Source organism: Schistocerca serialis, chromosome 9, assembly GCF_023864345.2.
Source record: "Schistocerca serialis cubense isolate TAMUIC-IGC-003099 chromosome 9, iqSchSeri2.2, whole genome shotgun sequence".
Classification (NCBI taxonomy): domain Eukaryota; kingdom Metazoa; phylum Arthropoda; class Insecta; order Orthoptera; family Acrididae; genus Schistocerca; species Schistocerca serialis.
Genome location: NC_064646.1, coordinates 157,873,205 through 158,012,820, shown reverse-complemented (window position 1 = coordinate 158,012,820; position 139,616 = coordinate 157,873,205). Strand labels below are relative to the sequence as shown.

Sequence of the window (139,616 nt, the reverse complement as noted above, 5' to 3'; positions counted from 1 at the left end):
TAACATTACTACCTACGTTTTCTTAAATAAATCGCAAAATGACTTTATGGTAAACTACAGATTCTATTTGACCCAGACTTTCGATTCTCTTATTTCAAACATTGTTGTGCATATGTCGAAGAGCAATTAACACTCATCCGTTCATTTCGGTGACAAATACAGATTACAGATTTTTAGTATAATGCAGCATGTAAAATACAGATGGCCAAAAATCCTTTTTTTTTTCTCTTCTCTTAAAGAGAAAGTGCTGTAAGAGTGAATTTTAACAAATGATCAAGATCAATCTGCCATAAGCAAACACAAATTCACCTTTACTATGCTTCCATCATTTGTTAGGAGTCAAACTCAGAGAAAAAGTGAGCTTCAATCACACGATGAATTATTACGACCAATTAACACCTGTATCTCGGACGCGTTCCTGGTAAATGGAAATGTCGTGTGGCTAGGGCCTCCCGTCGGGTAGACCGTTCGCCTGGTGCAGGTCTTTCGATTTGACGCCACTTCGGCGACCTGCATGTCGATGGGGATGAAATGATGATGATTATGACAACACAACACCCAGTCCCTGAGCGGAGAAAATTTCCAACCCAGCCGGGAATCGAACCCGAGCCCTTAGGATTGACAGTCTGTCACGCTGACCACTCAGCTACCGGGGCGGACCAGAGGCGTTCCTGGTGATCAGCTGCAACATCTTGGGCAACCATAGACATTCAAAAGGTACTTCACGCACAAAGCTGGCAACTTCAACACATCGATCCGACTACTCGAAACCTAAGAATGAAGTCGATGTAAATGCAAAATACTTAAGACTGGTTATATCACACTTTTTCTCAACCAAATCATACCTATAGCTCTCGTAATTAGCTAACAAAGACGTATTGTCCCCATACACATTACTTGTGAGCGATTTAATAGACAATACACTGATTCTCAAAACTATGGCTGTAGCAAACTATACGAGAATATGGCAGAAATCAGAAAAACATAATAGAAAACAACATATGTATTCTCTTGTAGAGTGTCGGCCTCAATTACATAACTTTTTCTACTTTCATTTAATTTCAAAATATATTAATCTGAGTTCTATATAGGAGCAGTAGAAAAGCGGGAATGTATTTGAAAAGAGATAATCTATAAGTAATCACAGAAACCAGCAAAAAACAAAGTTGCAGTACCAGTGCGATTATGAGCTGCCCAAAAATGTACGGAGATCCTATTTTGTCGAGAATTAATTCGTTGACATCGTGTTTATGCAAAAATACAGGTTTATTCTTGCACTGACGTTGAAACAGGAACCAGCCTGATTAATAATGCTGTTTATTAAGGTCAAATTACGCCTTCACCGGTTTCGAACTGACAGGTTCATTTTCAGAGGGCTATTCATATTTAAAATTACATTATACTGAGCAAGTGAAGTTCTCAGACTGTGGTGAAGGTTCCTTGCGATGATTGTGTCCTACAGCAAAAACTATGTAAGAAAATGGACTATTTAGTTGTGAATGGATCTACCAGTTAATTATAATAATGTAAATACTTCCTAAGAGGAGAATTGAATAAGTATGATACTGCACTGAAACAGTTTGCGGAGTATTGCATATTTTTACATTCATTGATCAGCCAGAATATGTTGACCACCTGTCTAGTAGCCGGTATGTCTGACTTTGGCACGGATAATAGCGGCTACACGTCGTGGCATGGAAGCAATGAGGCCTTGGTAGGTCGCCGGACGAAGATGGTAACACATCTGCACACACAAGTTACCTACGAGAGTGAGTCAAATGAAAACCTTAAATTTCTAATAACAAATCGAAACACCGCGCCGTTATTCTGTAAGTTGGTTAGCGTGCTACAAACAGCGTGCAGAATGTCCTGTAGGTGGCAGCATAGTGCAGATCCACACATACCGTCGCAGTATCAGTATAAAGATGGCCGCCCCACTTGCGACTTGCACCAGGGAAGAACAGCGTTCTGTTATTCGATTTTTGCGTAGTGAAGGTGTGAAACCTATTGATATTCGTCGACGAATGAAGGTTCAGTACGGTGATGCATGTTTGTCACAGCAGCAAGTCTACGAATGGAGTAGGAAGTTCGCAAATCGTGTGATTTCAGTGAAGATGCTCCTCGTCCAGGTCAGGCACAACGAGTTGTAACTCCACAGAACATTGCAGCAGTTGAAGCCCTAGTGAAGGAAAACCGCCGAGTGACACTGGGGACATTGCAGCATGTTTACAGATTAGACATGGTTCAGCATACCACATTGTTCATGATGTGCTTCAGTTTCACAAAGTGTCTGCAAGATGGTGCCACGGCAGCTGACTCCTGAAATGAGAGAACGACATGTTGATGCTTGTGAAGAACTACTTCGGCGCTTTGAACGAAAAGGTGATGGCTTCCCTGCAAGAATCGTTACTGGGGACGAAACCTGGGTTCACTCTTCCATCAACCGGAAACGAAGAGAGCGAGCAAGGAATGGCGCCATTCCTCATCACCAAAACCAAAGAAGTTTCTAACAGAACCACCAGAAGGGAAGGTTATGCTGACTCTCTTTTGGGACGAAAAAGGCGTCATTTTGGAACATTACATGCGTAGAGGAACCACTGTCACCAGTGCATCATACACAGATTTTCTAAAAAATCATCTGCGGCCTGCAGTCAAAGCAGAGCGACGTGGATTGATGTCAGCAGGTATCCTTTTGCAACATGACAATGCAAGGGCCCCACATAGCCTGTACAAGAGTTGCAACGAGCACAGACCTGCATTTTGAGTGTCTTCCTCATCCTACATACTCACTAGACCTTTCCCAAGTGGTTTCCATATGTTTGGACCACTCAAAGACGAAATGGGAGGAAAGAAGTTCCGTTCTGATGAAGAGGTACGCCATACGGTGCATGAGTGGTTGCGCGGTCTACCAAAAGAATTTTTTTCTAAAGGAATTTATGCACCATGTAAGCGCTTGGTATTGAGCGTGGGGGAGATAATGTTGAAAAGTGATACAGCTTTGTACCACTTCTGCATACTAGTTAATACTTTAAAAAATATTTAAGATTTTCATTTGACTCACCCTCGTAATTCCCGTAAAGTCCAGAGAGAGGGGTGATGAACTCTGAGGCCACGTCAAATCACATCCCAAATGTGTTCGAACAGGCTCAGATCTGATGAGTTGGGGGGGGGGGGGGCATTACATCAATTGCAGCTCCCCACTGTGTTCCTCCAACCACTCCATCACACTCCTGGTCTTGTGACGTAGCTCATTACCTTGGCGAAAAATGACACTGCCGTCGGGAAACGTGATCGTCATGAAGAGGTGTACGTGGTCTCCATCCAATGTACGATAATCCTTGCCGTCATGGTGCCTTGTACGAGTTCCACTGGACCCACCGGTGCCTGTGTGAATGTTTCCCAGAGCATAATGGAGAGGCCGTAAGACTGTCTCCGTCCCGCAGTACAGGCGTCAAGGAGCTGTTCCCCTGGAAGACGAAAGATTCGCGCCCTTCCGTCGGCATGTTGAAGACGGTATCGGGATTCCTGAGATCATGAAACGCTCTGCCACTGCGCCAACACCCACTGGCGTTGTTCCCTTACCTTTATCAGTCGCAGGTTCCGATATGTTAACATTGGCACATGCATGGGTTGTCGGTTACGGTAAGAGTGTTCGGTGCACTGTATGTTCAGACACCATCGTACTCTGCCCAGCTTTAAAGTCCGATGTTAGTTCCTCCACAGTTCGCCGCCTGTACTGTTTTACAAGTGTGCACAGTCTACGACGTCCGACATCTGTAACGTGGGGTGGCCGCCTAACCCCACGACGTCTGGACGTGGTTTTACCTTGGTTTCGACACGTGTTGAAGACACTCAATACAGCACGCCTCGAACACCCGACAAGTCGCGCAGTTCCCGATACGCTGGTGCTGAGCCAGTGGTGTCACCGCCAGACACCGCACTTGCTAGGTGGTAGCCTTTAAATCGGCCGCAGTCCGGTAGTATACGTCGGACCCGCGTGTCGCCACTATCAGTGATTGCAGACCGAGCGCCGCCACACAGCAGGTCTAGTCTAGAGAGACGCCCTAGACTCGCCCCAGTTGTACAGCCGACTTTGCTAGCGATTGTTCACTGCCTGCACACGCTCTCATTTGCAGAGACGACAGTTTAGCATAGCCTTCAGCTACCTCATTTGCTACTACCTAGCAGGGCGCCATATTCTTCAAGAACGTATTCTGAACAGATAATATTGTGAATCATGTACCGTCAAGAGCGACGTTCATCATTAATGGATTAAAGTTAAGTATCAAACTAGCTACGTCCGCTTTCTGAATTATAATTCCTTGTCATGTTCCAGACCTCACGTCAGTATAGTCCTTCCCTCCTCACGCCAGCCTGCGTGAGCTAAAACGCGTGCATTTCGGCCTCCTCTAGTAACAAGGTGTTGGCTCTTCTGCCAACACTACAGAGCCCACAGGCCATCGCAAACTGCCCTAGGCCAAACCCAGATACAGGGTGATTATAATTAAACTTTCAAAAGGCTGTAGAAATAACACCACTGGTCATAATGACGTCAAATTGCAACGGAATATTATCGGAGAAGGGGGAAAAACGTATGGTAGAAGAAAAAAATGGTGTGAAAATTGAGCAATCGATGGCGCTTTATGTTTCAGAATAAGTTAGTGAAAACACCTGTCAAGCGCACGACCCGTTGAAGTTGGTATAAACACGCCGAGTACACGGCTTTTTATCCTTTCGCGTCTGCGACGTTCACCATGACTGTCTCAACGCAGGATCGCGCTCTGCTTGTAAGGCTGCATTACAAGAATGATGACTGTGTACACGTCGCTCTGCAGAAGTACCAGACACTGAAGGCGTGGGTCTGCAGAAAATGATTCGGAAATTCAAAAAGACGGGTTCTTTTGGTGTGCAACCTGATAGAGGGAGGAAACGAATTGATTCGACGTTAGTGGAAGCAATCGCCACAGCAATGCGGGAGAAGAGGAGTGGTAGCGTGCAAACGTATAGTGCACATACCCGTGAGCACTGTGCGTAAAATCCTACGAAACATCCTTCTTTGCTATCCATTCTAAATTACCTATCTGCACGAGTTGCTTCCTGTTGACCTGCCAGCAAGAGAGACCTTTGCTTCAGAATTTCTTGCTCGCATGGAAGTGGACAATGAATGGCCGCGGAATATTTTGTGGACAGACGAAGCCCACTTCCATCTGACAGCATGTGTCAATACACAGAATTGTCGAATATGGGCAACGGCCAATCCACACGTAAATCAACCAGTACCACTTCATCCTGATACTTGCACTGTGTGGTGCGGGTTTACGGCATCATTTGTCATAGGGCCATATTTTTTTTCGAAGACGCAGGTACTTCCGGTCCTGTTACCTGTACCATCACTGGTAAGCGCTATGAGTGTCTTTTGCGCAACCACATCATTCCGTCTCTCCAACAAATGGTTCAGATGGCTCTGAGCACTATGGGACTTAACTTAGAGCACTATCGGACTTTACTTAGAACTACTTAAACCTAAGTAACCTAAGGACGTCACACACATCCATGCCCGAGGCAGGATTCGAACCTGCGACCGTAGCGGTCGCGCGGTTCCAGACTGCAGCGCCTAGAACCGCTCGGCCACTCAAACCGGCCGTCTCTCCAACAGCGTGGATGTGTGGATGGGATCATTTTTATGCGCACCTCCGCACATTGCAAACCCAGTTAAGCAGCTGCTGAAGCGCCATTTCGAAAATGCTAGAATTATCAGCCCCCATTTCCCTACAGCCTGGCTGTCCCGAACACCTGATCTTAATCCAATGATACCATACTCGACCCCAATTCCCCCCCCCCCCCCCAACCTCTCTCCCCACCGTGTGTGGGGGTGGTAAGGGGCAACTTTAAAATCCTCAATAGGAACTCCCGTTTTTTATTGCAGATTACGACTCTACTGCAAATTCTACATACGTTTTGCCTGAAGCGTTTTCTTCGTTTCGCCACAGATGGCGCTATAATCGGAGGAACGGAAATGGGAACACAATCTTAATTTACGACATGCTACTCAATGGTCCTTGACTATCCAATGGCACGTGGGATCCCACCTCCATGATGCGAGGATAATACAGGCTAGTATTTCGTAACTTCTGCTTGAAAATCCTATTGGGAATGTTGTCATATCGAACAGGGGACTACTCAACGCACCACTGTGTTTGTGGCTCGAGGCGAACGCTACTCTAGTTTTCCAATTAGAGTAAGTGTTCAAATGTAGTACAGGCAACGTGAATACACGTAGTGATCTGCTTTTTAAATGACCGTACACATGACAGAAGCATATCTGCGGGAATGTCAGCACAGGCGTTTCTGATGTGGCCGACCACGTCTTCACGGTCTGTTGCCAGTTGCTGCTCCACCTCATCTTTATACATCCCCACAGAAAGAAATCCGGCGACGTCAGATCCGTCGCAGTCAGATCTGGCAACATGGCGGGCCAATTAATAGGGCCACCTCTGCCGATCCACCGACCAGTGTAAACATGGTCTAATACCTCACGTGCTTCAATTGCATTATGCGCTGGGCAACCGTCATGCTGAAACCACATGCGTTGTCTAATAACTTGGAGTAGTACCGATAGTTCCTGCTCCAAAAACGTTGCCGGCCAGGGTGGCCGAGCGGTTCTAGGCGCTACAGTTTGAAACTGCGCAACCGCTACGGTCGCAGGTTCGAATCCTGCCTCGGGCATGGATGTGTGTGATATACTTAGGTTAGGTTTAAGTAGTTGTAAGTTCTAGGGTACTGATGACCTTAGAAGTTAAGTCCCATAGTGCTCAGAGCCATTTGAACCAAAAAACGTTCGATATTTGCGTCCATTGAACGTGCCGTCGATAAAATATGGACCAATGAGTTTGTTCCTCATGATGCCACACCATACGTTAACGTACGAAGGACGTTGGTGGTCAGTTTGCCGTTAGCAGTGGGGACTCCAGTAATGCACGCTACCATTGTTTATGAATGAAGACTTATCGGAAAATAGTACCTGGGCTAAGAACGTGCTGGTCGTTTGCATTTGTTGACGTACCCATTCACTGAACACAACCCGGTTACGGAAATCGGCGCCATGAAGTTACTGACGCAGTGACACATGGTATGGACGATGCTTATGACGATGCAGTATTGTGACATTATTGCCTACCGACATTCCGGAACCAGCGGTGTAATTGCCGGCTGCTTGTCCATGGGTTGTGGTGCACTGCCGCTAGTACAGCTATTTCACTAGCTTCTCCTGTAACACTTTTCCTTCGTTTCCTTTTGCTGCTCTGTTCATAGAGGTGTTGACAACCTTGTAAAAAAACTAGTGAGAGCGACCTTTCTCTGGAAAACGCTCGGCATACAAGGCAAAAGTAGCCTCAACATTTCTCTTACATTATCCATAAATCAAGGTCACTTCAGTTTTTTTCTTCCGTGGTTGCAACATTCATCGTCTACTTGCCCGTCTGTTCTCCAAATGATAGGTAGTATGTAGGCAACATTGTGCATGTATTGTAATTTTTAGAAACGCTATCTGTTCTACGATTGTACAATACGTAACCTCCGGTGGCAGTGTACTGCCTGTAATGACATCTCGTAGTTGGTTAGACGGCCACGCTGGCGCGCCAAGTAGTCCCTTATCTCATCTGCCAGAGGAATACAACGCTGCGAATGGAGTTTCCAACTAGAAGTTACAAAATACTAGTCTGCCCTCGCAGCATGGAGGTGGGATCCCATGTGTCCTTGGATATTCAAGGGCAGCTGAGTAGCATGTCGTAAATTACGACTGCGTATCCATCTCTATTCCTCTGATTACAGCGCCATCTGTTGCGAAACGAAGAAAATGCTTCAGAGAAAACGTACGTAGATATTGCAGTAGAATCATAACCTGCAATAAAAAAAGGGGGTTGCCATCGAAAATTTCAAAGTTGACCCCCTCCACCCACACACGTGGTGAGGTGGCTGGTACCGCTCGATGTCCCCTCCCCCTCAGAGACAAATAAATTGTAATTATAACTTTTTTTTGATCCGATGTGTAGTTTTCGATATATTTCAATGTCTTCAGTTAAAATGATCCCCCTAGATATTGCAATAAGTTTCAGTGCAATGTTGCTCATGCAGTCATGATCATATTTCAAGGCAAAACCACTTTCTCTGTAGCCGAGTGCTGTTAACGTAAGGTTGTACAGTGGCACTACAGCCAGAGCCAGAGGCCACGCGTGCAGCTGCAGTGTGATTGCAGTTCTCAGCCTGCAGACCGCTGCAGAGCGTCGATGGATAAGGTAGTAAACAGTGGCGTAGAAATATTGTGAGTAAACAGCCAAGAAACGGATAAGCTTAGGCGTCAGCAGAAAGTCTTTCAAGAGGGCAAGATTCTGAAACTGCCGTTTTTATATGATTCGGGAAGTTTAAGAATTATTTTGTACCATAAGAACTTGATCTATAGGGTAAAAAGTCTTTAAACCGACAAATTCTGGGTGGTTGTAGGGGACATCAAAACAAATATTTTTCCCGAATGTCATTTTTTCCTATGAGGTGTATTTAAACCGGTAAAGGAAGATTTCTCTGGCGGCAAATTAATTAAACCAACAAACACTTTTCCATTTTTTATGACCAAGAGACAACACATTAACACAACCCAATTTCAATTACAGTAGATTTACAAAAATGCTTCCATTGACACGTAAACAAAGGTTACACAGTCGGATCATTTCCGTCCGACACGGGCAAAAACCCCAGAAGTACCTGACTTGTTCCTGCTGCTGCTACTATCCGGGCAACCAGATCCTCTTCTGATGCAACAGGAGTCGCGTAAACAAGTCGCGTAAACAAGTCCAGGGGGGACATATCTGGGGATCGAGCAGGCCATGGTACAGGACCACCTCTGCTAGTCCACGTTTCTGGGAACCGTCGGTCCAGGAATCGACGCACACGACGACTGAAATTTCCCGGAGCCCCGTCATGTTGGAACCACATGTATCTTGTAGGGAGCGGGACGTCTTCCAGCAATTCTGGCAATGCTCTGGCGAGAAAATTGTAATAGTGCCTGTCATTTAATGGCCTAGGTAGCAGATACGGCCCAATTAAACAGTCCCCAACAACACCGACCCACACATTAACGAAGAACAGCACTTGATGAGCGCTAGTAACTGTGGCATGTGGATTATCCTCACTCCAAACATGCGAATTGCGCATGTTGAAGACTCCATCGCGCCCGAACGTTGCTTCATCGGTAAAGAACACAGAGGGTGGAAATGTAGGATGCATTTCACACTGTTCCAGGTACCACTGCGAAAACTGGATAATCACCTGGTTCCAGGTTGTGGACACACTGTAAGTGAAATGGACGTAACAATTGCTCTCTAGGGACTGTTCTTACAGTCGTCTGATTCGTCCCCATGTTACGTGCAATTGCACGAGTGCTGATTGAAGGGTCCCGCTCCACATGCTGCAAGACAGCTTCCTCAAATTGCAGCGTGCTTACCGTTCAAAAAATGGTTCAAATGGCTCTGAGCACTATGGGACTCAACTGCTGAGGTCATTAGTCCCCTAGAACTTAGAACTAGTTAAACCTAACTAACCTAAGGACATCACAAACATCCATGCCCGAGGCAGGATTCGAACCTGCGACCGTAGCGGTCTTGCGGTTCCAGACTGCAGCGCCTTTAACCGCACGGCCACTTCGGCCGGCGTGCTTACCGTGCGACGGCGTCCCTGTCCAGGTAATCTGCTAAATGACCCGGTCTCACCGAGACGTTGGTACACAGCAGCAAAGGTCGTATGGTGCGAGATACGGCGATTAGGATATTGTTGATAAACCCGCTGTGCAGCTCCTCCGTTGTGGTGCGCTACGAAGTACGCACCAACCATATCAGTGTACTCACTCCAGGTGTATCGCTATATTAGTAAACAGAGACAATGCACTACCACACTGGTGGACAGCAGTTGCCTACAACTGAAGAGCGTAATACGCCCTCTAACAACTGAAGATCGTAATTCGGCCTCTAACAACTCAAGAGCTAATACGGCTTCCACCGGTTTAAATAATCCTCATAGGAAAAATGACATTAGGAAAAATATTTGTTTTGATGTCCACTACAACCTCGCAGAGTTTATCGGTTTAAATACTTTTCACTCTGTATATGGAATTACACAAAACGTTCGTCGGTTATCCACTCATCGTGTGCTTTAAGATATTTTCTTACCTAAAAGGTAAGCATATTCTATTAATATCTGCGAAGTGCGTTTTTTACTATTATTAAATACAACGATTTACGAAACAAACCTCTAAAATATTTGCAAAAAAGTTGTCATTGAAACATTAATAACGTTTTGATACTGAAAATTAGAAAGGTGAATTATAATAAAATGTATAATGAAGTAATAAGCAACCAGTTGCATTAAAGTAACTTCATTTCTTTACCGGTTTTGGACACTTAATGCCCTTCTTCAGAATGTAATACCTATCGCACTATTTACCCAGTGTCAACAATTAGATGCATACAACAAAATTTCGTGCTCCTAAAATTATACAGTAGCAATAAGTAATATAACACTGAGTCCATTAATAAAATAAGAGCTCTTAGATGCTTAAACACGGTTCATAGTGTCTGTACAAAAAATATTTGTATATCATTTCATTATGTACAACTACAGCTGCTAAGGATGGATAAAATACTAAACAATAAAGTCTGATCAGTTGAAGAATTCCTACCGGATGTTAGCAAAAATACATAGGGAAAATGTTCCTGTTTCATACTCCTCTAAGGGAAGAAATGGGAATAAATTTATGAAAATAACGCTTACTCAATTTTGACACCATCCATTTTTACTCACAGGACTTCACGTCTGGTCATGCTAATGATTACTTTAAGCTCTGTGCCTTTTTAATATGACTGTGATGATAAGAGTTCAATGAAATGTGTTTTGAAAGCTACAATTTTTTGTATTTTTTGCGTAACATGTGACTCAGGATCAAAATTAGGAGCGATGACTCTGAGAAATATTCCGAAACAACAATTCAATTTACTGGTGGAACCGACTCTTAACAACCTTAGACTGAACCAATACACCAAGTCTCTGTATGTCTTAGAGATGGTTGCGGGACTCGGCTGTTCGATACGGGATGTCGAATTAAAGATCTTTCAGCCGTCTAGTTTCCAGATTTGTTTTACTTGGCCAACACTTTCAGAGGTTTATTACGGCATCTTTAGGACCCTGACCGACGTATAAGAAGATTCTACCTCTGTGCTGATCAAAACAGGGGCCAGCAATACTGGTATTAGTATATTTTTGCAATAGCGATCACTTCACCCGTCATCTGCCAACTTTTAGATAAACATTTCATCTCCTCAATTGATACGTTGTTGTACAGCCGTGTCGAATGCGCTGAATAGTTAGTAACACGATGCCTATACGCTGTATTGGGTTGAAAAGTTGCCAAATATATTTCGACAATGTTATCTAAAGATCTGCATTTTCAGTTACTGAAGAATAGCTCCGAAACCACCGCCGAGCCATACAAACGCTTTAATTCAATGTGAATATCCTGACAACGAAACGGATCAAAGTTATCTGGTGCTTGCTAAAGCCACATTGTTTTCTATTGTACTCGGCAGTGTTAAATCTGGGTTTAGTAGCAACAAAGACAAACATTTCTTGAAAGAGATGGGAATTCTGCAGTGAATAAGGGGTCTTGAGATCCAGACTCCAGGAGGGCGTAATTGTCCCTCTTGCCGCCCCTCCATTCTTTCCCACGGACATTTGAATATATCGATTAGGCCAAATATCCTGAAGTCTGAGAGTTCCCATTCGGCGAAGAGCATCTGCGGATAATACGAGCAGATATCTAATGAAGTAGGACTGATTGAATCGGACGTAGGGGGCCTACCTGATTTTCAATACAATTCTGTTTCAAATGCCGTGTATGTACAGTAATGCAACGATTTGACGTGTTAATGAATATTGGAGGAGAGACTTCCAAACAAGCCGAGTAACGGAGAGATCATACAAGCAGCTATATAGCCTAACACGCGGGCGAAGGTATGGGATCAGTTAAAGTATTGTATTTGGTAAAAATTAATATAAACAGTCTCGTTCCATACTCAATGGCGAATGTGTGCCATTTGTGGTGTAGTGGATCGTTTCCACACACTGTGCCAGAAATTGGGCAACAAAATGATAACGGCGACACAGGTGCAGTTAAAGGGGGTGATCACAAAAACAACACTCAAATAGGCATAAAAAAATGGTTCAAATAGCTCTGAGCACTATGGGACTTAACATCTGTGGTCATCAGTCCCCTAGAACTTAGAACTACTTAAACCTAACTAACCTAAGGACATCACACACATCCATGCCCGAGGCAGGATTCGAACCTGCGACCGTAGCAGTCGCCCGGTTCCGGACTGAGCGCCTAGAACCGCTAGACCACCGCGGCCAGCCCAAATAGGCATCCAGAACACATAGTTAGCCCAGTACAACTGAAGGGCAATATTCAGGAACAATCTACTAAAAGTAATCTCTGAGGCACAAATATGGTACAGTATTTCCAAACAAATTAATTCTTTGGCGATATCCAAACATATAAGTGGAATCTCACAACGAAGGACACTCATGTGCAGGTAACATCGAACTAGACAGTGGAGTGCTTTCGGAGAGACGACATTAAAAGTGTATAGGTTGAGACAACAGACAGTCAGAACATATCACAACTAGTTGCACTCTCTAAAAAGAAAATCAAACCTTGCAAAAGCCGCACACTGTTTGTGGCGATCATAAATACTGAAAACACTTTAGTGGAAATGTAAAGTATCACGTCACAAACCAGGACACTTACGACAGTTCTCGATGAGGAACAGAAAGATAGAGACGCAGTCAGAGAAAACGGAGAAAAATGGTTTGGGGTAGTGGTCTGAGAAACAGAGTGCAAATAATCATAACAAGAACACAAACAGTACGTTAGTCATAAGCGGTGTAAAAGGACCAGCAATGATGGCACAGACAGGAGAAGATAATTCGAAATGGTAGACAACATAGATATGAACGTAAACGATTAATGCAGCAAACATGTTACAGTGTAACAAAATAAAACGTCTCTGTTCAGATTAGATATTTCTTAAATTTAAGCGGTATTTGTGGGAGCTCGATAAGGAATAATCTTGTTGCAGGAGACCAAAGCAGAAACCACTGTCAACACAAAGGATATGGAGCTATACTGAATATAGGAAGTGAAGCGTGCACAGTTGTTCTTTAAAAAGGCCGTAAAATTCATCCCAAAGCCATTGGATCTTCGAGGAGCGGTCAACGTAGTACTTTATTCGAAATGACGCAGCTTGTAAACCGACAGAACTAGTTAACATTTTCGGTTCGAAAATAGATGTTAATTTAGAGGTTCAAAGAATTCTGTCAGACAGAACGTAGAAGGGAAACGATGAGAGCCCAAGGAAATTTACAACAAGCTCAACCGTTTGCGAGAACAAACTGGTAGCATTGCTGAAAAAGCACATAAACATACTAATTATTGTCTTTAAATAAACGGGTCATTTCTTTTCGTCTCATTACGTATTTCTTTCAGTTACCTACTGTACTGTACTGAACACCGAACAGGCCTCGGAAGGCGGAACGGCACCGACCGACCGCCGTGTCAGTTTCAGCCATTAGACGTCACGGGATGCGGATATGGAGGGGCATCTGGTCAGCACACGGCTCTCCCGACCCTTCTCAGATTTTGTGACTGCAGTCGCTACTTCTCAGTCAAGAAGCTCCTCGATTGGCCTCATAGGTACTGAGTGCACACAGCTTGCCAACTGCTTTGGGCAGAGCCGACGATCACTCTGCCAAGTGCTAGCCAGCGCTGTCAGCGCTTTATACCTCGGTGGTTTACGTGATCCGTTGTTACGAGTGCGACGAGGCCGTCGGCACTCTGCTATGATGTAGCGGATATTTCTATATACGGCCGAAGGTTCCTTTCGCCCTTGTAAATTGAAGCGCCAAAGAAACTGGTATAGGCATGCGTATTCAAATACAGAGATACGTAAACAGGCAGAATACGGCGCTGCGGTCGGCAACGTCTATATAAGACAACAAGTGTCTGACCCAATTGTTAGATCGGTTACTCCTGCTACAATGAAGGTTATTAAGATTTAAGTTCAAAAATGGTTCAAATGGCTCTGAGCACTATGGGACTTAGCATCTGAGGTCATCAGTCCTCTAGAACTGAGAACTACTTAAACCTAACTAACCTATGGACATCACCCACATCCATGCCCGAGGCAGGATTCGAACCTGCGACCGTAGCAGTCACGCGGTTCCGGACTGAAGCGTCCTAACTGCACGGCCACCGCGGTCGGCTCAAGATTTAAGTGAGTTTGAACGTTGTGTTATAGTCGACGCACGACCGATGGGACACAGCATCTCCGAGGTATCGATGAAATGGGGATTTTCCAGTACGACTATTTAAACGAGTGTACCATGAATATCAGGAATCCGGTAAAACATCAAATTTCCAACAACGCTGCGGCGGGAGAAAGATCCTGCAATAATGGGACCAACGACAACTGAGGGGAATCGTTCAACATGACAGAAGTGCCACGCATCCGCAAACTGCTGCAGACTTCAGTGCTGGGCCATTGACAAGTGTCAGCGTGCGAACCATTCAACTTAACTTCATCGATTTGAGTGTTCGGAACCGAAGGCCCACTCCTGTACCCTTGATGGCTGCACGACACAAAGCTTTACGCTTCGCCTGGGCCCGTCAACACCGACATTCGACTGTTAATGACTGGTAACACTATTGTCTGGTCGGACGAGTCTCATTCGAAGTAGTATCGAGCGGCTGGACGTCTACGGGTATGGAGACTACCTCAAGAACCCATGAACCCTGCATGTCAGCAGGGAAATGTTCAAGATGGTGGACGCTTTGCAATGGTGTGGGGCATATGCAGTTGGAGGGAGATGGGACCCTTGATACGTCTAGATCCGACAGGTGACACGTACGTAAGCATCCTGTCTAATCACTTGCATTGTGCATTCCGACGGACTTGGGCAATTCCAGCGGGACAATGCAACACTCCACAAGTCCAAAATTGCTACAGAGTAGCTCCAGGAACACTCTTCTGAGTTTAAACACTTCAGCTAGCCACCAATCTCCCGAGACATGAAAATTATTGAGCATGTCTGGGATACCTTGCTGTTGAAGAAGAGATCTCCATCCCCTCATATTCTTACGGATTCATGGTGTCAGTTGCCTACAGCACTGCTTCAGACATTGGTCGAATCCTTGCCCAGTCATGTTGCAGCACTTCTGCGTGCTCGTGGGGGCCCTACTAGATATTAGGCAGGCGTACCAATTTCTTTGGCTCTTCAGTGTATTTCGCACACAAGTAATGTCGCTTATGTAAGCGCACTGAATGATACGTTTGGCAACGTCACCATCCCGCAGTATGGCTGAAAACTGGTGACGCCAGTCATGCGATAATATTGCACCGTAGCCACCCCTTCTATTACTTTGATCGGTATCTTGTGGCTCAGTACTCTCTGGGTTAATTGAATCTCCTCAAACATTCTCAATCTAGCACATTACCTCTCACCATGGAGAACGCAGAGGCCGACGGCCTTCGCTTAAGGACCGAGAGCAGTGGCGCTTCCATAGAGCTGTCAGTGGTAACAGACAAGCATCACTTCGCGAAATAACCGCAGAGATCAACGTGGGACGTACGACGAACGTATCCGCTAGGACACTGAGGCCAAATATGGCGCTAGTGGAATATGGCAGCAGACGACCGACACGAGTGCCTTTACTAACAGAACGATATCGTCTGCAGTGCCTCTCCTCGGCTAGTGACCATATCGGTTGGACCCTAGACGATTGGAAAACTGTGGCCTGGTCAGAGCTGGTGGCAGAGTTCGAGTGTGGTGCAGACCCCACGAAACCATGGAGCTAAGTTGTCAACTGGACAGTGTACCAGCTGATGGTGCCTCTACGATGGTGTGGGCTGTGTTTACACGGAATGGAGTAATTCCTCTGGTCCAGCTGAACGGATCATTGACTGAAAATAGTTACGTTCGGCTACCTGTAGACCATTTGCAGCCAATCATCGACTTTGTGTTCCCAAGCAACGATGGAATTTTTATGGACGATAATGCACCATTTCACCAGACCGCAGTTGTTTGCGATTGGTTTGAAGAACATTCTGGACAATTCGAGAGAATTATTTGATCAACTAGATCACCCGCCATATATCCCATCAATCATTTATGGGACGTAATCAAGAGGTCAGCTAGTGCACAAATTCCTGCACCGGCAACACTTCCACATTGGCTGATGTAGAGGTAGCGTGACTTGATATTTCTGCAGGGGCTTCCAACAACTTGATGAGTTCATGCTACGTCGAGCTGTTGCACTACGTCGGGAAAAAGGTGGTCCGACACGATTTATGAGGTATCCCATGACTTCTGTCACCTCAGTTTAAGTTCCTGAATAAATCGTAGCAGTCTGTGGCGTTCTGCTTTCGGGAGATGATTAGAAAGTGAAATTATGATGGTCCATCTGATTTCACGATCCCGATCTTGAACAGTCCGTAAACTATCGAAGTCTTTGGCTAAGATGAGTACTTCCACAGCAGGTGTAAGGCGGTCATGTCTTTTTGATATCTCTAAGCCATAGATGTGAACGTCAGAGAGAGCATGTTACGTTACTGTTAAACGATCTTTGGTCTTATTGTGGCACAGGCTTTGCCTCTGCGCAGTCTGATATATTCTTATTTGAAATTTTCCAGGTGATGGACGTATTCTGTAGAGTTGTGTTGTCTTGTAATTGTGTCCGTTAGACGAAGAAAGATTTGTTGTAAAGGACAGCAAGGATGAATATGATGTATATATCAGAAGGCGAAAAGAATATAAATTTTGAAGAGAAGTCTGACGTAAGACTGCAGCACTGCGCAACTAGTTTTTCGGAGTGATTATTGTCAGCTAGTTAACTCGCTCAGAGCTGAGAGAAAGACCAGGCGACTTCCGTGAGTTATGCATTAAGATATCAACTGATTAAGCTATTTGGTTTTTATAGAAATTCTCTGTTAACTCTGTACCCTTTTCAAATCATAGTTCACTTTGTTAAGTATAGTATTGTTCCGATCAATGTTATGTGTGAAGATATCGCGAAATTTTTCTCTGTCATTTTGAATATACATTTCATTCTAAAACCGTTGTTTTGGAATTTCATTTCGTAGGAATAGTTACTCGCCCCATATCACTGTTTAAAGAGGTTTTATCATTACGCATTACCACACTGCAGCACATCATATGCAACAGTTTGAATTATGTTTGCTACGGTCGCAGGTTCGAATCCTGCCTCGGGCATGGATGTTTGTGATGTCCTTAGGTTAGTTAGGTTTAACTAGTTCTAAGTTCTAGGGGACTAATGACCTCAGCAGTTGAGTCCCATAGTGCTCAGAGCCATTTGACCCATTTTTTTAAAATTATGTTTGGAAAATTAACAAAAACAAAAAAAATAGAAATCTAGCTTAGCCGCTGCATGCTTGCTGTTTTCTCTCGTGCTTTCGAGAAATCTGCAACAATGTTGTCAAGACCTGAGGTAAGTGGAAATTTTGTTGATTATTTTACTTCAGTTGCGCATTTAATACAAAGACAAGCTGAATTCAGACCAGTTACGGTTCAATTCAAATTGGGTTCTGTTTCTTCCAAAGTTGGCATATGAGTTTAAGTTCGGGAACAGTTTGTGGGTACATAGTTTAGGTGATACATGGAGTTTTTATAGAGCGGGAGGTAAATTTGGGGTAAGTTTCGTACAGAAAGGCATAATGGGGATCTTACACAGAGTCCTAATGTTCCAATCCCCGTAAAACCATAATGTTGAATTAGACTGATTGCCCTAAATGATTAATGATATGACTGCGTTGCAGTTGAAATTCTTTCTTGCTTGCGAAAGCTAAACTTCCATATCATAAAATTATTCAATATATTAAACTTCATCTTAGAAATCACAATTCCTGGGTATCAAAAACGAAGTTAACGCGACGAATCATAAAGATGGGAAATACTACAACAAATTTACTCGTATTCTTCCAACAGTTACTACACGCAATGCACCGTATTTTCTCTCGCTGCCTTTTGAATATTTCTTATAAATCCATATTAAACGGAACAAAAGCATATCTCCGTGCAGTATAAGGTATGCCGTCGGTCAATATTAAACATAACAAAAGCTGATCTTGGTGCTGTATAAGGTATGTCGTCTGTCAATCAAGAATACACTGCAGGGGCTGACTATACAACCATTTAATTTCGTAGTACATGCAGTCTACGCCAAGCACTTTTATCTTTCCCAGCGCTTATGGATACTGCGTGGGGTCGCTATAAAATCTCTTTCAGAGCAGGTTTTTACACACATTTGCATATAACAAATCCACTACTTGTGGTTCCCCTCGGCCGCTCGACAATATTCTTCGATAAACTCTCTTGACTTAATGATTCGTATTGCACGAAAAGTAAAATTAATTGCTAACGGTCGTCACAAACGAACCGTTACAAGGTGTTCAAGTTAAACTCAGTTTGTTCATTAAGCAATAACTTCGGTGGCCAATTTCTATGTACGTTAATCTCTATTTCCTCCAGTAGCTTTAATACTTGTTCTTTTACTGTTCTAAGCAATATTTCTGAATTAGCAGAATTATTAAACCTACTGGAGGAAATGGAGATTTACATACATATAAAATGGCAGACGGAGTTATTGCTTAAAGAACAGAACGAGTTTAACTTGAATGCGTATTTGAGGAACTAACTACTATAAACAGCACCCCTTACTTAAACAGTTACACTTTGATTTCATCATTTGTCCCTAGACGTCTTGTTTTATATACCTTGTCTTGCTATAAGTTTTTCCGTAACTAGATTTTATACCACTTTTACACATTTCATTCTGATTTTACGAGGGTGGTTTGATAAATCTGGAAAATTTCCACGAAAGAACGGAAGATATTTGTTCCGCATTCATGGCTGGTAAGCTTGATTATTCCAAGGATCGTGTAAAGAACTCCAGGAATGTAGTGTGTTCAGTTCATCGTTGCCAGCCGTCTGAACTGATCAGTGTGTCGGCTGCGATCGAAAATGAAAAAAAAAACGAATTTCGTGCTGTTATTAAACATTATCATTTGAAGGTTTGGACTGGCGCGATTGCTCACAGTCGACCAAAACCGCATCCGGCACAACATTTTCAACACTACATCTGGCGTTGTTTAATCGCAATCAATAAGACTTTTTGAGAGAATTTGTGACTGTTGATGAAATGTAAATCCATCATTACACACCAGAGTCAAAACGACAGTCAAAACAATGGATAAAGGCTGTTGGAAACGCACTACACAAGACACAGATTATTTTGTCAGATTATAAGGTGATGGCCACTGCTTTTTTTTTTTGGAGGGGGGGGGGGGATTCCTAAGGAATAATCCTCACCGATTACTTGAAAAAAGACAGAACCATTACTGAACCCTATTATGCTTCATTATCGGATCGTTTGAATCATGCGTTCGCTGGAAGAAGACCAAGGTTGGCGCAAAAAAGTGCTCTTTTTACCATGATAATGCACCATCCAGCACATCAGCGATAACAATGGCTATAGGGCATGAAATGTGGTTTGAAATGGTTCCTCAACAACCCTGTTCACTAAACTTAGCCCCAAGTGATTTACTTCTATTGCCCAATTTGAAACTTTGGCTTGCCCAAAAGAAATTTTCGTCAAATAAAGAAGTGATAGTTGCTGCGAACGAGTATTTTGCAGAGTTTGACAGAACTTATTTTTTTCGATGGGATGAAAAATCTTGAGGATCATTGGACCATGTGTATATTCCTCAAAGAAGACTATGTCGAGAAGTAAGGTGAATTGTGTACAACAACCTTTTATTACTTTTTTACCAGACTTATCAAACCACCCTCGTAAATATGGATTTTACGGGTAAATATTCTATCGTATTTTTTGTTTTACTGTTAGACATTCAGCTTAGCCATCTGAAAGCAGTTTAATTAATGACTATGTATATCCTGTTTTAAATTTCTGAATGTGATACTGGACACTTACTTCATCTCGTGACTAACACGGCTACAGCTCGAGCTTGCCTAAGTGCAGGACGCCCTCAGGCCGTCGCTAGCACTTTTTCATGTACCTGCTTGTACAAAAGAATTAGACGTTGATTCTCGAATCAGAATACCCTCAATGGAATTTATTACCTTCAGCCATGTTATCCTTATTATTTAATGTTAATTTTTTTTCGTACATTTGACTGTCAGCTAAGTTAATTATTTGTAGCTTCATTAGGTTTTTCTGTTTTGTTTCAACAGCTATAACGATGCTAGATAACATTATTTTACTGTGTTAGATAACATTATTATCCATTGGAACTCTGTGGCTGATTAAACTTCGTGCCACACCAGGACTCGAACTCAGGACTTTTGCTTTTCGTGGGAAAGTGCTCTGCCAACTTTTTATGATTTTTTTGTCCATTGCATTTGTTCGCGGCGGATGTTCCTTGACACCTGTTCAAGTTTATCGTTGATCCATTCACTCAGTTTTTTTTTTTTTTTTTTTTTTTTTACTGAGGGCAGCTAACCCTCTGACCGAACACGCTGAGCTACCGTGCTGGCAAAATCAACTGAGCTACCCAAACACGACTCATGACCCGATCTCTCAGCTTCGAGCTTCGCTCCCGCCAGTACCTCATCTCCTACCTTCCGAACTTCGAGTCGCGTTCCAGCACACAGTTTCAATGTTCCAGTAAGTTTCATATAAGCGCACACACCGCTGCAGAGTGAAAATTCATTTCTAACGAAGTAAAATGCACTGTATTTAACTGTCTCTTCTTAATTTATTGTTTAGGTTCGCAATGAATCTGAACGGGAAGTCAGAGCTACGCTATGGCTCTTTGCGCTAGTTCAAAAAATGAGATTATTTTTGGTATTTAAATGATGCTTCAGTTAGCCACTCGACTCCACCACGTCTCTGAACTCTAGGCAGCGTCGGCAGTGTCTAGCACCTCGACACGATTATTCCGTAGTTTCTCAATGGCTGTGCTTCTGTAATTGTGAAGTACAATAAAAGTCATCCCGAAACTGAGCATTATGTCCTCACGTGACAGACACCCACCTAGCTAGCCTCATTCGCATCCATTAGATGGAACCCACGACCATAATCATATCAACATGGCACAGATTCCTTTGCTGGGTAATATCAGTGAAGACTGCTGCTATACCACTAACTCTAGGAAACAAATGCATAGCATACATCCTCCTAACAAAGTTGTCCAAAACGAGAATAATGGTGACACCACACCAGTATCTCTCTCCACAACAGCTGCAGAGATGGAACGTGTCTCATGGGCACTCTAGAAGAACAGCTGACGAGAATCATCATCCTGCCTAAACCTAAGCTCATCTTTAAATAGGACACTGCGCCACAGTTACTATATCCACCATGGAAGGAATGCATTAGCGGCAGGGCTCTCTATCCAGTGTAGGATTTTGATGATCTAAAGGGCCAATTGAACGAAACTTGGCACGATACCTCTCAGGAGGGCATCCAACATGTTAAGCTTTCTCTCTTGAGTAAATCATCAAATTTTTTTGAAATTGCAATCATTTGTTTGTACTTGTACATCTACTGGTTTCCATCCCTCTCAGATAGTTTCTTCATGGTGCGTTTGTTTCCTTTTTTCTTACAGTTTATTTATTCCGTTACTGTCTTACCTTGTTTCCAGTTGGTGTGAGGTCAGAAGTGGATGAGGAACTTCTCGTTGCACATGAGACCTAGGAGGGATCTTGTCTGCTCTTTGTCCTGCATACTGTTTTCACCCATGTACTTGTACCTCTCTTTAAACTATTTATCATCTATGATATCAATATTGAATGCCTCGACTTTGCCACATCTAGATACTATAGCAGTTCGATCAAATTTTTTGCTCATGTAAATGCAGATGAACTATTCATTGGAAGAGGGACTGAGGACTGATGATTCGCTCCCCCGACCAACCACAACGAATTCCTTTCGTGATGGGAATGCTTATGGTTGATCGACAAGCACGCAGTGAATCCTGTACAAACTGTTGGTAGACAGCCTGATGGGAGATGTACAACGTAGAGTTTGCTGCAATGTCTTTAAGCAGGACAGGTATTTTTGGAGGCTTCATACAAGTCTCTTGTTCTGAAATTGTGCTGTTGTATGTTTCCTCCTCCTCGGAATTCCCCCCACACAATGAAGTGACATTGCAGGATGGCAGTAAAATCCTGATCTGGAGCAGTTTGGCTGATGTCGCCGACCTTTTATTCGCCAACGTGCTGGGCACACTAATTTCATCTACATTTATTTTCCGCGCCATACTGTTTCCCTTTAACTGGAATATAACGCATACACTGTGTAATTATCTCATTTCTTAGTCCATATTTATCAAACCTCTTGGACAGCAAATACTCCTGTGGGACTGGAAAAGAATGCAGATCTATAAAAAGGGTTAATGATTATTTTACACATATAGTTTTTGCATACCCTATGGCATTGATCAAGTTTTTGAATTACTGGTAACAAATTATCTTTTTTGTTTCTTTCACGACAGGTGCGATAGTTATGCTCGCTAATAACCTGAATTTCACATTAATAGCCTTCCCCCACGACGCAGCTAATCTGCATACAATATCAGTTGCCCAGTCGCTTTGAAGTTAAATGCCATTATGAGGGCACTCAAGAGTTTCTACACTCATTGTATAAGAGAGCACTTAGTGTAGTTCAGAGATTACAGCTGGAAGGTAATCCAATGAAAGTTCGTTCAGTTTGCATTTTTCGCTCTATCTTACTCTATAGCATGAAGTCTTGGAACAACTCTGTGCACTCACAAAGAATATTTTCAGTCCAGGAAAAAGCAGTTCCAACGATCGATTATGTCAGATAGCGAACTTAAAAAAAGAAAAAGAAAGATCATTGTTTTACAACTTGCCAACAAAGATGTCATTCCAGACGGAGCACAAGCTCGGGTTGTTTCCAGGATGAGGAAGGAAATCGGCTGTGCACTTTAAAAGGTACAATCCCATCATTTGCCTGGAGTGAGTTGGGGAAATCACGGAAAACCAAAGTCTGGATGGTCGAACGAGGGTTTGAGCCGTCGTCCTCCTGAATACGAAGTCCAGTATGTTAACCATTGCGCCACATCGCTCGATTCTTGAACGTAGTCCTGGCCAGTGTTCAAGCGTTTCGATATTCTGACTGTATCTGTCTCGTGTGATTTGTGGTTAATAATACGGATTCATTCGGAAGGAACAATGGTTAATAATATGGGTTGAACAAAAAAACTGCAGATTCACTTACTTACAGAAAAGGTGATTACTACTCACGGATTAGGCCTTACGCCTGTTCCTTCTAGCCGACTTCTGCCAACAAGGCAGTACGAAAAGCGATATATGCTTGCGGGACATGCGATCAGCATACCGCCAATCTCTCCAGATGTTAATGCCAGTAGAATATTTCGGGGAGGTACAGGGCATCAATCCCGGGTCCCTCCATTTTGAAGGCATTCGAGTATGGAGTTGGTCACTCAGTAACATTAAACGGAAAAAGATTTGATTACGAATAACATTTGTTTATCAGTTGTACAGGAAGATGTGCATTATTTCGTAGTTCTTATTTCCAGTACGACTTCGGCAGAACTAAAATTTGAGTGATAAACCGCAGGTTTTCGAATTTAAGTTGATAGGCTTCCTTAAGACACAACCCTTTTATTCTACGCTGGCGATCCACGCATTACTTTACTAGTATTTATTGCGTAAACTACTGTAAGCTTATTGTTCTTTCAATTTTTATTTTTTCCTATTTTGATAGTTAAAATTTCTTACCTTCTCTGAATTATGTAGTAACTCGTTCCTTTGAGCCACATGGTTCTACACACCCTTATCAATAAAATTAAATTACAGTTGTAATGAGACTAATATCGCTGTCGCCTCTGTATACCAGTCATCATTTAATCATTACAAATAAGACTTTTATTGCTCACTGTAGTACAGTACAGTCTCCTTTTTTGAAAAATCTCATACAAATGAATGTAAAAATGTAGTTAAATTACTATTTACACTAGCATTAACATTGCATGAAATGAGTCAAGTGTAGCCCAGTAAACACTAAAAGTTCAAAATTAATCTTCTCCTCATGTCATATAAAGGGTGATTCAGCTGCCCCTACTGATGTCGTTTTATGAAAACCGGTATGTCAGATATGGTCTTCAAAAACCACGAGCGAAATTTTCACAATCTCTCGCTCGTTAGGCGCAAACTGTTAGTCCTACAGATAAAAATCACTAAGACATTTTTGTAGCAAATTTAATGAAGTTAAATTTTGTACCGGCATACGTTTTCTTTAGTTTTCGAGTTATTCAAGAAAAACATAGGCTAGAGGCGTGACCTTCAAATCCACCTCCTCACCCACACTCAGCCACCACCGGTCAGGATTTCTAGTGTGTTGTTTATCCACCACTGTACAAAAATTTGCGACTGCACGAATTGTTTTCCCCATTAGATCTTTTCTGGCCTTTACAGACTGACCTATTACGCCACCGCCTTCATCGAACACGTAATATTTTAAAACTAGCGTGTGTGTAAACATTTTTGGTAAGGACTATGGGACCAAACTGCTGAGGTCATCAGTTCCTAGGCTTACGCAGTACTTAATCGAACTTAAACTAACTTACGCTAAAGACAGCACATGCCCGACGTGGGGGGGGGGGGCGGGGAGAGGGGGGGGCGGACCCACGCGAACCGTTACAAGACGCCTTACGACCACACGGCTACCCCGCGCGGCAGACATTGTCCAACAATTCTGTGAATTTTAACAGCATATAATAAACAATTCCATCGACGTATTCATCAGGGCTTCTGACTATGAAACTACTGTGATTCTAAGGATCAAACTTGGATGGAATTATCAACGTTATTAGTTTTAGCGTAACGTTTACCTTAGTCGTTTTTCGTTAATTACCCTTGTTCGTGCGTTCAAATTAATAGTGTTAACAAAGTAGCCGACTACGCTGGTGGCGCAATAGATCAATCAATAAAGACCACAAAAGATCGAATATCGTGAACAGTGGGTGTGGGGATTCGGGGTTGATTTGGGGGGAGGAGACCAAACTGCGAGGTCATAAGTCTCATCGGCTTTGGGAAGGATGAGGAAGGAAATCGGCCGTCCCCTTTCAAAGGAAACATTCCAGCATTCGCCTGTGGTGATTCAGGGAAATTACCGGAAACCTAAATCAGGATGGGCATGCGTGGAATTGAACCGTCGTCCTGCCGAATGCGAGTCCAGTGTGCTAACCACTGCGCCACCTCGCTCGGTCTCGTGAACAGTTGGTGTAGTCGCAAAATTTTATTTAGTGGTAAGAGGGAGTGCCACGAATAACACACTTTAATTCTAGCTGATGAGGAATGTGTGTGTTGGGGAGAGGTGCGATTGAAGGTAATTTTTGTACGTTTTCTGGAACAACCATGGTCTCCAGTGAATGCGTATCCTATTCCGATATTTAACTGCCTACAAAAAGGCCCATTTTTCGGTAGGACTAATAGTTTCCGCATGGCGAGAGAGAGAATATGAAAATCTCGCAGGTGTTTTTTTAAGGCCACATGTAACACTGTGGGTTGCATAGAACGAAATGTGTAGGGGCAGATAAACCACCCTGTATGTCTCATCCACCGTCTCCACTTCAGATCTTGAAGACGACAACAGAAGAATAAACAGATTAACTTCAGTACAATATATTTCCATAACATTATTGTAGTTAATGAAGTTTTCCAATTACTCATCCCTTCAGAGCCTAACGAGTATGTGAATTCCCTGCACATTTCTTGTGAACGACTAGAGTACTTTGAAGTTGGCTAGCAACAGAATTCCAGCCGATAAATAAGGTCAGACATGAGATGGAGCAGAAGGGCTTTACCTAGATGTGATAGCACTCGGAGACTTGATATCACGTTTTGTAACGTGAGTCGCAAATCGTCATGGACACGTTGTTTGTACTGTCAGTTATTAATCCTGTTACACTGAGAGTAGCGTCTCTTCAGCTGCGGCACCGCTGGGGTAAGACGTCTCCTTTACTCCTTCTTCGTTGTTTTCTTTTTCTTCTGTTCGTGTAACGCAGAAGTTCTTGCTGTGATTAGCCTGTAGAGTGTCCTGACTGCCATGACAGCGATTGTAAGAACTAGGAGCGCTCCAGACAGTAGCAGGGCAGCGACGTCCAGCAGGAGGTACTGGTACCAGCTGAGGTGGAGGGCGCCGCTGCGCAGGTGGGGGGCGCCCCGGTGCCTCAGCACGTACTCTGTCCAGTAGACGGCCGTCTCCACAGGGCTCTCTGGACGGTCCCAGAACAGGCGGGAGCGCAGCTCCGCCTTCTCGCGGTATCTGCAAACAGAGACATGTGACAACAGATCTGCAAGTACACTGGGTCTCATAAATGAAAGCGAAAAACTAAAAACTGTTAACAGATAATCATGATATGTGTTAAATGTGAGTAGGCTTACATAAAGCATAGGACAAGTAAGATGAAACAAACGAATCGTGAAAATACAGTTACAAACTAACAAGCTCAAATGTAAGGAAGATATACGTATCAGTTCAGAATAACTCTTAGCTCTAATACGAATAGTTATAAATTTTTAGTTATCTCATCGGGAAAATCCGATGTCTGTTCAGAAAATAACCGCTGAGTTCTACATCGACATCTACATACACATTCCGCAAGAAACCGTACAGCGTGTGGCGAAGGTAACCTGTATCTGTACTGGTCATTTCCTTTCTCGTTGCTCTCATAAATAGTGCGAGGGTGAAGCGACTGTCTACACGCCTCCGTAAGTGCCCCGGCAGAAAATCCAAAGAGTTTCTAGTCGTATGTTAGCGGCTAGAAACAATCAATGCCTTCCCTGCGTGAGAGCAATGGAGATACTATTGTAGACACAGTGCTGCCAGAGCAGAGTTACTAAACACAGCCTTCCGAAATGCTTTCACAAAAGAAGACGAAGTAAATATTCCAGAATTAGGATCGAGAACAGCTGCCAACATAACAAACGTAGAAGTAAATATCCTCGGAGTAGTGAAGCGCCGGCCGGAGTGGCCGAGCGATTCTAGGCGCTACAGTCTGGAACCGCGCGACCGCTACGGTCGCAGGTTCGAATCCTGCCTCGGGCATGGATGTGAGTGATGTCCTTAGGTTAGTTAGATTTAAGTAGTTCTAAGTTCTAGGGGACTCATGACCTCAGCAGTTAAGTTCCATAGTGCTCAGAGCCATTTGAACCATTTGAGTAGTGAATCAACTTAAATCACTTAATAAAAACAAGTCTACTGGTCCAGACTGTATACCAGTTACGTTCCTTTCGGAGTATTCTGATGCATTAGCTCCATACTTAACAATCATACACAACCGTTCTCTCGACGAAAGATCCGTACCCAAAGACTGGAAAGTTGCACAGGTTACACCAATATTCAAGAAAGGTAGTAGGAGTAATCCACTAAATTACAGGCCCATACCGTTAACGTCGATATGCAGCAGGATTTTAGAACATATATTGTGTTCGAACATTATGAATTACCTCGAAGAAAACGGTCTATTGACACACAGTCAACATGGGTTTAGAAAACATCGTTCCTGTGAAACACAACTAGCTCTTTATTCACATGAAGTGTTGAGTGCTATTGACAAGGGATTATAGATCGATTCCGTATTTCCGGATGGCTTTTGACACTGTACCACACAAGCGGCTAGTAATGAAATTGCGTGCATATGGAATATCGTCTCAGTTATGTGACTGGATTTGTGATTTCCTGTCAGAGAGGGCACAGTTCGTAGTAACTGACGGAAAGTCATCCAGTAAAACAGAAGTGATTTCCGGCGTTCCCCAAGGTAGTGTTATAGGGCCTTTGCTAGGAGACTATCTGAGCAGCCGTCTTCGGTTGTTTGCAGATGACGCTGTCGTTTATCGACTAATAAAGTCATCAGAAGATCAAACCAAACTACAAAACGATTTACAAAAGATATCTGAATGGTGCGAAAAGTGGCAGTTGACCCTAAATAACGAAAAGTGTGAGGTCATCCACATGAGTGCTAAAAGGAACTCGTTAAACGTCGGTTACACGATAAATCAGTCTAATCTAAAAGCTATAAATTCAACTATATACCTAGGTGTTACAATTACGAACAACTTAAATTGGAAGGAACACACAGAAAATGTTGTGGCGAAAGCTAACCAAAGACTGCGTTTTATTGGCAGGACACTTAGAAAATGTAACAGACTTACTAAGGAGACTGCCTACACTACGCTTGTCCATCCTCTTTTAGAATACCAGATAGGACTGACGGAATACATCGACAAAGTTCAAAGAAATTCAGCAGGTTTTGTATTATCGCGAAATATGTGAGAGAGTGTCACAGAAATGATACAGGATTTGGCTGGACATCATTAAAAGAAAGACGTTTTTCGTTGAGACGGAACCTTCTCACGAAATTCCAATTACCAACTTTCTCCTCCGAATGCGAAAATATTTTGTTGACACCGACCTACATAGGGAGGAACGATCACCACGATAAAATAAGGGAATCAGAGCTCGTACGGAAACATATAGGTGTTCATTCTTTCCGCGCGATATACGAGATTGGAATGACAGACAATTATGAAGGTGGTTCGATGACCCCTCTGCCAGGCACTTAAATGAGATTTGCGGAGTATCCATGTAGATGTAGATGTAGATGTATTCAAACATTGTAAAACAACATGTGCACTTACAGGCTATGTTGTTTTATGATGGTTGAATACGTGTGCTGGCACTGTGTCACAGCGTCACGACCGAGCGAGGTGGCGTAGTGGTTAAACACTGGACTCGCATTCGGGAGGACGACGGTTCAATCCCGCGTCCGGCCATCCTGATTTAGGTTTTCCGTGGTTTCCCTAAATCGGTCCAGGCAAATGCCGGGATGGTTCCTTTGAAAGGGCACGGCCGACTTCCTTCCCTGTCCTTCCCTAATCCGATGAGACCGATGACCTCGCTGTCTGGTCTCCTTCCCAAACAACCCAACCCCCCAACAGCGTAACGAATGCATTTAACAGTTTTGACAACGACATACTAATGTGTCACGTTATAGCTCCACCCCTTGGCGCCTACACTTTTCTAGCGAGTCTATGCAATAACATGTCAGTAAGTGCCTGAAGATCACGATCGGCTGTCTCCTTGAAATGTTGTGCTCAACATTATCCGACGCGACGTCCGTAAACCACTGAAGCGCTCAGTCTGTTGTTGGTAAACTTCCCTGGGGCACTCCTGACAATACCCTTGCTTCTGAAGAACATTTGCCGTCGAGGACAACATACTGCGTTCTATTACTTAAGAAGTCTTCGGGAAGCTAGAGGTCTTGGTACCATACAAAAGTAAACAGCATTTGTTAAGCAGACGGATACTTTCCTTCTAGTTTATTGTCTCGCGTATAACAAGGTACGATGTTTACAGTACACGAAACAAGAGGTTTTCCTCAGACTATATTTTTGAACAATCGACTGTTATCCTCTTACTGTATATAAGACAAACTTCAGATGTGCCAACTATAGCTGCGATAGGGACATCGCAGGAAGAACAGCGGTGCAGATGATGTGGCGGAGAGCACCGAAGCTATGACCAAATGATTCAAATCACCGAGAGGGGTGATTTGAGTGAAGCAGACAAACGAAGCCAATAACAATAGCATGCAACTGTCAGCTCATTGCAGATGGAGCACTTGCCACTGGATAAGAAAAAGATACTCAATCGACAATGACTTTGAAGGAACCATGTCAGCAATTACCTGAAGATACACTCCTGGAAATTGAAATAAGAACACCGTGAATTCATTGTCCCAGGAAGGGGAAACTTTATTGACACATTCCTGGGGTCAGATACATCACATGATCACACTGACAGAACCACAGGCACATAGACACAGGCAACAGAGCATGCACAATGTCGGCACTAGTACAGTGTATATCCACCTTTCGCAGCAATGCAGGCTGCTATTCTCCCATGGAGACGATCGTAGAGATGCTGGATGTAGTCCTGTGGAACGGCTTGCCATGCCATTTCCACCTGGCGCCTCAGTTGGACCAGCGTTCGTGCTGGACGTGCAGACCGCGTGAGACGACGCTTCATCCAGTCCCAAACATGCTCAATGGGGGACAGATCCGGAGATCTTGCTGGCCAGGGTAGTTGACTAACACCTTCTAGAGCACGTTGGGTGGCACGGGATACATGCGGACGTGCATTGTCCTGTTGGAACAGCAAGTTCCCTTGCCGGTCTAGGAATGGTAGAACGATGGGTTCGATGACGGTTTGGATGTACCGTGCACTATTCAGTGTCCCCTCGACGATCACCAGTGGTGTACGGCCAGTGTAGGAGATCGCTCCCCACACCATGATGCCAGGTGTTGGCCCTGTGTGCCTCGGTCGTATGCAGTCCTGATTGTGGCGCTCACCTGCACGGCGCCAAACACGCATACGACCATCATTGGCACCAAGGCAGAAGCGACTCTCATCGCTGAAGACGACACGTCTCCATTCGTCCCTCCATTCACGCCTGTCGCGACACCACTGGAGGCGGGCTGCACGATGTTGGGGCGTGAGCGGAAGACGGCCTAACGGTGTGCGGGACCGTAGCCCAGCTCCATGGAGACGGTTGCGAATGGTCCTCGCCGATACCCCAGGAGCAACAGTGTCCCTAATTTGCTGGGAAGTGGCGGTGCGGTCCCCTACGGCACTGCGTAGGATCCTACGGTCTTGGCGTGCATCCGTGCGTCGCTGCGGTCCGGTCCCAGGTCGACGGGCACGTGCACCTTCCGCCGACCACTGGCGACAACATCGATGTACCGTGGAGACCTCACGCCCCACGTGTTGAGCAATTCGGCGGTACGTCCACCCGGCCTCCCGCATGCCCACTATACGCCCTCGCTCAAAGTCCGTCAACTGCACATACGGTTCACGTCCACGCTGTCGCGGCATGCTACCAGTGTTAAAGACTGCGATGGAGCTCCGTATGCCACGGCAAACTGGCTGACACTGACGGCGGCGGTGCACAAATGCTGCGCAGCTAGCGCCATTCGACAGCCAACACCGCGGTTCCTGGTGTGTCCGCTGTGCCGTGCATGTGATCATTGCTTGTACAGCCCTCTCGCAGTGTCCGGAGCAAGTATGGTGGGTCTGACACACCGGTGTCAATGTGTTCTTTTTTCCATTTCCAGGAGTGTATTTAGGAAAACCATGGAAGAAGCAGAATCAGGCTACCATAACCGACATTAATATTAAAAACTATTTTAATATATCGCTGATTTTTCAGTGCCAGTTACTCATTTCCTTCGTAGTACGACTAGATTAGGGCTCCCTGGATCATCTTCGATCTATGTAGCTGCTTGAGCAAACTACCGTGTCTGCATCAAACTACACATCTGACGTCTGGTTCTGATTTGCTAGCGGCAGCATATGGAACTGAAGGCAGATCGAAATTAGTGATACTGTAATGGATATGTGCAACTGAAACTGAAGAATAAATTTTAAAATTGTTCTGAATCAGGGTAGCTGCTCTGTGTGGTACATAGTTCCATTTCGTTCACGGTCGCTCAAGACTGGAAGTTCGTCCATTCATTCTAACGCAAATCTGCAAGTGTAGCATTAGGAGGTGGAAAAAGTTATCTACTGTGTTCAGTGCCTTTTTCTGCAAGCGTATATTTGCCCAACACTAACTCTGTCTCTGTCTCTCTCTCTATCTCTCTCTCTCTGTCTGTCTCTTTACCTCTTTGTTTCGTCTTTGTGGTCTACACATGATATTCAGTAATGTAATCCAGATTCGAAAGTGTTTACTGTGATCACCGTCTTCATATCGTCATTTACCGTACGGTGAGAGAGAAGTGTATGCAATATGCCTGTGAGTGAAATAACTATTCGCATGTTATGTTATGGACATCTTTCCTTATTCTCAAGACATTTTCAATTTTATTACATGATACACAGTTGGTATGAATCCAAAGAAAAGATGGTCACGGAGAGTTTCATCCAATGATTGCTGGCAAAGGAATACTTTGTTTTAGTTTTAAGTAAGAGGTCTTGAGTCGCAAAAGATTACTTGCAAATTATGCTAAACAGTTTACGAGACACAGAAAGATGGAGAATAACTCACATTGGGTTATTTAAAACTTCATGAATAGCCCATTCCACCGACTGGATAGTTATGTTCTGCAGATCTAGTTTGATGCCGTAACCGTAGTGAACGATTCTTTGGACATTATAACCTTGCTCGGCTCCGACTGGTATGCCAATCAAGGGAACACCCCGAGCGGTCGCTTCCAAACTGCTCTGCAGTCCTCCGTGGGAGATGAAGAGCTTCACGTTTTTGTGAGCTGAAACAGAATCACTGTAAGTGTCAAACACTCATGCTACTGTTAAAAATACACGATAAATAGTTATGTTCAGGTGTTTACCTCTCAAAACAAGCTCACCACAGGACTGACGAGTAGTACGTATTTAGTAATGGCGCTTGTATAGGCAGGTGAATTAGTAGTACAGGTAAATATACTGTCAGTGAAAGCTGAAGAGGTAGGTTACACTTAACTGGAATTACTAATATACGTTAATTGTAGTTCAGGTTATTATTTTTTTCACGGTCGCTCAAGACTGGAAGTTCGTCCATTCATTCTAACGCAAATCTGCAAGTGTAGCATTAGGAGGTGGAACAAGTTATCTACTGTGTTCAGTGCCTTTTTCTGCAAGCGTATATTTGCCCAACACTAACTCTCTCTATCTCTGTATCTCTCTCTCTCTCTCTCTCTCTCTCTCTGTCTGTCTGTCTGTCTGTCTGTCTGTGTCTTTCTCTCTTTGTTTCGTCTTTGGGGTCTACACATGATATTCAGTAATGTAATCCAGATTCGAAGGTGTTTACTGTGATCACCGTCTTCATATCGTCATTTACCGTACGGTGAGAGAGAAGTGTATGCAATATGCCTGTGAGTGAAATAACTATTCGCATGTTATGTTATGGACATCTTTCCTTATTCTCAAGACTTTTTCAATTTTATTACATGATACACAGTTGGCATGAATCCAAAGACAAGATGGTCACGGAGAGTTTCATCCAATGATTGCTGGCAAAGGGAAACTTTGTTTTAGTTTTCATTACAAGGAAATGGTTTCACGGAGAGTTATTTTTGTGGCGAGTCGACAAAGCAATCTCAGATCATACTCCTGAAATATTCAGCTGAAGGATATTCCGCTTGTTCTCCTCAAGGTATCGATACACCAACAGCACCGTAGTGTTACTCCACTGTTGGACAGCGACAAAGACGCAGTTATTATAACAACATACACTGTGTTTCAAAGAGAACTACCTTATTTCAAAACTCCATATGTATTGATAAAAACATACGACAAACATGGGATGAATTTCAAAATGCTCACAAAAATCTTGGTAGTTTTAACTATGCTAATACAAATGCTCTGCGTCTCCACCAGCAGCAGAATGTCACTGAGAAACTGACGTACTTTTTATCCATTGTGGTGGAGCTCCATGCTTCTGAAGACAGCTCAACGCTGGATAGGGGGCATGGTAACCCAGACACGGCCCTGCACTCTTGACGTCCAACATCGCCAGACGTGACACCAAGTGATTTTTCCTCGTGGAAATTTGTGAAAGAAAGTGCGTTCATCTCCCCTTTGCCTCGTGACATAGAAGAAGCGAAGAACAGAGTAACAGCTGCCATAACTTCTGTAAAAGCAGATACATTGTGTAAAGTTTATGACGAACTCAGCTATCGCCTAGATGTTGTTCGTGCAGCTCCTGGTGGACACATAGAACATTTGTAATAGCATATTTAAAATTGTTTGTAGACTTAGAGAAAGCTTTTGACAATGTTGACTGGAATACTCTCTTTCAAATTCTAAAGGTGGCACGGTAAAATACAGCGAGCGAAAGACTATTTACAATTTGTACAGAAACCAATGGCAGTTATAAGAGTCGAGGGACATGAAAGGGAAGCAGTGGTTGGGAAGGGAGTGAGACAGGGTTGTAGCCTCTCCCCGATGTTATTCAATTTGTATGTTGAGCAAGCAGTAAAGGAAACAAAATAAAAATTCGGAGTAGGTATTAAAATCCATGGAGAAGAAATAAAAACTTTGAGGTTTGCCGATGACATTGTAATTCTGTCAGAGACAGCAAAGGACTTGGAAGAGAAGTTGAACGGAATGGACAGCGTCTTGAAAGGAGGATATAATATGAACATCAACAAAAGCAAAACGAGGATAATGGAATGTAGTCGAATTAAGTCGGGTGATGCTGAGGGAATTAGATTAGGAAATGAGACACTTAAAGTAGTAAAGGAGTTTTGCTATTAAGGGGAGCAAAATAACTGATGATGGTCGAAGTAGAGAGGATATAAAATGTAGACTGGCAATGGTAAGGAAAGCGTTTCTGAAGAAGAGAAATTTTTTAACATCGAGTATAAATATAAGTGTCAGGAAGTCGTTTCTGAAAGTATTTGTATAGAGTGTAGCCATGTATGGAAGTGAAACACGGACGATAAACAGTTTGGACAAGAAGAGAATACAAGCTATCGAAATGTGGTGCTACAGAAGAATGCTCAAGTTTAGATGGGTAGATCACATAACTAATGAGGAGGTATTGAATACAATTGGGGAGAAGAGGAGATTGTGGCACAACTTGACAAGAACAAGGGGCCGGTTGGTAGGACATGTTCTGAGGCATCAAGGGATCACAAATTTAGCACTGGAGGGTAAAAATCGTAGAGGAAGACCAAGAGATGAATACACTAAGCAGATTCAGAAGGATGTAGGTTGCAGTAAGTACTGGGAGATGAAGAAGCTTGCACAGGATAGTGCAGCACGGAGAGCTGCATCAAACCAATCTCCGGACTGAAGACCACAACAACAACAACACATTTAAAATTTTAAGATTTTGTATTTTGTATGTACCGGATGTTTATAGTATATTTTGATCAATATGGAGTTTTGAAATCAGGTCATTCTTTTTGAGACACTCTGTATTTCGGCAAGTGATAATGCACTTTGAGAGAAACCGTAGTGGAACTTACCTAGCAAGTCAGACTGTGGAAACCATTTGCCAAGATGTACATTTTCTGGCTTCCCAGGCATACTGTCCGTCTCCCATTTCCACAGGACCAGTTGTTTCAGTTTAGAGAAAGCAGTTAGAAAAGCTTGAACACTCTCCTGGGGAAAATCAGTACTCCTTACAAAAGATCCCATGCTGAAGAAAATGACGCCGTCATTTGCGTTGTCCATTAGCTTCTTCAAGTCCTACAGCACACAAAGGAAACGATAATAGGTGCGTCACGACAAAATAAAAGGCCGATGTTTCTTAACAGGTATAGCTACACAGTTAATTTAATAACTCGTAAATGACGTTATTTAAAGTCTGTGAATATGACAGTTACTGCACTACCCTATGTTTCGTTGTGCGAAGTTCGCGTATGTCAAGGCTTTACTCGTATTGGCAAGTGCTGTGTTATCCAAAGTACGTCTACTTGAAAATCATATCTGAATGTTTGTCGATCTGAATGTTAGTGTAGTGTTCTTTCACAGCAGCACGGTAATCGAAAAGCCACGTAATACAAAGTACGAAATTAAAATATTAATGTGCTTCTACTCTTTGTCCGCACAGAAACACACACAGAGAGTACATCATTGAAATTTTGTTTTTGTTCCATATGACAAGCACAGTACATACATATTGCTAATTGGTGGTTGTCAGAGTAGTCCATGTACTTCAGGATACAGCCACTGAAAATCGTCAAGAGGTCCAAAAACTGCATGCGCCCATTGATGGTCAGTAGCTGTGGGACCACTGTAAATGTTAGTCACAACTCTCCGCTCATAATTTTCTAACAGTACGTATCACCCTCTTGAACTATGTCCAAGTCACCATCCTGACCTCTGGAAAACATTACATCCAACAAACCTTACCCATGGCATCACATCCTACATACTCCTCACCTTCACCTCCAAGTTTATCAAACTATTATTATACATGCTTTCCCAGCTCATCTAAACAAGCACCTACAGCTTCACGTTAACCAGTGCAACTTGTATTCTAAAATCTCTTCCGAGTACCAACTTCTGTTTTATTTAGCCGATATCGAAAACTCAGGCATTTTAGTAAACATAAAGTTGAAAAATATTCCTGACCGCTGGCTACAGGTCGTCTCTTAAAGCTACTTTCCAAGATAGTACGTGGAACGAATACCGTCTATCCTCAGACTCGAATACCAACAGACTTCCGACAGATGAATGTTTTTTAAGTAGTATCTTTTCATGCTTCCAGCGCCTTCAGGTGGTTAAAACCCCACGAGCTTCCGATTGAGCTAAGCCATTGTCAAGTGGTAAATGACTACCGTGTCGCCTTGGCTACGCCTTTACATAGCCACGCTTCTGGCTGTGACGTCACTAGTGCTCTCTTCAGGACCCATGAGAAATACGGGTCCCACAACGAACTTGTGTCGTCACACTAGTCGCCTTGTCCACCATACTTAATGCTCGCTCTGACAGAGCTCATGAGAAATCATTATGTCAACGAAAATATACCCACTAAAGCTCATAACTTTGTCGATGCTATCGAGAGCATGCAAGCATTTAAACGCTCAGTTAGAAATTATTAAGCTTGTTTGAAATAGTTATCGCTCCCTGCTGGAGACAGCTGCTGGCACTCTTAAGACTTGCAGTGTCACGTGCTGTGTCGTACGTGCGGTGGTCTGTAATTCTCGAGGGCCTTGTGTTCTCTTCCTCGCCAAATATGGTAATATTTTCGCCCCGCGTCCGTCGTGCCCGCTTAGATCTCGCGATGGCTGGGTAATAGGCTGTGCTGAGTTGCAGATTCCTCCAATTTTTATTTCTACAGTTTTTACCCCTTAAAGCGTGTTAAGGATAGCGTAGGTATAAGCACCTCCCGTGTTCCGTCCGGCGTTGCTCCACAGTGTGTACTGTTTGGCAGTAACAACCATAATGACATGGTATCTCGTACACTCCTGACGTTCCGAGTCCTAGACCGTCCTTCACAGGCCTCATGAATAGTCAAATTTTTGCTGGGGGCCTGAACACTGATGAAATGTTGTCTCTCTTCAGTAGCCAGTTAATCTTTCCCGACCAGTGCCATAGAAATATAAAGACGATAATTTCGCACTCTCTTCTGCAGTGGTATTTTTCCTGAGAATCACACCAGAAGTAGCCATTTTACTGGAAGCCTCTTTGGAGGTGGCTTAGTTCCAGTAGCACGATGGACGAGCGAATTCAGAACGTCACGCTTTTGTGCCGGAGGGTGGTGAATGAGAGCGTGTAGAAACCGATCTGTGTGTGTTGGTTTCCTATAGACACTGTGGCTGAGGAGGTCACTGGTTTTGCGGCGAACGAGGTCATGAAGGAAGATTAATGCACCACACGTCCACGGGGCCAGATGATAAATGTGTCGTAGCCGTAACGGTAAAAGTAACTCGGCTTAGCTGGAGCCGCGTCGAAAGCGATGTCTTCAACTTTCTCCACAAAAAAGTTGGCTGTGCATGGAGCTAACGTGCTTCCCATCGCCAAGGCGTCCAACTTTACGAAATACTGGACGCAAAATAGTAAATACTATGATGACAACTAGTGCTTAAACAGTTTGTGTTTGTGTGTGTTTGTGTCTGTTGGAAAACTGGGAGAGGAGACCTATACAGTCTTTGACAGAAACACGCGCAAATAGGGAGACCACATCAAAAGTGACCAAGAGGCAAATATTTAATTCGACTGATAAATGTATCAGTGTTCTCGATGTGATGCACACAGCGACCCACATGCGGTGTAAGGAGGCTGGCCAGATATTTTGCCAGTCTATAAGTTGATGGTGTTCTCAGTGAATCTCCGGTAGCCCATAAAGAGTAGGTGGTCTCTGCTCCTGAGAGAGGTGATTCTTATAAACGGCCTCTTCCAGGGGTGACTGTTTCAGGAGCTTCCTCATCATTCTTGACGTCGGGTCCCATGGCAGTTTCCGGTAGGTATCCCCGTCGAGAATCAATTGGATTTTAGCGTCCCAGTCAGCTTTTTTTCAGAATGACGGATGCATAGCCCTTGTCAGCTGACAGAAGCACGACGGGAGGGAAGGGGGAATCGTTAGGGAGTTGCAAGACGTCCCTTACGTTCAGATCAAATTAAGTTAGACAGGGTGGTTTAGGTTTTGAAACAACCGGCACATTTCGCGACGAATTTCGTCTGCACTCTTCACAAGGCATTTTGAGGATTTTTGTGTCTAAGGTCTCTCATAATATCACACCTATGGATACTCCGAAGCGCTGTCGCAAACGTAAGACCTTCCTTAAATGCCGAAACGGCACCCGCGTCGATATCTCTCTCTGTCATATTGATGACCGTACTGTTGATTTGGTTCTGCACCGTGTTGTTGTTGAGGCAGCAGGATGAACTTCCCTTCCTGTTTCTCTGTGGTCTTCTTCCACGATGGGCTTTGCAGTGAACCGATGGTGCCACTATAGCACATCATGTCTCATTGCAGAAGAAGACCACAAACAAATAGCAAGAGAAATGTCATCAATATAACGGACAGAGATGTCGACGCGGGTGCCATTTCGGCATTTGAGAAAGGTTTTAACGTTGCACCAGCGCTTAGAGGCATCCCTCTCTGTGAAATTATAAGAAGGGTTGAACGAGCTTTCCGCAAGATGTCTCGTGAGAGTGGAGACGATATTCGTCGCGAAACGTACTAGATTGTTTTAAAATTTAAACCTTCCAGTTTGACTTGACTAGGACTGGTCGTCATGGACGTCTCGCGCTCCACAACGATTCCCTCATCGTGACTCTACTAGCTGACACGGCCAGTGCATCCGTCATTCTGAATGAACCTGATTACGACGCTAAAGTTCAGCTGATTCTCGACGAGAATACCTACCAACTGCCGCAGGACCCGTTGTCAACAATAATGAGGAAAACATCAGAGCTCCTAAAACAGTTATCACTGGAAGAGGCCGTTGTTAAGGATCTCCTCCCATAGGCCAGAGACTATCTACGCTTTATGGGCTACCAGAGACCCATGAAACGGATTCTCTTCTTCGCCCCTGTGTTAACTCCGTTGGTTCACCAACTTACAGACTGGCAAAACATCTAGACAACATGCGGGTCGCTGTGTGCATTACTTCAAAGGAACACCGACGAGTTTATCAACTGAACTAAACATCTGCGTCTTGGGCAAGGTGATGTATCGCTCAGTTTTGATGTGGTCTCTCTACTTACGCGTGTGCCTGTCAACGCCTGCATAGATCTCCTCTCCCAGTTATCTGAAAAGACGATTGTGGAACTGTTTAGGCACATCGTCGTATTTCCTATATGGCAGCCAGTATTTCGACCAAATGGACGGCGTAGCGATGGAAAGCTCGATACCTCCATCCATAGCCAACCTTCTTATGGAGATCTTTGTAGACATCCCTTTGTGAACGGCTCCAACTAAGCCAAGTTACTTTTGTCGTTACTGCGACGACACATTTAACATCATGCCCCATGGACATCAAACACTGGGAGACTTCTCAGAACACCTGGATGGCATTCACGACCAAATTATGGCTCTGACCACTATGGGACTTAACTTCCGAGGTCATCAGTCCCCTAGAACTTAGAAGGACATCACACACATCCATGACCGAGGCAGGATTCGAACCTGCGACCGTAGCAGTCACGCGGTTCCGGACTGAAGCGCCTAGAACCGCTCGCCGAACGCGGCCTGCACAACCAAATTAGACTTACGATGGAAATAGAGACAAATGGTGCATTTCCGTCCATTGACGCCCTGGTTCGACGGAAAACCAATGGGCGCCTCAACCACAGCGTCTGTAGGAAACGAACACACACGGATCAGTATCTGTACGCTCCTAGTCGCCACCATCTGGCACAAATGCGTGGCGTTCTGAACTCCCTCGTCCATCGTGCTAAAATAATCTCAGAGACACTGGAAAACTGCAACAAGAACTAAGCGACCCCCGAACAGCCTTCCAGGAGAATGGCTACAATCATCACCAGGTATCACAGGCTATTCCTGGTGAGATTCGCAGGAAAAACACCAGCGAAGAAGAGAGTAGCAATCTATCGTTTTTACCTTTCTGTGACAGTCTCGGTAAAAATTAGCTCGCTCTCGAAGAGACAACATTTCATCAGCGTTCAGACCCCCAGCAAAAGTACGGCAGCTCATGTGGCCTACGAAGGGCGATCTAGGCCTCAGAACGCCAAGATATCATGACAGTGGGGCTGCTACTACGTCGGCCAAACATTACGTACTAGGCACCCAGCCATCGTGAAGTTGAAGCGGACGCGATGAACGCGGGACGAAAAACACTATCACATCTGGCGAGGAAGAGAACGCCCTTGACGTCAAGGACAGCAGCGTGGCCACACAACGGCGAGACCAAGGCGACTCATGGCAGCCACACAGATCTTGACAGCATCCGAGGAACACCTGACTTTGTTGGTAGCCTGAGAAGATTTTATTAATTCATATCGCCGTTAGACAAGCATTCATACAAATGTCTCTTTGCTTTTTGACTCTGATGTTTTTAGCTAATAAGTACAGCTCAGTATAAACCATTTCCGTACAATGATAAAAGCTGAAAAATCGTTCATTGTACAACAACAGTTTGCATACGTTACAGACCATCGGGCGCAGCACACAAAACTGATTCAGATTAGGTTATTCGACTGTGTGTCGCCCTTTTTGATGCATCTCAATACGTGCATGCAGGAGTAAACGTCTTTAAGACACTTTACACAGCATGACTACATTAAACCTCTCAGATTTCCAAATGCAGTTAAATAATGAGACATATATACTTGTGGTTTGTAGTATCATCTAAAACAATTCAAACACTTTTGTGTAGATTTTTGATCTAAACCATTCCTTTCTTTTATTTCAGGTGCTAAATAACTACCAGTAATGACTACACCACTACAATGCATGGTGTGTTATGCGGAAACAAAATGACCCTCTGCTGTCCAAAGAAATTTCCGAAGTGAATCTAAAAGGGAGAACAGCAAACGTTTATTATGGCTTGTTACGACAAATTTTCAGCCACTGGAAGTGTAAACAGACAATCAGGTTCTGGAAATAAATGCACACCTGGTGAAATGGTAGAGGAGATCAAGAGACTTTCAAAAGAACCCCAGCAGTGCTTGTCGAGCATCCATCGCTCAAACGTTTTGAAGGTGCATACTGGTGGGAAAAATCAGCTGCTAAATAAATATTGTAATTCATGGTGAAAATCTTCGGATGTCTTATTTTCCACAGCGCTACATTTTCACCCTTAGTTGAAATACAAAATGTCACAAGTTAGTGTAAGGTTATAAACATCGTACTTACAGGCATAAATGGCTGGAATGTTACACCATGAAATAAAAGGTTACAAGCAGCTGTTGCAAGACAACCATAGTCACTAAAATTGTCAGCGATATAATAACTGTACAAATCAATTGTCATCACAAGGCTTATTCACGTCGAAAATCAGTAACAAACGAACGGATGAAAACAGGTCAAGTAACACATGGAGAACCGGCAAAGATAATCCATAGTAAACATAAAAATATCACAGCATATGTTAACAATTGACCCATCAACCTAACAAACAACGTGCTGCAATATAGTCTTTGGTTAAAAGTAAAAACTGTGAAATAGATCGTAATATTAAGTTAGAACACAAACAGAAACAGAGAACGTCAAACTGACGGTGAATTACATTCAACTAAACCGAATGCATAGTTAAATATTCTAATTTTAAGCAGCATAACCAAATAAGAGGAAGAGCGGAGTAACCATTTCTTTAAAGCGTAATTTTAATGATCCACTATGAACATAGGACAATGAACAAAAAAGAAAAGTAATATGGAGGAAAGAGAGGGAGAAAGGGGGTGAGAACCCATAAACGATATTATTGACCAAGTCACAGTGTCTATAGACCAAGGCAGAGACGAATAAAAAATAAATGATAGCAAGCAAGGGGGGAGGGGGGGGCGGAAGGAAGACGGAAACCAACTAGAGGAGAAGCTGGAAATACAAATTAGGAAGAAGCAGGGAAATGAGGAGAAGAAACTTTGGTAACAAACACACGAACACAGGACATAGCTTACAAGTATTTTATTAATGTAAGCTTATAAAATACTTATGTAAGCTACGGGCTGTCCTCAAGTGTTCTGTTGGCACAGTTTCTTCTCCTCATTTCCATGTTTCTTCCTACTTTATGTTCTCGCCTTCTCCCCTGGTTGGCTTCCGTCAGCGCATTAATATACAGGGTGACAATTATTGAACTATATGAAATAAAATCGTCATAACTTCTCAACAGTTTGCGTTAGAATGTTCAAACTGCACGGTTGGCAGCGGATATTATGGGAAATAGTATGCGCATTGTTCTTTGGTTAAGCGATGAAGCGCTCTTTCATTCTGATGGGTTCGTCAATAAGCAAAATTGCCGCATTGGGGGGACTGAGATTCCGCATTTCGCGATCGAGCAGTCTCTTCACCATCAACGGGTGACTGTGCGGTGTGCAGTGCCCAGTCATGGAGTAATCGGTGCGATATTCCTTGACGGCAGAGTGACTACCCAACGGTATGTGAAAGTTTTGGAAGATGATTTCATCCTCATTATCCAAATTAACCCTAATTTCGACAAGATGTGGTTCATGCAAGACGGAGCTCGACCCCGTCGAAGCAGGAGAGTGTTTGATGTCATGGAGGAGCACTTTGTGGTTCTCGGGTACCCAGAGGCCACTGGCATGGGCCACGATTGGCCACCATATTCTACGGACTGATCACATGCGACTCCTTTTGGTGGGGCTGTATTAAGGACAAGGTGTACAGTAATAACCCCTACACCTTGCTGAACTGACAACAGCCATTCACGAGGTCATGCAGAATTTCGCTATTCGTCTCCGTCACATCATCGCCAATGATGGCAGGCATATCGACCATGTCATAACCTAAATCCGAATATCTGTAGTGACATTTACATGTTGAATAAAGTTTGTGCATGCCGCCGTTTCTAATTTACCTTTTTTTCATGTAGTTCATAAATGTCAGCCTGTAACATTTCTATGGACCTTGTATATTGAAATAAAAATCTGATCATGGTCATGTCTGTATATCAGAAAAATTGGTTAAGGATTCTAGTATACGGCACTAATAATCCTACTAAAAGCGCTGTACCTACCTGTGGTAGTGCCTGTGGTTGCTGTATGTGCATACCGCCGGTCTCAATCACGCTGGGTAAGTGGGGTCGAGGGTACGCGAAGCTCACGTGGCTTTGGACGATCAGCAGTGACGCATTAGCTATCAAAGCTGACACACTTGGCATTGTAGGATCTTTGAAATTCTGCTTCATCATTTCATCAATTTTCGGGCAGTAGTAATAATTGAACACATATCTTGCATACGCCACTGACAGAGAGTTGTACAGCCGCTGCCAGAAAGTCATGTGGTCTGTATATGTGTACACAACATCCGGAACATATGATGGTGTATACGGATCACCAACTGCATCTCCTGTAAAGGGAAACCCTCCGAAGGAAGACAAAGCGACCACAGGAATGCTAAATTTGTGTGCCAAGCCTAGGAGACACTCGTCCATGAAATATTCAATAAGAAGCAGATCGAACTTTTTCTCTTTTGTGTTGATCAGTTTCTGAATAGACTCCAGCTGGAATAATTTCCCACAAATATCGATGCCCGCGTCCACGAAGACATCATATAGCTTCATACCTCCAGCTGAAGATTGTAGTTTCATGGTATTTCCACTTTTTACTGGAAAAAAAAATACCGAGACTGTATTAATATCCAAGCCATTATGAAAGATGATAGAGAGTGCAGTACATATAAATATCATGTTAATACCACACAGTCTGGAGCCGAGCGACCGCTACGGTCGCAGGTTCGAATCCTGCCTCGGACATGGATGTGTGTGATGTCCTTAGGTTAGTTAGGTTTAATTAGTTCTAAGTTCTAGGCGATTGAGGACCTCAGAACTTAAGTCGCATAGTGCTCAGAGCCATTTGAACCAATACCACACACATTGGCAACAATACAAGAATTCAAGAATCATGAGGCACAGAAATCTTCATGTAACAATTTCTGGTTCTGTGTAAACCTTGTAACACATCCAGTAACAAGAGGCGCACAGGTGTTGTACAGGAACCAGCTCCTCCTAAAGCCCAGACGCATAGGCAGGTTTTACACTGGGGGTACAAAAGTTGTGCGATTGCGATATGAATGTATATAGATGGCAATAGTACCGCGTACACAAGGTATGATAGGGTGGTGCATTGGTGAAGATGTCATTTGTACTCGGATGATTCATGTGATAAGGTTTCCGAAGCGGTTATGACCGCACGGCAGGAATTGACAGACTTTGGCCGCCGAATCGTAGTTGAAGCTGGATGCATGAGACGTTCCATTTCGGGAATCGTTACGGAATTCAACACTCCGAGATCCACAGTGTCAACAGGGTGACAAGAATACTTAATTTCAGGCATTACCTCTCACCACAGACCACTCAGCGGCCCTACGGCCTTCACTTAACAACGGAGAGCAGTGGCGTTTGCGTAGAGTTGCTAGCGCTTACATACAAGCAACACTACATGAAATAACAGCAGAAATCAATGTGAGACGTACGAAGATCATATTCGTTAGAGCAGTGCGACGAAATTTCACGTTAATGGGCTGTGGCAGTGGAAGACCGACGCGAGTGCCTTGGCTAACATCACGACGTCGCCTGCAAACGCCTCTCATGGGCTCGTGACCATATCGGTTGGACCCTAGACGACGGGAAAACCGTAGCCTGCTCAAATGAGTCCAGATTTCAGTTGGTACGATCTCATTGTAGGGCTCGAGTGTGAGCAGAACCTACGAAACTATGGATCCAAGTTGTCAACAATGCACTGAGCAAGCCAGTGGTGGCTCTATGATAGTGTGGGCTGTGTTTACATGGAATGGACTGGGTCCTCCGGCCCAACCGACTCTATCAATGAGTGGAAATGGTTACATTCGGCTGCTTGGAGAGCATTCGGAGCCATTCGTGGACTTCATCTTCCCTAACAACAATGGAATTTTTATGGATGACAGTGCACCAAGTGAGAACATTCTGGACAAATTGAGTGAATGATTTAGCCACCTAGATCGATCGACATGGATCCCAGCGAATACTTATGGTATATACTCGAGAAGTCGGTTCGTGCACAAGATCCTGCACTAGCAAAGTTTACACAATTATGGACTGCTATAGAGATAACATGGCTCAGTATTTCTGCAGGGGATTTACGTCGACTTGTTGAATCCATGCCACATCAAGGTACTGCACGATGAGGAGAAAAAATAGGCCCGACACGTTATTAGGAGGTCGAGAAGAGAAATCTGATTCAGTTCTGCAAACCACTCCAGCACCATTTATGAGATGTGTCTTAACACATCTCATAAATGGTGCTGGAGTGGTTCTGCTGGAAACAGATTACCCCCTCAGGATATAGTTGTAGCACTGATAGGATCTTAATATTACTCATAATGCAGGTATGCTGAGGAGCATCAAGTCGGCCATCTATCCTGTGAAGCACACCATATCCATTGAAAGACATTCAACCCCAAACTGCTACAGACGGACAGCCACAGCGAGATGACTCATGGTATGTATTTGGGGTCTAAACGGGCGTCTTGCGACCTGTATACTCGTTCTGGACAATTTTTCACTGAGGACAATACAGATTCGCCGGAAAAATTGACGAGACTGTCCTGATGGTCGTATGTTTGCTAAGTTGTCCAGCCTCTCGAAGCTGTTTCTGCACCTTAGATTTTGCCATGAAGGGTTGACAAGTTCGTTCTTCTGGACAAGTGTTGTCACACGCCTACTGGTTTCTCCAGTATAACGATAATGTTTGATCCATCGTTGCGCAGTTGTGCTCGGGAAATACGAAGGTCACTCCGAAAGAAATGCAAACTATTTTTAAAAAAAATCCATCTTTTATTCTACATGTTTGAAAGTTTTACAGTGTGTAGATACATCTTTTAGGAATAATATTTTCATTTCTCCACATAATTTCCATCCCTCTCAACTGCCTTTCGCCATCTTGGAACCAACGCCTGTATACCCGCACGGTAAAATTCTGGACCAACCTGATGGAGCCACTGTTTGGCAGCATGCACAAGGGAGTCATCGTCTTCAAACCTTGTTCCACGAAGAGAGTCTTTCAGTTTCCCAAAGAGATTATAGTCACATGGAGCCAGGTCAGGACTGTATGGCGGGTGTTTCAGTGTTGTCCATCCGAGTTTTGTGATCGTTTCCATGGTTTTTTGACTGACATATGGCCATGCATTGTCGTGCAACAGCCGGCCGGGGTGGACGAGCGGTTCTAGCCGCTACAGTCTGGAACCGCGTGACCACTGCGGTCACAGGTTCGAATCCTGCCTCGGGCATGGATGTGTTGATGTCCTTAGGTTAGTTAGGTTTAAGTAGTTCTAAGTTCTAGGGGACTGATGACCTCAGAAGTTAAGTTCCATAGTGCTCAGAGCCATTTGAATTTTGTCGTGCAACAGCAAAACATCCTGCTTTTGCCGATCTGGTCGAACACGACTCAGTCGAGCTTGAAGTTTCTTCAATGTCGTCACATATGCATCAGAATTTATGGTGGTTCCACTTGGCAAGCAAGAGTCCTTGGGAATCTGAAAACACCGTAGCCATAACTTTTCGAGCAGAAGGTGTGGTTTTGAATTTTTTTTCTTGAGTGAATTTGCATGATGCCACTCCAATGATTGCCTCTTCGTCTCTGGCGAAAAATGATGGAGCCATGTTTCATCACCTGTCACATTTCTTACAAGAAATTCATCTCCACCATTCTCGTACTGTTCAAACAGTTCACTGCATACCGTTTTTCTTGTTTCTTTGTGAGCCACTGTCAACATCCTGGGAACCCACTTGGCACAAACCTTTTTTAACGCCAACACTTTCAGTATTCTGCAAACACTTCCTTCCCCTATCCCAACGTAGCGTGACAATTCGTTCACTGTGATGCGTCTGTCAGCAGTCACCAATTCGTTAACTCTCTGCACATTGTCTGGAGTGTGTGCAGTATGAGGCCTGCCGCTGCGAGGACAATCTTCAATATTGCCGTGCTTGCTTTCATCACGTAACCTGCTTGCACACCGACTAACTGTACTGCCATGGACAGCAGCATCTCCATACACCTTTTTCAACCTCTTGTGCATGCTTCCTACCGTCTCGTCTTCACAAGACAGGAATTCTATGACAGCATGTTGCTTCTGACGAACGTCAAGTGTAGCAGCCATCTTGAAGACATGATGCGAAGGCGCCACTCACGGAAACAGGTTGAATTAAGTTTGACAACAAGCGGGAAGGATGTAAAACTTTCACACATGCAGAATGAAAACTGTATTTTTAAAAAAATAGTGTGCATTTCTTTTGGAGTGACACTCGTACCTTGCCCTGGCCTTCCAACGCCGTCAGATTCCTTTCCTTCACAAGAGCGATGAAGCGGTCACGAATTGACTGCGGGGCAGAGCGCATACACGAGGCGGTTCGACTGAAAGCTACGCGGTGCAAGTATCTGACCTTGCTCGTGTCCTGTTATTGGCTATAAGAAAACTAATGGTACGCTGGCAGACCTAAAACACCGTGACAATGAAACTGAGAATAATTCTAACGTATTATGTCAAACACAGATAGTAGGTTTAAGTTTTCGACTCCAGGGACGTCATTCTCCAACAGAGGAGACACTGATTTATAGCCAAAATTCAGTCGCCTCTTCTGTGGTATATTAACCACACATTATAAAATGTGTCCCACAATATACAATCAAGCGCTACATTGATCCGGAATAATGTGTCTCCTTCGGCGAAAATAAAGAAACAAAAAGGAATTCACACGGATTCGAAGATGAGACACTTTACTTATACAGTCTGCACAATGTTCGTTCAGCTACAGTGATTATTTACGAACTTATGTGTACGCATTTAACACGCACTGTATCTATAGAGAATTCGAGCATATTCTGTTTGCAGAAAAGACATTAAGCCTTCTTAGAACAGATCCGGTTATTTAGCTACTACCAATGTGTTTTACACAACCCACTACACGTCAAAAAATCATGTACGAGATTATTAGATTCTCTCACTCGCTACGCGCATACTATTAGTCCCACATAAAAATGAACAGGGCTGTTTTGCAGGAAATTTGATGTAGTTAAATTCTGTAATGGGATACGTTTTCGGTGGAGGCCACAGTTTTCGAGTTATTGAAGAAAAAAGCGTCTGAAGGCCAATTTTGTACGGTTTTCTTGAATAATTCGAAAATAGTGGTCGTAAGAGAAAATGTATGCAAGCACAAAACTAAACTACACAAAATTTCCTACAAAAAGGTCCTGTTCATTACCTCTGTAGGACTAATAGTTTGCACACGGCGACAAAGAGAATATGGAAACATTGCGCATATCTGAAGGCGTTGAGGGTTGCATAAAAGCCATTGGTAGAGGCTAAATCACCCGGTAAATCAATTATGTTATATTTATTTCGAATCTGGTATACCATGGCGTATCCAAAATCCTTATAAAAATGATTCATAAATGAATAAAACTCTACTACTACTACTACTACTACTACTATTGCTATGCAAGAACACAAGCAGAAGAAGAACCTACTACACCTCCTACATATCAGTATTCTAGGAATCCAGCCCACAACTGGTGCTGCCATGTGTTACAGTGAAGAGGAGTGCGTCATCAACAGCATCCATGACACCGTCCGAGTGCCATTTTCTCATCTTCTTTTACGACATAACTTTCTGCTGATCCTCGACGTTCACTTGCGACGTATGACAGAGCTTCATGCATTGATTTTAGTACCTATAGTACCTAGTTTGAATATCTTTTTGTTCATGGCAACATATCTTTTTACGTGGATTCAAATAAGATCTACACGGTTTAAGTAGCTTCAGTACAACGGATATGATTAACTGATTTACATTGTAAATGTGATTTGAGACTTTCTCGGCGTATTCCATTCGTGAAATCTTCTCGGGTGATCAGCCGAGTAAAGGCGTCGTCTTCTCGCAACGTTTCGAAGGGTTTCGTACCCATCATCTTCAAGCGAAGTGTCGAGATGCTGCTGCTCACATCTAATACTTTCCCCTCTTTGGGGAAGTGTGAGGGGGAGTTTGTAGCCTTTCGGCTTTTACTCCCCTGTGTACTTGTGTGTGTGATTATTTCTGTACTTTTTTTTTATGTCTGTGAGATGTGATGTTTGTTCTGTGTGAGTCTGGTACTTGCCTGAGGTTTGGCGAGATAGTTGTAGCATTTTGGGTAGGAGTAGGATTTGGGAATGGGTATTGGGATTTTTCTCTTCGACTTAGTCGTCGAAGATCGTCATGGGGCGATTGTGTTTATCGCGGGACATGTCATACCGACCTAGGGAGTGGATGAGGGCGTTTCCCGACCTGGAAGTACCTTCATAGAAGGCCCTTGCCAGGTCTTGAAAACGCTCTCTCAGGAGTGGGATTTCCGCAGCGGCATGCAGGTCGTCGATAGGGAATCCAAGGGGTAAACGCAGTGCCCTCCTGAGGGCGCGGTTCTGCAGCCTCTGGAGTTTGTCCAGGTGCTGCTTCGCCGCGTATCCCCAGACAGGACACGCGTATTCCATGACTGGCCGGATCAGGGCCTGGTACACGTTCACTCCTACTGAGCAGGAAAGGGAGCTGGATGAGTTGAGGATTGGGTACAGGATGGACATTCTGGCGCAGACCTTCCTATGGACCTCGTCTATGTGGGGTTTCCACGTAAGACGAGAGTCCAAGGTTACGCCAAGATACTTGGCGGTTCTGCGCCAGGGGAGTTGGGTTCCGTTTAGGTGAAGGTGGGGGGGGGGGGGGGGGGGGAGGCCGTTGAGGAGGTTCGCGCCTTCCGAGCCTACGGGTGATCAGCATCGCCTGCGTCTTTTCAGAATTGATGGTGATTCGCCAGCGACGGGCCCAAGTTTCTGTGTCATCTAAAACCCTTTGCAGCCTACGGATGACCAGGTCCTTGTTCGCGTTTCTTGTGTAGAAGGCTGTATCGTCAGCGTACTGTGCAGTGTGCACCAGGGGGGCCGTTGGTGTGTCCGCAGTGTACAGACTGTACAAAACGGGCCCCAGGACCGATCCCTGTGGCACCCCAGCACGAATACGCCTTCTGGTGGAGGTGGCCGTTTCTACTTTGACAGAGAAAGTTCTGTTCGAGAGATAGCTTTTAATCTGTTTAACTATACTCCCGGGGAACCCTTGGGTGTACAACTTGTAGAGTAGCCCTCTATGCCATACTGAGTCAAAGGCCTTGGCTACGTCAAGTAGCACTATCCCGCAGTAGCCTCTGTGGTTGAAGCTCTCTGTGGCTGCTTCAACCACTCTCACGATCTGTTGTGGGGCAGAGTGGTTCTGCCGGAATCCGAATTGGAAATCCGGCAGAATTTGCTCTCTGGTGATGTGTTCTTGTATGGGTCTTAGCAGGAGGCGCTCGTAGATCTTGCTGAGAGTTGGCAAGAGGCTAATCGGCCTGTAGTGCTGCGGGAACAGAGGGTCTTTCCCTGGTTTGTTTATTGCGACCACTTCCGCGTGCTTCCAGCAAGCTGGGAACTCGCGGGTATGAGTAATCTCGTTGAAGACGTCCGCGAGGTGTTCGATCGCCGTGGGTGGGAGGTTTTTGACCAACTGGTTGGTGACATTGTCATGTCCTGGCGCCTTTTTGGAGGGGAGGTACCTAATTACTTTTGCCACGTCTTCGGGGGCAAAAACTGTGGGTTCGTCTTCTGGGTCCTCCTCAGCATTGAGGAAGACAGCCAGTTGACGACGGACCACTCTTTCATGCTCATCATCCTGGGGTTCAGCCGCTTGGAACTGCTTCTCGAAAGTGTCGGCGAGGGCGTTGGCCTTTTCAGCATGGCTGTAGGCCATACCCCGCTCGCCATGCAGTGGCGGCATCCTAGCGCGTCTTCTTGTGAATTGTTTGGTTGCTTGCCAAAGTGTGTGATCGTCTACTTTGAGGGCTGAGAGGCGGTTTTGCCATTGCTGGTTTCTGTGCTCATTGAGCGCTACCTTCAATTCTCTCTGTAGACGATTGAGCAGCCTCCTTGTGGCCTGGTTTCTGGTTATCTTCCACTCTTTTGCCACTCTGTTCTTATGTCGAATGTCGAGATGCTGTGATGCGCGGTCCTATAAAGGCTCCTGGACCAGTGACTGATTCCGGGCGCCGACCAATCAGGTACCTGCGGAATCGGCCGCCGCGCCAGTGGTGGAGGGTTCGCGGCGCGGACCGGGCGTCGAGTCCCTGCCGGTTCCTAATACGTCTGTGGCCGCTACCGTCTTCGTGCCGGAGCGTTCTCTTCTAATTTTAGTTATTGCGGGATTCCAAGCTGTACTAAGTTGGAAACCAGTGTCTCGATTGATCAGGTTGCTGTTCAATCGAATTTCTACAGCCTCTTTGAAAACTGAATCCCAAAATCCTTTAGCGTCACACAGCTTCTTCGTACCCTCAAAGAGGAAGGTGTGTCCTTCGTTAAGGCTATGTTCCGCTACCGCCGATTTTTCTGTCTGACCAAGGCGTACATTTCTAATGTGTTCCGAGCGCCTCTGCGTGATGCAGCGCTGCGTTTGTCCGATGTATTTCGTACCACATTCACATTCAATACTGTATACGCCCGGAGTCTGCAGTCCTAGGTGGTCTTTGACTGAGCCAAGTATGTCCTTAATTTTACTTGGGGCATGAAAAATTGTCTTGATGTTGTGTTTCTCCAGAATGCGGGCAATCTTGGCTGTTGGCGGTCCCGCGTATGGTAGAAATGCCAGGCATCTGGTCTCATCTTCTTCTTCTGGTGTGTCTACCTTCCTGCTCTTGTGCAGGGCGCGCGAGATTTGCGTCTCATTATAACCGTTGCTGCGGAAGGTCTTCCTTAGGTGTTGTAACTCTGCAGGTAGGCTGTCATCATCACAGATAGACTTGGCCCTGTGCACAAGTGTGTTAAGCACTGAGTTGCGTTGTGCTGGGTGGTAGCAACTCTGTGCATGAAGGTATAAATCCGTATGTGTCTTCTTCCTATACACAGCGTGACCCAAGGTGCCATCAGGGTGCCTCTTGATTAGAATGTCAAGGAAGGGCAAGCTTCCGTTTTCTTCCACCTCCATGGTGAATTGTATGTTGCTGTGTATGCTGTTGAGATGTCGCAGGAAGTCTTGCAGGTTCTCTCTGCCATGTGGCCACACGACAAAAGTGTCATCCACATATCTGTAGAAGGCTTTAGGTTTCAATGGGGCGGTGTCCAGGGCTATGTCTTCAAAGTGCTCCATGTAAAGATTAGCGATGCCTGGAGCTAAGGGGGACCCCATGGCTACACCATCCACTTGTTCATAAAATTTGCCTCCACACTTGAAGTAGGTGTTTGTTAACACATGCCGGAACAGCTTTATTGTGTCCTCACTAAAGCGTGTTTCGAGCAGCGCTAGGGAGTCTTCCAGCGGTACTCGTGTGAAGAGTGAGGTGACGTCAAAGCTGACAAGAAGATCTTCTTTATCCAGGCGAAAGCCTTGTAGTACCTTCACAAACTCCGCCGAGTTCTTGACATGGTGCTCACAGTGACCCACGATCGGTTTGAGCAGTTGTGCTAGGTACTTGGCTAAACCATATGTCGGTGAGTTGATGGTGCTCACTATGGGTCGCAATGGAACTCCGTCTTTGTGGATCTTAGGGAGCCCATATAGCCGTGGTGGTGCCGGTGCTCTGGGGTACAGCTTCCTGATGACGTCCTTTTCCAGTCCAGAGTCATTGAGCAAGGCGATGGTCTTGCGAGTCACGGAAGCTGTCGTGTCCTTGTCCAGTTGCTTGTAGGCAGTATCTTGTAGCAGTGAGTTTATCTTCTGCCAATAATCTTCTTTCCTCAGTATCACCGTGGCATTGCCTTTGTCAGCAGCTAGAACGACAGTGTCCTCATCCTCACGTAGGGCCTTAAGAGCCTTCCATTCAGCAGACATTATGTTGTTCTTGGGCATTTTTGCCTTCTCCAGGACCCTGCACGTCTCTCTCCTAACTTCCTCAGCTGCCTCCGTAGGGAGGCCGCGCACGGCTTGCTCGATGCTGCTGATAATGTCTCGCTTAGGTAGTGTCCTGGGTACTGGAGCAAAATTAAGTCCTCTCGACAGCACTGATATTGTGGTCTCGTCCAGTTCTTTGCCTGCCAGATTGATGACAGTCTTGGCATTGGTTGTGTGGTCGGCATGTTGCCGGGCTCCAGACAGTCTGGTGAACTTGCCACATTGTTTTTCCGTGGCTTTTCTCTTGTGGATCTCACTGCTTGCATATGTGTTTCCGTCGATCCACTCCCATGTGTGTGGTGGGAGATAGGATGCCAATCGAAGGTGTTGAGTAAGCAGCATCCTTGCGTTCTTATCTAACTCCTGCCTGGTGACCCGTATGTGTTCGCGCACCAGGGCCGAACCGGCTCGTTGTAGTATGCGTCTGGATCTTGTCGTGCTCACAGGGTGTCGCAAGTTGGCAAATTTCGGCAACACTTCTTTATCTCGACACCGTTGTAAGAAGGCCAGTCTGCTAAGCAGCTTGCCCGTCTTGAATCGTAGTTTCTGTAGCATCTGGTAGCTGCGATGGATATCCTCCCCGTAGAGGTATGTTAAATGTGATTTGAGACTTTCTCGGCGTATTCCATTCGTGAAATCTTCTCGGGTGATCAGCCGAGTAAAGGCGTCGTCTTCTCGCAACGTTTCGAAGGGTTTCGTACCCATCATCTTCAAGCGAAGTGTCGAGATGCTGTGTTGCGCGGTCCTATAAAGGCTCCTGGACCAGTGACTGATTCCGGGCGCCGACCAATCAGGTACCTGCGGAATCGGCCGCCGCGCCAGTGGTGGAGGGTTCGCGGCGCGGACCGGGCGTCGAGTCCCTGCCGGTTCCTAATACGTCTGTGGCCGCTACCGTCTTCGTGCCGGAGCGTTCTCTTCTAATTTTAGTTATTGCGGGATTCCAAGCTGTACTAAGTTGGAAACCAGTGTCTCGATTGATCAGGTTGCTGTTCAATCGAATTTCTACAGCCTCTTTGAAAACTGAATCCCAAAATCCTTTAGCGTCACACAGCTTCTTCGTACCCTCAAAGAGGAAGGTGTGTCCTTCGTTAAGGCTATGTTCCGCTACCGCCGATTTTTCTGTCTGACCAAGGCGTACATTTCTAATGTGTTCCGAGCGCCTCTGCGTGATGCAGCGCTGCGTTTGTCCGATGTATTTCGTACCACATTCACATTCAATACTGTATACGCCCGGAGTCTGCAGTCCTAGGTGGTCTTTGACTGAGCCAAGTATGTCCTTAGTTTTACTTGGGGCATGAAAAATTGTCTTGATGTTGTGTTTCTCCAGAATGCGGGCAATCTTGGCTGTTGGCGGTCCCGCGTATGGTAGAAATGCCAGGCATCTGGTCTCATCTTCTTCTTCTCGTGTGTCTACCTCTCTGCTCTTGTGTAGGGCGCGCGAGATTTGCTTCTCATTATAACCGTTGCTGCGGAAGGTCTTCCTTAGGTGTTGTAACTCTGCAGGTAGGCTGTCATCATCACAGATAGACTTGGCCCTGTGCACAAGTGTGTTAAGCACTGAGTTGCGTTGTGCTGGGTGGTGGCAACTCTGTGCATAAAGGTATAAATCCTTATGTGTCTTCTTCCTATACACAGCGTGACCGAAGGTGCCATCAGGGTGCCTCTTGATTAGAATGTCAAGGAAGGGCAAGCATCTCAACAGCATACACAGCAACATACAATTCACCATGGAGGTGGAAGAAAACAGAAGCTTGTAGGAAGGCTGTAACTGGCACCCCCCTGGCAGCAGCCCCACTTTCCGCCCCGGACATGGCAAGAAACACACAAATAAACGCAGTCATACATAGTACGCCGACAACAAAATATATTGTCAGTACTTGCAATCCTGCCCCTCCTAACCTCGTCCTATCTCCGCTCCTGCTTGCCCACGCCACCGGCACACTTCCCGAATTTCTCACGTCCATGAAGAATGGCAAGCAGATGCCCCGTCTGCCGACAAAAATCCTCCCCAAACCCACCCCCTCGTCTCAGTCTTCCACCCACTCCAAATACCTTAAATCCCCCCCACTCAAGTCCACCACATCCGACCAGCGGCGTGCAAGGAAGGACAAGAAGGAGAAGCGCTCCAAGGGGAAGAAGAAATCCACCACCCCCACCCCAACCGCTTCCACACCCTCTGAGGAGCCAGCGCCCCCGACAGCACCTGTCGTCGCACTGGGAGGGGACCAGGAAACTCTTGCACTGGAAGGGAACCGCGTAACCGGGCAGGATTCGGACGGTTTCGTGCTGGCGAAGAAAACGTTTCGTCAGCCGAAGCTTCCGCCAGCCCGGGGATTGGAACCCACCCCGAACAGATTTCAGGCGGTTGCTGATGAGCCTGAGACAACAGAAACCACCACAACGCAAACACAGAACCAAGTCACCCACCACCTCCCCCCGATTGTTGCTGAGTTTGCCCACAGCTATGAGGAGCTCTTCGAGCTGTTGAAGGCAGAAATCGGGGGAGGCAGTTTCCAGGCAAAACCTGCTGGTGGAGACAAAATCAAAATCACACTGCACACACTAGAACACTACACAACAGTCAAAACACTTTTCACAAATAAAAACATACCACACTACACGTTCTCCACAACAAAAACAAGGAACAGAAACATCGTAATACGAGACCTGCCAAGACGAGTGTCCCCCCAGGCAATCAAAACAGATTTGACTGCCCAGGGGTACGTCGTCAAGGCGGTCCAACAGATGGGCAACATAAACAGCAAGTGGCCATTATACCAGGCCACACTCCCGGACATCCCCCAGGACAAAAGGGAGATAAAGATTGTTCTGGCAGTGCCTGTCACCACCGAACCGCTGCGCCGCAAGAACAACACGGTGCAGTGCTTCAGGTGTCAGGGCCTTAACCACATCGCCGCCTACTGCACCATGCCAGTAAGGTGCAGGAAGTGTGCCGAGGCCCACGACACAAGAACATGCACACTTCACCACACAGACCCACAAATAAGGTGCGCGCTGTGTGGCAAAAACCACACGGCGGGCTACCAAGGTTGTGAGGTCCACAAACGACACACACAACAGGCAAAGGGCGCAAAGGCCGCCCCCCACACACACAAACAAAACACCATAAACCCACCAAGACACACAAGAAAACAAACCATGGCAACACACACGGACAAGGCCTGGGTAAAACCAAGGCCGGACACACCGAGGGCGACTTATGCGGAAGTGGTTTCTCCACTGAGGAACCATGAAAGCGTAGCCCAACCATCACAACACCAGACACTATCACGAGAACAACACCGGGAAACATAGCAACAACGACCAGGTCCACCATGACGGAGGAAGGCCCAGGGAACCCCACACACACTCTCCCCCCATGGATCAGTTGTTAGGCGTAATGGTGCAGACCATGAACCTCGTCATGGAAATGATGAAGGAATTCAGGGAAGCCCAGAAGCAGAACACACAGATCCTCGTCGCCCTTCAGGCAACAGTCCAGCAGTCGCTCCCCTCTGCGACTTCCTCAGTAGTATCGACACCCCATCATGAATAGACGACCAAATATTCAAGGCCTGACAATGTGCGTCTTTAACGCAGACGGCATTGTTAATCAAGAGGTCGAGTTCCGAGAACTCATGAAGGAGTTCTCCATCGACATATGCATGATGGGGGAAACCCACCTAAAGCCGGGAGTAAAAGCGACAGTTCCCAACTACATTAGCTACCGTAAAGACAGGCCAACCCAAGGCGGAGGAGTGGCCATATATGTAAAAAGAGGGATCCCCCACCACCAGGTATTCTTACCAGCTACCAACAAAATCGAAGCAGTGGCGGTGGAAGTAACCACTGCCACTGGACCCCTAACAATTGTTGCAGTCTACCGACCCCCACATGACCAGATAGATGAGGGAGACATAGCTGCTCTAGGGCAAATTGAAGGCAAACTCATAATAGGGGGAGACTTCAATTCCAAACATCCCGATTGGAATTCTAGAGTAACCTCCAGAGCAGGCGCCAAACTGCAACAACTAGCGCGCGCCCACCACTTCGAAACATGGGGTCCAGTCGAGCCCACACATTTTCCGAAAAACGGAAGCAGGCCCGATGTGTTAGACATAGCTCTCACCAGGAGGATCGCAGGGTTCGTGGCCGCAAGGACAATCAACAGAATGTCCTCCGACCACAACCCAGTGATTCTGGAGGTCGATGTGGGAGAATGGGTAGCACTCCCACGGTACCAGACGTCGTACAAACGAACAGACTGGGAGCGATACCAAGAAACTGTCGCCTCTGATACCGCTCGCGCTCCGCCACCCACTGCGGAAACAGTAGAACAAGCGCTACAAGACCTAACAGGCACCATCTTGCAGGCAGCGGAAGAAGCCACCCCTCCACAAAGGGATGGCCCACCGCCGCAAATACAGCTCCCGGAACACTTGCTAGCTCAAATTCGACACAAGAACAGAGTGGCAAAAGAGTGGAAGATCACCAGAAATCAGGCCACCAGGAGGCTGCTCAATCGTCTACAGAGAGAGCTGAAGGTAGCGCTCAATGAGCACAGAAACCAGCAATGGCAAAACCGCCTCACAGCTCTCAAAGTAGACGATCATACACTACGGCAAGCGACCAAACAGTTTACAAAACGACGCGCTAGGATGCCGCCACTGCATGGCGAGCGTGGACTGGTCTACAGCCATGCTGGAAAGGCTAACGCCCTCGCCGACTCCTTTGAGAAGCAGTTCCAAGCGGCAGAACCCCAGGATGAAGAACATGAAGAGGTAGTCAGTCGTCAACTGGCCGTCTTCCTCAATGCCGAGGAGGACCCAGAGGACGAACCCATACTTTTTGCCCCCGAGGACGTGGCAAGAGTAATCAGGTCCCTCCCTACAAAAAAGGCGCCAGGGCACGACAGTGTCACAAACCAGTTAGTCAAAAAACTCCCACCCACAGCGATCACACACCTCGCGAACGTCCTCAACGAGATTACTCGTTCCCGTGTTTTCCCAGCTTGCTGGAAACATGCGGAAGTGGTCGCGATACACAAACCAGGGAAAGACCCTCTATTCCCACAGCACTACAGGCCGATTAGCCTCTTGCCAACACTCAGCAAGATCTATGAGCGCCTCCTGCTAAGACCCATACAACAACATATTACCAGAGAGCAAATTCTGCCGGATTTCCAATTTGGGTTCCGGCAGAACCACTCTGCCCCACAACAGGTCATGAGAATGGTTGAAGCAGCCACAGAGGGCTTCAACCACAGAGGCTACTGCGGGATAGTGCTACTAGACGTAGCCAAAGCCTTTGATTCAGTCTGGCATAGAGGGCTACTCTACAAGTTGTACACACAAGGGTTTCCCGGGAGCATAGTTCAGCTCATTAAGAGCTATCTCACGAATAGGACTTTCTCCGTCAAAGTAGAAACTGCCACCTCCACCAGAAGGCGTATTCGTGCCGGGGTGCCACAGGGATCGGTCCTGGGGCCCGTATTGTACAGTTTGTACACTGCGGATACTCCAACGGCCCCCCTGGTGCACACTGCACAGTACGCTGACGATACAGCCTTCTACACGAGAAATGCGAACAAGGACCTGGTCATCCGTAGGCTACAAAAGGTTTTAGATGACACAGAAACTTGGGCCCGTCGCTGGCGCATCACGATCAACTCCGAGAAGACGCAGGCAATGCTGATTGCCCGCAGGCTTGGAAGGCGCGAACCTCCTCAACGTCCCCCCCTCCACCTTCACCTAAATGGAATCCAACTCCCCTGGCGCAGAACCGCCAAGTACCTTGGCGTAACCTTGGACTCTCGTCTTACGTGGAAACCCCACATAGACGAGGTCCACAGGAAGGTCTGCGCCAGAATGTCCATTCTATACCCTATCCTGAACACAAACAGCTCCCTTCCCTTCCCAGTAGCAGTAAATGTTTATCAGGCCCTGATCCGGCCAGTAATGGAGTATGCGTGCCCTGTCTGGGGATACGCGGCAAAGCAGCACCTGGACGAACTCCAGAGGCTGCAGAACCGCGCCCTCAGAAGGGCACTGCACCTACCTCTTGGATTCCCCACAGACGACTTGCACGCCGCAGCCGAAATCCCACTCCTGAGAGAACGTTTCCAGGATCTGGCAAGGGCCTTCTATGAGGGTTCTTCCAGATCCGAAAACGCGCTCATCCACTCCCTAGGTCGGTATGACATGTCCCGCGATAAGCATAAGCGCCCTATGACGATCTTCGACGATTAAGTTGAAGAGAAAATCCCAAAACCCAATCCCTAATCCAGTTCCTTCCCATATAACACCAATCTTTTCGCCTACCTCAGGCAAGTACTAGACTCACTCACAACAAACATCACAAGTCACAGACACCAAAAAACTATAGAAAAATCACACACACACGTTCACAGGGGAGTAAAAGCCGAAAGGCTACAAACTCCCCCATACACACTTCCCCAAAGAGGGGAAAGTAAAAGATGTGAGCAGCAGCAGCATCTCGACACTTCGCTTGAAGATGATGGGTACGAAACCCTTCGAAACGTTGCGAGAAGACGACGCCTTTACTCGGCTGATCTCCCGAGAAGATTTCACGAATGATTTACATTGTAATTTATTTTTATGCACAGCACCTCCCCCTTCGCGGTTCGGTGCATTAGCTCCACTTTCTCTATCGGAATCTCGCTGGGTTTTCAGATACCACGGCCAATGCAGTTTTTCTCATGGCTGATTGAGTAGTGCTAGGTAGTTGAGTGTTCCTCAAGACATCTCTTACAGCTTATAATATGGTACGTTTTCACTGGTGCTTATGTACATTTTCGTACGCTTTGCCGGTTCTATTTTACTCTCTCCGCACCAAATACTCGCTTTATTTTGTTTTAAGCACACCATCTTTCTTATAATTTTGATCAATTTGACAAAAGTTTCGAGCGGGTTTTAATTTATCAATGACGTAAAGGAAAGGGAAAATCTTCGGGACAGCATAAAATAATGTTGTACACACAATTTACGTAAATACGTCACGTACAGGACTATTCTACTCCATCTAACAACGTTAACTAACCCAGTGTAAAAATGAGAAAAAGTTGTAAAATGCTTCCTTTCTATACCCTGTTTAGACCACCTGAGGATACGCCTAAATTGGCGTGAAACCGGTCGTGGTTTTTATAAAAATATTTTCGACAGAGAGACGTGTGTTCTGCCTTCTTATAAAAATGTGGACTTCGTCTGCGTTTGATCGCTATTTAAAATAAAATGTACAGAACTGTTTATGATGGAAGGAACCCTCCATTGTATACACCCACTACAAAGAAATTACATAGAAGTAGTACTTACTCCACAGCAGTTGTAAAACGAAGTGTATAACATTATAGAAAGAGATATGTCTAATGAAACGTGTTTGGCTGCTTCAAGTGGAACGCGTGAAGTCTTCAACGACTGGGTAGGAAAATCACAGATCCTACAAAAAGTCTGACCATATGTAAATGCTGTCCTTGACAAGTTAGTGTGCAGACACTCATGGGTGAGAAAATAACAGAAATGGAAGGTATCAAAGGGAAAGCAGAACTGTTAAAATCCGTTTTCAAATGCTCCTTTACTGCCACAGTTTAATTCTAATGAATTAATGAAATTTGTGTCAGTAGCGTTGAGTAACAGTTGAAATCTCGAAAACTAAACTAGGTTCCAGAGATCGATGGAATTTCTGCCATGTCCTATCTGTAATTTTCAGCTCAGTTAACTCCCATTTTAAACACAATGTTCCGTAGGTCGCTCAAACAAAAAACTGTGAACAGTGGTTCTAAGAAAGAAGAGATCACACCTGTCTACAAGAATTGCAGCAGAAGTGACCTACCGAACTACCCATCCATCGTAACTAACGTCCATCTGTTTGGAATCGTAGAACATAAACACAGTGAGATACTTCGAACAAAATAACGTACACCATGTCAACCATTGAAGTGTATGAAATCTGAAAAGCAGATGACTCAGTACTACTCCAAAGGTTAGTCAGATAGGTACGATAATATGGAATATATAACGAAATTTACGAGTGGGTTAATGATTTCTTGACACAGAGGACGCCACGTGTTATCCTGGATGGAAACTTATCGACAGAAGAGAAGTAAATTCAGGCGTGCTCCACGGAACAGTATTGAGACCCTTGCTGTTCATATTGTTAATGATGGAGCAGATAATATCAATAGCAACCTTTTAGATCAGATTAGATTAGATTTACTTTCATTCCAATTTATCCACAGTGAGGACGTCCTCCGAGATGTACAGCATGTCAGAAAACAATAATACATAACAAATATTTACAACTTAAACAAATAAGCTAATGTACTTTCCACAGGTCCCAATTGGAATGATCGTCATTTTTTAATGAACACTGTATGAAAGAATCATTTTACAAACACTCATTTACTAAGATCACATTAATGAACTGATTTTAAAATTAAAAAAGTGTTTATTTATAAGGAATAAAATATAATAGAACTACTACAATACTTATTTACAATGAACACATTACTGCACTGACATGGTGCAGAAGTTAGAATACACAAATCAGTTAGTTCTACAGAGAAATTCATCAATGGAGTAGAAGGAGTTGGCCACCAATAAATCCTTTAGGTTTCTCTTAAACTGAATTTCATTGGTTGTTAAGCTTTTTATGGCTGCTGGCATGTTATTGAAAATGTGTGTTCCTGAATAATGCCCACCTTTTTGTACAAGAGTAAGTTATGTTAAATCCTAGTGAAAATTATTATTATTTCTAGTATTGATTCCATGAATTCAGCTGTTGGTTTGAAAAAGTGATATTTTTTAATGCCAAATTTCATTGAGGAATAAATATACTGGGAAGTAGTAGTTAGTATCCTTAGTTTCCTAAACAGGCTTCTGCAGGATGTTCTTGAGTTCACACCACTTATAACGCTGATTGCGCGCTTTTGTGCCCAGAAAACTTTAGCTTGGTTTGATGAATTACTCCAAAAAACAATCCCATTTGACATTATGGAATGAAAGTAAGCATAGTATGTCAGCTTTTTCATTTTTATATCCTCTATGTCTGACACAATTCGCATTGCAAATAGAGATTTGTTAAAATGCTTCAGCAGTTCTGTGGTGTGCTCCTCCCAGCTGAATTTATTATCAAGCTGTAATCCCAAGAATTTAACACTGCCCACTTCTTCTATCTGCTTGCCATCATATGTCAAGCATATACTCGTGGGACGCCCTTTACAAGTTTTGAACTGCATGTAGTGTGTTATTTCAAAGTTTAATGACGAAGAATTGGCTAGGAACCAGTGATTAATGTCCACAAATATTTTATTAGCCGATCTTTCTAAGACTACACTTGATTTGCTATTTGTTGCAATGTTTTGTATCATCAGCAAACAAAACAAACTTGTCATCTGGTAATGTTACTGATGAAAGGTCATTTATATATACAAGAAAAAGTAAGGGCCCTAAGTTGGAACTGTGTGGGACCCTACATGTCATTAGTTCCTAGTTGGATGATGCTTGATAGCATAATACATATCTCTTTCCTTATAACACCTTTTGTTTCCTGCCAGAGACATAAGATTTGAACAATTTTGCAGCGTTTCCTGTTACACCATAATATTCTAATTTACTTAAAAGGATACTGCGATTTGCACAGTCAAATGCCTTTGACAGATCGCAAAATATACCAGTTGCGTGCAATTTTTTGTCTAATGAATTAAGTATATTTTCATTGTAAATGTACATAGCCTTCTTAATATCAGAACCCTTCAGAAATGCGAACTGCAACATTGACAGTATATTATTTGCAGATTACACAGCTATCTGTAATGAAGTACTTAGCAAAAAAAGCTGCACAAATATGCATATGGTCAGAATTAATAAGTTTCTGAAGTAAGGATTGACAACATCCTTTAAATAGATTATAGGATTCCAAAGGGATAATTAACAAAAAGTATAAAAGAGATGAAAGTAGAAAGTGATCAACATTTTGACTATAGAAGAAAGATTTCTGACGAAAATCTAATGGAAAACGTGTTAAACCTTAAAGATGATAATACAAATTTCTGAAAAGTATGCAAAAACTGTAATTGTAAAACTCAGAAGAATTGAAATAAATAAGTGATACAGTAGTAGGGGCGATGGTGATACCAGAGAAAATGATGAATGATATGATAACACACTACTGTAATTAAATACAAGAAGGATTATTGCAAATAATAATATCACTATGGAATGAAATAACATAAAGGGAAATCTTAATCAGAAACATTAGGAAAATGTATGTCATAGCACAATAAGATAATAGATAAATGAGATTTGATTGAATAGAACTTAATAAAAGGAATGGGAAGAATCACCATCAATTATTTGTGAGTAAATTTAACCTCAAGGTCATTTATGAAAGAATAATGTGTCATCGGTGCCATGTTTTAGCTACGTTTTTCCATAATTTGATAAGTGATGATGAACTTAAAGAAATATTTCATAAATATAAATAATTTGATAAACAAATAGGCTTCTAAATGAATATGGAATATGAGTAATTTAGACTCTGTAAAGAATTTCAATAGCAAATAACACAACAGCTGATATTTTTAAAATTTAGTAGTAAAATAAGTAATTTTGCCTGAATATACTGGTAAATAAATTCCGGAAAGAAATACAGAATGAGTGAAAATCGTGCTGACCCATCTATGACATCATAAATGTGACAAAACAGATGTCAATAAATATGGGGATATTCTCTTATTTCCAAAACATACATTACTTTTTGCAAGTTATTGAAGGAAGCTTGGTTACTACATCAGAAGAATATCAAGCAGGAATAAGAAAAGGTAGATCTTGTACAAAACAAATCAACAATCTGAAACTTATAGTGGCTCAAAGAGCAAAACAGCTCTAGAATGGTGCTGCTGTTTATAACTTTTAAAAATGTTTAAAATTCTGCTGACAGATTGACCTTATTGAACATGCTAAATGAATTTGGGAGAGAGGGGAAACATGGAAACCCTTACAAGAAACATACACAAGGTCTAAAGTAAAATCAGTTGTACAAGAATCATATGCATTTGAGTTAAGACAACCATTAACTGAATATGTGATCTGCGAATAAAGGAAGGAATTCACAGCACTGAACAGCAGGGGTGGAATATAAATCAGCTGAAAACCAAGTAATTTCAGTATTGAGTGTTCAGTATTTGAAGATGGTTTAGGATTTCCAATGGATAAAATCCACAAAACACAAAAATCGAACTGATATTATAATCTAACAAAGGAATACTAAAAAATCACTGATGAAAAAACAGAGTTTAAGACTAACAATAAATATCCAACACCTGGAAAATACGTGAAAATGTACAAAAGACGAACAATAAACAAACATACCTCAAAAGTAATATAAAAGAATGCTTCAGAGCAAGATTAGCGAATGTACAACATATAAATACACTTAGATGCAACAATATTTTTGATGGCTACTTGTCTGACTGTGTAAACTGTTAAGACAATAAAACCACATAATAACCAGCAATTAATTATAAGAATTTCTGGTAATGTGATATTCCAGAGACTTGCATACATTCTGAGATAAAAATCTTAGACTTCAGATTATCATCATAGATCCTATGTGCAGACTGTTGTTAGATTTGCTAATTTGTTGTTCATGGAAAATTTAGTGATTGATTATGAAGGTTTTTTATTTGAAGCTATTAATGTTTAGCACTATTTAGTAAGTTCAGTTTTCAATTGACTTGAATGTTGTCTAATTTAAGTTGAAGGCATCCCTGTGGCACACACTTGTCATTCTATACAGTAATTTCTCATAATAATTTAGAACTTTTTGTTTTTAGCACTATATACTTTGGTCAACATTATCTTTGACATTCCTTTATTTTTAGGTTTATATGTTTCCTAAAGCTTTTATGAGCACATGGCAGTTATATAAAGACTCACTGAATTACCAAGTAGCTTTGTCTGATGTGGGAAATATATATGAGAAAATAAATAAACATAAAAATTATGAATACATTTCCAGAAACATCACAACTTCAACAATATTAATTATAGCATCAATATGACCAAATTCTACATGTGTAGCATAAACACTAAATCTTGAATTGGTAAATATAAACGAAAAAATCATTAAAAAAATCATGCACAAGATACTATTTCACAGAACAACAGCTAAACGAAGACATTTGGAAATATCACAAAAGTATAAAATACATAAGGAACGTTACAGATAATGTTAAGAAAAATGGGTATGTCCAAAGAAACATTCATAATAGACAGAAAGAAAAGAAATATACATTAAATACTAAAATTTAAGAGGCCTCGAACGAACTCAATAATCTGGAGGACATTGGTTTAACGAAGCAAGAAACTGTATTAGTATAAAGAGAAAATCAAGAAATATCAGATTTTATGAAGTTATAAAATAAAACACATAAGATGGTAAAAGGCAGTAGAAAAGAAAACAGGAAAAATGAACCAGCCGAAAGAGTTTTAGAAAAGCTCCTTATATGTTTTTCTCACTTATATTTAGCATTAAATAAGAAGTGTCATGTATGTTACCTCCATATTGTCGATGTTACTATTCTTATTTATGACGCATATTTATGAGTCACTTTGAAAGCAACAGAAATGCAATATTTTGGAGAAATCCTGAATTACACTTTGTTGATTCTGACTTCTACTATTAACTTATTCTATATAAGTAGAATGTCACATTTTCACACTATGTAGAAAGCATACATTTTCCATCCTGCTTCTCCGAAACGCTGGGAAAAATTATGAGAACTTATAAATTGTAAACGTCAAAAAACTGATTTTCAGACTCTCTAATGACTAACAGTGATACCAATAAGTCTTTTCTAAGACATTATCTGAAACACGGTATGTAGAGAGGACAGCTAAATGCATCAAAAACATTGTACATTCTGTTTATATCATTGGGTTGCAAAAAATCTTTGATATAATAGTGCTAAAAACCTTGAGACACAAGAAACTACAGAAAATTACTTACGGAAATCCGGAAAAATCACTGGAATTCTTATGACATCCCAGTTCTCAGGTATATCTTTCTCCATTTCATTAATCAGCAATGTGATGTTGTGGCCTCGTTGCGACAGTCCAGTAATGAGCGGTTTGAGTGAAAACCAGTGGCTCCTGGCTGGCAAGGGGAAAAGAGCCAACATGTTTGCTGTGTCCACATGGCCAGCAAATAAGGTACACACCGTGGACACCACCAAAGTCAAATGCCAACAGCCTTTCATCTGCAACAAAACATGGGCATTTCATTTTCTCAGTACTAAACATGTGCAGGATATCCTATAAGTCCTCGTACTCATACCGAGTTCGTACAATTGGGGAACTAAATAATTGTTTTACTGGTATCTTTGGTTTGAAGCTGAAGAAAACACATGAAAATTAAAGGATTTAGACCGAAGATCACAAATGTATAATCTCACAACATTGAACAAACAACTGGAGCTTGCTGTGCTCTGTTGACGCAATTTCCTAATTTTCTGCTGAACATGCGATATATCGCCTTTCACACAATAGAAATGTCATTTTCCTGTCCAGGAAAACCCATGTTATGTGCAAGAGTTTTAAAGAAATCCGTCTCATGTTGCAATGCTGTCTGGGATGGAATCACGATTACTGTTCATACCATATCGTTTTGACGGGTATATGAATGGAAATTCTTTTTTACACAGGTTGTAAATGTGGTTAGCGTCTGAGCTAAAAAACAAGGGAAACTGCAATTAAATTGCCTCGCAGTATTACGTATAACAGAATCGTGCTTGCTACCTCTGGGAGCGTTACTCTAAACGCGGGATTGCGCCTTACCTGACTGGGGTAACTTGGTCTGTTTTCGTCTGTACTCTTCAGTATCCTATTCCTCGCATTATAAGATTTTGTTGTTGAGATCAAATGATAACGATGGCTTACCTGAGCGGGTTGGGTTGGGGGCAGTTGTAACAGTGTATCGTTCACAACGTAATGAGGCGAAAATAAGTTCCTTGTTGTAATTTTTTTCCTACAAGCAACCATTGATGTTCAGGCTTTTTGCGCTGAACACTGGAGGAAAAATAGCCACTCCTCTCTTTTTAACTACAGCCACTTCACGTTCTGTCAAAACTTTTTTCGCATATGAAACATTGCTCTAACGCTACTGAAGGTAGCATATAAGCTCAGTATCACCACGAAAAATATCTAAGAGCAGAAAGCTTAAGAAAAACGTGTCGTAATGCCACTCAAATAAGAAGTCACCAGCGAACATCCACATCGAACAGCTGCAGAAATACTTACCTGAAAAAAAAAAAAAAAAAAAAAAAAAAAAAAAAAAAAAAGTTACAAGGCAAAAACCTGCCTTCTGCTTTTATTCTAGGTAACTAGAGAAATTTATTGCATTTTTGAACCATCGTACGTCGGTAAACAGTGGGTCAAAAATATTTTTGACCAGTGATATAAGCAGGAAATTTAATGCTCTTCAATTCAGTAAAAACGCGTGATTTATAACTTACAAGTTAAATATGAAAAGAAGACCGAAAATGACGAGGTTTTTCGGTCCTCCCCAAGTTAGCACAGGGTTCTCGACATCAAAAACTCAGATTTTACTTCACAGAGTACCACAAACGACATTACAAAATATTATTAATTTCGGAATACTTTCCAAGTACCCCTGCACTTATTACCTACGGCCCTGACTATATGCTCTCTTCCATACGCTGCACATATAGAGCAGGTCATTAAACCTCTGTTTTATACACATGGAACAATACGTAAACACTCACACGGCCCAAAATTTCCTTACTCCTTCCACTGAAAACAATCATACTCTGCCATAGTACGTGGTTTAAAAAAACCACCGTATTGATACTGTTCCATTACTTGAGGAGCTTAACACAGATTAGAGTTATTTCCTCTAGACGAGATGTGACAGATTAATATCATCCAATATCAGAAGACTCAGTGACAAATACATCGTTATCACAGACTGATAGTGAGACCACATGTTTCTTCGTTGTCTGATAGAATTAGAACTTCGTCAGATAGAGTATTTATCAAGTTGCTGAATTACCACATGATCCCAAAATGAGGTAAGAATTGTGAATCACTAATTCGAAAAGAATCTGCAGAAAGGCAAGGTGATTTTCATATAAATGAAAAGAAACAAACGACATTACAATTAATAATCACACAGTTTACGCGAGTAGCATTTCTTTTTTACTAGGAGGCCACTGTATTATGCAGTAGTTTGTATCAAAGCTTACTTTTCTGCAGTCAACATTAGTAGGACGAACTGTTTAATGAAGAACCTCTTGCCAACGAAAAATGTAACTGTTCTGACATTATTTGCGTTTTCTTTCCCACCGTAACCCCTAGATTTCTGACGCTATTTTGTACTTTGGCAACGATTTCAGATTCATCTGGCCTCGTTACTGGCGCTATGCAAGGTAATTTTGATGGTAGGACTGCCACTACAATTCTTACAAATCAGCAGATTTACCCCTCAGCTTTTTCTCCCCTGGGTTCCTCCACGCAAACCAGCCTTGAAATTTCGTTCTCTTCAGCTTGGTCATCTGTCTTGGAGTCAACTCTATTCAATTAGAAAAACGTGTCGAAAATGGCCACTTTAATGAATGTCATATTATGCCATCTTGATTGTCTTCCCTAGTTGATCATTAAGGGGAGATCGTTTTACTCCATAACATGTTGGTTAAAATTACTGGAGTCACCTGCTGTGCCGGGGTGGATATGCAGGTTGCCATCAGATAGCCGAAATTAAGCACCTGCGGGCGTGGCCGCAGTTGGATGGATAACCGATCACGGACGCCACGTGCAATTGACAATTTTCCCTTTTCCTTTACGGTAGAAGGGAGCAGGAGAGGTCCCTAATTACCAACCATCGCGCCATTGTCCTGGATTTACTAGATGGTGATCCGTCCGTCGGAAAAGACGTTAGCCTCGGAGGCCCTCTTGAAACAGTTCGGGAGGAGTACGTTATGTGCCGGCACCGGGATCCATCCTCTCCCTTCTCTTCTCGTATCCAACACGAACATGACACTACATTCGACACACACATTACTGTCATCTACATTCAACGGTCACACTTGCGAAAGAAGTGTACCTGCAGCGCGAAGGGTAGGAAAAACGTTTCCAATTAGGCGCTTGGAACTCCCCGCGGTATCTTCCAACTATTCGGCCATACGACTTTACTTTCATCTGTCCTAGCCTGTGACAGACTGAGCCTAGATTCCCAAAATGAGCGCAGACTTTTCTTTGCATTTCTATGAAATCCACCTCCCACTACCCACTAACTGTTTCCGCATTATTAATCACTATTAATTTTTTCGCCCTTTATTGTTTGTTAATCTTCTAAAAAACCAGCTTCTGAAGACACCGCAGAATTTCAAAGGGTGTATTCCAGTTAACATTGTGAAAGGTGGCTACACTGAGCCACAACGCCAGAGATTGCGCCAAAGAGTACTATTCCGCCGCCTCCACTGGCAGTGCTTGTCGTGAACTCGTAGTAGTGAGTGCTTGCTGAGATGTCGTAGTGCAAAGTTCTTGTCGAGAAGTCGTAGTGGAGAGTGCTTGTTCCATGTTTTATGCAGCTGTTTGATGGGATAGACAGCAGATGTTGTTCTAATGGAGATATTGTAATGATCAGAGTGCTTTTCATCAATATATATAAAGGTAAAATATTCCATGTTTTATCATTATTTCAGTGTCTTAAATAATGCGTCATTACAGGTTCAGTCAACAAAGCATCTGGCTCGTGTTCTTGTATTAGAGTGTAATTCTGGTTTCCTTACGCAATTATAGTATTTATATTTTTTTAATTACTTCAGTATAAATGATACATAAAATTTCTTGTCTTATTGAAGAAGAACCGTGCCAGATGTGTACGTTGAATCACACTTCCACACACAGAACAGTTACACTTGTGTTTTGTTGTTGCGTTGGTTTTATAGCTGCTGGGGACTTAATTAATTAACTGTGTTAACGGAAGTTTTCTTTCATTCTTTGTTGTTATTCTATGCAGTCAGATTGCGTACTAAAACTAGTCAGGGCCAACCGTTTACGAGACTTCGTAATCGGACAGACAGCTACTAAAAAAAATTAAAATTATTTGAATAATATATAATTAAGCCCCCATGCAATTGTCACAAACTTTCTCCACATCTAACAATGCTATTGGTATGTGTATGTCTTCCTTCAATCTATCTTCCGTAAAGGGTGATCAAAAAATTTTCAATCAAATGACACATTAACGCCTTGCCTACAAGTCGGTGCTTATGTACCCGCATCAGATCGCGCTGGTCGTCATATACGCTGCAGCAACATCCTGAAGTGGAAATGTTTCGGTTGTTCGTGGTGACATAAATCTTTAGGATTAGTACTGACCCACGTGATCCTATACTTCTTTGTAACCCTGAGAGATCGTCCTCAAGGTCTCCTAACATACTTCGATTCTTCTTTACATACCCTACTGGTCATTAAAATTACTACACCACGAAGATGACGTGCTACAGACGCGAAATTTAACCGGCAGGAAGAAGATGCTGTGATATGCAAATGATTAGCTTTTCAGAGCATTCACACAAGGTTGGCGCCGGTGGCGACACCTACAACGTGCTGCCATGAGGAAAGTTTCCAACCGATTTCTCATACACAAACAGCAGTTCACCGGCGTTGCCTGGTGAAACGTTGTTGTGATGCGTCGTGTAAGGGGGATAAATGCGTACCATCACGTTTCCGACTTTGATAAAGGTCGGATTGTAGCCTATCGCGATTGCGGTTTGTCGTATCGCGACATTGCTGCTCGCGTTGGTCGAGATCCAATGACTGTTAGCAGAATATGGAATCGGCAGGTTTAGGAGGGTAATACGGAACGCCGTATTGGATCCCAACGCCCTCGTATCACTAGCAGTCGAGACGACAGGCATCTTATCCGCATGGCTGTAACGGATCGTGCAGCCACGTCTCGATCCCTGAGTCAACAGATGGGGACGTTTGCAAGACAACAACCATCTGCACGAACAGTTCGACGGCGTTTGCAGCAGCATGGACTATCAGCTCGGAGACCATGGCTGTGGTTACCCTTGACGCTGCATCACAGACAGGAGTGCCTGCGATGGTGTACTCAACGACGAACCTGGGTGCACGAATGGCAAAACTTTTTTTTTTTTCCATGAATCCAGATTCTGTTTACAGCATCATGATGGTCGCATCCGTGTTTGGCAACATCACGGTGAACGCACATTGGAAGCCTGTATTCGTCATCGCCATAGTGGCGTATCACCCGGCATGATGGTATGGGGTGCCATTGGTTACACGTCTCGGTCACCTCTTGTTCGCATTGATGGCACTTTGAACAGTGGACGTTACATTTCGGATGTGTTACGACCCGTGGCTCTACCCTTCATTCGAGTCCTGCGAAACCCTACATTCCAGCAGGATAATGCATGACCGCGTGTTGCAGGTCCTGTACGGGCCGTCCTGGATACATAAAATGTTCGAGTGCTGCCCTGGCCAGCACATTCTACAGATCTCTCACCAATTGAAAACATCTGGTCAATGGTGGCCGAGCAACTGGCTCGTCGCAATACACCAGTGACTAGTCTTGATGAACTGTGGTATCGTGTTGAAGCTTCATGGGCAGCTGTACCTGTACACGCCATCCCAGCTGTGTTTGACTCAATGCCCAGGTGTATCAAGGCCGTTATTACGGCCAGTGGTGGTTGTTCTGGGTACTGATTTTTCAGGATCTATGCACCCAAATTGCGTGAAAATGTAATCACATGTCAGTTCTAGTATAATATATTTGGCCAATGAATACCTGTTTATCATTTGCATTTCTTCTTGGTGTAGCAATTTTAATGGCCAGTAGTGTAAAATTTTTATAATTTGGCATTCTTAACTTATTTGACACATACTTCAGTAGTATTCTCTTCTGTCAGCACCATCCTTTTTTTGAAGAGTATTTATTACATTCTTTTTGAAGTCTCACAGTGCTTCGGCCCTCTCATATATCTTGCACATCAGATGGTGGATTTCTGCCGCATCTGACTGAGCCCAGGGTTGTCCGAGGGAATGTAGTCTACAATAGGGGCACTGTTTCGAATTAAGTCTGTCAGTTCTCCGTCAAATTACCAAAATTAATATCGCAGTGTCGTATCTGAAAGATCCATCTTCTTTATCTTCCCGTTCTACACAGCTGAGGTTTACGTTTTATGAAAATGGGAAGAAAAGGTAGATAAAGATGAGATACGGTATACAATACTGCGAGAAGAATCTGACAGAGCACTAGCTCACCACAGTATATTGTTAAAGATACTGCGGTCTAATGCGCTCTGTACCATGCAGCCAAAATTACATTGTGTGTTGAAAATGGTTTCCATGCACATGGACACTGTAACTGTGGCTGTATGGTACAGTGCGTATTAGGTCGCAGTCTCTGTAGCAAAGTATGATGGAATAAATGGTCTCTAGAATGGAGACCACGCATTTCCGGACGTAATTTCAAAAATGGCTCTGAGCACTATGGGACTTAACAGCTGAGGTCATCAGTCCCCTAGAACTTAGAACTACTTAAACCTAACTAACCTAAAGACATCACACACATCCATGCCCGAGGCAGGATTCGAACCTGCGACCGTAGTGGTCGCGCGGTTCCAGACTGAAGCGCCTATAACCGCTCGGCCACCACGGCCGGCGACGTAATTTCATTAGACCTTTCTTGTTCTGTATACTCTCATCGATCAATCCCTATAATTTGTACATGGTGGAAAACATCATCTTGTATATAAATACCAGCTGAATACCCAGCATTGCAGGGGTATATATTTATTCCAATCTTCTATTAGTCCATCTCCTTCTTCCCCCTTTCTCTGTCCATCTTCATCACCGCATCTCTCTGTCCACATCCTCCATTCCCCAACTATCTGCACATTTCCTCCTGCCCTCTCACTGTCTTTCTCCTCCTCCTCCTCCTCCCCCTCCCTCTGTCAACCTGCTTCTCCCCCCTCGGTCCATCTCCTTCTTCCCCCTCTGTGCATCTTCTCTTCCCCTCTCTGATTCCATCTCTTCCAACCCCTCTCTCTGGCAGTCTCCTCCTCCCCCAATTTCTGTCCAACGTCTCCTCTCCCTTATCTTTGTCCATCTCCTCCTCCCCCTCTTACCGTGCATCACTTTATCTTTCTGTGTGCATCTCCTCATCTACCCTCTCTCAGTCCATTTCCTCCTACCCTATCTTTGTCCTCGTCCTCCTCCTCCTCTTCCCCCCTATTTCTGTCGGTCTCCTCCTTCCCCCTCTCGTCTGTCGATCTCTTCCCCTCCTCTTCTCGGTCCACTTTAGCAGTCTCACCCCAAGAGGGGGCTGTTGGTTATTATCACCAAAGTATTTCTTTCCATGTTTGTAGCAAATTTGAATTAAATCATTCCTGCAGTTTAGGACGACATTTTCTCCCATGGATTTGCTCCCATATTCACATGCCAAATACATTTCACACGTATGTAACATATTTAACGCGTATTCGTATACTTTTTCCACTTGTATGTCCAGGGATTTTCGCTCTGCAGTTTCATTTTCACGCAGCTCGATGTTCATGTCGTCTAATCTCGAGAAATATATGCCACACTACAGAATTTTCCAGGTACATTCAGTGGAATATGTGACTACTGTCCCTAAGTATGCTGTGAACAGAGCTAGTAGTACAGAAATAATAAATTTAAACGTCATGCATGATTTGGAAGTTCTTCACGCATCTCAGAGTTTATGACGTCGTATGTCCTCGTCTATGTGTTATATATAATTTTGTAGGCACATTCAGCGGCATATGTGGATACTGTCTGCAAGAGTCTTACGAACAGAGCTAGCAGGAAAGAAGTAATAAATTGAAACGTGATGCATGATGTGGTACTTTTTTCTCGCTCCTAGAGTATTTGACTTCACATCTCCTGAACTATGTGTCATACAATGATATGTTCTTGTCAGTACATTCAGCGGCAAATGCGGTTACTGTCTGCGGAAAATAGTAGTTGTGAACAGTCAGTAACAAAGAAGTAATAAATTTATACGTCTTACAAGATGCGGTAGTTGTTTATGACATCGTATACCCTGAACTAAACCTGCCAGGGTAGCCGAGCGCACTAACGCGCTGCTTCCTGGACTCGGGTAGGTGCGCTGGCCCCAGATCGAATCCGCCCGGCGGATTAACAACGAGGGCCGGTGTGCCGGCCAGCTTGGATGTGGTTTTTAGGCGGTTTTCCACATCCCGCTAAGTGAATACCGGGCTGGTCCCCACGTTCCGCCTCAGTTGCACGCATCGACGCATCACAGACATTTGAAACACGTCCGCTCTATTTCACGATTTACACTAGACGCAGGCAGTTGGAGGTACACTGATTCCGTCCTGGGGTGGGGGGGGGGGGTTTAAGGTGTGACGGCAGGAAGGGCATCCGGCCATCCCCACTGCCAAATCCGTTGTAACCACGCCGACCCTGCGATCGCTGCGGGACTATGGCTTAAGCGAAAGAAAGAGTTCCATGAACTGTCATATAACGATGTAAATTTTCTGGTAAATTCAGCGTTATGTATGAATACTGTCTGTAAAATTTGCCATGAATACAGTTAGCAGCAGCTTCATATGTCAGTTTTATTACATGAACTGCAAAAATGTAATGTTTTCTTTCCTTCATTTTGTGGGTGTCATCAGCGAGAAAAAGTTTCGTAAAAGTTTGAAATTATGCGTAAAATTTGCTGCACGTCTGAAAGTGCTCTCGTTCTCAAGTGCTGGATGACTAAGGTGTGGGTATTTTCACATCTTCGTCTACAGTGCTTTTTCACCCCCACCCCTTTGATTGGTGGATGGTTCTCACACTCACTGTGATTTTTTTCCAGACAGTAATTGATAAGTGTACCACGTTTGATTGAAACTGGTCCCCTGGTTTAGGAGGAGATGTGGAACTTGTAAACATACATTCACACATACCTACATACATTTCTATAATTTGTATGGATATGGATATATAGATAATATACTGCACATAGAACTTTAACTTTTGTATGGGATGATGGATAATGTTTTCATCGCTGTAGACAAGAAGAGGTCTGTGATCATTTTCAGATTAAGAGTAGTGAATTTCCATTCACAGTGGATAACATTGTCCCAAAAGTAAATTAAGATAGTTCCAGTACCTCAGTTCAGATCACAGGTTTTGGGAGGTTTCCGTTGGTTATCAGGCGAACGTCGAAACCGTGTGAACACTAAGAAGTGTTCCCAATTTGGTTCTCTCTGCCTCTCTCGCAGCCCACTGGGATATTGGCTGGAAAGAGCCGCCCCTCCACAATGGGCCGGATCGCAAAAAACTGCTCTGTTACTTGGAGTAAGAGAAGTCCACCTTCTATAATTATGTCTACAAACTGATTTGCCTTGTACGACATTTCTATGTGTCCCTTCCATTTTTCGGCTTTCCCTTCTTTGCATAGTATTGGTTTGTCATCTGAGCTAGTAATATTCAAGCTACTGATGTTCATATGGCTGCTCTTACTTTATATAATATTGGGTAGCAGATCCTGTCGCAATACTGGGGCAGTACTGTACACCATGACGCATCGGTGCCTGATTATTTTAGCAATCAGAATTCATTGAACGTACTTTGCTGGTCACTGCTTATGGAAAATGTGAGGTTCGCAGCTTGTATGTTTGCACCGACAGCGGCGCAGCTGACGCGCCAAGACTGTTATCTTATCGTGAATTATCTGGCCAGAAAAGTGTGGCACATTGCGTAGTGTTTCGTGACCTACCGATTTAGCAAGAAAATTCCAGCAGAACTGCGGCAGCTGATACCGCTTACGTAATAGATAAGCAGGAATTCTTTAATTACTGCACCAATCGCGGCACAACGTCTTGGGCCTGAGAATCCGAAGCCGCATTTTAGAGCTACCCATAGCGAAATAGCTTCTCAGGGTAGCTTCACAACCAATTTTAACATGTAAAATCGTACCACGAGACAGATGAGTTACTTCTCTTGCCAGCATCCTACAATTCCTCCAAGTACTCCTCAGAGCTTCGCCGCTATAATGGAGTGACTCTGAGGTTGAGCACTAAATTAATTCCAACCGTGACAGCCAAATTTCAACACTTCGGTTTTGGTGGTAATACTGTGGTTGCATCACTTTTCTGCGGCAGTGATGCGTATACACAACACGATAAATGTTTCGACAGGCCGTACTTTCTCCTAGCAACCCACAACAAACCAAAAGATGAGAATGTGGGCAAGTACAGAGTAGCAAACGTGTGAAGAGAACCGGCACCCAGGAAGAAAATTGTAAGATTCTGCCATGTTAAAAATTGGTTTGAAGGACGTGCGACTGAAAGACTGGCTGCCAGAACCAGAGAGAGAGAGAGAGAGAGAGAGAGAGAGAGAGAGAGAGACTTCACAAGTGATAAAAAGACCGACTGGCGGCTGACTTGAGAACTGGGCTGGTGAGATCTGTATGCGATCTGGTCATGTTGATACTTTCACCTCAAGACTCAGAAGTACTCAGACCGGCGCTGAAAGTGCTGTGAGCATAGCACTGCCGAGATTGGAGGTTTAGCGCTGTTTACATGTCTTGCCAAACTCTTCAGGCATTGGCGGCCTACTACAGCGTGGGGGTGGTCCTATCGATATGTTCGTGTTGCTGTCACGTAGATATTCTAGCCCAGGTGTAAGATCATTCGGAGTAGTGTACTGAAACAACTTTGGACAATATAGAATACCCAGCTGCTTCTAGGCTCACACCCTGCTATTCGATGAATTCCTATAAATCCAAATGCTTCAAATAATTTTTATTTACGAGCAATAACTTGCAGACTTTAGGCTAAAAAGATAGGTTAGTTGTATCGGAAGGAACTGAAAATAGCATAACATATAGCAGGTATATCAGAAATGCCAAGAAAAATTGTAGATCAAAAAGAGTACAAAATAACGGCAAATGCTTTACTACAGAGGAACAGAGCAGGGAGGAAATTCAGTTGTAGCCTTCATTGTAAATTTATTCACTTAAAATAATAAAATATATTTTATAGAAGCACAGACAGGTAAACAAAAGATTTTCCGTAGAAATCGTTCGGAACTTTACAGAAACGAGCTCACATTCAAATTAGGACGTAGAAGTCCCACACAAAGAATTATAGAAACTAATAAAGGACAATAGATTCAACTACAGTATGGTATAAGCGATCTTAAAGGAAACTTTGTACAAAATCAAAAATTAATTTCCAGTTGGGAACGCAGGCTGGGGTGACAGAAATGTCAGGGCTGCACATTAAAAGAATTTGCTGAAAACAGCCAGTTCATATTTAAAATATTCTTTCAGAAGAAAAATGGTAAATCGACTTGATGGACACTATAAATGACGTCCATCGGCCCATTTGATTTTATACAATGAAATATCTTATCAAGCTATAAAAAATTTGTATGATCTCATAGTCGTAGTGAGTCAAGTTAGCATGAATTAATAAGATGCAGAGTAAAGATGATTACAAAGCTGGACTGAAACCAAATCAGCTGCCTGAAATTCACAGACGTTAATAGAACGTATTTAATAACTAAAAAACAAATTCTGCACCTTGAAGAATGAAGAGCGTGTTGACACTGAGTCAAACAGCAATTATTTAGCAAAGATACAATGGAAGATGTATATTAAGCTGGACTGAAACCAAATCAGCTGCCTGAAATTCACAGACGTTAATAGTACGTATTTAATAACTAAAAAACAAATTCTGCACCTTGAAGAATGAAGAGCGTGTTGACACTGAGTCAAACAGCAATTATTTAGCAAAGATACAATGGAATATGTATATTCTAATTCAAAAAAGAACGACTCACGGCTAAGGAATTGTTCGAACTGGACGGAAATCGGTCCACGTGATGTGCATGTACAGACAAACAGATGATTATATTTTCAGAAAAACTGGACGATTTATTCAAAAGAAAGAGCTTCACAATCTGAACAAGTCAATAACGTGTTGGTCTACCCTTGATCCTTAAGCAACCAGTTTTTCGGCTTGTCACTGACTGACAGAGTTGTTGTATGATCTCCTGATTGTTATAGAGCAAACTTCTGTCCAATTGGCTCGTTACATTGTCAAAATCCCGAGTTGGTTACAGGGCCTGCCCATAATGCTCAAACGTGTGTAACATCCTCCTTCCCTTCTATCGACAATGTTAGAAATATATGACCGTGTAAGCATGTGCCTAAGCAATTGGAATAAAATTTTGAAAAGGCTATCGTTCCGAAGATTCAATATAAAGTCGATAAATGAGGGGGAGGTTAATAACAAGATGCCTTCTAGGACAACTTATTTCGCCTACTTAATTACTGTAAAATTTAGTATGGTTGTTCAAAAAGTTTGTGCTATCATTCACGTACTGTGCCAGCGAGAAGGGGTACTACGTGGATCGGAACAGAATAACAAGGGTTACTGAAATAACTATAGCTAAAAGAAATACGGTCGCCAGCCCAATTGGGCAAAATTTCTGTTCGGTAGGTGAAATAATGAGCCGAACAGTCAATGTCAAGAATTACTCGAACACGCGCGGCAACAGAGGGCTGCACGCACGTTAGCAAAAACAATTCAAACCTTTGCGTAATAAAGAGAGAAAGAAATTAGTTTGCACTCGTAATATTATTAACTAATAGAGCTGAAATTTGGAAAACATTCATTAGATTAATGGTTACTTACTGTTGTAAGTGACAATGGCGCTACCTCACAATAACGTCTATTATTTTCATATGAATTTTGGAAAATGGCAAAAAATAATTAAAAGAAACTCTATTGACTTCTGAACAGGGAAGTAGAAATTGATGATTACTGTATCGAAAGGTAATTATTATACTTTAGCACGACTGTAAGTCAAAATGTGAACCAGAACTTTACTAACAACAAATTACATAATCATTGATATTTGCACTCACTCATTAATTCTAGTTAGTGCTTTTGTTCACAGTGCCAGGAATCATTTTAATTTGATTAGTTGATTTACTATTTGCAACAATTAGATCGCCTCAGATTAAAGTTCAAATTTAAAGTTAGTGAGACTGAAATTACTGAATGCTTTAAGTTCAAATCTTTAATCTAACTGAATCATTTAGTTCATAAGCAAAATTAACTGGCCCTGCAATTTTCATTTTTCATAAACAGTACTCGGATTATTGTAACAATAGGACACCTACTTGGTGTATGATTTTAGGAGAATCACGGGTAAGTAGTTTTGAGTAAACTATGGTGATTATTCACTCACAAAACACCACAAAGCTGAGTAACGCCGTTAGAAAACTAGTTGACAATAAGCTGTGATGCAGCAATCTTACTTCAGTCCAGTCTCGCGGTAACGCAGTTGCTTACGACGATTCGGGTGCTGGCTCCTTTCCACGATAATTAGCGAGCACGGGAGTTATTGGCAATGATATTGGCGTGACGGGTCCTTGATGTTGTTGCAGCCAATATTTCCGCCGCCCACGCTCATCGCTTGCCACGTGCCGCTAAACAATCACTCCTCCAGTACAGTGCACGCCATCCATGCGTCCGCACTTCACCAAGTCTCACACCAGAGTTCTCTCTCTGTGTAGCGCGCGCTCTGACGTAACATCCTCTCGCGTCCAGAGATGCCGCTACTCCGATACTTATTCGTTGACAAAACCTAACGTTTCCCTAACATTCCCTCACCGATATTTACATAATATACATAACTGATTATACAGCAAAATAAAACAAATTAATTCATACATCGTGTACATATAAATTTACATAAAGATAAAAGCAAGTATTTATACAGCAATAAATGGTCAAAGAGCACATCGGCATGAAAGTGTTACACGTGCTCAACTGGGGAAAGATTCGGCCATGTTGCTGGCCACGGTAGGGTTTGGAAAGAAAGAAGACAACTTACACCACGTGCGGGAGGGCATTATCTTGCTGAAATATAAGCCCAGGATGGCTTGCCACGAAAGGTAAGAAAACCGGGCGTAGAATATTGTCTACGTACCGCTGTGCTGTAATTGTACTACAGATGACAACCAAAGAGGTCCTGCTATGACCTGGTTGTCGGCCTGTATGCCGGGAGACAGTCAGGTTGGTAGCCAAACCATATCCGGCACATCTCCAGACACGTCTTCGCTGGTGATCGGGACTCAGGCCGAAGCGGGATTCATCACTGAAGCAAATTCTACTTCAGTAAGTTAGATTCCAGGCTGAAGACGTGTGTAGACACGCCCTGGCCTGTTGTGGGGCACGAACCTGATTGTCGTCCGTCATACGGCACGACAGCCAGGAATGATGGTCTGGGTTGCCATTTTTTTTCATAGCATGAACCCTTTGGTTTCCGCCCACAGCGTCCTTACAGCAGCGGTACATCGATAATACTCTACACCCCATTTCGTTGCCATTCACGCAAGCAATCCTGGCCATACTGTCCATCAAGATAATTCCCGCTCCAAGAATTTAGTCTGTTTGCCTTTATGCTTGCCAACACCTACCTTGGCCAGCAAGGTCGCCAGATCTCTCCCTAATTTGGAAAGTTTAGATCATTATGGTCGAGGTCCGCCAACCAGCTCTGCATTTTAACGATCTAACGAGCCATTCGGACAGAATTTAGCACGATATGCCATAGGAGGACATTCAACAACTCTATCAATAAAAGCCGAGCAACTTCTTGTATAACGGCCAGAGGTGAACCACGAGTCACTGACTTTCTATATTTGTGGAACACCCCCACGCTCAATGCCAAGTCCTCCAGCGCTTACAAAGTGCATAAATTCCTTTAGAAAAAAAAGTCTTTTGGTAGTCCGTGCAACCACTCGTGCACCGCGTGGCGTACATCTTCATCAGAACGGACCTTCTTTCATCCCATTGCGTCTTTGAGTGGTCCAAACATATGTAAATCACTTGGGGCAACGTCTGGTGAGTATGGTGGACGAGGAAGACACTCAAAATGCAGGTCTGTGATTGTTGCAACTGTTGTACGGGCAGTGTGGGGCGTTGCATTGTCATGTTGCAAAAGGACACCTGCTGACAGCAATCCACGTCGCTTTGATTTGATTGCAGGCCGCAGATGACTTTTTAGGAAATCTGTGTATGATGCACTGGTGACAGCGTTCCCTCTAGGCATATAATGTTCCAAAATGACGCCTTTTTCGTCCCAGAAGAGAGTCAGCATAGCCTTTCCTGCTGATGGTTCTGTTCGGAACCTCTTTGGTTTTAGTAATGAGGAATGGCGCTATTCCTTGCTCGCTCTCTTCGTTTCCGGTTGGTGGAAGTGAACCCAGGTTTCGTCCCCAATAACGATTCTTGCAAGGAAGCCATCACCTTCTTGATCAAAGCGCCGAAGAAGTTCTTCACAAACATCCACATGTCGTTCTCTCATTTCAGGAGTCAGCTGCCGTGGCACCCATCTTGCAGACATTTTGTGAAACTGGAACACATCATGCACAATGTGGTGTGCTGACCCATGACTAATCTGTAAACATGCTGCAATGTCATTCAGTGTCACTCGGCGGTTTTCCTTCACTATGGCTTCAACTGCTGCAATGTTCTGTGGAGTCACAACTCGTTATGCCTGACCTGGACGAGGAGCATCTTCCACTGAAGTCACTCAATTTGCGAACTTCCTACTCCATTCGTAGACTTGCTGCTGTGACAAACATGGATCACCGTACTGAACCTTCATTCGTCGACGAATTTCAATAGGTTTCACACCTTCACTACGCAAAAATCGAATAACAGAACGCTGTTCTTCCCTGGTGCAAGTCGCAAGTGGGGCGGCCATCTTTATACTGATACTGCGACGGTATGTGTGGATCTGCACTATGCTGCCACCTACAGGCCATTCTGTACGCTGTTTGTAGCACGCTTACCAACTTACAGGATAACGGCGCGAAATTTCGATTTGTTATTACAAATTTAAGGTTTTCACTTGACTCACCCTCGTACATGTACCGCATATCTACCGATTTCCATCCCATTTGGATAATTCTTTCGTGGTGCATGGTTTTCTTTTTTTTCGTCTTAGAGTCTAGTTATGAAGAATATAGAATAAAATAAATTCTACAACGGAAGAAGCTTGCTCTGAAAAGCCCCACGTATGACCTCATAGCTATAACAGTGAACCTTTCCATGATACACAACTTCGCAGCACAGATTGTTGAGCATATTCGTAACGTTCTCGCACTTACTAAACTATTAATGACAAAAAGCGCCGCTGTTCGTTCGACGTGCTCTCTTTGTCTCTCTCTCTCTCTCTTTCTCTCTCTCTCTCTCTCTCTCTCTCCCAATAATCAAACCTTATAAAGGCTCCCAGACTGATGGAGAATACACAAGAACAAGTCGAATAAATTTTCTGAACACCACATCTTTCGTAGACGAGCTACATTCCTTTAAGATTCTTCTGATCCTGGCATCTGCTTTCCCCCCCCCCCCCCCCCCCCCCCGCCTTTTTTTTTTTTTTTTTTTTTTTTTTTTTTTTTTTTTTTTTTTTTTTTTTTTTTGAGCCATCAGGCTTCTGACTGTGCCAACCTCTTCATCTCAGAGTAGCATTTGCAACCTATGTCCTAAGTCATTTGCTTGATGTGTTCCAATCTCTATCTTCCTCTGCAGATTTTACCCTCTAGAGTTCCCTCAAGTACCATGGAAGTTATTCCCTGATGTCGTAACAAATGTTCTGTCATTAAGTCCCTTCTTCTTGTCAGTATTTTCCATATACTTCTGTCTTGTCCGATTCTGCACAGAACCTCCTCATTCCTTACCTTATCAGTACACCTAATTTTCTACATTCGTCTGTAGCACCACATATCAGATGTTTCGATTCTCTTCTGTTCCGGTTTTCCCACGGACCATGCTTCACTACCATACAATGCTGCTCTCCACACGTACATTCTCGGAAATTTCTTCTTCAAATTAAGGCCTGTGTTTCATATTAGTAGACTTCTCTTGCCCAGGAAAGTCGTTTTTGGCAGTGCTAGTCTGCTTTTGATGTCCTCCTTACTCCGTCCGTCACTGGTTATTTTGCTGCCTAAGTAATAGAATTCCTTAACTTCATTCGTGAGCACCAGTCCTGATTTTAAGTTTCTCGTTGTTCTCATGTCCGTTACTTCTTCGATTTACTATGTCCATATTCTGCACTCATCACCTTGTTCATTCCGTTCAGTATATCCTGTAATTCTTCTTCATTTTACTGAGGACGGCAAATCTTATCATTGATATCCTTTCACCTTGATTTTAATTCCACTCTTGATCCTTTCTTTTATTTCGGTCATTGGTTCTTCGATGTACAGAAGGGGCGAAACAAAACATCCCTGTGTTACATCCTTTTTAATCCTAGCACTTCGTTCTTGGTCTTCCACTGTTATTATTCCCTGTTGGCTCTTGGGCATGTTGTATATTATCCATCTCTCCCTATAGCTTCCCCCCATTTTCCTCAGAATTTCGAACTTCTTGCACAATTTTACATTGCCTAACGCGTTTTCCAGGTCAACAAATCCTATCAAAGTTTCTTGTTTTTTTTTTAGTCTTGCTTCCATTATCAGCAGCAACATCAGAACTGCCTCTCTCTTTACCTGTCCTAAACCCAGACCGACCGTCTGTATCCTCAACTTCCTTTTCCATTCTTCTGCATATTATCAGCAGCTTGGATCCATGAGCTGTTTCTGTTGTAATTCTCGCACGTGTCAGCTTCGGGAGTCTTCGGAAATGTGTGAATGGTATTTTTCCGAAAGTCAGATGGTATATCGCCAGGCTCATACAATCTACACATCACCGTGAATAATCGTTTTCTTTGCCACTTCCCCCAATGATTTTAGAAATTCTAATGGAATGTGATCTTCCTTATTAGGTCTTAAGTCTTCCAAACTCTTTTAAATTATGATACCAACGCTGAATTCTCTATCTCTTTTATAGCGACTCCCGTTTCTTCTTCTATCACATCAGACATTGAGAAATTTATACCAAATAAACTAACAAACGATGGAGTTGATCGCCCTTGCTACACAAAACGGGTCAGAACACTGTTTCAGAAACAATGGAAAAAGCATGCCAAATTTAAACGAACGCAAAATCTCCAAGACTGGTGATCTTTTACAAATGGTTCAAATGGCTCTGAGCACTATGGGACTCAACTTCTGAGGTCATTAGTCCCCTAGAACTTAGAACTATTTAAACCTAACTAACCTAAGGACATCACACACATCCATGTCCGGGGCAGGATTCGAACCTGCGACCGTAGCGGCCTCGCGGTTCCAGACTGCAGCGCCTATAACCGCACGGCCACTTCGGCCGGCGATCTTTTACACAGGCTCGAAGTTTAGCATCGGTCTTCAATGCGACATTCTTATAATAGTTTCCAACGAAACTTTGTTTCGAAACCTGAATAAAAATCAAAAGAGATTCTAGTCGTATGTAAAGTATGCTATCGGCAAGACACAATCAATGCCTTCTCTGGCGATAGCAACGGAAATACTATCGATGACACTGCTGCTAAAGCAGAGTTGCTAAGCACAGTCTTCCGAAATTCCTTCACCAAAGAAGATGAAGTAAATATTCCAGAATTCGAATCAAGAACAGCTGCCGACATGAGTAACTTAGAAGTAGATATCCTCGGAGTAGTGAAGCAACATAAATCATTTAATAAAGCAAGTCTGCCGGTCCAGACTGTATACCAGTTAGGTTCTTTTCAGAGTGTCCCGATTGAATAGCTCCATACTTCATTCATATACAACCAGTCGCTCGACGAGAGAGCCGTACCCAAAGACTGCAAAGTTGCACAAGCCACACCAATATTCGAGAAAGAAAATAGGAGTAATTCACTAAATTACAAGCCCGTATCAATACTGTCAGCAGGATTTTGAAACATTCTAGTGTTCGAGCATTGTTGTTGTTGTTGTTGTTGTTATGGTCTTCAGTCGAGAGACTGATTTGATGCAGCTCTCCTTGCTACTCTATCCTGTGCAAGCTTCTTCATCTCCCAGTACCTACTGAAACCTACATCCTTCTGAATCTGCTTAGTGTATTCATCTCTTGGTCTACCCTCCAATACTAAATTGGTGATCCCTTGATGCCTCAGGACAAGTCCTACCAACCGATCCCTTCTTCCAATCAAGTAGTGCCACAAATTTCTCTTCTCCCCAATTCTACTCAATAACTCTTCTTTAGTTATGTGAGCTACCCATCTAATCTTCGGCTTACTTCTGTAGCACCACAATTCGAAAGCTCCTATTCACTTCTTGCCCAAACTATTTATCGTCCATGTTTCACTTACATACAGGGCTACACTCAATACAAATACTTTCAGAAATGACTTCCTGACACTTAAATCTATACTCGATGTTAACAAATTTCTCTTCTTCAGAAACGCTTTCCTTGCCATTGGCAGTCTACAATTTACATCCTCTCTACTTCGAGCATCATCAGCTATTACGCTCCCCAAATAGAAAAACTCATATACTACTTTAAGTGTCTCATTTCCTAATCTAATTCCCTCAGCATCACCCGACTTAATTCGATTACATTCCTTTATCCTCGTTTTGCTTTTGTTGATGTTCATCTTATATCCTCCTTTCAAGACACTGTCAATTCCGTTCAACTGCTCTTCCAGGTCCTTCGCTGTCTCTGACAGAATTACAATGTCATCGGCGAACCTCAAAGTTTTTATTTCTTCTTCATGGATTTTAATTCCTACTTCGAATTGTTCTTTTTTTTCCTTTACTGCTTGCTCAATATACAGATTGAATAACATCGGGGAGAGGCTACAACCCTGTCCCACACCCTTCCCAACCACTGCTTCCCGTTCATGTCCCTCGACTCTTACAACTGCCATCTGGTTTCTGTACAAATTGTAAATAGCCTTTCGCTCCCTGTATTTTACCCCTGCCACCTTCAGAATTTGAAAGAGAGTATTCCAGTCAACATTGTCAAAAGCTTTCTCTAAGTCTACAAATGCTAGAAATGTAGGTTTGCCTTTCCTTAATCTTTCTTCTAAGATAAGTCGTAGGGTCAGTATTGCCTCACGTGTTCCAACATTTCTACGGAATCCAAACTGATCTTCCCCGTGGTCGGCTTCTACCAGTTTTTTCCATTCAACTGTAAAGAATTCGTGTTAGTATTTTGCAGCTGTGACTTATTAAACTGATAGTTCGGTAATTTTCACATCTGTCAACACCTGCTTTCTTTGGGATTGGAATTATTATATTCTTCTTGACGTCTGAGGGTATTTCGTCTGTCTCATACATCTTGCTCACCAGATCGTAGAGTCTTCTCAGGGCTGGCTCTCCCAAGGCTGTCAGTAGTTCTAATGGAACGCTGTCTACTCCCGTAGCCTTGTTTCGACTTAGGCCTTCCAGTGTTCTGTCAAACTCTTCAAGCGGTATCACATCTCCCATTTCATCTTCATCTACATCCTCTTCTATTTCCATAGTATTGTCCTCAAGTACATTCGCCTTGTATAGACCCTCTATATACTCCTTCCACCTTTCTACTTTCTCTTCCTTGCTTGGAACTTGGTTCCTATCTGAGTTCTTTATATTCATAAATGTCTTTCTCTTCTCTCCAAACGTCTCTCTAATTTTTCTGTAGGCAGTATCCATCTTACCTCTAGTGATATATGCCTCTACATCCTTACATTTGTCCTCTAGCCATCCTTGCTTAGTCATTTTGCACTTACTGTCGATCTCTTTTTTGAGACGTTTTTGCTGCTTCATTTACGGCATTTTTATATTTTCTCCTTTCATCAGTTAAAATCAATATATCTTCTGTTACCCAAGGATTTCTACTAACTCTCGTCTTACTACCTACTTGATCCTCTGCTGCCTTCACTATTTCATCCCTCAAAGCCACCTATTCTTCTTCTACTGTATCTCTTTCCCTCATTCCTGTCAATCGTTCCCTATTGCTCTCCCTGAAACTCTCTACAACCTCTAGTTCTGTCACTTTATCCAGGTCCCATCTCCTTAAATTCCCAGCTATATGCAGTTTCTTCAGTTTTAAGCTACAGTTCATAACCAATAGATTGCGGTCAGAGTCCACATTTGCCCCTGGAAATGTCTTACATTTTAAAACCTGGTTCCTAGCTCTGTGCAAAATTTTACTAGGCGGCTTCCTCTTTCATTTCTTACCCCCATTCCATATTCACCTACTACGTTTCCTTCTCTTCCCTTTCCTGCTACCGAATTCCAGTCACGCATGACTATTAAATTTTCGGCTCCCTTCACTATCTGAATGATTTCTTTTATCTCATCATACATTTCATCAATCTCTTCGTCATCTTGCGGAGCTAGTTGGCATATAAACTTGTACTATTATGGCAGGCGTGGGCTTCGTGTCTATCTTGGTCACAATAATGCGTTCACTGTGCTGTTTTTAGTAGCTTATCCGCACTTAGCTTCCCTGCACTGCCTGTTTATTTCATTCCTACGCGACTTGTATTTCTGTATAGCTGAATTTTCCTGAACATTTTTTTCTTCCTTCTTTCATCGACCATCTGAAGTATTTCTTCTGTTACGCATGGTTTCATCGCAGCCACCTTGTTTGTGCCTATATTTTTTTTCCAACTTCTGAGACTGCCCTTTTTAGAGATGTCCATTCCTCTTCAACTGAAGTGATTACTGAGTTATTCCTTATCACAGCATCTTTAGCCTTAGAGAAGTTCATGCGTGTCTCTTCATTCCTTACTATTTCCCTATTCCACTTCTTTGCATTTTGATTCATCCTGACTAGTCTCTTCAACTTCAGCCTACTCTTCACCACTAATAAATTGTGATCTGAGTCTATATCTGCTCCTTACAATCCAGTATCTGATTTCGGAATCTGTCTTACCATGATGTAATCTAATTGAAATCTTCCTTATCACCCGCCCTTTTCCAAGTATCCTCCTCCACTTGTGATTACTGAACAGAGTGCTCCCTATTACTAGTTGAAATTTATTGCAGAACTCGATTAGTCTTTCTCTTCTCTCATTTCTAGTTGCAAGTTCATATGCTCCCGTATCCCTTTCTTCCACTCCTTCCACTACAACCGCATTCCAGTCCCCCATGATTAATAGATTTTCATATCCCTTTACGTAATGAATTACACGTTTAATCTTCACATATACTTTCCCTATCTCTTCATATTCGGCTTGTGACGTCGGCATATATAGCTGAGAACTATCGTTGTCGTGGTAGTTTGCCTTCGATTCTGAGGAGAACAACCCTATCACAGAACTATTTACAGTAACTCAGTCTCAGCCCTACCTTCCTATTCATAACGACTCCTACTCCCATTATACCATTTTCTGCTGCTTTTGATATTAGCCTATACTCATCTGACCAGAAATCCCTGTCTTCTTTCCATTTCATTTCACTGACCTCTACTATGTCTAGATTGAGCCTTACCATTTCCCTTGTCAGATTTTCTAGCTTCCCTAACAATTCATACATCTGACAAGCCACGCCCCGACTCGTAAAATGTTATCCTTTCATTCGTTATTCAATCTTTTTCTCGTGGTCACATACACTTTGGCAGTCCCCTCCCAGAGGTCCGAATGGGGGACTATACTGGAATCTTTTGACAATGGAGAGATCATCGTGACACTTTTTCAATCATAGGCCACATGTCCTGTGGATATACATTACGTGTCTTTAACACAGTGGTTTCCATTGCCTTTTGCATTCTCATGCCAATTAGCATTGCTTATTCTTCCCCTTTTAAGCTCCCCCCTCCCTCCGTCAAGAGGGTGCCCTGAACCTCTAACCGCTCCTCAAACCACTTCGATAAGGGCGTTGGTAGAATTTGGATCAATTCTTATGCCGGAAGTCTTCGGCTGCCAATGCTGATGATTTTTATTCAGAATTTAAGCGGTGGCGAGGTTGGAACTCGGGATCGAGAACGTTTTGATCACTAATCAGAGACGCCACCTCTGCAATTTGTAATACGTCCTCATTCCACTGTATTTCACTCCGGGCGGTTATCTGTAGGCAATCTATGTGATCAAAAGTATCCGGACACTCCCAAAAACATACGTTTTTCATATTAGGTGCATTGAGCTGCCACCTACTGCCAGGTACTCCATATCAGCGACCTCAGCAGTCATTAGACATCGTGAGAGAGCAGAATAGGGTGCTCTGCGGAACTCACAGACTTCGAACGTGGTCAGGTGATTGGGTGTCACTTGTGTCATATGTCTGTACCCTAGGTCCAGTGTTCCCGATGTGATAGTGAAGTGGAAACGTGAAGGGACACGTACAGCACAAAAGCGGACAGGCCAACCTCGTCTGTTGACTGACAGAGAACGCCGGCAGTTGAAGAGGGTCGTAATTTGTAATAGGCAGACATCCATCCAGAGCATCACACAGGAATTACAAACTGCTACAGGATCCACTGCAAGCACTACGGCAGTTAGGCGGGAGGTGAGAAAATATGGGTTTCATGATCGAGTGGCTGCTCATAAGCCACACTTCACGCCGGTAAATGCCAAACGCCTCGCTTGATTTAAGGAGCGTAAACAATGGACGATTGAACATTGGAAAAACGTTGTGCAGAGTGACGAATCACGGTACACAATGTGGCGATTCGATGGCAGGGTGTAGGTATGGCGAATGCCCGGTATACGTCGGCTGCCATCTACATCTACATCTACATTTATACTCCGCAAGCCACCCAACGGTGTGTGGCGGAGGGCACTTTACGTGCCACTGTCATTACCTCCCTTTCCTGTTCCAGGCGCGTATGGCTCTGAGCACTATGGGACTTGACTTCTGAGGTCATCAGTCCCCTAGAACTTAGAACTACTTAAACCTAACTAACCTAAGGACATCACACACATCCATGCCCGAGGCAGGATTCGAACCTGCGACCGTAGCGTTCCAGACTGTAGCGCCTAGAACCGCTCGGCCACCCTGGCCCCAGTCGCGTATGGTTCGCGGGAAGAACTACTGCCGGAAAGCCTCCGTGCGCGCTCGAATTTCTCTAATTTTACATTCGTGATCTCCTCGGGAGGTATAAGTAGGGGGAAGCAATATATTCGATACCTCATCCAGAAACGCACTCTCTAGAATTCTGGAGAGCAAGATCCGTCGCGATGCAGAGTGCCTCTCTTGCAGAGTCTGCCACTTGAGTTTGCTAAACATCTCCGTAACGCTATCACGCTTACCAAATAACCCTGTGACGAAACGCACCGCTCTTCTTTGGATCTTCTCTATCTCCTCTGTTAACCCGAACTGGTACGGATCCCACACTGATGAACAATACTCAAGTATAGGTCGAACGAGTGTTTTGTAAGCCATCTCCTTGATGATGGACTACATTTTCTAAGGAATCTCCCAATGAATCTCAACCTGGCACCCGCCTTACCAACAATTAATTTTATATGATCATTCCACTTCAAATCGTTGCGCACGCATACTCCCAGATGTTTTACAGAAGTAACTACTACCAGTGTTTGTTCCGCTATCATATACTCATGCAATAAAGGATCCTTCTTTCTATGTATTCGCAATACATTACATTTGTCTATGTTAAGGGACAGTTGCCACTCCCTGCACCAAGTGCCTATCCGCTGCAGATCTTCCTGCATTTCGCTGCAATTTTCTAATGATGCAACTTCTCTGTATACTACAGCATCATCCGCGAAAAGCCGCATGGAACTTCCGACACTATCTACAAGGTTATTTATATTTATTGTGAAAAGCAATGGTCCCATAACACTCCCCTGTGGCACGCCAGATATTACTTTAACGTCTGTAGACGTCTCTCCATTGAGCACAACATGCTGTATTCTGTTTGCTAAAAACTCTTCAATCCAGCCACACAGCTGGTCTGATATTCCGTAGGCTCTTACTTTGTCTATCAGGCGACAGTGCGGAACCGTATCGAACGCCTTCCGGAAGTCAAGCAAAATGGCATCTACCTGGGAGCTTGTATCTAATAATTTCTGGGTATCATGAACAAATAAAGCGAGCTGGGTCTCACACGATCGCTGTTTCCGGAATCCATGTTGATTCCTACAGAGTAGATTCTGGGTTTCCAGAAATTACATGATACGCGAGCAAAAAACATGTTCTAAAATTCTACAACAGATCGATGTCAGAGATATAGGCCTATAGTTTTGCGCATCTGCTCGACGACCCTTCTTGAAAACTGGAACTACCTGTGCTCTTTTCCAATCGTTTGGAACCTTCCGTTCCTCTGGAGACTTGCGATAGACGGCTTTTAGAATAGGGGCAAGCTCTTTCGCGTACTCTGTGTAGAATCGAATTGGTATCCCGTCAGGTCCAGTGGACTTTCCTCTGTTGTATGATTTCAGTTGCTTTTCTATTCCTTTGACACTTATTTCGATGTTAGCCACTTTTTCGTTCGTGTGAGGATTTAGAGAAGGAACTGCAGTGCGGTCTTCCTCTGTGAAACTGCTTTAGAAAAAGGTGTTTAGTATTTCAGCTTTACGCGTGTCATCCTCTGTTTCCATGCCATTATCATCCCACAGTGTCTGGATATGCTGTTTCGATCCACTTACTGATTTAAGGTAAGACCAGAACTTCCTAGGATTTTCTGTCAAGCCGGTACATAGAATTTTACTTTCTAATTCACTGAACGCTTCACGCATAGCCCTCCTTACGCTAGCTTTGACATCGTTTAGCTTCTGTTTGTCTGATAGGTTTTGGCGGGGTTTAATTGACAGTGAAGCTCTCTTTGCTTTCGCAGTAGTTTCCTAGCATTATTGTTGAACCACGGTTGGGGTTTTCCCGTCCCTCACAGTTTTAATCGGCGCATACCTGTCTAAAACGCATTTTACGATTGCCTTGAACTTTTTCCATAAACACTCAACAATGTCAGTGTCGGAACAGAAATTTTCGTTTTGATCTGTTAAGTAGTATGAAATCTGCCTCCTATTACTCTAGCTAAACAGATAAACCTTCCTCCCTTTCTTTGTATTCCTATTTACTTCCATATTCAGGGATGCTGCAACGGCCTTATGATCACTGATACCCTGTTCTGCGCTTACAGAGTCGAAAAGTTCGGGATTGTTTGTTATCGGTAGGTCCAAGATGTTATCTCCACGAATCGGTTCCCTGTTTAATTGCTCGAGGTAATTTTCGGATAGTGCACTCTGTGTAATGTCACTTGATGCTCTGTCCCTACCATCCGTCCTAAACATCTGTGTGTCCCAGTCTATATCTGGTAAAATGAAATCTCCACCTAAGACTATAACATGCTGAGAACATTTATGTAAAATGTATTCCAGATTTTCTCTCAGTTGTTCTGCCAATAATGCTGCTGAGTCGGGAGGCCGGTAAAACGAGCCAATTATTAACCTAGCTCGGTTGTTGAGTATAAACTCCACCCATAATAATTCACAGGAACTATCCACTTCTATTTCACCACTACTACTAAAAGCGACATACACGACACCACCGGTTGCATGCACCTTTCTAAACACCGTCTGTGCCTTTGTAAAAATGTCGGCAGAATTTATCTCTGGCTTCATCCAGCTTTCTGTACCTATAACGATTTCAGCTTTGGTGCTTTCTATCAGCGCTTGAAGTTCCGGTACTTTACCAACGCAGCTTCGACAGTTTACAGTTACAATACCGATTGCTGCTTGGTCCCCGCATGTCCTGACTTTGCCCCGCACCCTTTGAGGCTGTTGCACTTTCTGTACTTGCCCGAGGCCATCTAACCTAAAAAAACCGCCCAGTCCACGCCACATAACCCCTGCTTCCCGTGTAGCCGCCTGCTGTGTGTAGTGGACTCCTGACCTATCCAACGGAACCCGAAACCCCACCACCCAATGGCGCAAGTCGAGGAATCTGCAGCCCCAGCGTGTGTTGTGCGAACAGTAAAATTCGGAGGTGGTTCTGTTATGTTGTGGTCGTGCATATCATGAAGGGTTCTTGCGCTCCTTTTGTTTTGCGTGGTTCTATCACAGCACAGGCCTACATTGATGTTATAAGCATCTTCTTGCTTCCCACTGTTTAAGAGCAATTCGGGGAAGGCGTTTGCATCTTTTAACACGATCAAGTACCTGTTCAAAATGCACGGTCTGTGGCGGATTGGTTACACGACAATAACATCCCTGTAATGCACTGGCCTGCACAGAGTCTTGACCTGAATCCTGTAGAACACCTTTGAGATTTTTGGGAACGCCGACTTCGTGCCAGGCCTCACCGACCGACATCGATGCCTCTCCTCAGTGCAGCACTTCGTGAAAAGTAGGCTGTCATTCCCCAAGAAATCTGATTAAACGTATGTCTTCGAGAGTGGAAGCTATCATCGAGGCTAAGGGCAGGCCGACACCATACTGAATTCCAGCATTACCGATGGAGGGCGCCACGAACTTTTAAGTCATTTTCAGCCAGGTGTCCGGATACTTTTGATCACTTTACGGTGGTTACTATTTCCCGTGATCTGTCGCCAATAGCATAATCGAACAGAATGAGTCTCTTGGCTGCAGCTAAAGACTGTTACGCATTGATAAGCCTGAAGAAGACATTTATGTAGTACTGGGTGTCGAATGGCTAAAGATGAATCTGTGGTACACGGCAAGGGAGCTCACCTTGCAGAGGAGCAGATTCACGGCTTATAAGAGCGCATTAGGAAGGCTACAGTTGTGCGACGCAAGGTCAGTAACTTTTTATAAGCGGCAGCGTAATCACCGTGCCTATACTGCTCTCTCATCGTGAACAAGACGTTATTTATCTGGCAGCCCGTCTTTCTAACGTTGCGCAATCGCCATGTCTATAGGTGCTGTCTCATCGTGAACTTATCTGGCAGCGCGTCTTTCTAACACTGGCTCACTGTCCGTACAAGCACCAAGTAATTGCTAGTCTTGGAAACAAACGAATCAACCTCCTAAGTCAGTTTACATATTTCCATCCAATAATGTATTACAGAATGATTTTCTTGACTGACGTATCACTTACAAACAAGGAACTGATTGCAGAAATGGAATTTTCCTCTTGTATAATTTCAATGTTTTAATCCGACAACAATCCATGTTTTGGTAACTGTCCATGGTTCAGTGTAAAGTTATTGCATATGTGTTTACCGATTATTGTTAGTACCCCAGTAAAATACAAATGCATATATGAAGAAAAACCACGCACTACGAAGAAATCATCCGAGTTTGACAGAAATTGGTAGATGTCATGTACATGCAAAGACAAGCAAATGATTACAATTCACAAACATTGGATGATTTATCCAAGAGAGTGAGCTTCACCAATTGAGCAGGTCAATAACGCATCCCTCCACCTCTGGCACTTGTGCAAGCAGTTACTCGAGTTTGAATTATTTGATTTGTTGAATGTTCTGACGGGTATCAGACCAAAATCTGTCCATTTAGTGTGTTATATCGCAGAAATCCAGATCTGGTGGGAGGATTCTGCCACGTTGGTGTCCTACCACTGACCAGGGCGTCTCCAGACACATCTTTGTTGGTCACTGGGGCTGAGTTCCATGTGGGACTAATGACTGAAGACAACTATACTGAATGCAGTGAGAGTCCAGGTCTGAAGACGCCCTGGGCAGTGGTGGGATAGCAACACGACTGTCGCCAGCCATACAGCCTGAGAACCAGGAGTTCGAATTCTTTACACAGTAAGAACCCTTTGGTTGTCACCCGCGGCACCATTACAGCACAAAGGTACACTGACGATACTCTACGCCTCATTTTGTTACCCTTCATGTAAGAAATATTGGGCTTAAGTTCCAGCACGACAATGCCGCCGCTCACCCCCTCCCCCCATGGCCCTCCTCACCGTACAGTGGGATATTCTGCTGCTTGTCGCTGTGCTTGCCAAACCCCACATTGGGCTGCAAGGTCGGCGGATCCCTCCCCAACTGGAAACGTTTGGAGCAATATGGGCAGTGTTCTCAAACCATCTCGGGTTGTTGACGATCTAGTGCGCCAATTGGACAGAACTTGGCGCGATACCTCTCAGGAGGACATCTAACAAATCTGTCAATCAGATCCAAGCAAAAGAACTGCTTTCACAAGTACCAGAGGTGGATCCAAGAGTTGCTGACTTGCTCAATTTGTGAAGCAGTTTCTCTTGAAGAAACGATCCAATTTTTATGAAAGTTTAGTCGTTTGTTTGTCTGTATACGTGAATCACAGTCTAGTGATTTCCATCTCAAACGAAGAGTTCCTTCGTGGTCTCTCTCTCTCTCTCTCTCTCTCTCTCTCTCTCTCTCTCTCTCTCTCTCTCTCTCGCTGTTTTGTGTGTATGTGTGTGTTAGAGGGTATACTGTTGTATTAAACTTCCTTTGTGAATTATTTTTATTGTACTTTTATGTAACGTTACCGTAAATTTTATGATGTATTCAGGGTGGTCCATTGATCGTGACCGGGCCAAATATCTCACGAAATAAGCGTCAGACGAAAAAACTACAAAGAACGAAACTTGTCTAGCTTGAAGGAGGAAACCAGATGGCGCTATGGTTGGACCGTTAGACGGCGCTGCCATAGGTCAAATGGATATCAACTGCGGTTTTTTTGAAATAGGAACCCCCATTTTTTATTACATATTCGTGTAGTACGTAACGAAATATGGGTGTTTTAGATAGATGGCGCTGTAATAGTCACAAACATATGGCTCACAGTTTTACACGAACAGTTGGTAACAGGTAGGTTTTTTAAATTAAAATACAGAACGTAGGTACGTTTGAACATTTTATTTCAATTGTTCCAATGTGATATATGTACCTTTGTGAACTTATAATTTCTGAGAACACATGCTGTTACAGCGTGAGTACCTGTAAATACGACATTAATGCAATATATGCTCAAAATGATGTCCGTCAACCTCAATGCATTTGGCAATACGTGTAACGACTTGCCTCTCAACAGCCAGTAGTTCGCCTTCCGTAATGTCCGCACACAGATTGACAATGCGCTGATGCATGTTGTCAGGCGTTGTCGGTGGATCACGATATTAAATATCCTTCAACTTTCCCCACAGAAAGAAATCCGGCGACGTCAGATCCGGTGAACGTGCGGACCATGGTATGGAGCTTCGACGACCAATCCACATCTCATGAAATATGCTATTCAATACCGCTTCAACCGCACGCGAGCTTCGACGACCAATCCACATCTCATGAAATATGCTATTCAATACCGCTTCAACCGCACGCGAGCTATGTGCCGGATATCCATCATGTTGGAAGTACATCGCCATTCTGTCATGCAGTGAAACATCTTGTAGTACCATCGGTAGAACATTACGTAGGAAATCAACATACATTGCACCATTTAGATTGCCTTCGATAAAATTGGGGCCAGTTATCCTTCCTCCCATAATGCCGCTCCATACATTAACCCGCCGAGGTCGCTGATGTTCCACTTGTCGCAGCCATCGTGGATTTTCCGTTGCCCAATGGTGCATATTATGCCGGTTTACGTTACCGCTGTTGGTGAATTACGCTTCGTCGCTAAATAGAACGTGTGTGTCCTCGTCCCGTAATTTCTCTTGTGCCCAGTGGCAGAACTGTACACGACGTTCAAAGTCGTCGCCATGCAATTCCTGGTGCATAGAAATATGGTACGGGTGCAATCGATGTTGATGTAGCATTCTCAACACCGACGTTTTTGAGATTCCCGATTCTCGCGCAATTTCTCTGCTACTGATGTGCGGATTAGCCGCGACAGCAGCTAAAAGACCTACTTGGGCATCATCATTTGTTGCAGGTCGTGGTTGACGTTTTACGTGTGGCTGAACACTCACTGTTTCCTTAAATAACGTAACTATCCGGCGAACGGTCCGGGCACTTGGATGATGTCGTCCAGGATACCGAGCAGCATACATAGCACACGCCTGTTGGGCATTTTGATCACAATAGCCATACATCAACACGATATCGACCTTTTCCGCTACTGGTGAACGGTCCACTTTAACACGGGTAATGTATCACGAAACAAATACTCCGCACTGGTGGAATGGTACGTGATACCACGTACTTATACGTTTGTGACTATTACAGCGTCATCTATCACAAAGTGAAAAAAGTGGTCCAACTAAAACATTCATATTTCTTTACGTACTACTCGAATATGTAATAAAAATGGGGGTTTCCATTACAAAAAAAACGCAGGTGATATCCGTTTGACCTATGGCAGCGCCATCTAGCGGGCCAACCATAGTGCCATCTGGTTTCTTCCCTTCAAGCTAGACGAGTTTCGTTCTTTGTAGTTTTTTCGTTTGATGCTTATTTCGTGAGATATTTGGCCTGGTCACTATCAATGGACCACCCTATATAATCGAAAGGTATGCCAGTTCGGTCAAACTTAATATCTGTGTTTTATAATCGAGGTAGCAAGGAAGGAGACATTTGATAATGTGTTGGTGGTGGACAGAGCTTGATGGTGGTGTGATGGTGGGGGAATTGTTTGTCTTATGTGGAAAGAAGAAAGAATGTCAAGCAATATTCAGATGGTAACTTGGGAAGATGACTGCGAAAGCAAATTCTGAAACTAGAAGAAGTTTAATCGAAGCTATTTTGAGACGTTGTCGACTTAATAAGGAGATTTGTCGCGGATGGAATTGTCAGCGCAATTCGCAGCCATATCTGCTCTCTCATTCCCGACTCACGTGCCGGCGCTTTACGCCGTAACACGAAGTTACAACACGATTTTCCGAAATTCCTTCACTAAAGAAGACGAAGTAAATATTCCAGAATTCGAATCAAGAATAACTGCTAACATGAATAGCTTAGAAGCAGACACCCTCGGTGTAGCGAAGCAACTTAAAACAATTAGTAAAGGCAACACCTCCGGTTCAGATTGTATACCAGTTAGGCTCCTTTCAGAGTATACTGATACAATAGCGTCATACTAAGCAACAGTATACAACCGCTCCTCGTCGAAATATCCCAGCCTAAAGACTGTAAAGTCGCACAAGTCACACCAATACGCAAGAAAGGAAGTAGGAGCAATCCCCTGAATTATGGACCCAAATCGCTAACGTCGATTTGCAGAAGGATTTTGGAACATATGTGTGTAAGAACACTATAAATTACCTCGAAGAAAACGATTTATTTACAAACAGCCAACACGGATTCATAAAATATAATTTTTGTGAAACACAGCTAGCTCTTTATTCTCACGAAGTAAGTAAAGAGGCCTATCGACAGGGTATGGCGAACTGAATAAATATATTTAGATTTCCATAAGGCTTTTGACATCGTTCCTCACAAGCGACTTGTAGTCAAATTGGCAGCCTACGGTGAATCGTCACAGTCATGCGACTGGATTTGTGATTTCCTTTCAGAAAGGTCGCAGCACGTAGTAATCGACGGAAAATCATCAAGTGAAACAGAAGTTATATCCATTGTTCCCCAAGGAAGTTCTAAAGCCCCTCTGCTTCTTATGAGACAATCTGAGCAGCCCTCTTAGATTGTTTGCCGATGGCTTTAATTTACCATCTTTTAAAGTCATCAGAAGGTCAAAACCAATTGCGAAATGACTTACAGAAGATATATGTATGGCGCGAAAAGTGGCAACAGACTCAAAATAATGAGAAGCGTAAAATCATCCACATGAGTACTAAATGAAACCAGTTACATTTCGGTTACGCGATAAATTACACAAATTTAAAGACTGTAAATTCAACTAAATACCTAGGAACTACAATTACGAAACACTTAAATTGGAGCGATCACATACACTACCGGCCATTAAAATTGCTATACCACGAAGATGACGTACTACAATCACGAAATTTAACCGACAGGAAAAAGATGCTGTGATATGCAAATGATTAGCTTTTCAGAGCATTCACACAAGGATCGCGCCGGTGGCGACACCTACAACGTGCTGACATTAGGAAAGTTTCCAACCGATTTCTCATACACAAACAGCAGTTGACCGGCGCTGCCTGGTGAAACGTTGTTGTGATGCCTCGTGTAAGGAGGAGAAATGCGTACCATCACGTTTCCGACTTCGATAAAGGTCGGATTCTAGCCTATCGCGATTGCGGTTTATCGTATCGAGACAATGCTGCTCGCGTTGGTAGAGATCCAATGACTATTAGGAGATTGTGGAATCGGTGGGTTCAGGACGGAAATACGGAACGCCGTGTTGGGTCCAAACGGCCTCGTATCACTGGCAGTCGAGATGACAGGCATCTTATCCGCATGGCTGTAACGGGTCGTGCAGCCACGTCTCGAACCCTGAGTTAACAGATGGGGACGTTTTGCAAGACAACAACCATCTGCACGAACAATTCGACGTCGTTTACAGCAGCATGGATCATCAGCTCGGAGACCATGGCTGCGGTTACCCTTGACGCTGCATCACACACAGGAGCGCCTGCGATGGTGTACTCAACGACGAACCTGGGTGCAAGAATGGCAAAACGTCATTTTTTCGGATGAATCCAGGCTCTGTTTAGAGCATCATGATGGTCGCATCCGTGTTTGGCGAAATCGCGGTGAACGCAGATTGGAAGCATGTATTCGTCATTGCCATACTAGCGTATCACCTGGCGTGATGGTATGGGGTGCCATTGGTTACACGTCTCTGTCACCTCTTGTTCGCACTGACGACACTTTGAACAGTGAACGTTACATTTCAGATGTGTTACGATCCGTGGCTCTACCCTTCATTCGATCCCTGCGAACCCTACATTTCAGCAGGATAATGCACGACCGCATGTTGCAGGTCCTGTACGGGCCTTTCTGGATACAGAAAATGTTCGACTGCAGCACTGGCCAGCCGGCCCGAGTGGCCGTGCGGTTCTAGGCGCTTCAGTCCGGAACCGCGTGGCCGCCACGGTCGCAGGTTCGAATACTGCCTCTGGCATGGATGTGTGTGATGTCCTTAGGTTAGTTAGGTTCAAGTAGTTCTAAGTTCTAGGGGACTTATGACCTCTGCAGTTTAGTCCCATAGTGCTCAGAGCCATTTGAACCAATTTTGCCCTGGCCAGCACATTCTCCAGATCTTTTACCAATTGAAAACGTCTGTTCAATGGTGGCCGAGCAACTGGCTCATCACAATACGCCAATCACTACTCTTGATGAACTGTGGTATCGTGTTGAAGCTGCAAGGGCAGCTGTACCTGTACACGCCATCCAAGCTCTGACTCAATGCCCAGGCGTATCAAGGCCGTTATCAAGGCCAGAGGTGGTTGTTCTGGGTACTGATTTCTCAGGACCTATGCACCCAAATTGCGTGAAAATGTAATCACATATCAGTTCTAGTATAATATATTTATCCGATGAATACCCGTTTATCATCTGCATTTCTACTTGGTGTAGCATTTTTAATGGCCAGTAGTGTAGGTAATGTTGTGGGGATGATAAACCAAAGATTGCGTTTTATTGGCAGAACACTTGGAATATGCAACCGCTCTACTAAATAAAATGCCTACACTACGATCGTCCGTCCTCTGCTGCAGTATGAGATCATTAGCTGATAGGATTGACGAACGACTTTGGCAAAGTCCATAAGAAGGGCAGCCCGTTTTGTATTGCCATGAAACAGGGGAGAGAGTGCCACGGATATTATAAGTTAGGATGGCTGTCATTAAAACAAAGCGGGTTTTCTTTGCGGCAAGAGCTTTTCACGAAATTTCAGTGACCATCACCGGCTGGTGTGGCCGAGGGGTTCTAGGCGCTTCAGTCTGGAACAGCGCGACCGCTACGGTCGCAGGTTCGAATCCTGCCACGGGCATGGATGTGTGTGATGTCCTTAGGTTAGTTAGGTTTAAGTAGTTCTAAGTTCTAGGGGACTGATGACCTCAGATGTTAAGTCCCATATTGGTCAGAGCCATTTGAACCATTCCAGTGACCATCTTCTCCTCCAAATGCGAAAATATTTTATTACTGCATAGGGCGAAACGATCATCGTAATAAAATAAGATAAATCAGAACTCTTACAGAAAGATTTAAGTGTTCATTTTGCCCATGCACTGTTAGAGTGTGCACAACACAATTATTCAACCAGTCACCTAATTTACAAAAATTCTTTCCATTTAAATTTTACCGCAGCGTAAATGGGATATGCAAACATTTTTTGTAAATTTGTGATATATGTGAAGTTACAACGCTCTGCTATCTTTTTTTGTAATTTATGTAAGGAAATATGTGAAATATATAATTTACTAAATAATAGTTTGTCATGGATTATTGAAATGAAAATGTATGTGTATGTAGTTTTACATGTATCTGCAAACTGCCATTTGTATAAAACGGTATTATGCGCTTGGGGACAATGTGTAGGATATGGACTGCTTTTGTACTGTACGGAAGCTACTGTGGGAAGCGTAAAAGATGGCTTGGCGCTACCTGTAGAGCGAGCTGGAACGAGAAAACATAGTCTGCAGGCAGTGGTGAAAGAGGTAACACACAGACGGAACAGGCGATGCTTTTCCTGGAAATTTGTTTCACAATAGCCTCGGATGACGACGGCTAAATTATTACGGCTTTGGCACAAGTTTCTGAGCTACGTCATCGACGTTAAAACGACCCTAAGAAGACTTAATTAGTCCATACTTCAAGAAACATGTACACCATACCATGGGTAGTGTAGCTTCCATTACCACCCGCCAAACCCAGCTACTACAGATAACAGTTTCGAACAATATAACTAGAAACGTAAAAGCTTGAACCATTAATTCAAAATTAACTTTTTTTGAATAATTATTGTGATAAACATGAAACTGGGTTAACCTGATTATTTTATTCCTACTCATTAACCTATACAGAGTCCTTTCTTGGTGTTTGATAATTCTGAGCAAACCTGTTATAAAAACATTTCAAGGGCTTTAATCAGTATCTACAAGCACTAATTTCCATCTTTGAATAAATGTTTGAAAACAATATTTGTGAACTATTTTTTTAAGTGAATGTAAAAGTACTGTATGATTTACGTAATAGAAGTGCTGAAGTGAAATTTTTCTGACAAATGTAAAGATTTTTATATTCTTACACTCTTTGTGGCAACGAGTAAAGTGGAAGTGAGTAAATAGGTTTTGAGTAAAGTATAGATAAAATTCTTTCAGCTATAAATGAAATTCAGTAAAGTACAATAAATTATAAAAGACAATTGTTTATGTGGCTCAGTAACACTGAAGTAGTATTGCATAAAAATACTGAAAGACAGCCGGCCGGGTGGCTTTTGATGGATCATTTGTTAAGAGAAAAGTATAAACAAAGTGTCTTAATTAATTTAAATGTGTGGATTATGCTATTATAATATTTAATTTGTTGGTTATATAAAATGAAAACATAGAAGCCCCCACCGGCCAAAATTATTTAGCACATGGTGATGATAAAAAATTCGTGGCTTTTCTAGATCTCAACTATATATGTATGTGGATGCAGTAGCTAAAAGATTCCTGTGTCTTTCTAAGGACTACATTTGCGGAAGATGGATAAAATACTAAATATCCTGTAAGGTTATATTCATTTGTGGAGTTATACTAGGGAACAGAAGGAAAGTAGGCTGAATTTACTCTTCCTGCTTTTCTGAAATTTAACCATCTGTTTGCCTGGTAGCCTGACAACCGTAAATCCAACAGACACTTAAAGAATTTGGTATAAAGGGTCCTAGATTCAGTATTATCCCACTTTACTGCGTTTCTTTCTAACAGCTGGAAAACACTTGGAAAAAGAAAAAACTAGTCTGATTTCCACATCTGTTTGTCATACATCACGGTCAAATCCTGTCAAAAGGGTACCGTCAATATGACACGTGCACACTACATGCACAATTCCCTGTATAATAATGTTACACGTGGATTTTCCGGTAGCAGCAATATTTGTTCAAAAATGGTTCAAATGGCTCTGAGCACTATGGGACTTAACATCTGAGGTCATCAGTCCCCTAGAACTTAGAACTACTTAAACCTAACTAACCTAAGGACATCACACACATCCATGCCCGAGGCAGGATTCGAACCTGCGACCGTAGCAGCAGCGCGGTTCCGGACTGAAGCGCCTAGAACCGCTCGGCCACCGCGGCCGGCCGACTATTTGTTCCGTTAGAGTATAGCGTTGTAAGTGGAACAGTAGAGAAATAGTCTGAAGGTGGTTCAAAGAACCGTTAGCCAGGTTCTTAATTGTAAATTGCAGAGTAATAATGTAGAAGTAGCAGTAAATGTTTGTGTATAGGCCAAGACAGGAGGTTGTATCACAGATGGCTATTTTAATAAGAACAGGCAGCACCAGGGGAGGATTTTACACAAGCTCGCCACAGTTAATATCTCCGGAATTTCACCTGTAGGGAAAATGGAAACAAAAGGCGTAGGAAACAATGATGAATCCTAAAGACATGAACTGCCGTACAAAACGGGATAGTGGTGCAATACTGTCGGCCCAGAATCGCTATGTAACATGTAGCAACGCCCAAGATCAACTTTCTGAGCACTTGCTATGACAGGCTAATAGTATTTCGGGTTTGCAGCCGGTCATCGTAGGAAAATAGTAAACACATGACCCGTGACTGGCTTAAACGTTTGCTTAAAAGTTCGATTAGTACTCGCGATCTGACAGTTACGTACAAACTTAGCCATGTATGTAGGTAATAATAATAATAATAATAATAATTTGGTGTGGCCCAATGGTTTGGTGCAAGTCTTTATTGGACGCCATTTCGGCGACTTGAATGTCCCTAGCCTACCCCCCTTATCCAATCAGTGAAAAGGGACAGTTTAACGTGTAACCTGGATCACGTGTTGTTTCTTGGCGACTCCTCACATTGTTTAGAGGTGAAGGCTGTGGTAAAAACGAAGACTGAAGAATCTGTCGTCCGACCGAGATTCGATCCCGCTACCACTCGGTTTCCTGCCACACCCTTCGCCGCTAACCCACCAGGTTCAAATGGCTCTGAGCACTATGCGACTTAACTTCTGAGGTCATCAGCCGGCTAGAACTTAGGTTTAATTAGTTCTAACTAACCTAAGGACATCACACACATCCATGCCCCTAGGCAGGATTCGAACCAGCAACCGTAGCGGTCGCTCGGCTCCAGCCTGCAGCGCCTAGAACCGCACGGCCACTCCGGCCGGCTAACCCACCAGGCCCAACATGTGTATAGATAGTTAACCCACAATTTTTGATGAGTGAGTTTGTGAGTATCAGAACCTGTGTCATATATGGCAGTATTTTTGGTCGTATTGACTTAGAAGTTTTAATATTTTTACACTGTCAAAGGACCGTTATAAACAATAGTATTTGACGTAATATCACCTTCATACGTCTAGCCGTTCCTTCGAAAAATGGGTCTTAACAGGCCGACAGACAGACGGACGACAGGCAAAAAATATTTTTTATGTGATATAATTACAACTGTCAGGTTTTTTTCCTTGATTTGTATTGTGAAAATTTGTATCTTCCCAAATTTTACGATTCTAGGTCAACGGTAAGTACCCTACAGACTTTGATAAGTGATCATACAATGTACGGTTTTAAGGCCGGCGTCTTCTTCAGTTAAAACCATGAGATTTTATGAGTGAGTTTGCGATTATCGAAATGTGTGACATAAGCAGTCGTGTCTCTTGACTGCATTGACTTAGAAGCTTCAGTTTATCGCACCGACAAGGGGCGTAGACTTAGTATGTGACATAAATTTCAACTTGGTATGTCTACTTATTTCTAAGAACAAGTGGTCTTAAAAGCTGGACAGATAGCTGGACACCAAGGTGATCTTATAGGTATCCCACTTTTTACAGATTGAGGAACTCTAGAAAAATACAAGTCGTTTTAATGAAAAAAGCTGATGTCCCAATTCGTCTACTATAAACTTATTTGTGTATGTCAAATAGTTTTCACATTCTCCTCTATAACAACGCTTGGATGTATTTATATATTTCGACTATACATGATGTCTCAAAAAGATATACTTATCCCTCAGCATTATGTTGTCACACTCTGGATCACTGCGTTCAGCTATTGGAGAAACGAATACATTGTCTAGTTTATGTTCATTGCTGCTAGATGTTGGTTGTCTTCTGTTTGTTTGGTTGCCGTCACATGAAAAATGGTTACATCGCATTTTTGCTGTCACACCCTTCACCGCTAACCCACCAGGCCCAACCGACATGTATACAGATGGTTAACCTATAAATTTTGATGAGTGAGTTTGCGAGTATCATAATATGTGACGCACATGGCCAAAATAATTTTCTGTTCTCGGGTTTGCGAAATGTGATTCCGTGATTACAGCGCTAAGACGTATCAGACTGAAGTTCCATGCCTTCACTGATGATATCTAGCAATATGTAACAGAAAGAGTTCTGGCCGCCATCGGGTTTCCGACGAAATGTCGCACGAATTCAAACCACCGTCCAACGTAGTTTTACAAAATCAACTCGTCGTGCTAGTCGAGAGTTACAACTACAGTTGCGAATTTTTTGATACACCAGTTAGTATGAAGCCGTACAAGTTACAACAGTTACAGGCTCTGCGTCATGATGATAAACGCAAATGTGTGGCATTTTCTGAAGAGCTTCACAATGCTATTGACGATGATAACATTTTCGCACAACGCAACGCGTTCTGCGATGAAGCGACTTTCCGTTTTAGTGGGAAAGTAGACAAACAGAATGTTCGAATTTGGGGTTTGCAGAATCCACATCCATACACCTAACATGTAAGGCTAAACGACGATAACTTAATTTTTCAACACGACGGGGCACCCCATAACTGGAGTTGCCAAGCGCGCGAATATCTGAATGAAACTCTACCGCGCCGTTGGATTGGTCGTCAGACAGCCGGCGACTTATCACTTCTCAGCTGACCTCTGCAGTCGCCGGATTTGGCGCCCTGTGACTTCTTCCTGTGGGGTTTCATTAAGGAAAACGTTTATGCACCAACAATACCACAGAACCTAGAAGACTTGAGGAATCGGATTCGTACTGCCATAATATCAGCGACGATGGACGAGCTTGGGAAGAATTCGAGTATACATACGATATTTTTCCTGTCGCTGGTTGAGGATATTTTGAATATCAGTAATCTAAATTTTAGAGATTCGCAAACACTTCTCCCAATTTCCATAGTTGTATGTCGTACAGTTTTAAACACATAAGTGTTCGGAATACGTGTTTTCTTTTCGACACACTCTGTATTTTCGGTGGGTCTTCTTAGCTGGCTCACCGTGTACTGTGGCATATTTTGAAAGTACAGAGGGAATCAGTTATCCCAACTATTAGACCGCGTTGCGTCAGTATTTAAAAAAGTTTTTTCTCTGTCAATCTTTCCATTACCTGATAAGTTATTTCACACAGTAATAAAATCTAGTTTGCACCGGAGCGAACATACGCGTACACAAGCCGATGAGCATTGATAGACAATTCGCCAGTGTTCAGTGCCTTTCGCTTGTACACGTGAACAAGTTTTTACAAATGTGATGTTATTGTTTTTTTGACGCCAATAGTCTGCACACAGGCTACAGCACTATAGATATAGGTTAGACACACGATCCAAAACTTTGACATTCAGAGAGGATAATTTTGCATGCCAAGTACACTATTTTTGACGAGGTAAGGCAAAAGGGTTAGGAAAAGAAGAGTGTAGGTGTCTGAAATTGCATATGAGCGAGAAATGCGTGGCGGTACTAAACTCAACACAGAATTGCCACTGCAGCTTCCCTTAGCATTAGTCGGAAACTTTGCACATGTGACTATTAACGCGTTTCGCTAGCTTCTCATTACAACTGACGAGCAAATTTAAACGCAGAAAAGTAATACCGGTGCCCAATTGAACCTGAAGACTGTCTGTTTGCAGCCGGAGACATTTACTCTAGTGACTGTTTCGCATTTCAGCAGCTGCTGCATATCACATAGTTTCTGATGTCTAGAGCGACATATGCGAAGCACTTCCCGGATTTTATTCACGTATGTATAAGGAAGATATTGTCAATAAAATGTGATTCGTATATTTTTAATTTTAATCAATAGGGTGTTAACTAAGATATGAAAAACCTTCGGGGAAAGAACAGATGACTTAAAATGAAGCACATCTGGTCAATTTCTTTTTATTTCCTTAGTTACAGACACTTTTTTCCTTGATATATGTTTGCTTCGTACCTGTCTCTTTGTTTTCAAATTTGCAGCTTAGTTCTACAAGTATTTTATCCTGTCCGAATGTCGTCTTCTGCTTAACAAATGATATGTTCCAAAATGTTTACCATTATCCTTCATTCGAGTTTCTAACAACCATATGAAATGTATTCGCAGCTGCGAATACGAACAACTATCAGCCGTATGAGGGAATGGTCGCAGTGGAAATTTGTACTCGAACCTGGATTTCCCGCTTCAGGCGAGAAGTCGCCTTAACCGCTTTAGGCTATTCGTGAACGACACACAACCGGATCGAAACTTCCATGCATGTAGTCGTTGGGCTGCATCACAACCTGCACCCGTACACACATTATGTAATTCCTGCACACGGGAAAACATTTTAATTGAAAGTCAAGCGAACAATGTCAGTACTCACGAGAGGTCTTGAAAATACGACGAATAGGTGCTTTAAATGCCCCCGAAATTAAAAATCCAATGGATTGAGACCTGGAGATCGAGCAGGCCAAGACGATGCTGCCTCACGACCTATTCATTTATCCGGCGAACGCTGATTTAAAATTGTTCTTGCTTGCAGCGCAAAATGAGGTGGCGCCCTATCGTGCATGAATCACATGTTCTAACGTAAGTGTAGTGGGAGATCTTCCAACAAAACAGTTAAATGTTCCATTTAAAATTCACTCTAAGATTCTCCACTCACTGTTCCACGGAAAATGAAAGGTCCATTTAACCTGTCTCCAGCCCATACATTAACGCTGAACTGTTGGTGATCTCTTGTTTCTCAAACTGCAACAGGATTCTCATCGGCCCATATATTAGTGTTGTAAAACTTGGGCACTCCATTCCTGTTCCTGATACACTTTGGTTCATCGGTGAGTAGTATGGTAGACAGAAAGTGTAGCTCCTGAGCACGCAGTCCCAGCAATCAATTACAAAAAGCTTTTCTGGATCGAAAATTTGTTTCACAAAGACCTTCCACTCTCTATAGATGGCTGGATAAAGAACCTGTCGCGTGACACGTTCTCACGTTCAGCTACTTTGCCGGTATTGCTGCCATTATTGCCCTTGATATGACGTAGTACTCTGCCTTCCAAATCAGGTGTCCTAAAACTATACGGTCTTTCACAATGACATAACCTTTTGTCGGACGAGCCTGTCTCAACAATACGTCGATATTTTATTTATTCGATGTGTCTGTTAGGAAATCTTTCAGCAAACGAACGTCTAGCTTCAGCCGCATCACAAATTGCAAGTTCATGTACAGTGTGTAGTAGTCCAACACGACATCGGTAGAGCAGACGTCACGACCTTGGCTGGAAGTCAGACACAACACGTCGGTCTCCAGCCGAGGTGGCTAACGCATACTATTATTCGGTGGCGCCCCTTTCGGAAGTAGCCTATTCGATTCCTGGAGGGGGAAGAATGTTCAGAATACACTAAACATCAGGCCAGGAAGAACTGTAAGAGTAAGCTTCCAGTATTGGTTGTGTTTTCAATATGATTTGTTTATTTACTGGTTTCACGGCGATCAGGATAAACATAGGCTTTAACTCAACACTTCCCAAAACAAACATTTAAGAAAAGAAAGAAATACCTGTCGAGCAAAGTAGGAAATATGAAAACAAAAAGGAACGAAACACACATATAACGACAAAACTGTCTCTGCAACTAAGATAATAATAATAAAAAAATTGACCATATGTGTACACGGAGCATTTTGCTTCTTCTTTAGGGCATCTATCCATTCCCCCAGAGATTTCCCAAATATTACTTGACATTCTGTATACACATTCTTCCCATACTTCCTTTTCCTTCGGCGTTTGTGCTGAATAGGTCTTTGGTCATATAAGCACCTATGATATCTATGTTTTTCTGTCGGCAACATTATGTTGTCATCACACCACTTCATCACTCGTGCAACTCGTATCACAACAGCTAAAGTAGACAAGACAGCAGGCGATAGCTCTGTGTACTGTCAGCACCGAAGTGGTGAGGAGGCAAACTTCCTTTGTTAATCCGCTAATAGACCGACAGCCAGCGAACACTCCCGAATGTGAACCCGCCGAACACGACCGAATGCAATTTGCTTGCACTCGCCTACTGTTTAGAGCTGAGAGGACAGTCACTCGCCTACGTTGACTCGCTATATTCACTCCGGTGTAAACCAGTTTAAGACTGTGTACGAAAGTTCAAGACTTACCTTGGGCGAAGTCACGAGGACGAATCCCCAAACAGTTGTGCTAATGTGCACGTGTACCACTGTGATCTGTGACAGCTCATGGACGCCTTGGAAGCGACGTCTGCTGAACACTTCAGTTGTTATGTAATCGAAAGAGATGACGTTCGTCTGCGGTGCAGATTATTCTATTGCTAGCACTTTGTCAAATGAAACGGCGGTTGCGTCAAGCGGCTCTGGTGTCCGGGTAGTGAACTACTACGGTCGCCGTATTTCATGGAGTGTGCCTTAGATGGCACCAGGTGGCAGAAGCAACGCACTCTATGGAATTGAATTTACGCGTCGAATTGTAAGAACTGCCCACGCAGTTTGTGGCAGTAAACGTTAAGTGATGTGGGTCTGGCAACAACTTACGTACTGTCGTCGTAAATATAAACTGGGAGAATTACGTGGCTTGCTAATACGAAGCTATTCCATTACAGCAACCGTCGCAAATTACGATTGCGAATACGATTCTACACAAACCGTACACCCAGATACAGCGTACTCCGTGAGAAACCTTGCGGTATGTGTGCAAGGTAGTTTGCATACCACACGTGTTGGTAAGTCTCCGTGTGAGCTCGAATCTACCTTATTTTACCTTCAAGATCTACGTTTGTTATAGTGTGAAAAATGGACGATAGACCATTGTTATTAAGTGCGTCGAAATGTATAGGTCGCTGCCCGCATTGTGGGATATTATGGCGGAAGAGTAGAAGAACAGAAGTGTTATGAAAGATGAATAGTATAATTTGTTGCTCAGAAAATAAAGGAAACGGTCATAAAGAGAAAAGTTCTTAAAAAATTTAATTAATACCGGTAGAAATCTGTGAGTACAGGTACATAAAGATATTTATGTCTGTTTACACAATATTTGCCCGAAAATAATCCTTTAGCGCAAGCACGTCACATGACGCGTACCATAACTATGTCTCAAATACTGTGAGGTTAAACTGCACTTGTAATTTCAAAACTTTGAAGAAACTGTCAGTAGCGAGGTAAGGTAAAGTAATAAATAAGCACTGATTTGATGAAACTGCGCCTCTCATTGTGTTATTTCATTTTTTGATGATGATATGGACGTCCGCAGAAATTTATTGGGTGGGGGGGGGGGGGGGGAAGGGGGCAATGTAATGTTAAACCACCAACATAAAAAAGTTGTCATACATGTAATCTTTTCTTTTTTTTGTGCAACCTCTGTTCTCTCGACAAGGCTTCTTGAGTGACCATAGTGATCATTTACGCTCCTTGAACCAATTTTTCATTCATCTTTCCTTTCTGCTTGCAACAACGTAGAGTAATTGCCACAGCATCAGCATCTTTATCGCCCAACATTTAGAACAACAGTAGCAATGCGCAATATTATTCACAATTTAATTGAAGAAGTTATTGAATAGTCATGAGAGAGCGTCAATAATGTTGCGCTATATTGTTGACCGTGTAGGGACTACTTAATGATAATTGCCGCCATTGGTCGCGAAGAATTAAGGGAATTCTCGTAAGTAATCTATGTTGGCTTTCGATCGACTCTGCCGTAAGAAGCATCCCCCCCCCCCCCCCCCCCCCCCCAGCGGACGAACGAAAAGCAAATGCAAGGGCGGTAGGAATTATTCTGACAATGGTAGACGATAATTCGCTTGGTATACAAGACTGCAAAAGATGTGTGGGCACGTTCGAAAATTCCCATATGCATTTGCGTTAAAGGATTATATGAACATCGAGAAGAAAGTGGACGAATCGAAGTTAGATTAGCTTGCGAGACGCAATGCATCGCTGTTCCGAGTACGTAATTCCAGCGTAGAATTATCAGACAAGCAAGCAGCTGTGTATACCTCGATGGATCTACTACCGTGCGAAACTTTTGCAAGAAAGTATGCAGTGTAATGAGGCGAACTTCTCTGTCAAGAAACTTGAAAAATGTCGTTTAGAGGGAAAAAACCAGGCGGAACTGTTCAAAGGGGACGAGGCAACAGCCGTTGTGGTAACAGTCACGGTAATTACATAAAAAAACATGACCGCGCTCCACGAAGTTTTCGTTGTCAAGAGCACGCACATATTGGTAAATATCGCCGACAATTTGGCGATCGCGTTTCAAGGAATGAGCAGGTAAACCATAAATGGGGCCAGACAAAACATCCTCAACTTCTGTAACACTAGTAGCTAGCAAAAGTGAGTTACTAACAGTGAAACACAATGACACAAAATGTCATCCTACAAATGAACTGCGTGCGACCACGTTGGGCACCAACATTCACATACGACATAGTCCACTTTCCGAGAAAATGAAAGAAACAATGTATGTGTTCTCGAGCAACAGACCACATGACTTACCAACGTGATAAATTCATCACTATTCACAGGACGTGAAGAGTCACTAAAAGTAGATGGTGGTCGATATCTGCAGAGTTCTGGTTTCGCCACTGTCCAAAGATACCTATCAGGAGAATGTGGAAGACAAATAACAGGCTTGCACAATAAGTCGTCCTATGCTTGTGCATAAGTTCGTAGCGTTTTTGTTTTACGGTATTCTGGTTGGCATGCGTTTGTATATCGAGTCATTTTTATTTGTAGTTCTCTGTTGCTGTTTGAGTATAAATATTGTCATTTTGTCATTTGGAGTAGTAAGTGGAGCTATGGACGCTAGAAAATAGAGTGCGAAGTGGAGAATACGGAACGTTTCCGACGTATTAATCTGAGTTCAGTAGAGTGATGACAGCAGCGGAGGCAGCCAGCACCATTTGCGCCGTGTATGGGGATAATACCGTTGGGCAGAGCTCGACAAGAAAATCGTTCTCGTTTGAAGGAGAATCGTTTTGACGTTAGTAACTCCCCACGTTCAGGAAGAGCTTCCCTTCGCGGTTTGATGGAGAGCTTTTAAACGCATTACTCCGCAGTGATTTATGTTAGTGTACTGGAGAACTGGCAAATGTGATGAACTGTGAACATTCCACCAATGTGCGACATTTTCATGTGATGGGAAGATTCAGAAATCGACTGCGTGCGTACCGTATTGTAGGGAAGCAGCCTACTCACGCCTTATAAAATTCACATCAGTCTTTCCATTGTGTGCCAGCCATTCCGCTGTAACTAGCTCTGACGTCATAAATGTTGCGCAATACTTTAAAAATCAAGTAAATAACCTGAAACGTTTCTAGCATGTCAGGAGTAACACCAAATCAATATGTGTTGAATATCAGTTCAATAACTTTAACCATTTTCGAAATTTGGACATTTTTCTGTAAAAATCATTGGCGCAACAGAAAAGAGCTAGAAACTTAAAAATTTATATTTAGATTCCTTTTGCATAATAATTTAGTAGAAACAGTATTCTGGATCTCACAAATTAAAATTTTAGTTGAAATTCATGATTTTCTGGTTTTTATCTTAAAAATTAAGGAAGCAAGATAGATTAAGTAGGTGAATAAATGAAGCTAGGATGTTTACATTTAAGTAGAAGGGAGATCCGCTATAATCATAAAGATGTGAGAAGTTTCAACTGAATAACTATAGCGATAGCGTATCTCCAAAGAGCAAGTTCAGAGCTCGTCTGCTTTGTGAAGTGTAATTAAATTAATTCTCTCTCCCAAAATATTTGACTTAGCCATGTCAGACTTTTATTATGATTACTTACTTGTGTGCTGATTGCACAATTAAATTGAAAGCTTCATCGGCCATCAGCAAAGGAAGCAATGATTTATTCGATAACTTAAAGTGGTGCATTACTAGCCCAGCGGCTAGTCGGAAGAGCGTATTTGATCAGGCGTTCCCTTAGCCGTCGGCACCGCGGCTTTATATGTAAGAATGCTGCACGAGGAAGGAAGGCCCCAGTTCTCTCCAGACGCTGATTAGCGCACCACCTGTGCCGGGAGTCGCGTCGCGTCGGTATAGTTGATATAAACAGCCTCGGATGCAGTAATAAGTTACTCGGGATACGCGTAACCATGAAATCGTTTTCGAGTGAAGTGTTAATTTTTGGATGACGTTAACGATCTATCTTTAGTTTGCGTATGTCGTATTTTCACGTGCCGCCGCAGGACAGACATTCTACCATTATTTAGCGTGGCGTTTGATGAACATTATCATCAAATTATGGCGAGCATTCACTGAAACATTTAATTTGAACAGTTATAGTTGCATCAGCGCATTAGACTCTGAACTACTCTGGTAGTTGGATTGTTTGGATTCTTTTTGGTCTGTGACTTTCAGAATATAGTGAACATTTTAGAGAGAATAGTTTTTGATTATGAATCCCAGACAAGCTCCTAATTCCTCAGAGCTATAAGCTGTAGCTATAAATGTATTTCTCAGATGAAGTGGGCACTAGGAATTCTAATTACAGGCTTCACATTTTGCTAATCACTTTCCGGTTGCCAATATTGTAGTTAGAAAGCCAGTGTTGAGAACGGCAAACAGCATAAATACAAAACATTTATTCTATTATTCCACCCACTGCCCCACAGTATGCTCTAAGACGAAGTCACAAAAACCAGGGGATATTCATATCTGCATCTCTGCTGCTCATCATCAACTCGCTTTTGAACAACACCAACCGTTCGTATCCTGTATCGTTACTGGTGACGAGAAATGGTGCTTTTATGCTAACATAAGGTAAAGAATGGAATTGTTGAGCCCAAACGAAGCAGCAACTCCCCTTACAAAGCCCTCCGCACATCCACAATAGATAATGCTACGCATCTGGTGGAACAGCGGCAGTATGCTGTACTACGAATTACTTCCCCAAGACGTAACCAACACTGCTGATGTTTGTCAACACTGAGACGTCTTGCAGAAGCAGACCACGAGCAACTGCCAGGAAGTCTGTGTGAAGTGATGCTACTCTATGACAAATACCACCCGCATTCTCTTAGATTCACAAAAACACTTGCAATCTGTCTACTTTCTTTTGTAATCAGGACTTTAATAAATGGCAAGGTAATGTTAATCAGAACACAGGGAGTAGTTGTGATCTAAATAACAATAGATTTATTCATTCTTAACATCACAAGACAAATAAAGTGGCTAAAGAAACGTCACACAAACATTTTTATTTGACAAACGCTTCCAGTAATATGGGGTCTATGGTGGACAAAGTGATCAGCTGGGGATAGACACACGACACTAACCAGAACACTAATCGCTTTATTTAACTCCATACATGTGAATCCAGGGTATGATACAAAAACTACACCATAATCAAGCAGCTATACTCTACTATTCCATATCGAGCGAGGTGGTGCAGTGGTTAGACATTGGACTCGCATTCGGGAGGACGACGGTTCAATCCCGCGTCCGGCCATCCTGATTTAAATTTTCCGTGATTTCCCTAAATCACTCCAGGCAAATGCCGGGATGGTTCCTTTGGAAGGGCACGGCCGACTTCCTTCCCCGTCCCTCCCTAATCCGATGAGACCGATGACCTCTCTGTCTGGTCTCCTTCCCCAAACAACCCAACCCATCTACTATTCCATAAAGAAAAATATGGTTCCAAAGAACAGGATGCTGAGAAGCATATATTGGAGCCCTACGTCATAGCGGCGAATACTACTTTCTGGTGGTCAGGGTGGCACCACGATGTGTTTGGCGACTGAAGTCATTGATGGCAGCAATCTGTTATTAATGGCGCGCGCCCGAAAAATGCAAGTACGCGGTCTTGCGTTCAGCTAATTCGGAAAGCAGGTACTTCCTTATGAGCATCTTAAATCCTGGTGGATTCCAGTGTGTAGGTCGACCCGTTTGCTGGTCTGCCAAACCAATTTGACTCTGTGCCATGACTATGTGTGACGGAATATGTCAAATGTTTAGATGGTCGACTCAAAACAAATAATTACACCCACACATCACTCGTAGTGTGCTTGATGCTTGAAGCAGTGCCTCTGATGGTTCAGAAGGTGACTGGCACAGGCTCTAAGTGGCACACAAGCAAAGGAACAAGTCTCACCATTTAGGCAAAGACCCACAGTTCTTTACTAGCAAAGCACCAGTACAAGAGTGTCCTCCGCTCTTTCTCTCAACTTTCCTCGCCATCTCAGTAGCAAAGCACATTTACATCTTAGACTACTCCCACGTTAGAGCAAGTCAGCACGAGCTGGAGTGCCGCAGTCGAAGATAGGAGACTGCCCCTTGCTCTGCATACACATATTTGACCAATAAGAGACTTTAAAGTTAATTGGGAGAAAAGGAAAAAAAGATTCAGCTTTCAGCCTCTTTCTCATGCGCTTGTGCCATGTCTTTTGCTAACAGCATGACCTGGATGGAACCACAGCCCCCCATAAAAAGATCGTTATCTCCCCTGTTGCGTACATTTCGAACTTTCCAAAGAATGGCCATAAACTCACTAAAAGCCGCGTGCCTTCATAAATATTATGGGCGCCAGTGACCTGTCCTACAGAAATTCGCAGAAAGCTCACAGTTGTCTCCTCTGCTTTCTGCCTAACAAGGGCTCAGCCTCTGCTTTATTGCCAGTTTTCAATGAGCTGCCCATTGCAGCGGCGACTTCTCGGCTCTAGTCAGCCTACGTGGATGCGGCCGCCGACCGACCGGCGCCATCCAACGTGTCTGCACAATGAGCCGTGGGACTTGGTAGTTCCCCTCAGACCTCAGGCGCTGTACGCTTTTACGGCAGTCGTTTAAAACGGCACCCTATTCCTCTGAATGCAGGTAAACCTTACTGCTATTCCTTCACTAGAGCACACAAGCAAGAGCGTTAACTACTGCCCGCCCTTTCATCATGATGTACGAAGTCAGATCGTATCCAGGTATAGTAACCAAGTAATAAAGCTCAACTTCCCTAAGAACATTACGCAGCATAATATTGTATTAGAAGTGAGAGTGGTCTGCAATGTCTCACACTTTAGAGGAGTTGGTTGGAAACTCATTCTGCACCCATCTATTATGCACCTCATCTTGCACCTTCAGAATTTCTTGTCCGCAGCTCGTGGTCGTGCGGTAGCGGGTTCGATTCCCGGCGGGGTCAGGGATTTTCTCTGCCTTGTGATGACTGGTTGGTGTGTGATGTCCTTAGGTTAGTTACGTTTTAGTAGTTCAGAGTTCTAGGGGACTGATGACCATAGATGTTAAGTCCCATAGTGCTCAGAGCCATTTGACCATTTTTGAACCTTCAGAATAGCAGCACCTTCTCCGCTCTTTGTCGAACTACCTTCAAGGAACTTCCTTTTCGGATGTAAATGCTCTCCAAACAAGGCCCGACGAGTTCTTCGCCTGAAAACAAGATTTCTACAGTCACGAAATCTAAAAGCTGCACCAGCTTTGCCAGAATATTGTAAATAGCGAAAATATTATTAAAGACTCATATGTCTGTTATGTGTATTTGTTGTTTTTAGTAACCCTACGGAGAAACGCTACGTGCTTATGCACCAATCCAGCACATTCCAGACATCACACGTGATTTGATATCAGTCCTTCAGGCGATGATAGAGGGGTGATGGTATCCTTAGCAAGTGTTGAAGCTGAATCGTGAAACAAAGCGGGGAAATAATCGTGAAAGCTTCGAGGAAAGGCAATTTGTACTACTTTAGCAAATTCAGCTCCAGTATTTCAATGGGTGGACGTGGTCCTGTCGTAAATCTTAACCACTAGTCGGGAAACAGATTCATGGCATCGAAAGCTAGGCCATAATCACGTTGATAAAGTTAAGAAACACGTCAAATAGTGAAATAACTCTTGAACCGCCAGGCGACCGGATAAATCAGTTATATATTTTGTACATTGTAGGCAAGATGAAATGACCATGCCTTTCCCCAAGCAGGTTGAAGACAGAACAAATGAACCTCTACCTTCGATACACTGGCCAACAATCACTTGGTGGAGCGAAATTTGTTGTCACTTTCATTGTCAAAAGTGAAGAGTATCAGTCATTCAAAGAATACGAGACATATGCAGGAAATTTTCAGCAGAAAGGACTAAGAATGCTGCATTTCAACGATGGAGACGAATACAAGGGTGATTCAGCTGCCCCTGCCACCGTCGTTTTACGCAACCCACAATACTATAGCTGGCCTTCAAAAACCATGCGTAAGATTCTCGTATTCTCTCGCTCGCTACACCCCCTATTAATCCTTCAGAAAGAGTGAGCAGGACCATTTTGCAGGAAATTTAATCTAGTTAAATTTTGTACTGGGATACGTTTTCGCTGGAAGTCACGATTTTAGAGTTATTGTAGAAAAAGGTACAAAAGTTACCTTCAAATGCAGCTCCATCCCACAGTTATCTCTCAACAGTCAGGATTTCTAATATGTTGATGAATGTGAATCAGCGTATGGCATTGGTGGCCGGGAGACCCCTCGCGGTGCGGTTGGTCGCCGCTCCACAAGTTCTTTAACGCCACTACGGCGACCTGCGAGTGAATGAGGATGAAATGGTGATAAAAGACACACAACACCCAGTCATCTCGAGGCAGAGGAACCCCTGACTCCGCCGAGAATCGAACCCGGGAAGCGAGAACGCCACCGCAAGACCACGATGCGCGTACTCTAGTGTGTTGTTCGTGGCACTAACTTCTACCACCGTAAAAAAATTCGCGACTAACGAACTATTCTCGATATTCTACTAAAAAAAAGTCTCTATTAACTGTGCTATTACGCCACCAGCGTATTCGGCTATTTCTTTAACATAATTAATTTAAACCTGCCCGCGAGAGTAACGAACGAAAAACGACTTTTGTAAACATTACGCTAAAACTAATCACGTTACGAATTCGATCGAACCTTAATCATTAGAAGCATAGTAGCTTCCAGTCAGAAGCCGTGAGGAATACAACGATGTCACTGTTTATTTTATGGTGTTTTAAAATTCACAAACGACATTTTCACAATTTGTAAGTACTCGATTAAATTGGTGCCATAATAAGGCCAGTCAATGAATACCAAAAAATGTCAGACGTGAGAAATAACTTGTGGAGTAGCTAATAATTTTACATTGGTAAGAGAAAGTGACATGAAAACCATAATAGAAATCCTGTCCGGTGTGAGCTAAGTGAGGGAATGGGGGTGCGTTTGAAGGTCACTTTTTTATGTTTTCTTGAATAACTTGAAAAATACGGCCTCTAGCAAAAACATATTCTAGTACGACATTTAAGTACATTAAATTCTCTACAAGTAGGTCCTGTTCATTTTTTCCGTAGGGCTAATCGTTAGAGCGTAGTGAGCGAAGCAATATAAAATTTCGCGTGTGATTTATGAAGGCCAGATATAACATTGCGGAATGCATGAAACCATAGCAGTAAGGGAACTGAATGACCCTGTAGGAAAGAAGAATATCTGCTAAATGAACGAACTCGTAGGCAGTTGACTGCCCCTGGCGCACCTCAACAAAACGACGTTTCAGAACTGTTCAAGCAAACCCCTTCGCGTACTGTGCGACGTATGCTATTGGAGAGTGGAATGTCACAAAATTACTGGGGCGAAGTTATAACAATGTAAAAATTATTTGCGCGATAGACGTCCGACAACAACTAATGATGGAGAAGTCCCAACAATACTTGACGTTCATGAGGATCGCACAGCAATCATATGCAATTACTTGGATGTAGTGCGTGGGCGAAAATGAAACTGACGTGGCGATTCTGAAACAAAAAGGACAGCCTCACGTAATGGTTAGATATTCAAAAGTAATGAAACCTACACTCTGTGGAATTTAGAAACAGGAAATATAACGATTGGCAGAGACGTTGTATTTGGTGAAAAAACCCTTCCTGCGAAATTGAACTACGGTATTACAGTAATGCTTGATCTGGAGACCACAACCATGGCAGATGATGGAGATTCACAGAATAGAGATGTTATGGAAATAGGAGAAGCACCTGACGTCGAACAGAGATTTGCGAAGACCTGTGGCTTCCGAGCACATCGACGTAGAAAAGGAGATGTAAAGGGAGGATAAGAGTGCTGACAATAACTATTCCACAACAGGTGGCGATAATTGTGAAACACGAGAACATGTTACTGTTTTCTTGCGATATCTATCCAAGTGCTGATGCTCGAAGAGTGTTTGCTGACGATCCCCAGCCAGTGCCACGGAGTTTATGGAGGAGAATGCCCTTTCCGCTTTTGAGCTTAGCAGATGTTCGTGTCAAGCACTTCTTAAAATAAGTGTCCCGTCTAAATGACAATAGCAGCAAAGTACTATGCGCCTGTCTGGTTTAATAGTTACACGTAAAAAAGACAGACATACAACTCAACAAGCCAGTGCATTGTTAGTAGGTCAATACGATCTGCTCTCACATACCGGAACCTATCTGGAACCACATTCCACCTCCTGATATCAAATGGAAGAGTGCACTACTGCGTGAATATCAGAATGTTGCTGATACTACCGACCTTGCAATAATGAATTACGTGTTTGCTGCGGAGCGAAACAGAATAAGATAAAGAGATGCCACTTTTATCACAGCCAGGACTCTCATGGAAATTGAATTCAATACCATCGATGAATGGAAATGTTGCTGGAACAAAACTGTCCTGAAACAGCCCTACATCCAAAAGAAACCGTTAGATTTGACCAGCCTCGGGTAATTTGGACTACCCTGAACCTCATCCGAATGGGCCATGGAAGATAAGCACTTTAAACAAGTGGGGAAAATCTTCATCACTACCGTGTGACTGTGGTGTGGAACGACAGACAGTTCCTCATGCTGTATCTACATATCCTACACGTGCATACAAGGGTCCTTTTGAAGACTTCATGACAGCGGGGAGTGGTGTGATAAAATACATAAAAAACCTTGATATCTGCATATAGCTGTTGTCATTTGTGTTTTTGGTGCTGGAGAGCTGTGTTCAAATGTTGACATGTAGTAGTTTTTGATTTTTGTGTACGTACTACCATATTATAAATAAATAATAAATAAATTTCATTTCCAATATTCCATGTTTTTTTGCGTGCCCTATGCCGTTTTTCTAAAGAAGACTCACAAAACGAACCCACGATGAAACTTACTGCTTTTCTTGGATCTACTTTGTTTCCTCTATCAACACTACTTGTTACGTTTCCCAGATGAAGTAGCAGTTCTCAAGTATGGGTCGAAAGCGACTATCACAAGCTAGCTCCTTCGTAGATGGACCACATGTCCTGAGGATTCTTCCAATAAATCCGTCAGATATCTGGTTTTCCTACAATTATTGTTATGGAGCAGATCCACTTTAAACTGTTCCAGAGGCATACTCCAGGATCTTTAATGGATGAGGATGTTTCCAGTACTGTTCGTCGACCATGTAATCAAACAGGCCTATTTATACACAACACAACAGCATACGTTTTTGCTGAGGTTCAGTATCGCTGCACCAGGCGTCGATCCTCTGCCAGTCTTCCTGCATTTGGTCCTTCTTCGTAGCGTTTATAGCGTCCCCAGTGAAATAATAAGAAAAGACTTAAAAAACAGTATTTATAAAGAAGAGACATTTAAAAATTGAATAATATACATTTTTCTCATGTATCCGAATTTATATAATTTCTCTGTGTAAGTTTCGAGGGCAAAGAAATATAACAAAATGATCTAAAGAGGCGACAAGATGCACTCTTTTGTTAATTTTTTAGTCGTCTTCAATTATTCTCTTGTCTTGCTTGCGTGTAGACTGACATCTTGCGAGTGCTGGCAAATGTAAGCATATTTGTACTAATTAGGCAGAAATATATTGGTTTAATATTATTGTTCACTTTTAATTTGTAAGAGGTGATCCCGATTTCATGCCCGCCTTCCTTTGAATAAACCTGAATTCGAGTAATTTACAGTTCAACAATCGCAGCGGCCGATGCAGCCAACGACGCCATTACCTGGCGATTAACTTATAAAATTTAGCGGAAGCCAAAAACTCGCCCGCTATTAACATAATATACATTTTTCTCCACAGCCGCCCGACGCTCCAGAAAATGCGTAGCTTTAAGATTCTTATTTTCAGCACAACAGCCAGAGCCAGGGCTCCGATTACAATGCAATGGTTAACGGAGGTAAGAAAAAATACTGTCGCGCGTGTGTGGGCCGCAATTGTAATTAATAACTAAAGATTTTTTGCTTTAAAGTGAACTGATTAGCCGAGGAAATTAATATGAAAAGTTTATTCCATTGTTCAACTAAGATTCAGTGAGTCTAACGTTCATTAACGTAATAAATTATTTTCACTGAAGATCAATATCGCTAAAAAAAAAAGAGAACTTCACAAAAGCATTTAATTCTCAATCAAAATTGAATGAAATACACTTTTGATTAAGGCCCACCACGTAAGTCGGCAACAATCACCGCTACCAATAAATTTCTATAGTAAACAATAAATAAAATTACGACGCCGACGGACGCGAGACGTTACATCTTTATGTACAAGGGGCTTGCGTTAAGTAATGCACCACATTCTTTTTCTCGGCCAGTTTCGGTTGAAAAAACGTTATGGAACACGGTGCAATATTCCCGCTTCAGCCATTATAGTTTCATGAAGTTCCGACTGGTGGCGCCACTATACGTAGCCTTCAAAATGGCATCTGTAACGGAGATGCGTTCCAAGCAGAAAGCAGTCGTTGAGTCTCTTTTGACAGAAAACCAAAGGATCACAGATATTCATAGACGCTTGCAGCACATCTCTGGAGGCATGGCAGTGAATAACAGAAAGGTGAATGATTCGCCGCGGCGTCTATCATCATCGCAACAAGGTTGCGCTAACCTGTCCGATCTCCCACGTGCCGGGCGGCCTCGCAAAGCTGTGACTCCTGCAAAATTTGGAACGTGCCGACACTCTCATTCGAGATGATCGACGGATCACAATCAAACATATCGTTGCACAACTAAACATCTCTGTTGGTAGTGTTGACACACTCGCCCACTAGTTGGGGTAGTCGAATGTGTGTGTGCCTGCTTGGATCCTCGCTGCATAACAGAGGACCTCAAAGAGCAGGGAAGGACCATCTGTGCGCAATCGCCTGCGCAATACGAGGCTGATCGTGAAACATCATAGGCGATAAACATGCGTTCGTCACTTCGAACAAGAAACAAAGCGTCAATCCATGCAGTGTTGCAACACCACCTCTGCTCCACAGAAAGCCGCATCCTGGACCAGTAAAATTGTGGCGACGATCTTCTGGGACTCTAAGGGGATTTTTCAGTTTGATGTCGTTCCTCATGGTGCGACGATCAGTTTTGAAGTGTACTGTGCTACACTCAGGAAATTGAAAAAAAGAAACACCTCAGCACGTTAGTCGCCACAAAAATGCGAACAGGCTGCTCCTTCTCCATGACAACGCAAGGCTTCATGCAAGTCTGCGCACCCGAGCGGGGATTACAAAACTTTCGAGGACTGTTCTACTTAATCCATCCTACAGCTTGGATCTCGTACCTTCTAACTTCCATTTGTTTTTCCGTGGGAAGCAGTAGGTGGATGATGAGGAAGCTACTGATGCAGCAAGATATTGGCTCTGATGTCGAGCAGTAGAGTGGTACCATGCCGGCATACAGGCCCCTCTCCCAATAAGGTGGCGTAAGGCCGCCATATTGAATGCAGATTATCTTGAAAAATAGTTTTTTCTAGCAAAAATAGTGGGGAATAAAATGGGGTATTGTTGTTGTTGTTGTTGTGGTCTTCAGTCCTGAGACTGGTTTGATGCAGCTCTCCATGCTACTCTATCCTGTGCAAGCTTTTTCATCTCCCAGTACTTACTGCAACCTACATCCTTCTGAATCTGCTTAGTGTATTCATCTCTTGGTCTCCCCCTACGATTTTTACCCTCCACGCTGCCCTCCAATACTAAATTGGTGATCCCTTGATGCCTCAGAACATGTCCTACCAACCGATCCCTTCTTCTGGTCAAGTTGTGCCACAAACTTCTCTTCTCCCCAATCCTATTCAATACTTCCTCATTAGTTATGGGGTATTGCAATCCTGAAAAGGAACTAGCCTGCTTCCAAAAAAAAAAAAAATGTGTTGGATCACATATTGAACACAATAAAAAAAGTCTGATAAATTTCCATGAATGAATCGAACTTTCTCGTTGCTCCTGCGTGACTGATACGCTTGTTTTTTTTTTTTTTCAAAAATCGTATAAAGAATTTCAGTTCATTGTTGACAGCTCCCTGAATTGCTCAGTGTGTCGGCTGCTATTGAAAATGGAGTTTCATGTTGTTACTAAAGATTTTCATTTGAAGGGTTGGTCTCCCACACACATAAAAAAAAGTTGATGAAGTTCACGCGGACTTTGCTCCAGCATTGAAGATCACTTCCGTTTGGAATTATGAATTTAAACGTGGTCGGAGAATCACCGAAGATGAAGTGCGCTCCTACCGTCCTGTTGAAGTCACCACAAAAGAAACCCTTGACAAAATCCAAGAGACGGTAACGCAAGACCGCCCAATAAAACTTCATGAGATTGCTAAGACTACAGATATTTCAATAGTGTGTGTGCCTAATATCCTGCATGAAGAATTTGCTACGAAAGAGCTGTGTGCAAGATGGGTGTCACAGCTGCTCACAGTCTACCAAAACTTATCAGGCACATTTCAGTACAATATCTGGCAATGTTTAATCGCAGTCCGCAAGACGTTTTGCACCAATTTGTGACTATTACTCACCAGAGTCAAAACGGCTGTGAGAACAATCGATGAATGGTGGTGAAAATACACTGAAGAAGGCAAAGACCATTTTGTCACCTGATAAGGTGATGACCAGTTTTCCGGAATTGCCAAGGAATAATACTTATATATTAGTTGAAAAAAGCAGAAACATAACTGGACTGAAACGCCTGGTTAAATCCGCAGGATAGAACAGGTAGTTGGAACTGTGGAAAGAGGCCATAAAGGAGCAGCTGTCGGTTACACTCGAACATATATAACTCTACAGCGCAAATTTCTGACCTTAACAATCGACTGAATATGTCACACAATCTTATGGCTTAAGGGCACAACCCCTTTAATTTTTAAACAGCTGAAGGCCTGTGATTTAAAACACAACTACAATAAATTTTCAAAAGGCAGAAAGAGCAAGGTTTTATTCTTAAATAATATTTCAAATGAGGCTGAAGACCCAAGACTTGACAACTCAGGAATTTTAATTTTAAAACGGCTGAGGGCCCATGATTCAAAAACACAACTACAATACATTTTCAAAGGCAAAAGGCCCAAATCTTTATCCTTCAATAATTTTCAAAAAGGAAGCTGAAGGCCCAAACAATCTAAGACTTAACAATAAGGAATTTTACTTTTAAAATGGCTGAAGGCCCATTATTTAAAACAAAACTAAAAGTATACAAATTCAAACCATCGGCTATGAGACATTAAAATACACAATCAACACCAATAAGATAAGGCAGTACAGCCAGCGGCGCTCAGAAGTTTCCTGGGGTCGGTCTTCACTAGAAACATTAATGTTCGCTTAGAGGAAACAGGTAGTCGGCCCAACTACACTCCTGGAAATTGAAATAAGAACACCGTGAATTCATTGTCCCAGGAAGGGGAAACTTTATTGACACATTCCTGAGGTCAGATACATCACATGATCACACTGACAGAACCACAGGCACATAGACACAGGCAACAGAGCATGCACAATGTCGGCACTAGTACAGTGTATTTCCACCTTTCGCAGCAATGGAGGCTGCTATTCTCCCATGGAGACGATCGTAGAGATGCTGGATGTAGTCCTGTGGAACGGCTTGCCATGACATTTCCACCTGGCGCCTCAGTTGGACCAGCGTTCGTGATGGACGTGCAGACCGCGTGAGACGACGCTTCATCCAGTCCCAAACATGCTCAATGGGGGACAGATCCGGAGATCTTGCTGGCCAGGGTAGTTGACTTACACCTTCTAGAGCACGTTGGGTGGCACGGGATACATGCGGACGTGCATTGTCCTGTTGGAACAGCAAGTTCCCTTGCCGGTCTAGGAATGGTAGAACGATGGGTTCGATGACGGTTTGGATGTACCGTGCACTATTCAGTGTCCCCTCGACGATCACTAGTGGTGTACGGCCAGTGTAGGAGATCGCTCCCCACACCATGATGCCGGGTGTTGGCCCTGTATGCCTCGGTCGTATGCAGTCCTGATTGTGGCGCTCACCTGCACGGCGCCAAACACGCATACGACCATCATTGGCACCAAGGCAGAAGCGACTCTCATCGCTGAAGACGACACGTCTCCATTCGTCCCTCCATTCACGCCTGTCGCGACACCACTGGAGGCGGGCTGCACGATGTTGGGGCGTGAGCTTCATGGAGACGGTTGCGAATGGTCCTCGCCGATACCCCAGGAGCAACAGTGTCGCTAATTTGCTGGGAAGTGGCGGTGCGGTCCCCTACGGCACTGCGTAGGATCCTATGGTCTTGGCGTGCATCCGTGCGTCGCTGCGGTCCGGTCCCAGGTCGACGGGCACGTGCACCTTCCGCCGACCACTGGCGACTACATCGATGTACTGTGGAGACCTCACGCCCCACGTGTTGAGCAATTCGGCGGTACGTCCACCCGGCCTCCCGCATGCCCACTATACGCCCTCGCTCAAAGTCCGTCAACTGCACATACGGTTCACGACCACGCTGTCGCGGCATGCTACCAGTGTTAAAGACTGCGATGGAGCTCCGTATGCCACGGCAAACTGGCTGACACTGACGGCGGCGGTGCACAAATGCTGCACAGCTAGCGCCATTCGACGGCCAACACCGCGGTTCCTGGTGTGTCCGCTGTGCCGTGCGTGTGATCATTGCTTGTACAGCCCTCTCGCAGTGTCCGGAGCAAGTATGGTGGTTCTGACACACCGGTGTCAATGTGTTCTTTTTTCCATTTCCAGGAGTGTACATCCGATCTGCCGGCAACCGAACCAAGAGACAGTTAACGGACCCACCGACAAGAATACTTGCTTTCCACGCAACCAGTACACAAGGAACTCAATGCAAAAGGTAAAAGTCTTAGCCGCCCACAACCAAGTATGCATAAGCAGTCAAAACTACACACACATGTTGGACAGTGACAACACCGTGAGGAAAGGACACTGCCTGAATTTTACGTCAGCGGCCAGAGCAGGTAATGAGAACGCTAACAGCCACAAGGCAGAAAATTCCGCTTGTGCACTTGGACTTCAAATAACCAAAATACAGTTAAACTCACCTGGATGATGGCCAAACTTTCACAAACTCGAACACTCGCTGTTGCTCACAGGAATACCCCCAACAGCCAACCATGAAAACCAACGACACAATGTGAACAGACTGACTTCGATAATTAAATGACCACTCAACTTTGATGTCCTGGGTCGGTGAGCCATGAACCTCGTCGCAATCGGAACAGCTCCCACACACTCCGACACTGCGTGGAGAGCGCCAGCAGGCCCAGCCCACTGCACCACGTGGATATTTCCTGGGTGATCCATACCAATCGACCGACTGCCGCACAGCGGCTAGCCGGAAACTATAAGCACCAGACCAAAGATAGTACAAGGTACGAATGTCCATACACACCGCTGCTGCCACATGTAGAAAGAGGAAGAACCACGGCATAACCGCAATAACCGCCGCAAAACCAACGCATAAGCCAGGGCCAGCACAGCTCATGGACCTTGTTGCGTTTCATTGTTGGTTTGTTTGAAACTCGCGTTGGCTGGAAAACAAGTGCTTTCTCCAGGCTAATGCACCATCCAGCACATCAACGATGACAATGGCGAAAGTAAATAAACTAGGCTTTGAATTGATTCCTAATCCACCATCTTCACCAGACTTAGCCCAAAGAGAATTCCTCCTGCCTTCTAACTAGAAACTTTGGCTTGCTGGGAAGAAATTTTCATCAAATAGGAACTGGTAGTGGCAGTCAACGAGTATTTTCACAGTTTGACATAACCTATTTTTCCAATGGAGTTCAAACGCTGGAGAACTGCTGGACTAAATTATATTCCTCAAAGGAGACTATGTCGAGAAACAAGGTGAATTGTTTACACGGCAAACATTTTTTCTTGCTTTTTTACCAGACTTACCAAACCACCCTAATATACCTCCGCAGTCATCGTTTTCTTAAGCGGAATAAGTGGACCACGTTGTAACCACACACCATACCGTAACGCCGCCTCCTCCGTACTTCACTGTTGTTGCTACAGATGATGGCAGATAATGTTTTCATTTTCCCAACTCGCACACTTCCATCGGATTTCCACAGGGTATACCGTGATTCATTACTCCAATCACTTGTTTGCAGCCACCAGCTGCCCAGTGACGTCACTTTTCATTCCACCTCCAGAATCGCTTAGCATCGACTACAGAAATGTGTGGCTTATGAGGACTGCTTAGCCACTGTACTCTGTTCTTTTTAAGTCACTAAGCACACTCTCTGTGCTCGCTGGACCGCTGGTAGGACTTTGGAGCTCACAGGTGTTACGTCTCCTGCTATCATGCGATTGTTTACAGTCATCCTCCGCAATAGTTCAAATGGCTCTGAGCACTATGGGACTTAACTTCTGAGGTCATCAGTCCCCTAGAACTTAGAACTGCTTAAACCTAACTAACCTAAGGACGTCACACACATCGATGCCCGAGGCAGGATTCGAACCTGTGACCGTAGCGTTCGCGCGGCACCAGACTGTAGCGCCTAGAACCGCTCGGCCACTCCGGCCGGCCTTCCACAATGCTCGGCGGTCCCTGTCAACCAGTACATGGGGTCTGACTGATGCCGGCCATAGTGGCCGTGCGGTTCTAGGCGCTGCAGTCCGGAATTGCGGGACTGCTACGGTCGCAGGTTCGAATCCTGCCTCGGGCATGGATGGGTGTGATGTCCTTAAGTTAGTAAGGTTTAAGTAATTCTAAGTTCTAGGGGACTGATGACCTAAGATGTTAAGTCCCATAGTGCTCAGAGCCATTTGAATCATTTTATTTTGTCTGACTGATCTTGATTTAGCTGAGGCTGTTCCTTCGTGTTTCCACACGAGGTTCACATCACCAGTAGTCAACTTGTGCAACTTCAGCAGTATTGAAGTGTCCCTAATCGGTCTGTTACCCATCCAATGACCAGCCCACGTCCGAAGCCACTGAGCTCTCACGACCGACCCATTCTGTTCTTTCCTGCTTCTCTGCTCACAACAAAACATTCACCGCTTGCTTTTATGCTTGCGGGTCCACCTCTCGTAAAACCTGGCGACCAGTTTCCCGTTAGATAGGGGTGTCCGCATACTTTTGATCAGATAATGTATGTTCCACGTTATGGTGAAGATTTCCCTTCTGTTTACTTCAAGGAAGAATAGGCAGTCTCGGTTGCAAAATGGTTTTTGGTTATTCAATTTGTGGCGCATTTATTTAATTTGTGACGCGTTTCACTCTCACAGGAGCATCATCAGACATCTGAGGGGAGAACGAGTTTCTCAGAAGAAATTTATGAGCCACGAATCGGGTATAAAGCTACATTGTCATTTAAATAAATCAACTAGGAAACCCCGACCCCAGTTGTGAAAAGAGCGGAAACAAAGACAAACCCACCCGGTAAAAATATTCGAAGACCACTGGCAAGTGTACAGAAATCACCAAAAATGGCATGTCGTCAACAAAATTTGCAGGACACATTCACCGGGGAAAAACGCTTGAGGATCACTGGCGAGAGTACAGAACGTCGCGCAGTCACCAAAAGTGGCACGTCATCTAATAAAATATACAGGACACATCTACCTACGGAAATAAATAAGAATATGTTTCAAGGCGAAGGGCAGTAAGTGGGAAAAACATAAGAAACCACATAAATAAGGGTAGAAATAAAGAAACAAGGACTGAGGGCTAAGAGGCCATGGCTCACAGAATATGCGAATAATATAAGGAATAAAATCGTACAGGAGTGACACGTTATCTGTGTTTGCGGGCACTCGCTCTTAACACAACGCAGGGCATGTTGCAACATAGGCAGGCGCACAAAGCGTCCTTATGACACACGATTACGGCTCCTAGTACAGATATATGAATCGAAGCGACCGATACCGTAGTACGTGGCGCCGCCAGACGGGAGAACAAAGAGTGTGTTTACAGAGCAATGATAAACTGGATTCATTATAGAAAACAAGATAAAAACAAGGAAGCACAACTGAATCATCGTGTGTATAGATATTTATTTAAAAAGTAACATCTAGCCTCGAAGTAGCCCTGGTTGTTCGTTGAGCAGGCCTAGGCGCTTAAAATAGACTCTTTTAGAAATTTCAAATTCTTCGAGGATGTTCATCTTCTTTCCTTTTTCTACAACAAGCAAAACATCGAGATCATTTATGGACGGCTGGCGATGAGGCGATGACGAGAGGTTTTCAACTATTGCGCGAAGGGAGAATATTTTATTTGAAGTTTTTTTTTTTTTTCTAAAAGATGCTCATCGAAACGGACTATTATAAGTACCCCTACGATGGCCGATATAGTGTGCGTCACAATAAACACACTTGATTTTATATACTTCCGTCTCAAGAAGGGGAAAGACTTAGGTTTCTCATTGTGAGGAAGCAGGAACTGTGTTTTCACAAGAGCTAGTGGTAGCTTTCCTGTAAATATCGAAACATACCTTATTATTAACCAACTTGAGGGATAAATCTAAATAATGTAGCACACCCTGCTGATCCATGTCTTCATGGCTAATAGGAAATTTACGAGTAGGATGAAGACTGTTAAATTCGAGTCAAGGGGTATCAATATCCACTTCTTGGTCTTTAAGCACAATCAATATTCCATCGACATAACATAAATTTTCCGGAATAGTCCCCCATTCGGATCTCCGGGAGGGAACTGCCAAAGGAGAGGTGACCACGAAAAAAGATTTAATAACCAACGGAAGGAATACGTTCTGGAATGTCAGAAGCTGGAACGTGATAGTGGAACTAGAAAATCTGAAAAGGGAGATGCAAAGGTTCAGTCTAGATATAGTACGGGTCAGTGAAGTGAAATTGAAAGAAGACAAGGATTTCTGATCAGATGAGTATAGGGCAATATCAACAGCAGCAGAAAATGGGCGTAGGATTCGTTATGAATAGGCAGGTAGGGAAGAGAGTGTGTTACTGTGAACAGTTCAGTGATAGGGTTGTTCTTATCAGAATCGACAGCAAACCAACAACGACAACGGTACTTCAGGTATACACGCCGACGTCAATATCTGAAGATGAAGAGATAGAAAAAGTATAAGTGTATACTGAAAGAGTAATACATACGTAAAGGGTGATGAAAAACTAGTAATCATGGGGGACTGGAATGTAGTTCCAGGGGAAGAAGTAGAAAATAAGGTTACAGGAGAATATGGGCTTGGGCCAAGGAGTGACAGAAGAAGGAGACTAATTGAGTTTTGTAATATATTTCAACTAGTAATAGCGAATACCCCGTTCAAGAATCACAAGAGGAGGAGGTATACTTGAAAAACTCGGGCATATACGGGAAGATTTCAGTTAGATTTCATAATGGGTCAGACAGAGATTCAGGAATCAGATACTGGGTTGTAAGATGCACCCAGGAGTAGATATAAATCAGATCACAATATAGTAGTGATAAAGAGTAGGCTGAAGTTTAAGAGACTAGTATGGGAGAACCAATATGCAAACAAGCGGGAGACAGAAGTTCTAAGGAATGACGAGATACGCTTGAACTTGTCTAAAGCTATAGATATGTCAATAAGCAATAGCTCAGTAAGCAGTACAGTTGAAGAGGAGTGGACATATCTAAAAGGGACAATCACAGTAGTTGGAAAGGCAAACATGGATACAAAGGAGGTAACTGAGAAGAAACCATAGGTAACAGAAGAAATACTTCAGCTGATCGACGAAAGAAGAAAATACAAAAATGTTCAGGGAAATTCGGGAATATGGAAATACAAGTCGCTGAGGAATGAAATAAATAGGAAGCACAGGGAAGCTAAGAGGAAATCGCTGGACGAAAAATGTGAAACAATTGAAAAGAGCTGAGTGTCGGAAGGACTGACACAGGATGTAGGAAAGTCAAAATTACCTTCTGTGAAATTAATAGCAGGTATGATGATATTAAGAGTTAAATGGGAATTCCGATGTTAAATGCAGAGGAGCGAACGGATACGTGGAAAAAGCCTATTGAATGCCCCCATGAGGGGGAAGGTTTGTCTAATGTGGTAGAAGAAGAAACAGGAGTCGATTTAGAAGAGGTAGGGGATCCGGTATTAGAATCAGAATTTAAGAGACCTTTGAAGGACTTGAGATCTAATATGGCAGAAGGGATAGATAACATTCCATCACAATTTCTGAAATCGTTGCGGGAAGTGGCAACAAAACGACTATTCACATTGGTATATAGAATTTAAGAGTCTGGCGACATACCATCTGACTTTCGGGAAAATATCATCCACACAATTCCGAAACCTGCAAAAGCTGACAAGTGCGAGATTTGTCGCACAATCGGCTTAATAGCTCATGCATTCAAGGTGCTGACAAGAGTATTATGCAGAAGAATGGAAAAGAAAATTGAGGAGGTGTTAGATGACGATCGGTTTTGCATTAGGAGAGGTAAAGGCGTCTTATAGGCAATTCTGACGTTGCAGTTGATCATGGAAGAAATACTAAAGAAAAAATGAAGACACGTTCGTAGGATTTGTCGACCTGGAAAAAGCTTTCGACAGTGTAAAACGGTGCAATATGTTTGAAATTCTGAGAAAAGTAGGAGTAAGCTATAGGGAGAGACGAGTAGTATACAGTATGTACAAGATACAAGAGGGAATAATAAGAGTGGACGATCAGGAAGGAAGTACTCAAATCAAAATAATGTAACACAGGGATGTAGTCTTTCACCCCTACTGTTCGATCTGTACATCGAAGAAGCAATGACGAAAAGAAAGAAAGGTTCAAGAGTGGAATTAAAATTCAAGGTGAAAGGAAATCAAAGATAGGATTCGCTGATGGCATTACTATTCTGAGTGAAACTGAAGAAGAATTACATGATCTGCTGAATGGAATGAACAGTATAATGGTACAGTATATGGATTGAGAGTAAATCGAAGTGAAGTAGCAGAAATGAGAACAGCGAGAAACTTAACTTCAGGATTTATGATCACAGAGTAGATGAAGGAATTCTACTACCTATGCAGCAAAGTAACCAATGACGTACAGAGCAAAGAGGACGTCGAAAGCAGCCTAGCAGTGGCAAAAAGGGTATTCCAGGGGAAGAGAAGTCTACTAGTATCAAACACAGGACTTAATTCGAGGAAGAAGTTTCTGAAAATGTTTGTTTGGAGCACAGCATTGTATGGTAGTGAATCACGGACTGTGGGTGAAACGGGACAGAAGAGAATCTAAGCATTTCAGATGCGGCAATACAGACGAAGGTTGAAAATTAGGTGGACTGATAATTCAGGGAATCAGGATGTTCTGCGGAGAATCGGTGCGGAGAGTAATATGTGGAAAACACTGCAAGAAGAATGGACAGGATGATAGGACATCTGTTAAGACGTCAGGAACTGACTGCCATGGTACTAGAGGGAGCTGTAGAGGGCAAGAACTGTAGAGGAAGCCAGAGATGGGAATGCATTCAGCAAATAATTGAGGACGTAGGTTGAAAGTGCTATTCTGAGATGGAGAGGTTAGCACAGGGTAGCAATTCGTGACGGGCCGGATCAAACCAATCAGAAGACTGTTGACCCAAAAAAAAAAAAGTGACGTAAAATTCAACTTGATACGCCTAGGCGTTCAAGCGAAAAAAAGCTGTTTGCAGACAGCCGTACCTTTTCACTCCAGTGACTTCGAAGCTTACATTTTTTTCACTATAAGTGAGTGTAATGAACTTTAGTATTTGATATAAATTTCAACTTAATAGGCTCAGCCGTTGCTGAGAAAAATCAATCTTCAAAGACGGACAGACAGACAACTGGCAAGAAAATATAGTTTATGTGCTATAATCACTGACTTGCAAACATGAAACGGTAAACACGCACATGGCCCAAAAATTGAAAACAGATCCTATTCACCAGTTTCGACCAAAGATCACGGGAAGTTTCCCACGGTTGTGTGGCAAACGTCTGAACTTGATATCGCCTCGCAAATAATTCCCACTCCTTCCACTGAAAACAATCTAATTCCGCCACGGGACGCAATTAATAAAAAAATACCGTGTTGATACTGTTGCATTACCTGATGAACACAGATTACGGTTATTTTCTCTACATGAGACGTGACAGATTAACGTCATCCAATATCAGGAGAGTGGGTGACGGTAAACAATCGTTATCAAATTTCGATAGCAAAATCATGTGTTTCTGCGTTCACTGTCGGAATTAGAACATCGTGAGATAGATATTATCATGCAGTTACAGAAGACTCAGTGATAAACACATCGTTATCATAAACCGATAATGAGACCACGTGTTTCTTCGTTCATTGATGAAAATAGAACTTAGTCATATAGATATCTTATCAGCTTTCTTAAATACCGCATGATCCGAAAATGAGATAAAAAATTGGAAATCAATAATTCGAAAAGCATCGGCAGAAGAGCAAGGTGATTTTCATATAAGTGAACAGAAACTAATTACAATTAATAATCATAAATTTTATGGTGGGTAGGATTTTTTTCAACTAAGAGGCTACTGTATTCTGTAGCATTCACATCACAGCTTGGCTTTCTGAAGTCAGCATAAATAGGGACAAACTGTTTGATGAAGAGGCTCTTGCCGAAAATAAATGTAATTGTTCCGACATTATTCTCTTTCGTTTCTCTTCCCATTGTAGCCGCTCGATTTCCTACTCTATATTGTAGTTTATCAGTGATTTCGCATTTCTCTGGTCTCGTTAGCCGCACTGTGCAAGGTAATTTTGATGGTAGTGCTGTTACCTCAATTCTTACAAATCAGCAGGTTTACCCATCAGCTTTTTCTCCCCTAGGTTCCGCCACTCAAACCACCCTTCATATTTCGTTCTCTTCAACTTGGTCATCTGTCTTGGAGTCAACTCAATTAGAAAAAACATGCCGAAACCGGTCACTTTAATATATGTGATATTCTGCCATAATTATTATCTTCCCTTCTCGATCAGCAAGAAGAGATCGTTGTTAGCTCTTTATGATGTTGGTTAAAAATACCGGAGTCAGATGCTGCGCTGGGATGGATACACCGGTTGCCATAAGTTCGCCGAAGTTAAGCACCTTCGGGCGTGGCAGTACTTGGATGGATGACCGTGCATGCACGCCACGTGCTGTTGACAATTTTCCTTTTGCGTTTACGGCAGAAGCGGACAGGAGAGATGGCAGCGTACAATCTCTAATGGCCAATCTTCGTGCTAATTAGTGTACTTGACGCTGATTTGTCCGCCGGAAGAGGACGTTAACTTCGGCGGCTCTCTTCGTGCTATTCGAGAGTAGTAGGTTATGTGCCGGGCCCGGGATTCTTCCTTTCCCTTCTCTCATCATATCCAACACGATCATGACACTCCACTCCATACACACACACATTATGGTCACCTACTCTTAACAGCTACATTTCGCAAAGGAAGGGTACCTGACGGCGTGGAGGGTAGGAAAAACGTTTCCAATTAGGTGGCTGAACCTGACCCTGGGAAGTCCCAACTATTCATGTCATACAACTTTACTTTTTTCTGTCCTAGCTTGTGACAGACTGAGCCCAGGTGCCCGGAATGAGCGCATTTTGTTTCCATTTCTATGAAATCCACCTCCCACTGCCAGCAACCGTTTTCGCTTTATTAATTTTTGTTTCCTTCTCTTATTGTTTGTTAATCCGCTAAAAGACCGGCTCCTGAAAACGCTACAGAATTTCAAATTGTGTATTCCAGTCAATAGTGTCAAAAACTTTCTCTACTTCTATGAATGCCATAAACGTAGGTATGCCTTCCTTCAATGTCTTCTGTAAATAGCGATCAAAAAGTTTACAATCCAATGACATACTAACGTATTGCCTAAACGTCGGTGCTCATATCGCTGCCTCGGAGTCGCGCTGGATTGCATATACGCTGCAGCAACGCTCTCAAACGGATAATATAAATCCTTACGATCAGTACTGACCCGCGTGTTCCTGTACTTCTTCGGATCCCAGAGTGATCTTGGATTGCATATACACTGCAGCAACGCTCTCAAACGGATAATATAAATCCTTACGATAAGTACTGACCCGCGTGTTCCTGTACTTCTTCGGATCCCAGAGTGATCTTGGATTGCATATACGCTGCAGCAACGCTCTCAAACGGATAATATAAATCCTTACGATCAGTACTGACCCGCGTGTTCCTGTACTTCTTCGGATTCCTGAGTGATCTTGGATTGCATATACGCTGCAACAACGCTCTCAAACGGATAATATAAATCCTTACGATCAGTACTGACCCGCGTGTTCCTGTACTTCTTTGGATCCCAGAGTGATCTTGGATTGCATATACGCTGCAACAACGCTCTCAAACGGATAATATAAATCCTTACGATCAGTACTGACCCGCGTGTTCCTGTACTTCTTCGGATCCCAGAGTGATCTTGGATTGCATATACGCTGCAGCAACGCTCTCAAACGGATAATATAAATCCTTACGATCAGTACTGACCCGCGTGTTCCTGTACTTCTTCGGATCCCAGAGTGATATTGGATTGCATATACGCTGCAGCAACGCTCTCAAACGGATAATATAAATCCTTACGATCAGTACTGACCCGCGTGTTCCTGTACTTCTTCGGATCCCAGAGTGATCTTGGATTGCATATACGCTGCAGCAACGCTCTCAAACGGATAATATAAATCCTTACGATCAGTACTGACCCGCGTGTTCCTGTACTTCTTCGGATCCCAGAGTGATCTTGGATTGCATATACGCTGCAGCAACGCTCTCAAACGGATAATATAAATCCTTACGATCAGTACTGACCCGCGTGTTCCTGTACTTCTTCGGATCCCAGAGTGATCTTGGATTGCATATACGCTGCAGCAACGCTCTCAAACGGATAATATAAATCCTTACGATCAGTACTGACCCGCGTGTTCCTGTACTTCTTTGGATCCCAGAGTGATCTTGGATTGCATATACGCTGCAGCAACGCTCTCAAACGGATAATATAAATCCTTACGATCAGTACTGACCCGCGTGTTCCTGTACTTCTTCGGATCCCAGAGTGATCTTGGATTGCATATACGCTGCAGCAACGCTCTCAAACGGATAATATAAATCCTTACGATCAGTACTGACCCGCGTGTTCCTGTACTTCTTCGGATCCCAGAGTGATCTTGGATTGCATATACGCTGCAGCAACGCTCTCAAACGGATAATATAAATCCTTACGATCAGTACTGACCCGCGTGTTCCTGTACTTCTTCGGATCCCAGAGTGATCTTGGATTGCATATACGCTGCAACAATGCTCTCAAACGGATAATATAAATCCTTACGATCAGTACTGACCCGCGTGTTCCTGTACTTCTTCGGATCCCAGAGTGATCTTGGATTGCATATACGCTGCAACAACGCTCTCAAACAGATAATATAAATCCTTACGATCAGTACTGACCCGCGTGTTCCTGTACTTCTTCAGATCCCAGAGTGATCTTCCTCAAGGTCACCTTCTGCAATATTTAGGTTCTTCTGAACACAATTTATATATATATATATATATATATATATATATATATATATATATATATATATATACTTATTGCGAATGGACCGAGAAGGATCACGCAAAGCTTTCTGACGTCGTTTCTTCCATACTTCTTTCATTCGTTCTCCATGTTTTCTTTTTCTTTCTTGTGTCCATTGTGTTCCTGGTCTCTTTAGTGCTTCCTTCTCCGACAATACAATCCACTTTTCCACCTTATTTCTAAAAGTTTTTCTGTCTTTGACATCTTTAAGTTCAATATTTGCTTTTTGTAAATCTAATTTTACTGGCTAATCCATGGTGTTGTTGATTTGACTTTTTCTATGTAAGTGAGAATTCTGCTGGTGAGTCGTGTGGGGGGAAGTCTAGTGACATGTCCATAAAATTTTAATCTTCTTATGTCTGCTGCCAGGTTTGATATAGTTTCTGTGGTTCTTCTTGATTGTATCTGGTATCCTTCTTCTGTTAATTTTGGACCTAAAATCTTTCTCATAATTTTGCGTTCTTCTTTTAGTATTTTTTCTAAATCACATTTTGTGTGGAGTGTGACCGTTTCACTAGCATCTAGTGCTGCTGGCTTAATTTATATATATATATATATATATATATATATATATATATATATATATATATATATATATATATATATTGCATCCGTAACTTATTTGGCAAATAATTCAGTAATATTCATATCTGTCAGCACCAGCCTTTTCTTTTTTGGATCTGCATTACATTTTGTTGAAGTCTCGCGGTATTTCGGATTTCTCATATATCTTGCACACCAGGTGGTTCAGTTTTGTCGCAGCTGTCTTAACCAAAGGAGTCAGTAATTCAAAGGGAAAGTCGTATGCTGTAAGGGCCTGGTTTCAAATTTAAGTCTTTTTTTCTCGTCTCCGTTAAATTGTTCCATCTGCTTTCTCTTCTCATTCTATATGGTTGAAGTATAGGCATTATAGAAATGGGAAGAAGAGGTGGATGAAGATGAGATGTGAAATACGACACTGCGAGAGGAATTTGATAGAGCACTAGCTCACAACACACACACACACACACACACACACACACACACACACAGAGAGAGAGAGAGAGAGAGAGAGAGAGACAAACACACGCACACACGCACATCCACACAAAATCATATACTCTTATATGTACCCAGAATTGCACTGCTGTGTACGAGTATTTATTCAAAACTTCTATTACTTCTATTAGTCCATCTCTTCCTTCCCCCTCTCTCTGTCCTCCTCCTCCTCATCCCTCTCTCTGTTTATATCATTCTCCCCCACTCTCTGTCTATTTCCCTTTCCTCTATCTCTGTTGATCTCCTCCTCCTCATCTCCCCCTCCTTTTTCTGTCCATCTCCTCCATCCCTCTCTCAGCCTGACCATCTTCTCCTCTTCGCCTCTCGCTCCACATTAGCACCCTCACCTCAACAGGAAGCTGATGGTCCTTATCGCCACAGCATGTTTTTCCAGATCGTAACTAATATGTGTACCAAATTTGAATTAAATCTTTCCTGCGGTTTGGGATCAGCTCTTTACACATGGAATTGCTAGCATACTCACATGACAGATACGTTTCACGCATACGTTACATATTTCTTGCGAATTTTTACATTTTTTCCACTTGTATGTATATGGATCTTCACCCTGCAGCTTCATTTTCACGCAGCTCACTGTTCATGACGTCTTATCTACTGGAGTATATGATGTACAGTGATATAATTTTCCAGGTACATTCGGTGGAATATGTGACTATTGTCTCAAAATGTGCTGTGAGTAGAGCTAGTAGTAAAGAATAAATAAATTTAAGCGTCATGCATGATGTGGCCGTTCTGCTCGCATCTCAGTGTTTATGGCGTCGAATCTTCTCATTCATGCTTTATAGAGAAATATAATTTTATATGTACCTTCAGCAACATATGAGGATACTGTCTGCAAAATATGTTGCGAATAAATTGAAAAGTAATAATTAAGACTTCACGCATGATGCTGTAGTTTATCCTCGCACCTCAGTATTTGACGTGACATCTCCTGAACTATGCGCTGTACAATGACATATGTTTGTAGGTAAATTCAGTGGCAAATGGGGATACTGTTTGCGAAAATTATCGCGTATAGAGTTCGTAGTAACGAAGTAATAAATTTCTGGCATGATGCGGTAGCTTTTCACACATTCAGTGTTTATGATGTCATATCCCCTGAACCAAGTGTCTTACAATGATGTGATTTTTCTCGTACATTCGGTGTTACGTATGAATACTGTCTGCAAAATATGTCGTGAATACAGTTATCCAAATCTCTCCCCAAGTGAGACCGTTTGGAGCATTATGGGCTGGGCACGCCAACCAGCTCGGGGTTTTGAACATCTAAAGCGGCAGTTGGACAGAATGTGGCACGATGGCCTTCAGGAGGACATGCAACAACTCTATCAATCACTGCCGAGCCGAGTAACTGCTCGTGTAAGAGCCAGAGGTAAAGCAACGCGTCACTGACTCTCAATCTGTGGAGCTCTTTCTCTTGAATAAATCATCCAGTTTTTCGGATATGGTAATAATTTGTTTTTCTACACATGTATATCATATCTACCAATTCGGATAATTCCTTCGTAGTTTTCTTTTTTTCTCCTGTTAGTGTAAATTGTGAAGACTATA

At 43.3% G+C, this 139,616-nt stretch overlaps 1 protein-coding gene across 2 annotated transcripts; it reads right to left on the bottom strand.

The window, feature by feature from the left end:
* Nucleotides 1–24,025: 24,025 nt before the first annotated feature.
* LOC126418856 (UDP-glycosyltransferase UGT5-like) lies at nt 24,026–109,635 on the bottom strand. Of its 2 annotated transcripts, none has more exons than XM_050085844.1 (6): nt 109,436–109,635; nt 66,220–66,469; nt 43,297–43,886; nt 35,155–35,377; nt 32,232–32,451; nt 24,026–26,449 (listed from the first exon to the last, which is right to left on the bottom strand). In XM_050085844.1, exons 2-6 carry the CDS (start codon nt 66,467–66,469, stop codon nt 26,143–26,145), a joined length of 1,590 nt encoding a protein of 529 aa, XP_049941801.1. In that variant the 5' UTR covers nt 109,436–109,635; the 3' UTR covers nt 24,026–26,142. The 2 variants fall into 2 exon arrangements, with proteins under 2 accessions (XP_049941801.1, XP_049941802.1); XM_050085845.1 differs by lacking the exon at nt 109,436–109,635 and adding an exon at nt 79,570–79,777.
* Nucleotides 109,636–139,616: the final 29,981 nt, after the last annotated feature.

Bases quoted from the DNA above. Each gene is read 5' to 3' on its own strand.
- LOC126418856 (XM_050085844.1), bottom strand. From the start codon at position 66,469: ATGAAAGGCTGTTGGCATTTGACTTTGGTGGTGTCCACGGTGTGTACC. The intron at 43,887-66,219 runs GTAAGTAATTTT...TTTTTTTTCCAG, and splicing joins AGTGATTTTTCCGGATTTCC to TAAAAAGTGGAAATACCATG. The intron at 32,452-35,154 runs GTAAGTTCCACT...ATTCTGTTTCAG, and splicing joins TCCACAGTCTGACTTGCTAG to CTCACAAAAACGTGAAGCTC.